Consider the following 140,275-nt stretch of genomic DNA (forward strand, 5'->3'; position numbering starts at 1 on the left):
ATTTTCTGCATTTCTTTAAGGCCACTTTCACACTGGAGGTGCTTTACAGGTGTTTCAGCGCTAAAAATAGCGCTTGTAAAGCGCCTCTCTTGTCACTCCAATGTGAAAGCCTGAGTGCTTTTACATTGGAGCAGTGCGCTTGCAAGACATTAAAAAAAGTCATGCAAGCAGCATCTTTGGGGTGCTTTAAGAGCAGTGTATACACCACTCCTAAAGCGCCCCTGCCCATTGAAATCCATAGGCAGCACCACCAAAGCGATTCGATGGCAGCGCTTTGCGGGCGCTATTAACCCCTTCATCGGTTGCTAGCGGGGGGTTAAAATTGCTCCGTTAGAGCAGACACTCTACCGACGCACCCGGGGTGTGAAAGTGCCCTAAATAGTACTTGAATTGAAGTTCCATTTTTCCCTATTTTAAATTCCACTACATTTGGCTTCATGCACACTGGATGTTTTTAAAACTGCTATAAGGGGCGTCTGACGTTTTTTTTTTTTCTGCCTCTAAATGGCCCTGCATGTTATCCTGTGTATGCATCACACTTAAGCATTTAGTGTAGTTTAGAGGCAGAAAACAAAACACTGCCAAAGCGTAACGAAGCAGCAACTAAAGGCTAACCGCGCTTTAACACAAGGTGTGCTTAGCACTTGAACTTTAATTAATTTTAATGTCCATAATAAATTGTTATTATGATCAATTAAATGAGTTATTGCCCAAGTGCTTGGCGCACATAAACATGTTACATGTGTCTACATGTGTCAAGCGTCACATGTAGACACATGTGCCAGTCTGCATGAGGCCTTCTTTCTGAAGAAAAACTGGGTGAATGGTGGCACTTCCTGAACACTTATACTAGCCAAAAATGCATATTGCAGACCACTTTAGATCCCCCAAATGTAAGATGTATTATGGTCCTTATCGAAATATACGATTAATAAGAAATTACACAGATGGTGCAAATGACAGAAAACAATATTAGGAAAAACTTGGCCACCGTGGCAAACCTGCCTTACAATGTACCATCCTTTTAACCACCTTTATCATTGGAACCTGTTCATCTACAGCAGGGATATGCAATTATTGGACCTCCAGCTGTTGCAGAACTACAAGTCCCATGAGGCATAGCAGGACTCTGACAGCCTCAAGCATGACACCCAGAGGCAGAGGCATGATGGGACTTGTAGTTTTGCAACAGCTGGAGGTCCTCTAATTGCATATGCCTGATCTACAGTGTCTTGAAAAAGTATTCATACATGTATTTTCTACATTTTGTCATGTTACAACCAAAAACGTAAGTGCATTTTATTGGGATTTTATGTGGTAGACCAACACAAAGTGGTACAGAATTGTGAAGTAGAAGGAACATGATAAATGGTTTTCAAATGTAAAAAAAAATATCTGAAAAGTGTGGCGTGCATTTGTATTCAGCCCCCTCCCCCGAGTCAATACTTTATACAACCACCTTTCTCTGCAATTACAGCTGAAAGTCTTTTTGGGTATGTCTCTACCAGCTTTGCACATCTAGAGAGTGAACTTTTTGCCCATTCTTCTTTGCAAAATAGCTCAAGCTCTGTCCGATTGGATGGAGAGCGTCTGTGAACAGCAATTTTTTAAGTCTTTCCACAAATTCCCAATTGGATTGAGGTCTGGACTTTGACTGGGCCATTCTAACACATGAATATGCTTTGATACAAACCATTCCATTGTAACTGTGGCTGTGTGTTTAGGGCCGTTGTTCTACTGGAAGGTCAACTTCTGCCCCATTAAAGTCTTTTGCAGACTCTTACAGGTTTTCTTCTAAGATTGCCCTGTATGTGGCTCCATCCATCTTCCCATCAGCTTTCCTGTCCCTGCTGAAGAAAATAATCCCCACAATATGAGGCTGCCACCACCATGTTTCACGGTGGGGATGGTGTGTTCAGGGTGATGTGCAGTGTTAGTTTTCCGCCACACGTTAACGTTTTGCTTTTGGGCCAAAAAGTTCAATTTTGGTCTCCCCTGACTGCTTGCTGTTGCCCCCCCCCCACATGGTTTGAAAACTGCAAACAGGACTTCTTATGGCTTTCTTTCAACAATGGCTTTCTTCTTGCCACACTTCCATAAATGACAGATTTGTGGAGTGCATGACTAATATTTGTCCTGTGGACAGATTCTCCCCCCTGAGCTGTGGATCTCTGCAGCTCCTCCAGAGTTACCATGGGCTTCTTGGCTGCTTCTCTGATTAATACTCTCCTTGCCCAGCCTGTCAGTGTAGGTGGACGTCCATGTCTTGGTAGGTTTGCAGTTGTGCCATACTCTTTGCATTCTCGGATGATGGATTGAACAATGCTCTGTAAGATGTTTAAAGCTTGGGATATTTTTTATAACCTAACCCTGCTTTAAATTTCTCCACAACTTTATCCCTGACCTGTTTGTGTATTCCTTGGCCTTCATGCTGCTGTTTGTTCACTAAGGTTTTCTAACAAACCTCTAAGGGCTTCACAGAACAGCTGTATTTTTACTGAGATTAAATTACACACAGGTGGGCTCTATTTACTAATTAGGTGACTTCTGAAGGCAATTGGTTCCACTAGATTTTAGTTAGGGGTATCAGAATAAAAGGGGATTCACAATTATGTGCCACTTTGTGTTCTCTATCACATAAAATCACTATAAAATACATTTACAATTTGGTTGTAACATGACAAACATGTAGAACAGTGGTCTTCAAACTGTGGCCCTTTGGTTGCTTTTATCCAGCCCAAGGGCAGTATTTCATTCACTGACACCAACGAAGGAGTATAGTTTCTCCCAATAGCACCAATGATAGGAGGACCATTCCTCCCAATGGCACCAAAAGGGGGCACATTTCCTCCCAAAAACACCAATGAAGGGGCACAATTCCTCCCAATGATGGGGCACAATTCCTCCCAAAAGACACAAATGATGGGGCACAATTCCTCCCAATGACACCAATGATGGGGCACAATTCCTCCCAACGACACCAATGATGGAACACAAATCCTCCCGACAACAACGTTGGGTTACAATTCCTCTCACTGGCACCAAAGATGGGGCATTGTTTACTCCGACTGATTTGGGGACATTTTCTACTCCCAGTGGCTACAGTCTGACCCCCCAAAGTCTGAAGGACTGGCCTTTGTATAAAAAGTTTGGAGACCCCTGATCTAGAACAGTCTTTCTCAACCAGAGTTCTGCGGAGCCCTATGGTTCCTCAGGAGGTTGCTAGGGGTTCCTTAAGCAATGAACAATTTCTGCCTCTCAGATAAGTAAACATTGAACACTATATTTAAGAGGGGAATTCTCTCAGTCACCATCACACTAATGTACCAAGAGATATATATATATAGGAATTATTGGCAGGGATTCCTTAAAACCAAAAAGTTATTTCAAGGGTTCCTCGATGTTATTGTTGAGAAAGGCTGTTGTAGAATGTATAATTACACAATATGGCTTTTTTTGGTATAACCATGAATAGAGAAAATACATATAAAAATTAAATGCTTTCTATTTTGAGTATGTAACATACCCGTATATACTCGAGTATAAGCCGACCCGAATAAAAGCAGAGGCACCTAATTTTACCACAAAAAACTGGGAAAACGTATTGACTCGAGTATAAGCCTAGGGTGGGATATGCAGCAGCTACTGTAAGTGGAAAAGAGGGTCAACAATGCCCATTTGCAGCTTCACTGTGCCCATCTGCATGCCTCACTGTCTCATGTACCTGATCTCCCGCTGTGTCGTGCAGTCTTAACTGCAGTTGACGGTCATCCAGTGTAACAAAGCCCCGCCTCCTCCTCATCCATGATAGACAGAACACTGATTCAGTTTGCCAGCAGTGAGCCAGTGTTCAGTGTTCCGCCTATCATAGACGAGGAGGAGGCGGGCTTTATTACACTGGATGGCCGCCCACTGAATGACTGTCAACAGCGGGAGACTCGAGTATAAGCCGCGGGGGGCTTTATCAGCACAAAACAATTTGCTGAAAAACTCGGCTTATACTCGAGTATATATACGGTGACTATTAAGCTTTTGCCTTTATGTCTGTATTAGATACAGTAAGCCATGCTAAATCAGAAGATGATACATATTAGAACCAGCATTACTTTCTTGTTATAATGCATATGTAGCTTCAGAGACAGGATAACCAGTCAGAATATGATTCTTTTTTTTGTGTGCATTCAGACAAATTTTCCAGATGTCACAAGAGAAATGAAGCTTGTATTATATGATTAACATATCATTTGAAGAACTGTCAATTGTCTAACCTAACATTAACCTGTTCTTTGAATTGCCTTTGAAATAACACATCCATATCTTTTTCAGTGGTTATGACATTCCTCTGAATCCATTACACCTGGTCCCATTTTATGCCGGCGCCCGTTTCCATGACTTTCATCACATGAATTTCATTGGTAACTACGCATCAACATTCACATGGTGGGACAAACTCTTCAATACAGACTCTCAGTACAACAGTTACAGAACAAAAGTCAAGACACAAGAAGCAAAGAAGACCAAATAATTTATTTTTTAAACGCTGCTTCATTTTCTAGCATTCAGACCATGTAATGCTCTTAATAAATCCTCACAGCTATCACAGATGGAAGAAGACACAGATTTGTATGCAGCTTGTCTGTGTGGAAACCAGCAACAAACCCATTGGCAGCTGCCAGCATTCAGACGTCACATTGGCCTTAAAGTCAAACTGAGAACCCTAAGTGACCCAGAACTCTTTAGACACAGTCGATAGCTACTTGCCATGTGCAACTTTTCAAAAGGATATAGAGACTGCAAGAATGGTTCTTTTCGTTGCCTTCACTTTGGTGATGGCTTTGTTCATATAAAAGTGAAATGCTTGATTTTATTTTTTTACATAATACATGTTATAATTATTTAACATTTTTCCATAGTCGGGAATGGTGTCTTCTCCACTGTGGCAATCACTTTGATTCTCTATTTTTGTTGATGGTACAAGTTATTCCAGGAATTAGCACCTTACCCTGCTCAGTGCTGTTTTAGCTATAGTAATCAGGGCCTCCCTTAAACTGAATTATTTGGCTCATTTAATACTGCAACCAGTTGGCAAGTATTTGTCACAATTCTTATTTCTGTAAACCCAGAAAAATGTAATTTATAGTTGCTTTTTGCATTTCCATTACCTGTAAGCATAGACGAGAGATGTATACAGTGGAACTGTAGTTTGGTGCTTCTGTTATCTGCATCTATTGCATGCCATGAATGGTTTTGTAAAGATTGGTCATCTAATGTGGTGGTCGAGATCTTATAAGACCTGTCGACCACAGGAAATGTCCTGCACTGCTGAAGTCATCATTAGGCTGTCTCAATCCAAAAAGCAGAAGCATACCCCCTTATCAGAAATGGCAGCACAGGGATAGCTTAACAATGGGCTGTTACAGTTCAGGTTTACATGCACAAAGCTCAGATTAGAAAAATATGTCATTCAAGCTGCTTATATTAATTTAGGATGTGCTGCATTTGGTGGATGGTTTTTATGCTGCACTTTGAAATTGAGATCTTTTCATTTAAAAATACAATGTTGGTACATAAAGAGACTTTTTAGTATATTTCAAAATGGCCGTACATTGTTGTAAAGGCCACAAGCTTACACTGCTTTGGTGTTTCTTGCTCCCATTGCAAACAGCACAATTGACCACCTTTCACCCTTCATTTTCCACTCAAAAAGAATGGATGATCAATTTGCAATGGTTAGCCCGATCATCTGATAACATTTCCTGGTACAGTTTGTCATATCTGCATATTCGTGGAGAAAGCAAGACTCATTGCTTAAGACGTGGCTGTGTTGATATCCTGCTTTGCTTGGGAAGCTTTCATCAAATTAGATGGATCATGGGTTTTCTTTTTTGGCTGTACACAGGTCACATTTTATAGTTCTAATGCCGCGTACACACGACCGTTATTCATGCCATGAAAAAAACAACGTTTTTCTCAACGTGATTTGTCGTGATTCCTCTCAAGTCCGCCTTGCATACACATGTTCGTGAAAAAAAATGCTTGAGCAAAGTGCGGTGATGTACAACACGTACAACGGCACTATAAAGGGGAAGCTCCATTCAAATGGCGCCACCCTTTGGGCTGCTTCATAACTGTCTCATAACTTGCTTCTGAGCATGCACGTTTTTTTCCCCCTAGTTAAAGCGTACACACGACCATTTTTCATGACGAGAAAAAATAGAGCAGGTTCTAAATTTTTCTCTGGTATTTTTCTCGTCGAGAAAAATGCTCTGGAGCATACACAAGATCGTTTTTCACGACCAATTTAAAAAACTAAATTTTTCTCGTCATGAAAAACCGTTGTGTGTATGCGGCATTAGTCATTTTCGGTTGACATGCCAACAGCAAGATGGATAATGTTCAGCTGACCTGTATGTGCCTGGGACTGGTCATAAATGGCTCCAAACCTGCAGTGCCTGTAGTGAATGTGTGAGATTCAGGCTGTTTGCATGTTACCCAGAAAGGATAATGAATATTTTCACCATCAGAAGTGTTCATTATCACACACAGATCCTCAGATTAGTTGACAATCTCTTTGTGACAGAAGCCAATTAGAAGAAAAGTGTGTATATTGTGTATATTACACATCATCTTCTGAGTCACACTGAGGATCACAGCAGGCTCAAGGAAAAGTAACTGCCTCACTATGCTTGTTTGGTCACCCTAATATCGAGAACCTCTGATCCCTACCCCCTAAAGATAGTCAGAACTTTCAGTTTGTTAAATCATCTTTAACTTGTTTTCAAGTCATTTTTTTTCTGTTTTGTAATGGTGAAATAAAATGTTAATCATTCAATCCCTGGTTTCTGTGCTTTTGTTTGTAACTATAATACTCATGTAAAAGGGCTTTAACTAAGTACATGGGGCCAGATTCACGTAGAATCGCGGCGGCGTAACGTATCCTAGATACGTTACACCGCCGCAATTTTTCATCGCACGTGCCTGATTCACCAAGCACTTGCGATGAAAACTACGCCGGCGGCCTCCGGCGCAAGGCGGGCCAATTTAAATGGGCGTGTGCCATTTAAATTAGGCGCGCTCCCGCGCCGGACCTACTGCGCATGCTCCGTTTCTTAACTCCCGCCGTGCTTTGCGCGCCGTGACGTCATTTTTTTGAACGGCGACGCGCGTAGCGTACTTCCGTATTCCCGGACGGCTTACGCAAACGACGTTAAATTTTGAATTTCGACGCGGGAACGACGGCCATACTTTAGACAGCAATACACTTGCTGACTAAAGTTAGGGCACCAAAAAAACCGACTAACTTTGCGACGGGAAACTAGACTAGCGGCGACGTAGCGAACGCGGAAAACCGTTGTGGATCCGCCGTAACTCCTAATTTGCATACCCGACGCTGGTTTACGACGCAAACTCCCCCCAGCGGCGGACGCGGTACTGCATCCTAAGATCCGACAGTGTAAAACAATTACACCTGTCGGATCTTAGGGATATCAATGCGTAACTGATTCTATGAATCAGTGGCATAGATAGAAACAGAGATACGACGGCGTATCAGGAGAAACGCCGTCGTATCTCATTTGTGAATCTGGCCCATGGTAACTGGTGTCCTCAGTCTTTGGACAACTTTGTCAAATATTTCAGCTCTTTCCGTTTGTCTTGCTCCCTCAATAGAGGAAGGCAATACAAAGATACAGGTATTCCTCTAAAGATTCCATCAGTAAAGAATGTTGCATACCATAAACAATTCATTCATTTCATGTTGGTCAGTGTTTTTCACTAGGGAAACACAAGGGGGCACCAGACTAAGTGCAGTATTAAGATCAGCTTTGTTTATTAAAAAGACAGTGAGCAACTCTCACATGTGTATACATAAGCAGGCATATCTGATAGTCCATGACAGAGCACTGGGATCTCTTCTGGAAGTCCCGGTAAAATGTGGCACTCGTCCTGGCCAAGTCTTGCCTGCTTATCTATACACACATGAGAGTTGTCTTTTATTAAACAAAGGTGATCCTAATACTGCGCTTAGTCTGGCGCTCCCTAGTGTTTCCCTTTTGTGTTTCCACGGAGTCTCTGCTTCGCTCTATGGGGTACTGCCTCTATTGCTATTGAGCCATCTTCATATGGAACTTAGAATTTATGGAGTTTTTTTATAGACTTTTAGGCCTCGTACACATGATAGGGTAGCCAGAGGACAACGGTCTGAAGGACCGTTTTCTCGGTCAAAACCGATCGTGTGTAGGCCCCATAGGTTAGTTAACCTTCGGTTAAAAAAATAGGAACTTGCTTTAAAATTGAACCGATGGACTGGTAACCGATAGGTCAAAACCAATCGTTAGTATGCAAAAGCATTGGTTAAAAACCCACGCATGCTCAGAATCAAGTCGACGCATGCTTGGAAGCATTGAACTTCGTTTTTTTCAGCACGTCGTTGTGTTTTACGTCACCGCGTTCTGACGCGATCGGTTATTTAACCTATGGTGTGTAGGCGTGACAGACCATCAGTCAGCTTCATCGGTTAACCTAAGACAACCGTTGTCCTCTGGCTATGCTATCGTGTGTACAAGGCCTAAGTCTATATTATTTATTAGATATATTACTTAGAGTCTCTCGTCTTTCTCTGGCGCCATTTGTTTTTTTTACCAGCAGTGGTATTTAGAGTGATACTAAAAGTTATCCTTATTCTCCAAAAATAATCCACAATCATCCACTACTTAAAGTAAAAAAGTTCACGGTTCAAAAAACATTAAAACGTAAAACTAAAATCATCAAACCTTCACCCCCCTCCCCCAGTCCCTGTTGTACTTACCGCCATGGATGGTGAAGCTGTCACTGCCATTGCACTGGCTGCATGGACACAGATGGCTCATCACCCATTGAGGCAAGAACAGCGGAGACCTGGGGGGAGGGGGGGATAAGGAGGGTGTAAGGTGTTAGTTCACCTTTTTAATTTTTTCTGAAAAGGTGAACTTACTCTGTAAAATATTTTTCATGAAACCCTTTTTTACTGTTATAAATATTTTACTGTTACTATCATACAGTATTCTTCATGAACTGAATCATAGATTAGGCGCTCACTTTGGTGCATGGTGCAACGAGTGTAGTTAGCCCCAGTGTGCTATAATTCCTTTGGGGTTCGTCCCTCGACTTCCACCCACATGGTTGGTAATTCTGCCCTTTTTCAACAGGGTTTTGCCATCTCTGAACAGGGTTTTGCCATCTCTGAACAATCCCCTTCTTCTCTGCCTGAACCCATTCACCTGCTGATGTAGGCACCCAGCCTCTACACTATCTGGAGCTGAGCCACTGCCTGATTTCGGTTTTGTTCTTAAACCATTGGTTATTAGATGGGTGTTAACAGTCTAACCTTTTTTGGGTGGTTTTCCCGTAGGCGTGTTGCTGTCCATACCTTCATAATTGCTTGGGAATATCCCCAATGTCTATGAATCGATTCCTGTGTCCTGCAGTGTACGAAAACAATTAGGGGAATTTTGACTTACCTGTAAATTCTGCCTGCCGTATATACTCTGCAGAAATTTGGGCCCTAGGTGTTGGTGTTGCCACAACACTGTAAGCCCTCACAGTTAGTCTTGGTGGGCGCTGGAACGCCCTGCTGTGAACTATTATATCAAGAATTGTAATTACATGCCATTGTTGAACAGTGGTAGAAAAATTGGGCCTTTGGTGGTGCTGGCGCTGGTGCCACAACACTGTAAGTCCTCACAGTTACTATTGGTGGGCGCAGGAATGGGCCCTGCTGTTAAATATTAGATCAAGAATTGTAATTACATGCCCCTGTTGAACAGGGGCAGAAAAATTGGGCCTTTGTTGGTGGTGGTGCTGGTGCCACAACACTGTAAGCCCTCACAGTTACTCTTGGTTCAACAGGGGCAGAAAAATTGGGCCTTAGGCACTGGTTCCACAACACAGCAACCCCTCACAGATACTCTAGTTGGAGCGCAGGAATGAGCCCTGCTGCAAAGTATTGCATAAAAAATTGTAATTACACGCCCCTGTTAAAAACAAATTGGGCTTTAGCCACTGGTGGCGGTGCCCAGAACCAAAAATGTTCTTACAAGCTATCAGCATGATCATTGAGGAGGAAAAGGATAGTCACTCAGCATAACAGGATAGTCACTCAGCATAGGCAGTCTTGAAGGGATCTGACATTTAAAAAAAAATATTCAGTTACATCAGCTGACATCAGGTGCTTGGTAGCTGGTGGTGATTCAAGCCTGATTAATTTTTATGAAGGTCAGTCGATCGACCGAGTTGGTGGAGAGGTGCACCCTGTGATCGGTTACAAAGCCTCCAGCTGCACTGAATGGGTTTTCCGAAAGAACGCTGGATGCAGGACAGGCCAGTAGCTAAATTGCATACTGTGCAAGCTCTGGCCAGTGATCCATTCTCAAGACCCAGTAAACCAGAGGATTTTCAGTGGGAAAGGTGTCCAATGCCCCTAGGTATTCCAGCACCATGTAAAACAGACGCTGGCGATGGTTGCTGGAACCATTCATACCTTGGGGCTGCGGACTAAAAAATTGTCTGAACGCATCGGTCAGACGGCCACCTTCTCTCTCCACCACTCCTTCTGTGACTGAAGCCTCAGCAACACGTTTTCCAGGACCAGGATTTTGTAACCTCCCAGTCTCTGGGAACGCGTTGCACAGACCTTTCTGCAAGGCCTCCCGAAGATGTTTCATCGTCTGCTCCCTCTGCGCCCAACCTTACCCTTGTAACGCGGATCAAGGAGGGTTGCCAGCCAGTAAAGATCCCTCTCCTTGATAGCAAGAATACAAGGATCCTTCCGCAGGCTTTGCAGGATCAGGGAGGCCATACAGCGTAGGTTTGCTGAGGCATTCGGTGCGGAGTCCTCTGGGTCACTGAGGACGACATGATCCGCAGCCACCTCATCCCAGCCACAAACAAGTCCATGGGTTTCTTGGGACTGTAATTTATCCCTTGACGACTGCTGCTGATGCTGAGTGCTAGGCTCCACCTCCATGCTGACACAATCCTTCTCCTCCTCGTCCTCTTCCTGTGTGATAGGCGGGCAAGCAGGAACACTGTCTGGATAAAGGAGGCCTTGACAGGTAAGGAAGTCCTCCTCTTCCTCCCTCTGTTCTGCCTCAAGGGCCCTGTTCATTATTCCACGCAGCGTGTGCTTCAACAGTTGGATAAGAGGGACAGTGTCACTGATGCATGCACTGTCACTGCTCACCATCCTCATGGCCTCCTCAAATGGTGACAGGACAGTGCATGCATCCCTGATCATGGCCCACTGGCGTGGGGAAAAAAAACAAGCTCCCCTGACCCTGTCCTGGTGCCATATTGGTATAGATACTCATTGACGGCCCTTTGCTGCATGTGCAGCCGCTGCAGCATGGCCAACGTAGAGTTCCACCTGGTGGGCATGTCACAGATTAGGCGTTTCTTGTGCAGGTTGTATTCCTTTTGGAGGTCTGCCAGCCGAGCACTGGCATGATATGACTGTCAGAAATGCACACAGAGTTTCCTGGCCTGCTTCAGGACATCCTGTAAGCCCGGGTACCTGCCCAAGAACCGCTGCACCACCAAGTTAAGGACATGTGCAAAACAGGGTACATGGGTCAGTTGTCCCTGTTGCAGGGCGGAGAGGAGGTTGGTGCCATTGTCGCAAACCACCATTCCTGGCTTAAGCTGGCATGGCATCAATCACCTCTGAGCCTGCCCCTGTAGAGCTGACAGAACCTCTGCCCCAGTGTGGCTCCTGTCCCCCAAGCACACCAGCTCAAGCACCGCATGGCATCTCTTTGCCTGCGTACCTGCGTAGCCCCTTGAACACCTACGGAGCACAGTTGGTTCCGAGGACACATCAGCACAGGAAGAGGCCACAGAGGAAGAAGAAGAGGAGGGAGTGGAGGAGAGAGGTGTGTCACAATCACCAGTAGTAGCATTTTGGAGGCGTGGTGGCGGAACAACCTCCAACACTACTGTACCTTGTCCTGCATCCTTCACAGCTGCCAGCAGAGTCACCCAATGCGGGGGCAGAATCTACCAACTGAAAAGGCAGCAGTTGAAGTGCTAGCAATTTAGCTAAGCTAGCATTCAACCGCTGGGCATGTGGATGGCTGGGCGAAAACTTATTTAGGTGCTGCAGCAGCTGGGGCAGGGAAATTTGCCTGGTACAATCTGACATCGGTGTACCGATAATAGATTGCCTGTGACACACCTAATTCTACACCTTCAGTCCTATCAGTGCAGGCTTCAGAGAGAACTGAAGGTATAGTGGGGTTGGAGATCCCAGCAGATGAGGGGCAAGGAGAGGTCCACTTTGTTCTTTGGTGTGGGTCTTTGAGGTACGCTTGCCAACGAACTGCATGGCAGGTAGACATATGTCTGGTCAAGCATGTGGTGCCCAAGCGGGTGATGTTTTTTGCCACGCGAGATACGCTTATGACATATGTTGCAAATAGCAACGTGCGATCTGATGCACTTGTCTCAAAAAAGGCCCACACCAAAGAACTTTTTGAATAACGTGGAGATACAGCAGCGCCCTGCACATGCGGTGATGCAGTTGGTGTGCTGCCCTTAAGCTGGCCCCTGGAGGGCATCCTGCCTCGTTGGAGATGTGCCTCCTCCTCTCTCCTATTAAGCACCCATGTGGAGTCAGTGACCACATCATCCCCTCCCTCCTCATCACTATAGAAAAACTGGCAGTATGGGGCAGCTGGGGGAACATGACTGCCAGATTGCTGTCCTTCTTGGGCACCCCCTCTCTCTGGGCTCACGTTACTGCGTTCCTGTGTACCATCATCGGAGCCTTCAAAACACTGCACATTCTCCTGCAGCATGTACCCAACCATGTGGTCAAACAGTTCGGGGGACTCTTCAGGAGGACATGGTGGGGCTAGGGAAGGAGTGACTGATGCCATTAAGCAGAGGGAAGAGGCCGTGTTGTCAGCTGCTTTGCCAGACAAAGTACCCTGAGCCTGGGTGAGAGAGGATGAGGAGGATGAGGACAGCTTGGTCATCCACTCTACCAAGTGTTCGGCATGTTGCGGCTCAACACGGCCAGCTGCCGAAAAAAAAGACGAGCGTGTCCCACGGCCACATGCTGATGAGGATGCACTGTGTACACGACCAGCGGCACTGTTGCCTCTAGACGCAGAGCCTGCTTGCCCTCTTTTATCGGCTTGTGACTCTCTGCCTCTCCTTGTTGTCCTTCCAGACATACTAATGGCCTGCAGGGAGATGTAGCTGCACAAATATTGACAATACTTGCTGATCAGTCACTGCCTGTGTTATTAATATGAGAACCACAGCAATTGTATTCACGTAGCTTTAGGTGCACACTGTGCAGAGGACACAGTACACCAAGTGAAAATACTTGCTGATCAGTCACTGCCTGTGGTATTAATATGAGAACACCAGCAAATGTATTGACGTAACTTTAGGAGCACACTGTGCAGAGGACACAGTACAACAAGTGAAAATACTTGCAGATCCCTGCCTGTGGTATTAATATGAGAACACCAGCAAATGTATTGACATAGCTTTAGGTGCACACTGTGCAGAGGACACAGTACACCAAGTGAAAATACTTGCTGATCAGTCACTGTCTGTGGTATTAATATGAGAACAACAGCAATTGTATTCACATGACTTTAGGTGCACACTGTGCAGAGGACACAGTACACCAAGTGAAAATACTTGCTGATCAGTCAGTGCCTGTGGTATTAATATGAGAACACCAGCAAATGTATTGACGTAGCTTTAGGTGCACACTGTGCAGAGGACACAGTACAACAAGTGAAAATACATGCAGATCCCTGCCTGTGGTATTAATATGAGAACACCAGCAAATGTATTGACGTAGCTTTAGGTGCACAGTACAACAAGTGAAAATACTTGCTGATCAGTCACTGCCTGTGGTATTAATATGAGAACAACAGCAATTGTATTCACGTCGCTTTAGGTGCACACTGTGCAGAGGACACAGTACACCAAGTTAATATACTTGTTGATCAGTCACTGCCTGTGGTATTAATATGAGAACACCAGCAATTTTATTCACGTAGCTTTAGGTGCACACTGTGCAGAGGACACAGTACACCAAGTTAATATACTTGCTGATCAGTCACTGCCTGTGGTATTAATATGAGAACACCAGCAAATGTATTGACGTAGCTTTAGGTGCACACTGTGCAGAGGACACAATACACCAAGTGAAAATACTTGCTGATCAGTCACTGCCTGTGGTATTTATATGACAACAACAGCAATTGTATTCACGTAGCTTTAGGTGCACACTGTGCAGAGGACACAGTACACCAAGTGAAAATACTTGCTGGTCAGTCACTGCCTGTGGTATTAATATGAGAACAACAGCAATTGTATTCACGTGGCTTTAGGTGCACACTGTGCAGAGGACACAGTACACCAAGTGAGAATACTTGCTGATCAGTCACTGCCTGTGGTATTAATATGAGAACAACAGCAATTGTATTCATGTGGCTTTAGGTGCACACTATGCAGAGGACACAGTACACCAAGTGAAAATACTTGCTGATCAGTCACTGCCTGTGGTATTAATATGAGAACAACAGCAATTGTATTCACGTGGCTTTAGGTGCACACTGTGCAGAGGACATAGTACACCAAGTGAGAATACTTGCTGATCAGCCACTGCCTGTGGTATTAATATGAGAACAACAGCAATTGTATTCACGTGGCTTTAGGTGGACACTGTGCAGAGGACACAGTACACCAAGTGAGAATACGCTTTCCTCGACTTGTTCATTCCCAGACTTGTTCATTCCCCGACTTAGTTGGGGCAGGTGGTACACTTTGGTGGGGGTGGCTCAGCCATGCCCTGTGACCTTTGACCTCTGGGAACCCGCCTTCTGACCTTTGACCTTTAGGGGAGGTCCCTGTTCCAATTCCTAAGTCCTAGCCATATTCTTCAATGGGAAACCCTAACCTCTAACCCCTACCCTAACCCTAACCCCAACCCCAATATGGTATTAATATGAGAACAACAGCAATTGTATTCACGTAGCTTTAGGTGCACACTTGGCAGAGGACACAGTACACCAAGTGAAAATACTGCAGCTAGCACAATCATCTGCCTGCCTGTCAGTATATTAGGAATAGCGGACCTTGGATGCATATATATCCTCTACACACTGTAACTGTAACTGACTAGCCTGCCTGCCTGCTCTAGCTAACTCAAAAAAAATGACACTCTCTCTCTCTCTCTTTCTTAACCACCACAACACACTACACAAGGCCACCACGGAGACTGCCTTATATAGTGTGGGGTGTGTACTAAACCCCATGAGCCATAATTGGCCAAAGCCACCCTGGCTTTGGCCAATTATGGCTCTCTGTTTTTTGCGCACTGTGATTGGCCAAAGCATGCGGGTCATAGTGCATGCTTGGCCAATCATCAGCCAGCAATGCACTGCGATGTCGCAGTGAATTATGGGCCGTGACACGCCACTCAAATTTGTCGCGAACGGCCCATAACATTCGTAATTCGACGAACGGTCGAACATACGATGTTCGAGTCGAACATGAGTTCGACTCAAACACAAAGCTCATCCCTAATCACCAAAAAAAAAGAAGCCTGGAACACCCCTTTAAAAAATAAGATTGAGACAATTTGTCTCGAGATCTCCACTCTACAGATATCTCCCTCACTTGACACTCTTTATCCTCCTGTACAATCAGGGCCAGATTAAGAACATCATGGGCCTGGTGCTGAGGATTTTGATGGGGCCTTTTAGGCTGCATTCACACCTCCGCGACAAGTAACGCCGCGTACGTGGCGTATTTTGCGCGAATAGTGTAACTTTTTTTTTACAAATCCTTCCTATTGCTTTGTATGGCCGAACGCCAATGCCGCCTGAAAAAAAGGGTCCGGGACTTTTTTCATGCCGCAGGTGTACGGCGTCTATGAGATGTGAACCATCTCATAGACAGCAATGGGAATTCTCCCCTCCAGCGGCACGAGCGGCCGGCGTTGGGCGTTTTGTCGCGGAGGTGTGAATGGGGTGTAATAAATAATAAATAAATGCGTGGGAATGACATGAACGCAGCCCAGCCAAGGCAAGTGACCAAAGACCCAGAAGGAAGACCGGGTGAAGATGGAAGTGTCCAGGCCCCGCCTGATTCATCGCAGCGCAGCACTGGAGGGCTCAGTCTGAAAATTGAAGTGTACACTAATGTGCTAATATGCTGTGCATACTTGTACATTGTGGCATAACTTACCCCAGGGCCTCTAAAAAGTAGTAATGTCAGGAAAGTTTACTACCGCTTTATTATCACAGGATCCCAGGAGCCTCTCATGGGGCCCCCTACTGACCCGGTGGACGGTGGCCCTTGGGCAGTGCCTAAGTGCACAGTTGCCAACATTTAAAAAATATTTTCAGGGCCACTATTTTATATAAGTGCTATATTTAGAGTAGCTGAGATCCCCGATGTTCCTCTATACATCATAGTAGTGTAATCACAAAATGAAATGAGTACTAATAATGGGGCAGAACAAATATGAGAACTGATATTTCCTTTAGTTGAACTAACAAAAGTGTGTCCATTCTAGAGCTGGTAACATTGAGGATATTCAGTATAATTTTACTGTTTTTGTGGGTAAGCGACATAGGGGAGGAGTATAAGTGGGAAGTATGTGCAGGTGAGGGAGAGGAATGTGGAGGGTCTAACAGTGGGCACTATGTACAGGAGAGGAGTACAAAGGGTACGGAAAAAAGCACTATGTACAGGAGAGGAGTGTGAAGGGTATGACAATGGGCAGTATGTACAGGAAGAGTGAGGGGGTATGACAGAGGGTAATACGTACCAGAGAGAAGTGTGGAGGGTATGATGGGGCAGTATGTACAGGAGAGGAGTGTGGAGGGTATGACAGTGGGCAGTATGTACAGGAGAGGAATGTAGACGGTATGATAGTGGGCTCTATGTATAGGAGAGGAGTGTGGAGGGTATGACAGTGAACACAATGTATAGGAGAGGAGTGTGGAGGGTAGGACAGTGGGCACTATGTATAGGAGAGGAGTGTGGAGGGTATGACAGTGAGCAGTATGTACAGGAGAGGAGTGTGGAGGGTGCGACAGTGGGCACTAAGTACAGGAGAGAAGTGTATGACAGCAGGCACTATGTACAGGAGAGGAGTGTGAAGGGTATGACAGTGGGCGCTATGTATAGGAGAGGAGTGTGGAGGGTATGACAGTGGGCACTATGTACAGGAGAGGAGTGTGTAGGGTATGACAGTGGGTACTATGTATAGGAGAGAAGTGTGGAGAGTATGACAGTGGGCACTATGTACAGGAGAGGAGTGTGGAGAGTATGACAGTGAGCACTATGTACAGGAGTGGAAGGATATTTAGGGACTGAGTAGTGGTTAAGCGGGTCATACATGGATTGAAATTACGCCAATTATGCAGAGACCAGCCATAGTCAATCTATGTATGGGCTAGCTGGTTTTACACAAGTCAATCTATTAATCAACTTGAGTACAACCAGGCTGTTTTTTTTTCTTAAAACAATCAGTGCTGCCAGCTAAAGTTAGCAACACTGATCATTGTACGCACTGGCAGAACACAATAACACTGCAGGAGTGATTCCCCCATCCACAGGTCAGCAGGTGAGAGGGTGTGTGGGGACAGGCTGGGGAGAGATACTAGTCAGTGGCTGGGTAGGCACTGGTAGTATCAGAGCCAGATACACACAGGTTACATACGCCACGATCGTTAGAGCGAGAACAATAATTCTAGTACTAGACCTCCTCTGTAACTCTAAACATGTAACCTAAAAAAATGTAAAGCATCGCTTAGGATACCAAAAAAATTGTGCTAACTTAACTAACTAACTGTTTTTTTAATGAATTAAACATTTTTTTCCAAAAAAACATGTTTGAAAAATTGCTGCGCAAATACCGTGCTAGAGCTGCACAATTAATCGTTAAAAAAATCGTGATCTCGATTCAACCCCCCTGACGATCTCCAATGCAGTTTGCTGATTCTTTCATATAACAAGTGGAAAGACTTTCAGCTATCAGAAGAAAATATCCGGGCAGTCTGCCAAGTTTTTAACAGGAAACATTGTAACTGACACTTCCTTCTTAGATCAAAGGGATACACTTCTGTGTGTAAAGAACAAATCTGGGCAGTCTGCGAAGTTTGTAAACAAAATGAAACATTGTAACTAACTAACATTGTAACTAAATTTAACCACTTAAAGTCCAACACTTGTTTCTTAAGTTAGAAAGCAATATTATTTGCTAGAAAATTACTTGGAACCGCCAAACATTATATATATTTTAGCAGAGACTCTAGGGAATACAATGGCTATTGCTGCAATATGTTATGTCACACTGCATTTTCCCACTTCAATGAATAATAAAAACCATAAAAACAAAACAGTGAAGTTAGCCCATTTTGTTTTTGTTTTGTTTTAATGTGAAAGATGATGTTACGCCGCAACAATCGTGAGAGAATCGTGATCTATCTTCTAAGCAAAAAAATTGCAATTCTCATTTTAGCCAGAATCGTGCAGCTCTATACAGTGCAACATAAAAAGTGCAAAGACCACCATAGAGTAATTTTCTAGCAAAAAACAAATGATGATTTTTCCATGCAGGAGAGAAGTGTCAGAATTGGCCTGGGTGGCAAGGGGTTAATTACCATGAGTAATATACAAACAATTATTATAAGCCCTGTGATTCTATCAGTTTGTGTGTCAGCTTGTATTTATATTGGCCGCTCTGAATGTAGCTTCTGACAGGCTGTGCAAGCAGGCCCGTATCTCCGGAACCATAAATGATAGCCGTCCCATATTTTAACCAGTTGTGGGGTAGCTCTTCCCATGCCTACCCCCAAATGTGGGGTTTCTGTGACCTCTGATCATCGAACTACAACCCCCCAAATTCGATCTTAGAAAAAAATTCTTAAAAAAAGAAAAAAAAAAATTTTTTTTTTTTTTTTGGGCAAATGGGCCTATCTTGAGAAAGGGGCCTGGAGCTGCAGCTCCATCAGCCCCATTGTTAATCCGGCCCTGTGTACAATACAATCAATACTCTTGTTTAACCCAACTACTACAGAGGAATTCAATAAACTTTTTTCTAACTCCCACCTAACTGCCTGCCTGCTGGACCATCTCAAATACTACGGTCACCCTCTGACTCTATTCTACACTCTTTAACTCATATCTTCAAACTCTCCCTCACTACATGCATCTTCCCCAACCCTCTGAAACATGCACTAGTCACTCTCATACCAAAAAAGGCCTCACTGGACCCCACCAATCTTAACAACCTAAGACCCAACTCCTTGAATGTTTAGTCTGATCCCCTTCAGTCTGGATTTCGTCCACAGCACTCCACAGAAACTTCTCTCAGAAACTCAGAAACGACTTACGAACAGCTAAAACCAATGGTCATTATTCCGTACTCTTATGCCTCGTACACACGATCGGAATTTCCGATAGAAAAAGTCATATGGAATTTTTTCATCGGATATTCCGACCGAGTGTATGCCCCGACGGAGTTAGAAAGGGAACATTTTTTTTTTTCCGATGGAAAAAAATTCTATCGCAAATTCCATTTGTCTGTATGGAACTCGGACGGAGAAAAAAACATGCATGCTCGGAAACAATTCGACGCATGCTCGGAAGCATTGAAATTCATTTTTCTAGGCTCCTCATAGTGTTGTATGTCATCGCGTTTTTGGCAGTCGGAATTTGATGTGTCCGTGTGTATGCAAGACAGCTTGAACGGAATTCCGTCGGAAAAACCTGTAGAGGTTTATTCCGACGGAAACTCCGATCATGTGTACAGGGCATAACTCTTGGACTTCTCCACTGCCTTTGATACAGTTGACCACCCCCTCCTCAAAAAAAAAATTTTTCTTGGAATCCATGGCTATGCTCTTCATTGGTTTAAATCATACCTATCTCACTGCACCTTCAGTGTCACAACTTCACTTCCTCCTCTCCAACACCTCTTACCGTTGGTGTCCCCCAAGGTTTTGTCCTTTGACCTTTACTATTCTCAATCTACACGTCCTCCCTGGGTCAGCTGATAGCCTCCCATGGCTTCCACTACCATTTATATGCCGATGACAACCAAATCTATGTCTCTAGCCCTCAGCTCACTTCATCAGTCTCCTCACACATCTCTGATTTACTAACAGACATATCAGCCTGCATGTCACACCATTTCCTCAAACTGAATCTATCTAAAACTGAGCTCATAATATATCCTACCCACGTGCCCCTTTCCCTGACTTCTCTGTCAAGATCGATGGCACAACTATCAGTCCATCCCCACATGCCAAGGTGCTAGGGGTAACCTTAGACTCTGAACTGTCCTTATAGGTCCACATCCAATCCCTGTCAAAATCATGCTACCTTAGCCTCCGCAACATCTCTAGAATATGCCCCTTTTTGACCAATGACACCACCAAGCTTCTAATTCACCCCCTGGTTATCTCTCGCCTCGACTACTGCAACTCACTCCTCATTGGATTACCTTTACATACACTATCCCCCATAATGAATGATACTGCAAGACTCTTCTACCTTACAAACTATACAGTGTCCTCCACCCCTCTCTGCCAATCCCCACACTGGCTTCCACTCATCCAACAAATAAAATTCAAAGTACTAACAATAATTTGTTCAATAATACAATAATAATACATCCACAACTCTGCCCCCAGCTACATCACTAAACTAGTCTCATAATACCAACCAAGCCGCTCTCTTCGGTCCTCCCAAGACCTCCTGCTTGTTATATCCCTTGTCTTCTCCTCCCATGCTTGCCTCCAGGATTTATCCAGAGCTTCTCCCATCCTTTGGAACTCCCCACCCCAGTCTGTTCCGACTGTTCCCTAATCTAGCCATCTTTAGACGATCCCTGAAAGCCCTTCTCTTTAACCACTTGAGACCCGCGCTATTGACAAAAGACGTCAACAGGGCGGCTCTCTAGTGCCAAGTGGACGTCTTTGGACGTCATTTAAAGTGCATTACCCGCGCGCGCCTCTGGGGGGCACGCAGCGGGCAAACACTGTCCTGGCGCATCGCTGAAGAGCCGATGCGTGTACCTGGCGGCCGCGATGTCCACCGGGTACAGGCGATCGTCGGGAACACAGCACGGACGTGGAGCACTGTGTGTAAACACAGAGCTCCACATGCTGTCAGAGGAGAGGAGACCGATCTGTGTCCCTTGTACATAGGGACACAGCATCGGTCACCTCCCCCAGTCACCCCCCTCCCCCCACACAGTTAGAACACACCCAGGATACACATTTAACCCCTTCCTCACCCCCTAGTGTTAACCCATTCCCTGCCAGTCACATTTATACAGTATGGAAAAGGAAAATAAACCGCGCTAATAATCAGTGAATGATAAATAATAAAATTGTGACAATGTCACAATTTTATTATTTATCATTCACCGATCATTAGCGCGGTTTATTTTCCTTTTCCATACATTGTTACTTTGTTTATATGACACAGTTTAACCGCAGCTTCATTTGTTTGTACCATTTTGCATTTCACATGCACTTTTGATTCATTTATGCTTATGCAGATTAGCGCAATTTACACCAAATTTTTTTCTTACATTTATACAGTAATTAGTGCATTTTTATAGCACTGATCGCTGTATAAATGTGAATGGTCCCAAATTTGTGTCAAAAGTGTCCGATACGTCCGCCGCAATATCGCAGTCCCAATAAAAATCGCAGATCGCCGCCATTACTAGTAAAAAAAAAAAAAATAAAAAAAAAACATAGGGCCATATCCACAAAAGAGATACTCCGGCGTAAGCCGTCGTATCTCTGGTTCTAACTTTGGAACTGATCCTCAGAAGCAGTTTTCCTAAGTTAGGCAGAAGATCCGACATCTGTAAGGGACTTACACTGCCGGATCTTAGGATGCAGTACCGCATCCGCCACTGGGGGCATTTCGAGTCGAAATGCCTCTTCTAGTATGCAAATTAGCACTTAGGGCGATCCTCAATGCTTTTGTGCCTAGTTTTTTCGCCGTAAGTGTTAGTTTGCCTGGTGTAAAACTAGGGCTGCTTTTACAAAGTGTAAAGTTAGTCACACCTTGTAAAGGCCCATTCAAGCGACGGCATTTGGTATGCATTCCCGAGGGAGAACTCCACGGCAATTTGTAAATTCCAAACCGGCATGGGTTCCCCCCCAGGAGCATACCAGGCCCTTAGGTCTGTTATGGGTTGTAAGGAGACCCCCCTCCGCCGAAAAATCGACGTAGGGGGTCCCCCTACAATCCATACCAGACCCGTATCCAAAGCACGCTACCCGGCCGGTCAGGAATGGGAGTGGGGACGAGCGAGCGTCCCCCCCCCTCCTGAGCCGTGCCAGGCCGCATGCCCTCAACATGGGGGGGGTTGGGTGCTCTGGGGCAGGGGGGCGCACTGCGGGCCCCCCCACCCCAGAGCACCCTGTCCCCATGTTGATGAGGACAGGACCTCTTCCCGACAACCCTTGCCGTTGGTTGTCGGGGTATGCGGGCGGGGGCTTATCGGAATCTGGGAGTCCCCTTTAATAAGGGGGCCCCCAGATACCGGCCCCCCACCCTAAGTGAATGGATATGGGGTACATCGTACCCCTATCCATTCACCTGTAGGCAAAAAGTAAAAGTTAATAAACACACAACACAAGGCTTTTTAAAATAATTTATTATTCTGCTCCGGATGCCCCCCCTGTCTTCGTTATTAGCTCAATTACCAGGGGGGGCTTCTTCTTCCACTCTCCGGGGGTCTTCTCCGCTCTCCGGGGGGGGTTTCTTCTTCCGCTCTCCGGGGGGGGCTTCTCCGGACTCCGGGGGGCTTCTTCCATCTTCTCCCCTCTTCCGCTGTTGACTCGGCGAACCCCGGTTCTTCTGCAGCTCTCCGGTGCCTTCTTCTTCAGCGCTGGCTGCCTGCTATGTTTGTGTGTTAGCTCGATTTCAAACAGGCAGCCGGCGCGGTCTTCTGTGACGTCATCTTCTCTTCTGTTCTTCTCCCCTCTTCCGATGTTGACTCGTCGCCTGTTGTCGCTGTAATGATGGAAGCGCGCCTTGCATCACATTTATATAGGCATCACCGTCCCATCATGCTCCGGCAGGTACCCACGTGGTGGGTGCCTACCCACGTGCACCCACCACGTGGGTACCTACCGGAGCATGATGGGACGGTGATGCCTATATAAATGTGATGCAAGGCGCGCTTCCATCATTACAGCGACAACAGGCGACGAGTCAACATCGGAAGAGGGGAGAAGAACAGAAGAGAAGATGACGTCACAGAAGACCGCGCCGGCTGCCTGTTTGAAATCGAGCTAACACACAAACATAGCAGGCAGCCAGCGCTGAAGAAGAAGGCACCGGAGAGCTGCAGAAGAACCGGGGGTTCGCCGAGTCAACAGCGGAAGAGGGGAGAAGATGGAAGAAGCCCCCCGGAGTCCGGAGAAGCCCCCCCCGGAGAGCGGAAGAAGAAACCCCCCCCGGAGAGCGGAAGAAGAAACCCCCCCCCGGAGAGCGGAGAAGACCCCCGGAGAGTGGAAGAAGAAGCCCCCCCTGGTAATTGAGCTAATAACGAAGACAGGGGGGGCATCCGGAGCAGAATAATAAATTATTTTAAAAAGCCTTGTGTTGTGTGTTTATTAACTTTTACTTTTTGCCTACAGGTGAATGGATATGGGGTACATCGTACCCCATATCCATTCACTTAGGGTGGGGGGCCGGTATCTGGGGGCCCCCTTATTAAAGGGGACTCCCAGATTCCGATAAGCCCCCGCCCGCATACCCCGACAACCAACGGCAAGGGTTGTCGGGAAGAGGTCCTGTCCTCATCAACATGGGGACAGGGTGCTCTGGGGTGGGGGGGCCCGCAGTGCGCCCCCCTGCCCCAGAGCACCCAACCCCCCCATGTTGAGGGCATGCGGCCTGGCACGGCTCAGGAGGGGGGGGGGACGCTCGCTCGTCCCCACTCCCATTCCTGACCGGCCGGGTAGCGTGCTTTGGATACGGGTCTGGTATGGATTGTAGGGGGACCCCCTACGTCGATTTTTCGGCGGAGGGGGGTCTCCTTACAACCCATAACAGACCTAAGGGCCTGGTATGCTCCTGGGGGGGGGGACCCATGCCGTTTTTTTCTTTGAAAATTGGCATGGAGTTCTCCCTCTCAGGAATGCATGCTGAGCGACGCTGTCATTTTTTTTTTTAATTATTTGTTCACCCGTCGCAACTTTAGTGTCCCGTCGCAATCCACAAAGCCGCCCGGCGTCAATTACGTTCGCGCGATGCACGTCGGGAAAATGACGTCACACGCATGCGCAGTACGGCCGGCGCGGGAGCGCGCCTCATTTAAATTGTAAACGCCCCCCGGAGAGGAGGAACGCCTTACGACGGCGGCACTTAACTTACACGGCTTGAAATTTTTACGTAAGTGCTTTGTGGATCAGGCACTTAGGTAAAAACTTTAAGGCCCCATACTCACGAGCAAACATGTCTGCTGAAACTGGCCCGCAGGCCAGTTTCAGCAGACATGTTTGGTCGTGTGTGGGCGCGAGCGGGCCGAATTCCAGCAAACATTTGCCCGCCGGGCCTTTTCCCAGCAGACAAATATTCCTGGACTTGTTTTAAAACAGTCCGCTGGAATTCTGCCCGCTCGGACATGTACGGTCGTCAGTACAGACCTACCGTACATGTCCAGGCGCCCGCCGTCCCTCGCATGCGTCGAATGACTTCGACGCATGCGTGGAAGCATTTTAAAGGCGGGCCGCCCACGTCGCCGCGTCATTGTCGCGGCGACACCGCGGACACGCCCCGCGTATTGTTTACGCGCGGACTTCTGTACGATGGTGTGTACAACCATCGTACAGAAGCCCTCTGGCAGACATGTATGGTGAAAACGGTCCGACGGACCGCTTTCACCATACATGTTTGGTCGTGAGTACCCGGCCTAAGTCAGTGTAACTTAACTGCTGAAAGTTAAGTTACGCCGCCTGGCTGAGGATTTGGCCCATAATTCTGTTCCCCATTTTGTAGGCGCTATAACTTTTGCGCAAACCAGTCGCTTATTGTGATTTTTTTTTTTTTTTTTTACAAAAATACGTCGAAAAATACGTATCGGCCTTAACTGAGAACATTTTTTTTTTTTTTTAAAAAAATGGGATATTTATTATAGCAACAAGTAAAAAATATATATATATTTTTTAAATTGTCGCTCTTTTTTTGTTTATAGCGCAAAAAATAAAAACCGCAGAGGTGATCAAATACCACCAAAATAAAGCTCTATTTGTGGGGAAAAAAGGACGTCAATTTTGTTTGGGAGCCACGTCGATAGACCGCGCAAATGTCAGTTAAAGCGACGCAGTGCCGGAAGCTGAAATTTCGCCTGGGCACCAAGGGGGTTTATGTGCCCAGTAAGCAAGTGGTTAAAGAAGCCTATCCTGCTTCTAATTAATACACAGCTTTTACCTTTTGCATCAATTGACCCTCCCTCCTAGATTGTAAGCTCCAATGAGCAGGGCCCTCTGATTCTTCTTCTACCAAATTGTAATGTAAATGTAATGTCTGCCTTCATTTTGTTAAGTGCTTCGCAAACTGTTGGTGCTATATAAATCCTGTATAATAATAATATCCAAAATTTGGCATTCTCGTTCACTTTCAGTCTCAGTGATAATGGTCACCAGGGCAAATAAAGAGGGTGAGTCTTCTTAACAAGGCACAGTGACAGTTGACATGTGTTCTAATCCCTCTTCATTCTATCCAAAAAAAAAAAAGGGAAAAAAAAAAAAAGGTTTTGCATTTAATTACACTTTCGCCCTGGTTCACTCTGGTGCATTTTGACATGCGATTTGACATGTCAAATCGCATGTCAAATCGGCGGCATTCGACGGCAATTGCAGGCAATGGCACCGTCCTAATCAATGCAACGCCGCATCTGCGGCGCTGCACCGATTTCAAAAAGTAGCTTCTGTACTACTTTTTGCGATTTCGGCCCGTGATTTACATTCACATCTGTGCAGAAACCTGCACAGATGTCTCTGTAATCGCAGCCGAAATCGGGACTGACAGGCGGGAGTGAAATCGTGCGAGTTCAGCTGAACTTGCAAGGCTTCATTCCCGCAGCCCAGTGTGAACCTGGGCTTAAGATGATTTGACACTGGCAAAAAAGAATGCTTTAGGGAAATCTTCCTATTTAATCCCCCCTTCCCCAGATCTTCAGGGTACCCAAGGTCTTTTACAATCCTAGCAAGATCCCTACACACTTTGCATCATTAAAAACTATATTTTTTCAAATGACCTATAACCTTGATCCATGAAATTTCTAACCAAACACATGATTCTGGGCTTCTCTCATAGCTTTTACTACAAAGCAACCAATACTGTCAACGTTACCTTACCTATTGTAGATGTCTCTTCTTATTTTAGACTGTAGGCTATTTTGGCAATGCACCGCTCCTTTATTACTGCTATTGCTTTCAGTAAAAGAGTAGGTTTTCATGTTGTTATGGCCCACATACAGTATTTCATTACTTTGTACAGTACTGTCAATATATATTCTTGCCACTAGATGGCATACATCCTGTTCATCCTTTGCATAGTAAATATTGCATGAACTAACAAAGGCCATCATTATAAACTAACATTCATGAATATATTTTCTATATTTATATAGCACCGACCCAATACACACAAAGAATAATTAATTCCTGTTTACGAAGGAGTTAAAAATCCAATATCGTTACCATTTTCAGACATGTACACAACAGGAACATACGGTCAGACGCCAATTAAACTACCACTATGTATTTGGGGAGTCAGCTGGAGTGCCCTGAGATATTTCACATAAAAACACATGAATAACATTCTATCTCCACATAGAATCTATCATTGTTGGATATTATAAAATCAATTACAATGGTAATTGTTTTAAAGCTGATGTGCTACTATGGCTCAAGCCAACCAAAATCTTCTGCTTTCATCCAACTGCTGCCTTTCACAATAAATGCAATTTATTGTGTTCTTTACTCAACTTTTACCTTTAAAGTTGCTGCCTTTACAGATCATCTTAGTGACACTTGCTCCCTACTACTGACGGACACAGGACATGCTGTTTGCCTCATGCCTTTAGCCTAGGGTGACCAGACATTCCCGGTTTCCGGGGACTGTCCCCGGACCAAGTCTGTCCCCGGTTTTGTCCCCGGATTGGATTTAAACACGGACAATTTCAAAAACTAAAATTACACTGCCCCGCATTGCCGCTCCTACTAGCTTAGGGAAGTGTATTTTTCCATTATCTGCTCCCCTTTCTGATGATCATGTGCTGGTCAGAGCGTAGGGAATCAGGAGGATCACCTCTTGCTTGTACTCAGGGCCATTTTAAATATTGATTGGGTCATGGGCAAACATTTTCTTGGGCCCCTGAGCTGAACTAACCAGGTCACATGATATTGACATCACACATGTGGGCGTGTATACAGTCTGAAGTGGAAATCTCCTCCTACCTGAACTCTCAGCACTGGAGAAACTGTGCAGTTTATTACTGACCGTGGTATACAGATCAGCCAAAAAGGTATATAGTAGCACTTTAATGACCACAGTTGCAGGCAGGACTTTCAAACATGCCCCTTTATCTCCCAAGTGGGCAGCAGTCAGGTGATGGTGGAAATGACCTTAGGGGGGCATGATATACATATGAATACCGCCTCTATTCACATATGAATGCCACTGCTATTTGCATATCCATGCCGGTATTTACATGTACACACAGGGGCCCAGATCCACAAAGAAATTACGCCGGCTTATCTATTGCTACGCCGCGTAATTTCTACGATGCCCCGTCGTATCTTTGTTTTGTATCCACAAAACAAGATACGACTGAATGTGGGCTCGATCCGACTGGCGTACGTCTTAGTACGCCGTCGGATCTTAGGTGCATATTTACGCTGGCCGCTAGGTGGCGCTTCCGTTGATTTCCACGTAGAGTATGCAAATGAGCTAGATACGGCGATCCACAAACGTACATCCGCCCGGCGCATTTTTTACGTCGTTTACGTAAGGCTTTTTTAGACGTATCGTTACCCCTGCTCTATGAGGCGTACGCAATGTTAAGTATGGTAGTTGGGCCAGCGTCGAATTTTCCGTTGTGTACGTCGTTTGCATAAAACGTTCGCGAATAGGGCTTTGTGTAAATTACGTTCACGTCGAAAGCATTGACTATTTGCAACGTGATTTCGAGCATGCGCACTGGGATAACCCCACGGACGGCGCATACGCCGTTCAAAAAAAACTTCATTTACGTGGGGTCAAGATGAATTACCATAAAACACACCCACATCTTATCCATTTGAATTGTGCGCCCTTTACGTCGACACAGTTACACTACGCCGCCGTAACTTACGGCGCAAAATACGCTGTAAGTTACGGCGGCGTAGTGTATCTGAGATACGCTACGCCTGGCATATGTAAATGCGCCGAGGTTCGTGGATCTGGCCCCGGGTCTGCAGGAGAGTCATCTGTACACAACAATAGGGCAGAGCTGGGCAGCATTAGTAACATAACTTCACACTGAGATATCAGGACACAGTGTGGGACTAAAACGTCAAGGGACTAAGGAATTTAAACTGGGAATTGAGTGGGACTCTCCAAAAAGAACTATAGGCCAGATCCACAGCCAGCGGGCTTAACTTAAATCTTCCTATTTAAGTTACACCGCCGCAAAATCTCTACCTAAGTGCCCGATCCACAAAGCACTTACCTAGAAATTTTTGGCTGTGTAACTTAAATGTGTCCGGCGCAAGGCGTGCCCAATCTAATGGGGCGAGTCCCATTTAAATTAGGCGTGCTCCCGCACCGGACGTACTGTGCATGCTCCCGACGTGATTTTCCCTACGTGCTTTGCGCAAAGTTACGTTACGCCGGGTAAAAAAAGTTGCGTCGGGAAAAAAAAGATGCGGCGGAAAAAAAAAAAATTAGAAGGTCCTAAAGTTACTACACCAAGAAGGCTCAGGAGAGGTAACTGCAATTGCAAGATAGGAGAGAGCTGCAGAATAATGTTGAACTGAATTTAATAAGTATCACACCTTTGACCTATGAAGATGTCTAACATCCACCTCCTATGACATTGTAGGCTACTTAGAACAGCCTAACTAGATGTACTGTACTTAAAGTGTTACTCCCCACAATCTAAAAAGAACATTTGTGTATAGCGTAATGTCCTAAACATCATCACTTTATTTATTTTTTGGTCATTATTGTCTGCTAAGGATTAACACCGATCTCTGTCTTCACCCAGTCAGAGCTACACCCACACAGGGCCGGACTTACCATTGGGCTTGACTGGGCTCAAGCCCATGGGCCCCGCCCAATAGGGGGCCCCGGATGGCAACCCCCTTAAAAAAAAAAAAATTTAGGAGCCTGGAGGCCCTTTTTTTATTTATTTTTTAGAAAAAAAATGTTTTTTTATATTTTTTATATATATATATATATATATATATACAAATATATATATATATATATATATATATATATATATATATATATATATATAATTATTATTATTATTATTATAAAAGGGCCCAGAGGTCTCCAGGGCCCCCGGATGGCAACCTCCTTTTTTTTTTTTTTATAAAAACATTTACATTTTTTTTATTATTAAAGGGCTCAGAGGTCCCCCAGGCCCCATGTGGCAACCCCCCCCTTTTTTTTTTATAAATGTTTATTTTTTTATTTTTGTTTATATTTTTTTATTTGTTATTAAAAGGCCCAGAGGTCCCCAGGGGCCCAGGATGGCAACCTCCCTTTTTTTATATATTTTTTATAAATGTTTTTTTTTTTTATTAAAGGGCCAAGAGGTCCCCAGGGCCCCGGATGGCTACCCCCCTTTTTTTATATATATATATCTTTTTCTTTATTTCTTCTTTTTTTTGTAAATGCCCCCCCCGCTTCTCAATTTGCGGCAGCCCCCCCGTTTCTCAATTTCAGGTGGCAGACAGCACCCCCCCCCCGGTTCTCTGCTCCAGGGGGCCCATGCCTTAAGCTGTGTAAGGGGCCCCAAAATTCCTGACAGACAGCTTTTTCCTGCAGTCCCATGAAAGGGTTAATTTCCCCGCACTGCAACTTTAATGCACACCCCCCCTTGCTCAACAACTTAAATGCCCCCCCCCCGCTCAACAACTTCTATTCGCCCCCCTACTCTAATGCACACCCCCCCCCCCCCGCTCAACAACTATGATCCCCCCCAATTCTCGGCTCCAGGGGGCCCCTTCAACACTCAAGCCCAGGGTCCCCCACCACCCTAAGTCCTGCCTTGCACCCACACAGTGAGGAAGCACCCCCTAGGGACACACTTAACCCTTTGATCGCCCCTGTTGTTAACCCCTTCCCTGCCAGTGTCATTAGTACAGTAACAGTGTACATTTTTAGCACTGATCCCTGTAATAATGTCACTTGTTCCCAAAAAAGTGTCAAAAGTGTTAGTTAGGTGTCCAATTTGTCCACCGCATTGTCACAGCCCTGCTAAAAATCGCTGCTATTACTGGTAAAAAATAAAAGAATAAATAAAAAACGCCATAAAAATATCTCATAGTTTGTAGACACGATAACTTTTGCGCAAACCAATCAATATATACGCTCATTGTTTTTTCTTTAACCAAAAATATGTAGAACATATTGTCCTAAATTGATGAAAAACACAGGATACATGCCACAGCAAACAGGGTACAAGCTGACACGTTTCACACTAAACTTTAGTGCTTAATCATAGCTATGATTAAGCACTAAAGTTTAGTGTGAAAGCGTCAGCTTGTACCCTGTTTGCTGTGGCATGTATCCTGTGTTTTTTATTTTACAAAAAAAGCAACAAGTTTTGGTGTGCGGCTGTCCAGAAATCTTTCCTTCATTTTGCATTCTGTTATGGGTGGTCCATTATTGCTGTGTGGGGGGTTCTATTGTTGCTGGGGTGGAATCTATTTTTGCTGCAGGGGATCTACTGTTGCTGTGATGGAGTACATTGTTGCTAGGGGAGTCTAATGTTGCTGGCTGCAGGGGATCTACAGTTGTGCTTATAAGTTTACATACCCTGGCAGAATTTATGATTTCTTGGCCATTTTTGGGGGCCCCAATGCCATTTTTCTTTAAAACAATTGGCACAGGGTTCCCCTTAACCACTTCAATACACTATATTATATATACTACACTGCCTGAATATAGATTCCACACTGAATATATAATTTACACTAAATGCAGAGTATATACTAGGCTATATATATATATATTAAATACACTGCCTGCACACCACTAACTAAGCTGCCTAATCTCTCTTCATTCATTACACTATATACGGCTGCCGTGTAAGCAGCAGCCTTATAGTGTGGGGTAGAGCTGCACGATTAATCGTCAAGAATCGTTATCACGATCTTTTTCCCGTTGCGATTCTTGACACAGGGTTTCACGATCTTTGACATGAAAATAATTTTCTCTCTGCACTTTTGTATACAAAGAATTTCCTCTACTCTCAGCCAAAAGTCAAAGTCTGGGCAACCTGCCGAGTTTTGAAAACATTCTTTATCAGTGGAAAGTTAAGTCTAAACATTGTATCACATCAAAGGAATAAACTTCTGTATGTAAATTAGGAACGTTTAACCACTTAAACACCAAACCTTTTTCTGACAGCTCTTTTCAAGTTAAAATCATTTTTTTTTTTGCTAGAAAATTACTTAGAACCCCCAAACATTATATATGGCCAGATTCAGAGAGAGTTATGCCGGCGTATCAGTAGATACGCCAACATAACTCTGATTCTGCGCCGTCGTAAGTTTAAGTGTATTCTTAAACTGAGATACACTTAAACCTAGCTAAGATACGACAGCCTGCGCCGTCGTATCTTAGGGTGCAATATTTAGGCTGGCCTCTAGGTGTCGCTTCCGTTGAGTTTGGTGTAGAATATGTAAATGACTAGATACGCCAATTCACGAACGTACGTGCGCAGTAAAGATATGCTATTTACGTAAGGCGTTTTCAGGCGTAAAGTTATTCCATCAAATAGCTGGACTAGTCAATGTTAAGTATGGCCGTCGTTCCCGCGTCGAAATTTGAACATTTTACGTCGTTTGCGTAAGTCGTCCGTGAATAGGGCTGGACGTAATTTACGTTCACGTAGAAACCAATACGTCCTTGCGGCGTACTTTGGAGCAATGCACACTGGGATATGTACACGGACGGTGCATGCGCCGTTTGTAAAAAACGTCAATCACGTCGGGTCACCCCCCATTAACATAAAACACGCCCCCTCATCCTAATTTGAATTAGGCGTGCTTACGCCGCCTCCATTTACGCTACGCCGCCTTAAGTTAGGAGGCAAGTACTTTGTGAATACAGTACTTGCCTCTCTGACTTACGACGGCATAGCGTAAATACAATACGCTGCGCCGCCGTAACAGTGCGCGCCCCTACCTGAATCCGGACCATAATTTTTTAGTAGAGACCCTAGAGAATAAAATGGCGGTTGTTGCAATATTTTATGTTGCACTGTATTTGCGCAACAGTCTTTTTAAATGCAATTTTTTTGGAAAAAATTACTTTAATGAATAAAAAAAAAACTAGCCAGTAAAGTTAGCCCATTTTTAATTTTTTTTGTATAAATGTAAGATTTTACGCCGTGAGAATCGTGAGAGAATCGTGATCTTCATTCTAAGCAAAAAAATCGTGATTCTCATTTTCGCCAGAATCGTGCAGCTCTAGTGTGGGGCATGGACTTAGCCCCCTGGGCCAATCATAAGATGCCAAATCTCGCAGTGCATTATGGGGCATTCCGTTCCCGCGGGCACCCCATAATGTTTTAAATTCGAACATCTGGCTCATCCCTAGTGTGAACCTAGCCTAACAGAGCAAAGATTAGAGGAACTGAATTTATTCACTCTTGAGAAGAGGAGATTAAGGAGGATATGATCAACATGTACAAATATATAAGGGGTCCATATAGTAAACTTGGTGTTGAGTTATTTTTACTTTACGGTCAACACTGAGGACAAGGGGGCACTCTTTACGTCTAGAGGAAAAGAGATTTCATCTCCAAATACGGAAAGGTTTCTTCACAGTAAGAGCTGTGAAAATGTGGAATAGACTCCCTCCAGAGGTGGTTCTGGCCAGCTCAGTAGATTGCTTTAGTGTAAGAAAGGCCTGGATTCTTTCCTAAATGTACAGAATATAACTGGGTATTAACATTTTTAGGTTAAGGTGATCCAGGGAAAATCTGATTGCCTCTCTGGGGATCAGGAAGGATTTTTTTCCCCTGTTGTAGCAAATTGGATCATGCTTTGCTGTTTTTTTTTTTTTGCCTTCCTCTGGATCAACTGTGGGTATAGAATTGGGTATATGGGATTGTATGATATTATTATTGTTATTAATTTATTTTGTTTTATGGTTGAACTGGATGGACTTGTGTCTATTTTCAACCGGACTAACTATGTAACTATATTCCTTTAGCCTTAAAGTGATTGTACAAGCAAACTTTTTTTGTAATTACAATTAAAAAAAGAGTGATCAGTTTCCACCTCTTTAGGAGTCATTTCCCCCCTGGCCCCTCCCTCCTTGAGTGTCCACAGAGCAAACAGCTTGGTGTTGGGGCACCCAAGCAGGCTCGGCCCGAGTCTATTTACACAAAGAGCGCAGCTCAGCCCACCCCCTCTCTCTTCTTATTGGCTCACTGGCTGTGATTGACAGCAGAGGGAGCCTGAGGCCATCTCAGCTAATGAGGAGAGAGAGTCCCCAGAGAGCTGAGGCTCTCATGCACATCGCTGGATCACGATAGGGCTCAGGTAAGTATTAGATAGAGGGTAGCTGCTGCACACATAGAATGCATGAAGGTAAAAAACCTTAGGCCTTTATAACCACTTTATGTGATTTATATTTGGTTGGCCAGCCTGTGACTGGACAAAGAGCAGCCTTACATTTTTAAAGTTATCTCTGTGCTCTTTTCTTCTGTAAACATGTACAGTAGGGGAACTAAGAGCACCGTGCAATGCAGAAAAACCTGATTAGCTCACAGGTATGACCCTTCCTTTCCCAGGCCTACTGTACAGGGGATCAGATAAGTTGTAAACTATAGTCTTCCTTTAGAAAAGCAAGTATGATATATAGCTAGATTCATATAGAGCGCCGCAACTTTAAGGCGGCGTAGCGTATCGTATTTACGCTACGCCGCCTTAAGTCAGAGAGGCAAGTACTGTATTCACAAAGTACTTGCCTCCTAACTTACGGCGGCGTATCGTAAATGCGGCCGGCGTAAGCGCGCCTAATTCAAATGAGGATGGGGGGCGTGTTTTATGTTAATTACTCGTGACCCGACGTGATTGACGTTTTTTTACGAACGGCGCATGCGCCGTCCGTGTACATATCCCAGTGTGCATTGCTCCAAAGTATTGGTTTCGACGTGAACGTAAATTACGTCCAGCCCCATTCACGGACGACTTACGCAAACGACATAACATTTTCAAATTTCGACGCGTACGCCGGCGTAACTCGCTATGAATCTGCCTAATAGACAAAATGATCTGTGTGGCATTCAATGTCTAGCTCTGATCCCAGCATATTTCCTAACCTATATATATGGCTGCGGCACATCAACGCCGATAGTATTTCAACTTTAATCAATAACAAACCCCCTCTACCAGTGGGTGCAGGAGCACCGCTCCCTCTCTCTCCTGCACCATCACTAAAGTCAACAATGCATTGCATGAATCTATGTATTGTCGACGGCTCTGATAGGCTTCCCGATTATAGCCTGTGGGCTGTAATCGGCTTCCAAATAGTTAACCAGGGGACGCACAGGGTGTGCGTTCCCTGGTTAACACTGACATGTACCTCAGCCAATCAGGTTCACCGGGTCTGGTTACCGGTAATATGATTGGCTAAAGCGACATCGAGGGCGGCAGCAGACATCTAGGGATCGTGGAGGGAGGATGGCTGACCCGAGAAAGGTAAGTGCTGGGCGGGGGTCAATCTGGTGGCATTTTATGGGGCAAACTGGTGGCAATTGATGGGCACAGTGGCGACAATTAATGGCATGGCACAGTGGCAACAATTGATGGGCACAGTGGCGACAATTGATGGGCACAGTGGTGACAATTGATGGCGCAATGGCTGCGTTTGATGGCATGGCACAGTGGCGACAATTGATGGGCACAGTGGCGACAATTGATGGCATGGCACAGTGGCGGTAATTGATGGGCACAGTGGCGACAATTGATGGCACAGTGGCTGCGTTTGATGGCATGGCACAGTGGCAACAATTGATGGGTACAGTGGGTGACAATTGATGGGCATAGTGGCTTTGCGTTTGATGGCACAGCACAGTGGCGACAATTAATGGGCACAGTGGCTGCGTTTGATGGCAAGGCACAGTGACGACAATTGATGGGCACAGTGGCGACAATTGATGGCACAGTGGCTGCGTTTTATGGCATGGCACAGTGGCTGCGTTTGATGGCATGGCACAGAGGCGACAATTGATGGCACAGTGGCGACAATTGATGGCATGTCACAGTGGCGACAATTGTTGGCATGGCACAGTGGCTGCATTAGATGGGCACAGTGGCGGCAATTGATGGGCACAGTAGCTGCGTTTAATGGGCACAGTGAGGCTGCAATTGATGTTTTTTTTTTTTTGTTTGTTTGCGCCCCCACAAATATTTTGAGCACCAGCTGCCACTGCTCTCCACCTAGCACTGATAATCAGGGGTTGCTGAGTCTCCTATTTAGCAACAGGTACATTTGGGGCAGGTTTATCTGGAGGGAGCCTGCTCCTTCTCAAAGGCATAGGGACACATTGGACACCCAGCAGAAGCCTAATGGCAGCTGAAGGCATCCAAAGTGTCCCCACACCAAATCAGAGTACAAGCTATACAAAAAGATGGCAACCACCCCAATTTATAACTAACCTTTGCAGTAAGGTGCACATGGAAGAGCTAAACACATCAGGAACAAACACGTTTCCCAGCACACTTACCAGCTAGCCTGCAAATAAACCAAATTGTCCTTTTCTAACAATATCAATTAAAAAAAGGTTTCATTACACACATTTGAAAATATATGCGGAAGCCACAGTGCCCATGTCAAGGCTTCTCTTTATATTTTTGGCAAAGTTGAAGGTGGCAATATCCAGGGTTGTTATCTTCAGGGCAGACTGCAGGTCCCAGCAACCCCCCTACGCTGTGGAAGGCTCTCAAAGCCAGATGTTCATTAGCAGGCACTCTGAACTTGGCATGATACAGCAGGCTGACAGAATGGACTCAACAGCATCAGTAATGAGAAGAACAATGACAGTAGCGGTGGTGGACGAATCCCCAGAAACCGGACCCCTGTCCCTTTTTAAATTCACACAATATCAATGGGTTGGACCCAAGAAGCCTGGCACAAAAACCTGGAAAACACAATTAACTCTATCCCTCCCAGCTGGGGCAGCACCTAACTGGGCTGAACTAGGCAACCTGCCTGCAGGCAACAAAGGGGTTAAGGGCTGTTGAATTTGGCAAATCGCCTCTCAAGTGGGTTCTTTTTCTAATTTGGTGAGGGACGTAGCTGGCTTTTTAAGCTATGGAGTTTTTTGGCAAGGACATTGGTGTGAAGGGAAATGGCCTCAATCCTGGCGTGACAAAGGATTACATAAAAAAACATTGCAAAGAAGATGGGAGCGTATGACCTGGATCATGGTGGCTTTTCAGTGGATCTGGATCTAGGAGTTAAAGTGATACTAAACACACACTATTTACAGTATCCCTTCCCTTTCTTTGTATGTGGAGGACGACATTGTAATTATTTTCATTTAAAAAAGCGATATACAGCTGTCACGTGACCCAGCTCTTTGTCAGCCTGCCTGCAGGCAAACAGCAGCGGGTGGAGCTTCTAGTCCTCTGCTAATGGTCACCTGCTCAAATTATATAAAAAACAGCCTTTGGAATACAGAGTGAAAATACATTATTGACCACATCAGCCACGGAAGAATTTACCCCCTTCCTTACCAAAGCACTTTTTGCGATACGGCACTGTGTCGCTTTAACTGACAATTGCGTAGTCGTGCGATGTGGCTCCCAAACAAAATGTACATCTTTTATTCCCACAAATAGAGCTTTCTTTTAGTGGTATTTGATCACCTCTGCGGTTTTTATTTTGTGTGCTATAGACAAAAATAGAGCGACAATTTAAAAAAAAATACAATATGTTTTACTTTTTACTATAATAAATATCCCCTAAAAAAATCTATAAAAAAATGTTTTTTTCCTCAGTTTAGGCCGATACGTATTCTTCTACATATTTTTGGTAAATATATAGATATAGAATGGTGATATAATAGTGATGGAGAATAGTGATATAGAATATTGATATATAATATTGATATAGAATATTGATATAGAATAGTGATGGAGAATAGTGATAGAGAATAGTGATATAGGGCCAAATCCTCAAAAGACATACGACGGAGTAACTGCTGTTACTCCGTCGTATCCCTGGTCCTAACTATGGAACTGATCCACAGAATCAGTTTCCCATAGTTAGGCAGAAGATCCGACATGTGTAAGGGACTTACACTGCCGGATCTTAGGATGCAGTACCGCATCCGCCGCTGGGGGTATTTTGTGTCGAAATGTCGCCTCGGGTATGCAAATTAGCACTTACGGAGATCCACGAAGCTTTTCAGCTTCGTTTTTTCTCCGTAAGTTTTATTTTGCAAACGCAAAATTAGGGCTGCTTTTACAAAGTGTAAACTGTTTACACCTTGTAAAACAGACCTTTCTGTCCAGCGACGCAATTTTTTTTTAATTTTAAATTTTTTTTCCGCGCCGTATCTTTTTTTTTTTCCCGACGCAACTTTATTGACCCGTCGCAATCCACAAAGCCCGACGTAACGTAATTTCGCGCTATGCACGTCGGGAAAATGACGTCACGAGCATGTGCACCTCATTTAAATGGGAATCGCCCCCTGGAGAAGAGGAACGCCTTGCGCCTGTCGGATTTAAGTTACACCGCTCAAAATTTCTAGGTAAGTGCTTTGTGGATCGGGCACTTAGGTAGAAATTTTGCGGCGGATGGTGATGTGGGATGTAGAATAGTGATATAGGATGGTGATGTGGGATGTAGAATAGTGATATAGGATGGTGATGTGGGATGTAGAATAGTGATATAGGATGGTGATGTGGGATAGAGAATAGGGATATAGTATAGGGATGTAGGATGTAGAATAGTGATGTAGAATAGTGATGTGGGATGTAGAATAGTGATGTGAGATGTAGAATAGTGATATAGAATAGTGATGTAGGATGTAGAATAGTGATATAGAATAGTGATGTAGGATGTAGAATAGTGATGTGGGATGTAGAATAGTGATACAGAATAGTGATGTGGGATGTAGAATAGTGATATAGAATAGTGATGTAGGATGTAGAATAGTGATATAGAATAGTGATGTAGGATAGTGATATAGAATAGTGATGTAGGATAGTGATGTAGGATAGTGATGTAGAATAGTGATGTAGGATAGTGATATAGAATAGTGATGTAGGATAGTGATGTAGGATATTGATGTAGAATAGTGATGTAGGATGTAGAATAGTGATATAGAATAGTAATGTAGGATGTAGAATAGTGATGTAGAATAGTGATGTGGGATGTAGAATAGTGATACAGAATAGTGATATGGGATGTAGAATAGTGATATAGAATAGTGATGTAGGATAGTGATATAGAATAGTGATGTAGGATAGTGATGTAGGATAGTGATGTAGAATAGTGATGTAGGATGTAGAATAGTGATATAGAATAGTGATGTAGGATGTAGAATAGTGATGTAGAATAGTGATATGGGATGTAGAATAGTGATATAGAATAGTGATGTAGGATGTAGAATAGTGATATAGAATAGTGATGTAGGATAGTGATATAGAATAGGGATATAGAATAGTGATGTAGAATAGTGATGTAGAATAGTGATGTAGGATAGTGATGTAGGATAGTGATGTAGGATAGTGATGTAGGATGGTGATGTAGGATAGTGATGTAGGATAGTGATATAGAATAGGGATATAGAATAGTGATGTAGAATAGTGATGTAGAATAGTGATGTAGGATAGTGATGTAGGATAGTGATGTAGGATGGTGATGTAGGATAGTGATGTAGGATGGTGATGTGGGATGTAGAATAGGGATGTAGAATAGTGATATAGGATGGTGATGTGGGATGTAGAATAGTGTAGGATGGTGATGTGGGATGTAGAATAGGGATGTATAGTGATATTAGATCAGTGATGTTGGGCTGACATCTGAGGTTGGTTGGATGGTGGGTAGGTAGGTTGGTTGGGTGGTGGGTAGGTAGGTTGGTGGGTAGGTTGGTTGTATTTATCAGCTGATCTCCCTCTCTGACATATTTACCTCCCTGCCTGTGTCTGTATCCAGGAAGGTGGGAGGAGGAGGAGAGTCTGGAGAAGAGATTAGTGAGAGAAGAGAGATAAGGAAACAAAGGGAAGAGAAGGAGAGATCGGTGTAGAGAGGAGGGATCTGGGCGTCTGATGACATCATCACATGTCAGTGAGGGATTAGAGGTCAGGTGACGGCACATCACACCTCTGGGCTCCGCACACATAGAAGAAGAAGAAGAAGAAGATCGCTGTACTGTATCTGTAGTCTGTCTGTCACCCATCTATAGGAAGATGCTGCCCGGCTCTGTATGGCTGGCCTCCTCCGGGCTCCTTCTATTACTGATCGGTTGTTGCTCGTCCTCGGAGGGAAGGAGGCGCAGGCTGAGCCGGGAGCCGGGGGGAATCTCCTTCGAGTATCACCGTTACCCGGAGCTCAGAGAGGCGCTGGTGGCCGTGTGGCTGCAATGTCCTTCCATCACCCGGATCTACACCATAGGACGGAGCTACGAGGGCCGGGAGATGCTGGTCATAGAAATCTCCGACAAGCCGGGAGAGCACGAGCCTGGTGAGTGTGGGCATCGTATGGAGATACACCGGGGAGGGGGCACACACCTATACCATCATATATATTATTATAAGTGTATATCCATGATGTACCGAGGTGAATGGATGGGAAATACTAGAGATAGAGATAGATAGATAGATAGATAGATAGATAGATAGATAGATAGATAGATAGATAGATAGATAGATAGATAATCTATATATATATAGAGTATTTCCCATCCATTCACCTCTGTACATCATGGATATACACATATAATTGCAATAATACATATTCCCCTCAGTGGCTGTCAGTGGATATGATGGTATATTGTCTCTGCTATATACCATCCAATACTATATACCATCCAATACTATATACCATTTATATACCATCCAATACTATCTACCATCCAATATTATCTACCATCCAATACCATTCAACACCTGAGATCATTGTTTGCTGTAGAAAGTCCCCCCTCCCCTCCCCCTCTGCAGTCCCCCTCTGTAGACACTCCCATAGAACTGACACTTCTCCATGGACGATTTCATTAATAATTTATCACATTTTAATATACAAGCTTCCCAATTTTTAGATGTGATGGCTGCATTTTTATTTATTTTTAGGCTTTCTTTCTTTTATGTTCACCTGGTGAGCTGGCCAGTAATTCTATTGTTTTTCATGCTGTCCTGCAAATGTAGCAGATAGAGGGTTTGCACAAACCATTTAAGGCTCTATGGGCCAGATTCAGGTACAATTGCGCCCGTGTAACGTAAGCCGTTTACGTTACACCGCCGCAAGTTTTCAGTTTTAGTGCCCGATCCACAAAGCACTTACCTGGAAACTTGCGGCGGTGAATCGTAAATACGTCCGGCGCAAGGCGGTCCAAATCGAATGGGTGGGTACAATTTAAATTAGGCGCGCTCCCGCGCCGGACCTACTGTGCATGCTACGTTTCGAAATTCCCGCTGTGCTTTGCGCGAACTGACATAATTTTTGCGATCGGCGACGTGCGTAGCTTACTTCCGTATTCCCGGACGTGTTACGCAAACGACGTGAAATTTTAAATTTCGACGCGGGAACGACGGCCATACTTTAGACAGCAATACGTTTGCTGTCTAAAGTTAAGGCACCAAAAACGACGACTAACTTTGCGACGGGAAACTAGACTAGCGGCGACATAGCGAACGCGAAAATCCATTGTGGATCGCCGTAACTCCTAATTTGCATACCCGACGCTGGTTTACGAAGCGAACTCCCCCCAGCGGTGGCCGTGGTACTGCATCCTAAGATCCGACAGTGTAAAACAATTACACCTGTCGGATCTTAGGGATATCTATGCGTAACTGATTCTATGAATCAGTCGCATAGATACTCTGAGAGATACGACGGAGTATCTCCTTTATGAATCTGGGCCTATGTACATTGAAGCTCCTAGGCCTGTGGTCACAGCTCTGCGTGCTGTTTGTGCTGCTCATGCATTTGAATTCATTCATTCATTTGAATGGGCTGCTGTGCCTCACAAAACGCGGGGAAAAGGTCCCTGCACCTGTCCGGATATCGCAGCCCACACGGGAAGCGTACTACAGGGTGGGTGCAGCTGCCGGATGAAGTGAGGTTCCCACAGCAGCTTCCACCCGCACAAGTTTAGGAGCTTTTGGCGTTTTTTTTTTTTTTACCAAAGCTCTTAAACGCAACTCCATAAAAGGCTGTGTGTCATGGTACACATAAGCTTTTAGGGCCAGTTCCCAACAGACGCAGTTCCGTTCAGTTCCATGTGCATTTTTTTCTGCACAAAATGCATGCACAGTGTTTTCCATGTATTCCAATGGCTCTAGTTGGCTCTAGTTTACACGGTACAGTCAGTTTCCGGTCAGTTTCCGGTGCAGAAACTGACAGCATGCTGTGAACTAGAGCCAATGGAATACATGGAAAACACTGTGCATGCATTTTGTGCAGAAAAAATGCACACAGGACTGAACGGAACTGCGTCTGGTGTGAACTGGCCCTTAGGATCATTTAGAAGCTGCTGCAATTACAGGAGGTTCAACCTCCCTCTCAGGATAGGAACGTTTTGACCACCGGCCTCAAATCACAGCGCGATTTTGCTATGTTTTGCGTTTTCTTACGACCAGTGGTCAAACGGTTATGTGTACATAAAGCCTTACACTGACTAGGGTGCTTACAATGATTAGCTTTTTTGTAAACTCAAAGGAAAAAAAAAAAGATGCTACCGTGTGAGCTGGAGTTTGGCTTTAATTTGTTAGTGTATCTAAAACTGCTAGTAACACTGCTCTTCTCCTAGATTAAAGGAGTTGTAAAGGCAGATGTTTTTTTTTTATCGTATTGCATTCTATGCATTAAGATAAAAAGCTTTCTGTGTGAAGCAGCCCACTAATACTTACCTGAGCCCCATCTCTGTCCAACGATGTCCATAAATGCCTCAGCGGTCTGGGACTCTCTCTCCTGATTGGCTGAGACACAGCAGCAGAAGCCAATCAAACTCAGTTAGCCAATCAGGAGAGATTCAGGGCTGAACAGAAGCTCTGCGTCTGAATGGACAGTCGGAGCTGCAGCTGGGCTCGGGTGCCCCCATATTAAGCTGCTTACTGTGGGAGCACTCAGCAGGAGGGAGGGGCCAGGAGCTCCAGCCAGGGACCTGAGAAAAGTAGGATCTGGGCTGCTCTGTGCAAAACCACTACACAGGGGCAGGTAAGTATAACATGTTTGTTATTTTAAAAGAAAAAAAAAAACAAGACTTTACAATCACTTTAACCACTACAGACCCAAGCCTATTTCTGAGATTTGGTATTTACAAGTTAAAAACATTTTTTTTGCTAAAAAAATTACTTAGAACCCCCAAACATTTTATATATATATATATATATATATATATATATATATATATATATATATATATATATATATATATATATATATATATATATATATATTTTTTTTTTCTAACATCCTATCATCCTAGAGAATAAAATAGAGGTCGTTGCAATACTTTCTTTCACACCGTATTTATTGGAAAAAATACACTTTTTTGAATAAAAAAATAAGACAACAGTAAAGTTAGTCCAATTTTTTTTTTCTTAGATTGTGAAAGATAATGTTAAGCCGAGTAAATTGATACCCAACACGCTTCAAAATTGCGCCCGCTCGTGGAATGGCGACAAACTTTTTCCATCTAAAATCTCCATTGGCAATGTTTACATTTTTTTACAGGTTGCATGTTTTGAGTTACAGAGGAGGTCTAGGGCTAGAATTATCGCTCTCACTCTACCGATCGCGTTAGATGTGTGGTTTGAACACCGCTTTCATATGCGGGCCCTACTCACATATGTGTTTACTTCTGCACGCGAGCTCGGCGGGACGGGACGCAATTACATTTTTTTTTTCTTATTTATTTTACCTTTTATTTTTTCACTGTTCTTTAAAAAAAAAAATGGTGTCACTTTTATTCCTATTACATGTAAACATCCCTTGTAATAGAAAAAAGCATGACAGGACCTCTTAAATATGAGATCTGGGGTCAAAAAAGACCTCAGACCTCATATTTACACTAAAGTGCAATAAAAAATAAAAAATAAATAAAATTGTCATTCTAAAAAAAATTAAAAATAAATAAATAATACAATGGCCCTTTAAGAGCTACTGTATGGGCGGAAGTGACGTCGCTTCCCCTCACTCATCTCCATGTCAGGCTAGGGACAGGTCTGGATCGCCTCCGCCGATACCGACGGCCACGTTAAGCGGCGGAGGGCACCTGAGCGAGGCAGGAGGAGGGGCCCTCTCCCGCCGCCGATAAACGTGATCTTGCGGCGAATCTGCCGCAGTCACCACTTTTATTTGAAAGAGAACCGCCGACTCTTGAAGAGGATACCGAGATTATGGTAGCTAGCTTTTTTTTAGCAGAAACTTTCCTAAACGCTAGTGTTTTTTTTTTAGCTTTTTTTTTTACCCTTTTTTTAATGGAACTGCAAATATGGTAACACTCCTAAAACGCTACTACAAAAAGCTATTACCAGCGTTTTTTATCCAGTGTGTGCATGGAGCCTTCCAATTATCTAGAGGTGCCCCCTGTGCTCCTTCTTCCAGAGTGGGGGCACTCTAATACAGGAGGTGTGTTACTGGTCAGATCACCAGGAGAAAACAGAGGGAAATAGCTAAAAGGTAGGATGGCACAGGCAGGCAAATGGGCGTACAGGTATGTCCCTTTGAATTTGCAGCCTTGCGACTGAGAGGCAGAACGGGGAGATGTCTATGTAAACAAGGCATTTCCCTGTTCTGCCTAGTGACATGACAGGGATCTACTGCTCCCTGTCATCAGAAGTAGAGATCGCTGTCATGTCAGTGGTAGCACATCCCCCCCACAGTTAGAATCACTCCCTAGGACACACTTAACCCCTTGATCGCCCCCTAGTGTTTAACCCCTTCCCTGCCAGTGTCATTTACACAGTAATCAGTGAATTTTTATAGCACTGATTGTTGTATAAATGACAATGGTCCCAAAATAGTGTCAAAAGTGTCCGATGTGTCTGTCATAATGTCGTAGTCCCGATAAAAATCGTAGATCGCCGCCATTACTAATAAAAAAAAATATATAAAAAAAAATGCCATAAATCTATCCCCTATTTTTGTAGAAGCTATAACTTTTGCGCAAACCAATCAATATACGCTTAATGCATTTTTATTTTTACCAAAAATATGTAGAAGAATACGTATCGGCCTAAACTGAAATATATTTTTTTTAATATATTTATTATAGCAAAAAGTAAAAAATATTGCTTTTTTTTTTTCAAAATTTTCGCTTTTTTCTGTTTATAGCGCAAAAAATTAAAACCGAAGAGGTGATCAAATACCACCAAAAGAAAGCTCTATTTGTGAGGAAAAAAAAGGACATTAATTTTGTTTGGGTACAATGTCGCACGACTGGAAAGCATAAGATCGTGAAAAAAAAATCACAGATCTAATGCTTACTAGCCGCAATTGCGGCTTTGTTTACTTACGGGTACCCGGGCGTGACGTCATCACATCGTGCCCGGGCCTCCGACGGTCATAGAGATGACTGGTGACCATCTGGTCACCAGTCATCTCTATGCTTCCTATTCGGCACAGGGCGATCCTTTCTCCGGGCCCCCGATGGCACGGGGGAGCCCGGAGAAGCACCGGATGGCGGTGGGAGGGGGGATGTCCCCTCCCGCCGCCTATAAGAATGATCAAGCAGCAGAACCGCCGCTATGATCGTTCTTATGGTGCACAGGATCGCCGCCGGAACACAATGATATCTGAATCCTCTAGCTGCAGGCATCATTCAGAAATTACCGCACAAAGTCCAGGACGTCATATGACGTCCACCCAGGATAGGAGATCCCCTTTGTGGACGTCATATGACGGTGTGTGTTATTGAAGTGGTTAATGTGAAAGATGATGTTATGCCACAAGAATCGTGATCTATCTTCTAAGCAAAAAAAAATGTAATTCTCATTTTAGCCAGAACCGTGCAGCTCTACACATATGTAAGGGCATTTACCTTGTAGCAAGTTTTTGGTTGTGGCATTGAGACCTAGATCTAGTATAAATGACTTTGTTTCATTTACCTTATAATACGATATTTTACTAAACCAATGCAAAGTATTTTGTATTTCTACCAGGGAAGAAGACGGATTTGTGATCATAAGAATTACATCGTCCGCAAATAAACTGAATTTGTGGGAGATTTGGCCTAGTTTGAAACCAGAAATTCGAGGATTAGATCTCATGTGGGCTGCTAGGGGTTCTATGAGTAGGTTGTAAATTATAGGTGGGAGTGGGCATTCCTGCCTAATGCCATTGCAAATTTTAAACTTGTTGTCAGAGCATGTCAGAGGAGAATATTTTCGCTGATGGGATAGTATATAGGGCAAGGATCGCCATTAATATCTTGCCTTGGAATCCAAATTTATGAAGGACCTGTTGTAAGTAGCTCATATGAATCCTGTTGATGCCTTCCAATGATAGGAGAAGAGACGGCGTTATGGAGGATTCTGCATTATGGATTAAATCAATGAGCCTTCTAGCGGCGTCAGATGCCTGGTGTCCTTTTGTGAATCCCGTTTGGTCCCGGTGAATGAGAGAGGGTAGGATATCAAGTAGGCATGATACAAAGAAAAAGAGACGCTGCTCCAGGTGCATGCCGATAACCTGATGCGGAATATCTCGTAGAGTGCCAGCCCCGGCCCGCCTCCGTGGGAAACCTGCAAGAAAAGAAATGGCTGCACATCCAGGAACTATGATTGCCCTCTACCGTTCAAAGTGACAACACCAAAGACACCAACACGAGGTCACGTAGACGTGTTTCACACAGACATCCCGTGCCTAATCATTAGAATTACTAATGATTAGGCACGGGATGTTTGTGTGAAACGCGTCTACGTGACCTCGTCTTGGTGTCTTTGGTGTTGTCACTTTGAACGGTAGAGGGCAATCGGAGTTCCTGAATGTGCAGCCATTTCTTTTCTTGCAAGTAGGCATGATGCTATAGTTTTGGTATATATTTTTATGTCTAGATTTAGAAGGGAAATTAGTCAAAAATTTTAGGGGGAGGTCCTTTCCTGGTTTTGGAAGTGTTATTATCGTTGCTTGTAGCATTTCAGATAGGAAAGAGAAAGAGGAAGCAGCGTTGTTGAAAATTGTGCTCATATGAGGGGCTAGAATGTGGGAGAATTGTTTATAGTATTCCCCCGTCAGACCAGCAGGTCCAGGAGATTTGCCTGCAGGTAGTTAAAGCGGGGGTTCCGCGGGTTTAAGTTTTTTTTTTTTAAAGGTTTCTGGCGCTCTTACCTTGTGTAGGTAATTGCTCATCTGTCCCAGTCTTGTAGCCCGCTGCAGTGGTAATCGCGAGAAAATTATATTTTATAAAATTCTAAGATGGACGTTACCATCTTTACTGTGGGCACTGTGAAGCCCAGCTCGTTCTTCTTCCGGGATGCGGCAAATGCTGACACGCTGGCGAAGTCACATGACCCGCCTGACGTCACGTGACCCGCGAGATATCGCAGGATTTCCCAGGAGACGCTTCCAGGAGACAAAGCGCTGATGGGGGATTTTGGAAAACCACGCCCACTCCCGCGGGGAATAGTGAGTGAAAGCTCACAAAAGGGCCTCGTTTCAAGGTAAGGAGGCCGATTAAAAAAAAAAAAAAAAACGAATACATAGTGTACTATGGCTGAAGTTTTTAATAAGCAGAACTTGTAAATTAGGGTGAACCTCCGCTTTAAATAAAAGATTGGATTACTTGCGTCGTGAAGGGAGCATTTAAGTAAGTTTATTTTTCATTTGTTATTTTTGGAAGGTTAATCTGATTAAAAAAGGTATTATTATCTTCTGGAGATGGTTAATGTGTGGATTGGTCATGGTTGAGATTATATAGATCACTGTAGTATGCGCTGAATGCATCAGCTATGCTTTGAGGGTCTGTTACTTTAGCTTTGGTGAGGGGGTGGTACAGGTAAGCTATCCTGGTTTTAGTGCGGTATCCTTTAATCTAAAGCTTTCCCTGCCTTGTTAGATGTGGTGTATGAAACTGCCTTTTTTTTTCGTTGCATTTTTTAAAAATGATTCCAGGAGAAGTAGCCGTACCTCCTGTCTAAGTCTACATTTTTGTCAAGTGGGATTCTTGGGGGTTAGCTTTGTCTTGTTTTTCCAGATCAGTGATCTGGGACATAAGTGAGTCTATACGCTGCGTCCTTTCCCTCTTTTGATCCCATTTGTATTAGAATACATCTGATATAGGCTTTGTGCGTGTTCCCCCCCTTTCCGGGGTCGGACACAGATGTTGTGTTTGAAAAATTCGGTCAGGTTGTTTGCAAGATCTGTAGAGTGAGGTGATTGTTACAGAAGGTAGTTATTCACCCGCCACATGTATGTTGGAGTGTATGTAGGTGCATCTGCAATGGAGATGCTGATGGGTGCATGGTCTGACCACTTCACAGTGTGGATATCAGAGGATTGGGTTTTTTGTAAAAGCCATTTGTCAGCCAAAAAGAGGTCTATGCGAGAGTATGATTTATGCACTGGTGAGAAATATGTATAGTCCCATGGTATAGAACCATGGTGACATCTCCAGACATCATAGAGTTCTTGTGTAAAGATACATTTTTGCTGAGGAGATTCTTTCCTTTTGGTTGTAGATGTTGAGTCTTGGTGTGTGTCGGGTACAAGGTTAAAGTCTCCGCAAATAATGAGGTGGCTTTGCTGAATAGGCTTGAGTGAGCACATGACTTTGTAGACTTTGGTGGTCATTAGGGGCGTATATATTGAGTAAAGTGTATTTGTCGTTGTTGATAGAGCAGATTAGTATTGCGTACCGTCTGTTGGGGTCCAGGACTGAGTGATGAAGTTGGAAGGCAATGGAGTCTCTTATTGCAATTATCACTCCACGTTTTTTTGGCGGAGAAAGAGGCTCAGTAGATGTGCGGGAAGTTTTTGTTCAAGCATTTGGGTAAAACTGTGGAGGAGAAATGTGTCTCCTGTACACATAGTATATCGCATTTGGGAGAATGGCATTTTGCGGGATGGTTGAAACCCTGTGCATTAATAGATAATATAATAATCGCCATTTTTACGGTGTAGGGTGGTGTATGTGTGAGGCTTGGTCACTCACTGTTTGATAACGGAGCAATAAGAAGGTCAGTTGTTAGATGGAAATTGTCGTCAGAGATGAGGAGGTCTTGGCTGTAAGTTCCCAAGGTTCTATGCTCTCAAAGCTGAAATGCTGTAACATAAATCTATATAACAAGTAAAAGTGAAGTGAAAATTGCTGTGCAATGTTAAGTTAACGCAGTGTGGAGTGCAGTGGAGAGAATAGTCTGAAATCAGCAAATCCACTTTAGGGGTAAACAGTCAAGTAGAACAAGTTGTGTGAGCCTGAGGCCAGAGAGAACATTCCTGTCTGAGTTGCAAACCCTTTTGGTAGTGGAGTCATCCTTACTTGCCATGTTTGTTATCGTGTATTTTTTACGCTGTGGTAGCGAGCGTTTTGGAACTGAGAATGGATTGTTGTCCTGTGGAGGATCGACAATAATTCCCCATCTGTAGAGTAATTTTAATTCCTCCATTAAGGGTGAAAATGGTGTGAGGTGCCATTTTTGGTAACTAGTACGGTCGCAGGATAACTCCACTTGTATTGGATCTTGTGGTTATTCATGGCTTCTGTCACCGGATTTAGTTGTCGCCGCAATTAAAGGGTATATTTGGAGAGGTCAGGGAAAAGTTGTATACTGTCAAATGGACCTGGGAGAGCGGAGGCTTTGTGCCTGGCTGCCATTAAGAGTTTTTCCTTAGCGTGGAAAAAATGCACTCTAATTAGCACATCTCTGGCCACAGATGGGGTGGTTTGGTTATTCTGTGGATCCCGTCTATAGTAATCTCAATCAGTGTAGCGTCAAGTAGAATAGCAGACATGAGGTCTTGTGCATATTGATGGAGAGCAGTTGGTGGAACTGATTTGAAGACCCTCCTTAATTTGACATTACGACGAGACCTGTCCTGTAGGTTTGCCAATTTAGATTTGATCCAGTGCTGTTTGTCTTTCACATCCACTAGATCATTGATAGTGGTGGTGCTGTCCTCCATTTTATTTTCAATGTATGTGATTCTGTCTTCCATGTTATGTATGTTGGTGGAGAATTTATAGATTAAGGAGGTGAGATCTGTCATTAGTGATAGGAGCATGTCCTTTAAGGTTGTGTCCAAGACATGCTGTCCTGTGGTAGGGAATGCTGCCATAGAAGATTGCTAGGCCTGATTGGACTGTAGAGGGTTAAAAAGCTGGGCCTCTGTGTGTGTGTGGATGACGGAGGTGTATCCATCCGCATCTTAGCCTTTGCAGGGCTGCCTGGATTGGGACTGCCTTCTGCCTGGTCTCTGGGGGAAGATAAGGGTGGGATAATGCTTGTATTGTAGGGGATGCTCTGCTTGTGGCGGCCCCGGTAGTGCCATTTTGTTTTCCACTAACCTGGCTTCAGGAAGGAGGCCGTGAGTTTTTTCGGCCTGTATTCCCCCTTCCTTTTGCTGGACATCATTCTCCGGGTCTCCTGTGGTGTGTGGGATGTGGATGGCGTTGTTTGAGCTGCAGATGAAGGTCTCTGTCGCTCTGTGGTTCTCTCTGGTCTGCGAAGCACTCGGTCTAAGCGGCCATTCCTGGGCTCCGTCAATCCACCCCCCCCCCACAATTAGATTTAGATAGTCCAATGTTCAACAGTGACAACTCTTTTTAAATAAAGAATTATATGGATACAAAATGTTAAAGTCCCAGGTAGCCATGTTTTTGCGCAGCTTTAAAGAAAAACATTTTTTGGGGGGTTTTGTATAGATAGTGGAAGATTTAGACACTTTCCAAAATTGTATTGTGGTGCGTACCCTGCTGAGGAGATTTGCCCCTCTATTTGTCCTGGTTAACAATGTCACTTAGAAATTACGGGGAAAAATTGAATTTTAGAGTTGGCAAGAAGGGGTGAGACATCTTCTACTTGTGACAAATGTGCTGGTGGGGAATTCCTCTCATTTTGGGGGTATTTCCTCTCACTTCCTGTTTTCCCTAGTATTACATAGAGAGCAACAAATAACTTGATAGGGGTTTTAATGCAGAAAAAAGGTTATAGCTTTACACCTTAACCTGCTGCACAGTAGTAATTATTTTCGGGCGATGATTAGTTGCAATTTCATTTTTTTTTAATTCCCTGGAACTTGAATAAGAGCATTTGATGGATAGGCTATGATTTCCCATGGGGGTTGCAATCGCATGTTCCACAGTAAACAGGAGGCTGGCTTTTCTGCTGTGGCTATGGAGACCAGGATACTGACTGGCCATAAAGGGGGCTGGGAGGGATACATTTATTTGTTGTTAGAAATCACAGACGTATCCTTTAAAGCTGTCAGTAATCATATGCATAGTGAGACTTGCTAGCCACAGTACACTCATTTAGAGAATGCACTAAGAATTTCACATACTGTTACAATTGCTTTAACATGTTTGAATAAACCTGTTTAGGTCAAGGCATGCTAGGGAGAACATGACTATGTATTTTTAATTAGCAAACCATTAAAATGCATTTTAAGCAATATTTTGATTTATATTATTAAAAACATAATAAGTTGTACAGAAATGTACTTTTAATTCCTATGGATTGCTTTGTTTGCCAATCTTCTACTCTAAGCATGTTATAACCACATCAATACCAGGCACTTTCGCCCCCTTTCCTTCCCAGACCAATTTTCAGCTTTCAGCACTCTCGCACTTTCAATGACAAATGCGCGGTCATGCTACACTGTACCCCAATGACATTTTTATCATTTTGTTCGCACAAATAGAGATTTCTTTTGGTGGTATTTATTTATGACTCTGTTTTAAATTTTTTGCGGAAATTTGGAAAAATAAATATTTTCATTATTCTATTTTAAAATAAATCCAATAAAATCTAATTTTCTCATAAATTGAATGCCAAAAAAAATTCTGCTACATGTTTTTGGTAAATAAATTCCCGTTAAGTGTATAATAATTGGTTTGTGTGATCGCGGACATATATACGCAAATGATCATGTACAGATGTGCGCAGGTGATCACGGACATATGTGTCCAAATGATCATTGGGACATGTGATTTTACTGTTACATATGTGGGGGACATGTGTTTTTACTCATGTGGGGACATGTTTTTTTACTATGTGGGGACATGTGTTTTGGGGGACGTGTGTTTACTGTGTGTGTTTTACATTGTGGGGACACTAGGCTGGTGATTAGTGAGTAAAAAACAGCTCATACTCACTGATCACCAGCCGGGCTGCAGCGATCCGCTCTCCTCTCCTCACCGACAACTTCTGTGTGAGGAGAGGAGAGCCAATTACCTAGCAACCGGCTCTGTGTTTACATCACACGATGGCTGTGATTGGACACGGCCGTCATGTGATCAGGAGGGTCAATCACAGAGCCCCCCTGCTGATCTGAGATGCACCGTGTCCGGGTGACACAAGTGCATCGGGATCGCGCCGCTGCGCGGTAACGCGTGCACGATCCCCCTCCTTCTGAGGGACGTTCCTGAACATCCACATATATGCCGTATATATGCAGTGGCCGGGTGGGAAGTAGATACAAATTGTTAAAATAATAATAGAATGGATTGAATTTATTAAAACCGGAGCAGCCAGAATCTGGAGCAGCTGTGCATGGCCACCAATCAGCTTTTATCTTTCAGTTCAAACTGAATAATCACAATAGAAGCTTATTGGTTGCCACGTGCTGATTTTGACTGCTCCAGTTTTAAAAAAAATGTCCCCAATTCTTTTTTCATGGGTCATTACAACTATTGGCTTTGATTTTTAGATGTTTTAGATGCATACTGTATACTAACATCCATTTTGGACCCCTTTTCACAGTCTTTAGGTACTGATAGTTGAAGCACAGGATTTTTGCAGAGCAGATAGTGTCAGAGAAGAAGAGATGTCTGTGGGGTTGGATCCTGTCCATGTATCCTGGGGATGCTTTGCTTTTCTCATACTATGCAAAAACATGTGTCATTCTTCGTTTGTCCTGGTATGTCTGCATGAGTAAAGTCAGGCACCTCATCTAATAAGCAACTTTTCAGGCATGGGCTGATGTGAAAATCTGCAGAATGGTAGTACAGTGAGGGAAAAAGTATTTGATCCCCTGCTTGTACGTTTTCCCACTGACAAATAATTGCTCAGTCTATAAATTTTAATGGTAGGGTTAATAGCGAGAGGCAGAATAACAACAAAAATATAAAAAAAAAAGCATTTAAAAAAGTTATAAATTGATTTGCATTTCAAGGAGGGAAATAAGTATTTGACCCCTTCGCTAAACATGACTTAGTACTTGGTGGCAATACCCTTGTTGGTAATAACAGAGGTCAGACGTTTCTTCTAGCTGACCACCAGGTTTGCACACATCTCAGGAGGGATTTTGTCCCACTCCTCTTTGCAGATCCTCTGCAAGTCTTTAAAGTGGATGTAAAGCCACTCTCATCCTTTCTAAACTACTACAATAGTGCTGATCTATAAGGATATAGATGCCTCCTGCATGTATCCTTACCTGTCAAATGTCTCCCCTCTGTCTGTTCTAAGAACTGAAAAACTGCAGATTCTGTGGGTGGGTCTGTTGTCTGGAGCTCGGTGGGTGGAGTTGTGATGTCAGTAGACTCCCGGCCCTCCTCTACACTCCCCTTGTCAACATGCATTTTTTCCTGTGCATTCCTTTTACTAAATTCTGCTATGATCACTAACATCCAGTCAAAATCCAGAAAAGTAACCACATGACTTCAGAAGAGTAGTGTGGTTGGGAATTAAAACATAATACCTGTCTCCAGGCTAGGGCATGAGATATGTAAATAACCTGTCACTTACAGCAAGGGGGCGGAACGGACTAAGGTTTTTCTCTGTAAGTCCGTTTTATTTCACTGAACAATAAAAGAGGATTGCTCAGAGCTGGATTAACTCTGTGGCAAGACTGGGCACAGATGATAGGAAATCTTATACTCTACATTGTGAAATAAAAAAAAAAATCGGGTTTACATCCACTTTAAGGTCTCGAAGCTGACGTTTGGTAACTCGAACCTTCAGCTCCCTCCACATATTTTCTATCGGATTAAGGTCTGGAGATTGGCTAGGCCACTCCAAGACCCTAATGTGATTCTTCTTGAGCCACGCCTTTGTTACCTTGGCCGTGTTTTTTGTGTCATTGTCATGCTGGAATACCCATCCACAACTCGTTTTTAATGCCCTGGCTGAAGGAAGGAGGTTCTTACCTAAGATTTGACGTACATGGCCCCATCCATCGTCCCTTTGTTGGGGTGAAGTTGTCCTGTCCCCTTAGCAGAAAAACACCTCCAAAGCATAATGCTTACACCTCCATGTTTGACGGTAGGGATTGTGTTCTTGGGGTCATAGACAGCATTCAGCATCCTCCAAACACGTCGAGTTGAGTTGATTCCAAAGAGCTTGATTTTGGTCTCATCTATCCACAACACTTTCAGACAGTTCTCCTCTGAATCGTTCAGATGTTCATTAGGAAACTTCAGACGGCCCTGTACATTATTATTATTATTATTATTATACAGGATTTATATCGCACCAACAGTTTGCGCATTGCTTTACAATATAAAAGGGAGACAATACAGTTATAATACAATAACATACAAGAGGATTAAGAGGGCCCTGCTTAGAAGAGCTTACAATCTAATATATGTGCTTTCTTAAGCAGGGGGACCTTGCGGGCGCTGCAGGATATTAGTCTTTCAGTCCTTTGAACACCTTTACACTTGTCTGTAATTTACTAGTTTTCAATACACCCAATTCTGATGAAGCGGATGATCCTCAAAACGCATTGACCTTCTTTGAAGATTTAATGCGCTTATCTTTGAAATGTATTTCACAGACAACAACATGTCTTTTTATATTGTATGAAATAATAAACAAAAATAATTTTTTGAAAAATTGTATGATATAGTAAAATAATTTTTCTTTTTGCATGGTAAGTGTGTGCACTGGTGTATATTCAAAGTCCCAAAATACTCTCTGTCCTTTTGCCTCTTAAGAACACAGATCAGATATAATTTCTTGGCTTCCAGGAATCAGGGGATCTGACTGCACTGCACAGAGCAGAGAGCTGAGTGTAATCTGATATCTGAGTGGAGGGAATGGGCACCTCCTCCTCTACACAACCTCACTAGGAAATAGGCCCATTTGAGGCTGTCAATCATGTGCTGGAGGTATGGGGCAGAACTTATCATGGATTGCCTGGTGCCAGAATTGGCGCATGCAGATTGCAGAGGAAGGAGAGAGCAGCCAGTATCCACGTTAGGCACCGTGGGTTGAGGCAGGTACACATTATATGAGGATATGCTTTTCAAAGGGTTACAACCACTTTATATTGGTGTACACAGTGGTGTTTTACAAAAGCTTTACTTACTACGTATTGAAGAATTCACAAATTATAATAACTAAGAAGTCTTAGGCCCCATGCACACGAGACGCTGCTAAACTCGAGTTCAGAGGCATTTGGGCATTTTTTTCAACTGCCCCTGAACACATTTAATGTTATCCTATGTGTCCATGCACACGATCACGTTTTTTGGCGTTTCAAAGCAGTTGGGTTTAGGGCCGTTTTTCCAAACCCAAAATTTTGGGTTCAGAAGCTTTCAGCTTTTGCGTTTTAGACGCAAATCGCGGCAAAACGCGGCAAAACACGGCACAAATAGTTTGATTCTGAGCTTGGGGAGGGTCTACAGTGTTTTGGGGATAAACGCTGACAGACGCAAATCGCGGTAAAACGCCGCAAATCGCGGCAATTCGCGGCAAAAACGGGCGTTTTAAATGCCGGTTTTTGCCTTTGAAAAGCTGAGATTAGAGGCGTTTGTAATAGCGTCTCGTGTGCATGGGGCCTTAAACAGAAGATTAATTCTCTCATTCGCTGGCTGTAATGTAGTGCCAGGAGCAGTAAAGCGGAACCTGTACTCCCTCACTGTAAGTGACATCATATCCGGTGATCGGGAATAAAGCCTTTTATTTAACTAATGGAATTGGCTATAGGGTACCTGACTTTACACATTGCTTTACTTCATGGTCTCTGTACACTGTTTTATTGAATATCCCACATATCCATCAAGCAGCACACCTCTGCAGTAAGCACCGGACTCTATACATTACTGGTATAACATCCTCTTAAAGAGATCACCATATATTTATTTTTATTTATTTTTTGTAAAACAACTAAATGTTCCTGTTATTTTTAACAATTTCTCAAAAAAATAGATTTATTTAAAAAAAAAAACTACAAGATTTATGGCAGATATTATGTATTTGAAACAATGTATCTCATGTCAAAAAACATTTAATAAAATGTATTTTTTAATCCTACCATGTTTATTGTTTACATACAGACAGGCAAAATCAGGACACGAGAATTAGGAAATAGAACTAGGTAATGAAAACATGATTTGGGGCAGTCACATAACTGAAACAAAAGATACAATAATTAGAAAAGCAATCGATACAGTGACTACTGACAGATGTGATTGATCCTCTGGATTATCTTCCGTTAGGGGCAGGCAGGGTATGGATGTTCTGTCATTATTGGTATTGTGATTTCTATTTCATAGATAGGCACATCTTTCAGACTCGTGGTCACTGGGGGTCTATCCCCCCCCCCCTAACTGATCTAATGGAAACATCACAGCAATGAGTTTTGCTGAAATGTTATGTTGGATATAAACAGTTGGATAAAACTACCCGCCAACATGTGAACATGCAGAACAGCAGATTTGTAAACAATGTTTTTAACTACCTCAATACCGCACGCCATCATATGACATCCTGGTATTGAGGTGGGGGTATCTGAATGATGGGTGCAGCTACAGGCATCATTCAGATACCCTTCTATTCAGCCGGCGATTCTGCGCACCATAAGCAGTTCCGCCGCTTGATCGTTCTTATAGGCGGCATGAGGAGATAACCCCCCCTTCTGCCGCCATCTGGTGCTTCTCCGGGCTCTCCCATGCCATGAGGGACCCGGAGAACGAATCGGCCGGCGCCGACTCTTGACGATAGAGATCTCATGCTTTCAGCCGCGATTGCGGCTTTGTTTACCTCCGTCGGTCATAGAGATGACCGGTGACCATTTGGTCACCGGTCATCTCTATGACCGACGGAGGTAAACAAAGCCGCAATCGCGGCTGAAAGCATGAGATCGGTGATTTTTTTTTCACGATCTCATGTTTTCAAGCCTGGAGGAGAGATGTGGCGTCTTATTGACCCCGCCTCTCTCCATAAAGAGGACCTGTCACAGTGATTCCTATTACAAGGGATGTTTACATTCCTTGTAATAGGAATAAAAATGTGTAAAAAAAAAAAAAATTAAGTAAAAATAAAAATTTAAAACGCCCCTGTCCCCGGTAGCTCACGCTCAGAAGCGAACACACACCTAAGTCCCGGCCACATATGTAAACGCCGTTTAAACCACACATGTGAGATATCGCCGCGTGCGTTAGAGCGCATGCAACAATTCTAGCACTAGACCTTCTCTGTAACTTGAAACTGGTAATCTGTAAAAAAAAAAAATGAAAGCGTCACCTATGGAGATTTTTAAGTACCGAAGTTTGGCGCCATTCCATGAGTGTGCGCAATTTTCAAGCGTGACAAGTTAGGTATCTATTTACTCGACGTAACATTATCTTTTACATTATACAGAAAAATTCAGCTAACTTTACTGTTTTGTTATTTTTAAATTCATGAAACCATTATTTTTCCAAAAAAAGGCGTTTGAAAAATTATTGCGCAAATACTGTGTGAGATAAAAAGTGACAATGACCGCCACTTTATTCCCTAAGGTGTCTGCTAAAAATATATATATATATAATGTTTGGGGGTTCTGAGTAATTTTCTAGCAAAAAATTATGATTTTTACATGAAGGAGAGAAGTGCCAGAATAGGCACGGTATTGAGGTGGTTAAATGAAAGATTTATTCATAGTCAGTATTTGTCTTTCCCAAAAATATTGCAAATTTATTCATTGCACATGCAGGGGTGCATTCTTCAAGTACAGGATGGATATTCAATTTAAACGTTCTATTATCTTAGGATGAAAACATATAGATGAAAAGGTTATACGTGAAAAACACCCAAAGGGGTTGATTTACTAAAGGCAAATAGACTGTTCACATTGCAAAGTGCAGTTGCCCTCTGCATGTGCAGTTGCTCCAGAGCTTAGTAACTGAGGTAATCCTTTATTTTGCAAAGCGTACCTAATAACGTGCAAGGGAAAAAAAACTGCAGGTTTACTGGCACATGATTAAATGATGAAAGTCAGCAGAGCTTCTGCTCATTTACTAAGCTCTGGAGCAACTGCACTTGCAGGGCTCAACTGCACTTTGCAAAGTGCACAGTCTATTTTCCTTTAGTAAATCAACCCCAAAGAGTCCAGCTCCATAAACTTTCACCTTTGAACATTTATGAAAAAAACACTACATTGCCGGGATAAAAAAATAAAAATAAAATCACCAGTGGATTCCCAAATGCTACTTATATGGCACTATAAGCTTATAAGCCTAAAGTTCCATCTGTTAGCTAGTCTAAAGCCTCGTACACACAAAGAGAATATCAGACGAATGATCAATTATTATTTCTTTTTTGCAGGCCCGTACACGCGATCGGATTTCCCGACAACAAATGTGTGATGCCAGGGTTTTGTCACATAATCCGACCGTTTGTATGCTCCATCGGACAATTGTTGCCGGATTTTCCGATAACAAATGTTTTATAGCATGCTTTAAAACTGTCTGACAACAAATGTGTGATGTCGGATTATTATTAAGTCCGTCGGAAAAAAATCCAAAGTACAAACACACATGCTCTGAACCAATGCTAACCACAGCACAACATTAGCAGAAGTTGCCCAAAGAGGATCGCTAAAGAGCTGAAAAACCACGTTGTTTTGTGTATGTTGGCTGAAAAGTTCTGTATGCAGAACAAGTTCACGGCCAACGCCCTTCACACAGAATTCCACGGCTTTGTCTGGCGGAAATCCGATCGTGTGTATGAGGCTTTAGTCTCATATCGAAAAAAAAGAGGTTACTCGACTAAAGCCTCAGGCCTCGTACACACGACGAGTTTCTCGGCAAAAACCAGCAAGAAACTTGCTGGGATTTTTTTTTTTTGCCGAGGAAACCGGTCGTGTGTACATTTTTCGACGAGGAAACTGTCGAGGATCCCGTTGAGCCAAAAAGAGAGCATGTCTTCTTTTTCCTCGACGGGAACGGAGAAACTTGCCTTGTCGAGTTCCTCGACAGCCAAACAAGGAACTCGACGAGGAAAACTATGCGTTTCGCCCGTCGAGTTCCTCGGTCGTGTGTACAAGGCTTCATACACACGATCGGATTTCCGTCTGAAAAATCCGTGGAATATTGTCCGAAGGGACAACTTGTTCTGCATACAAACGGCAGAACTTTTTCAGCCAACATACACAAAACTATGTGTTTTTTCAGCTCTTTAGCGCCACCCTTGGGCAACTTCTGCTAATGTTGTGCTATGGTTAGCATTGGTTCGGAGCATGCGTGTTTGCACTTTGGATTTTTTTCTGACGGACTTATGTTGTCAAACAATTTTAAAGCATGCTATCCAACATTTGTTGTCGGAAAATCCGACAACACTTGTCTTATGGAGCATACAAAAGGTCGGATTATCCGACAAAACCCTGCCATCCCACATTTGTTGTCGGAAAATCCGATCGTGTGTGCAGGCCTTTACAAAAATTCTCGTAGGATAGAATACAACTACAGAAGTGATGTATTGTGTTGTATTGTAGTTCCTTTCTGAGCATGCGTAGTATTGCTCTTCAATTTTTTTTTTTTCCAGACGAAAACTGTACTGATTAAAAGAAAATTGTACAATCTGAAAACACTGTCGTATTTGTCCCTTCGGATTATTTCAGAAGAACTGTCATGATCGGCTCTCCAAAGCTGTGTACCAATGATCAGATTATTGTACGATCACTTCGAAAGTGGTATTTTTCATCCAATTTTCTGATCGTGTATACTAGGCTAAAAGCAAAACTAGGATTAAAAATAAAATAAAAAATGAATAGCCCATTAACCTCCCTGGCGGTAAACCCGAGCGTGACTCGGGGTTGATTTTTTATGCTAGGATCGGTAACCCTGAGTCACGCTCGGGGTGGACGTGCAGAGTGTGCAGCGGCGCGGCTTACCTTCTCGCTGGATCCACAGGCAAGTTACTCACCTTGTCCCTGGATCCAGCGATGCCACCCCGCTGTGTGAGCGAGCGGGACCTCCTCGCTCGATTCACAGTCTCCGTGTGCCGCCGATCTCTGTTCCCTGCGACGTTACGACGCACGGGAGCGGAGAACGGCGCCAAATTCAAAAAAGTAAACAAACACTTTACATACAGTATACTGTAATCTTATAGATTACAGTACTGTATGTAAAAAATACACACCCCCCTTGTCCCTAGTGGTCTGCCCAGTGTCCTGCATGTTCTTTTATAAAAAATAAAAAATGTCATTTCTGCCTAAAAACTGTAGATTGTCCAAAAGTGTCCCTTTATGTCAAAAATGGTTTTAGATCAGCTAGAAAACAGCGATAATAAATTATAATCACTTGCAGAAATGTGCGATAGCGATTTGTGGGGAAATTCATCATAAAAAAAAAAAAATAATGACAGCGACAATTCTGCAACTGAGCAAATTTCAGTGATTTTGAGTTGATTACATTATTGAATAATTTTTATTTTAATTATATTATTACTTGCTATAATTATTTATTATATTATAATTTAAAATTTTGTTTTTAAAAAAATGTCATACCCGGGATGCCTATTAGAATCTTGTTTGGTCAGATTTAAGTGAGTTATTTCTAAAAATTACAGGCCTACAGTATAAAACACCAAATTTCCTTGCAAATAATGGTACCGCTTTCAGCATGTTTTTTCAGACAGAATCATACCGCCAGGGAGGTTAAAAAGATAAAATACCAAAACCAGCTTTTGCTGCAATATTTAGCCCCAGTCCAAAGATTTCCCTTGCTATATTTTTTTTCTGCTGCTAGATGTCCTCAGTCTGATGGCCAACGTCATTCAACTCACTTCCTCTGAGCCTAAGTTGCCTTGGACCTTTCCCAGCCTGTGGGTGTTCAGTGAAAGCTTTCTCCTCCGATACTGATTGGCTCATTTTGAATGAATGAATGAATGAAAAACTTATATAGCGCGGCACATGCGAACTGAATCGCCTCTGGGCTGAATTTTACCCCGTCTTACCCTCACACTCCAGCCCTGCAATACAAGGACTGCAAGAGGATGATACCAGATTAGGATGATGGCCCTACTAGAACTTGCAAAATACAAGTCAGCCCTAGCATTTCTTTCCTGGTACACATGCACCCTCCCCAAAAAAACAAAAACTCTAGCAATACACACTAAACTGAGCATGTGCAGAGTGACTCCACAGGCTCGGTCTTATCAGGAGATGGACTGGGGACAGTGGGAGAAGGGGAGAATCATAGAAGACAGGATCAAACAGCCTTTTTACACAATGCAGAGGATCAGTGGCGGCTCTAGACTTTGTGAGGCCTTAGGCAAAACTTTGACATGAGGCCCCACTCAGGTCCATAATGGGAAAAATAATTCCCATTCCACCTCTATAATCTGTCTGTATGTGGCGCTACCTGGAGGACACAGAGGGGGCGACTCTTCAGGTCGGCACGGTGCTGATGATATAGCAGCGCCACGGCTGCATACTAGGAGAGACCCTCACTCATCCTTCCAGCTCACTCAGTGGGAACTCTGACAGGGTCACCGGGGGACCCTCCCACCCACTCCTACACACACTTCAGGCAAATTAGGTGGCTGCGAGGCCCCTGGGCGTGCGAGGCCTAATTTGCCTAATTAAAGAGCTGCCTCTGCAGAGGATTAACCCCTTAGGTTCCACAGTGAGTATGACAAGCATGCCTTCCTGCATATACAGACTGATTTTACTGTTGTGGGTTTAGTAACACTGTAAAAACGGTATGCAATTTAACAATAAATTAATTTTATTCATTTCTTTTTTTTTTTTTTTTGTATAAATGGTTTGGGACAAATTGAAGGTCAGTCCAAAAGTAATGAAGTCCTAAAAACGGTATGCAATTAAAGTGGCTGTAAAGCCACTTTGACAACTTGCACCTACAGGTAAGCCTAGATTAAGGCTTACCTGTAGGTACAAGAAATATCTCCCAGACCTGCACGGTTAAGGAGATATATGCAGAAAACACTGCACCAATGTCTACGGCGCATGCACATCGTAGACAATGGCGCAGGCGCACTGAGCGTCCCGGCATTCTGAATGGTATCATGCCGGTCCCACGCGCATGCGCGTAATTATGCCGTCCCACGCGCATGCGCGGGAGTGACATCGTCGTCGCTCCAGCCAATCACAGCGCCGGAGCGGCGATACCAGGAAGAAGCGCCGAGGGGACATGGCCGCGAGCGGCGGAGAGGAACGAGGAGCACTTTGGGGGCTTTGATTTCAGGTAAGTGCCACATAATGAGCTAGTATGCTATGCATACTAGCTCATTATGCCGTTTTATTGCAGGTGTTTTTTTTTTTCTGGATTATTTTATGAGAGTTTACTTCCTCTTTAATTAATAAATTAACGTTATTACTTTTTTTTTTATATAAATGGTTTGGGACACAGTAAAGGTCAGTCCAAAAGTAATGAAGTCCTATTTTTTTTTTACTATGAAACAAAGATTGGCTCCATACAGGGATGCATATCCAGAAAAAGCAGCTTATTGATCAGCCTTTTTTTCTGTGTCACAGGCTCACAGCAGTCTGCCGAGACTCCAGAACCATTACACAATCTCATCCTTGCCTAAAGCAAAGCCACAAACTATAAAAGATGTGGATGGAAACTGAAGTATTTGCTGTAATATGATCTATATAATAGCATTACACAAAACAAAAGCTGACATCACAATATGCCGTGCATGCAGTGACCATAGTAAGCTTTGACTATGATTCCTCCAACTGCCTCATCACATATCTGTTTATCCAATCCATTTCTAATAGCATTTAAATGAATTCCGCACCTTTGAAAGCTTGCCGTTCTCTGAGTAGACAATGCTGTATTTTTGTCTAGGATAGAATAGAGCTGCATATCTAAATAACAGGATACTGATTGCACACCTACACAGGTACAAGCAGTGCCGATCCTGACCTCCCTGGGGCCCTAAGCAAAATTACATGTCACATTAAAGTCAAGAAGCGCCGGGGTGTGGGCGGGGGGGGGGGGGGCTTAGGGGAGCGCTGCCGACATCTTACGTTCAAGTGAGAAGTGGGGGGTTCTGACTTCTTACATCTTCTCCCATGCAGCCAGTGAGTTGAGAAGCGGGGTGAGGGGGCGAAAATGACTTCTCACCAGGGGGGGGGGGGGCCTCTAGTAATTTGGGGGGCCCTCCGCAGCTTTGCAGGACCCTAAGCGGCTTGCATAGTGAGCCTATAGGGCGGATCGGCCCTGGGTACAAGCGACATCAGAGAGAAAGAGCAATTAGGGGCGTTTGATTTATGATGGGATTTCCAAATGTCCCCGTATCTGCCCAATACATAAAAAGAAATCGGCACACCCTTTTTAATTTCATTTTTATGAATATATTATTATCATCAACATATAAAAAAGAGCTGAGATCTTCATGGAGTAATAAGCCGGATGTACCAAAGCATCTAAGGTCCTGATTTGCCATGGTGCTTCTTGCTTATTGTGGTTGTAAAGGCAGAAGGTTTTTTATCCCTATGCATTAAGATAAAAAGCCTTCTGTGTGCAGCAGCCCCCCTAATACTTATCTGAGCTCCATCTCGATCCAGCAATGTTGCATGGGAGCCATGAAGTCTGGGAACTCTCCCTCCTGATTGGCTGAGGCACAGCAATGGGCGCCATTGGCACCGCTGCTGTCAAAGTCAGTGAGCCAATGAAGAGAGTGAGGTGGTGGTGCCAAGCTGTTGTTCCATGTCTAAATAGACGCACAGAGCAGCGGCTTGGCTCGGTTGCCCCTGTAGCAGTGATGGCGAACCTATAGCACGCGTGCCACAGCTGGCACGCCAAGCCCTCTCTGTCGGCATGCCAGGGGAATCCCCCAGCCAGGCAGTCACTTGCACTGATGGTGCAGGCACGGAGGACCCGGCTTCCTTCCTTGTATAAGTGCCAGTGACGTCGGCAGCCAGTCACCTTGTTCCATGTGCGCTGTTTAGGGAGGGTCTAAAATTCTTCCTCCAGACTCTGTTCTGCAGCTTATTGCCTCCCCCGGACCCCTACACCTATGGTAAGGCATTCGGGCACTCCTTTCTGCAAGCGCCCTATTCCAGCTCCACCGGCTCCAGGACGACTTTGGTTCAGTCTGTCCGTCTAGTGCAGCCTGTGAAAAAGTGGAGGGGGAGGGGCAGTGCTCGGAGCAGATCATCCATGGGGAGAGGTGCAGTGGCTGCTAGCTGACCTCCCGCGGGCTGAGATATCGAGGAGCGGGCTGAATGGCGGGGATTCCTTCAATACTGCCCGGGGAGAGCTGGACGATGAGGCCATGGAAAGGTAGGGAGGATGGATCCTCCGATCTACATTGTGCTGTGTGTTGGGGGATGGGGATGTGAGTAGTGCAGAAAGCATGTGTCAGGTAGGTGAGTGCAATGGTCAGGTAGGTGAGTGCATGCATCAGGTAGGTCAGTGTATGTTGCACAACGCATTCCTAATCCCTGCATTCTGAGCGAATCTGGCAGAATCGCACGTTTTTGGTCCCTTAGGGCTCATTCAGAGGAATGATCAGTCCCATCCTCTGTACAGAGCCGCTGGTAGGTTTAATTCTGTGTTCTTACTTTGAAAGAAATAAGTTGGTTTTGCGTCGCGGTTTGGGCACTCGGGCACAAAAAGGTTTGCCATCACTGCCCTATAGCAAGCTGTTTTCTGTGGTGGGCACTCGGCAGGAGTAAGGCGCCAGGAGCGCCGGTTAGGGACCCTAGAAGTGGAGGAACTGCACAAAGCATGTAAGTATAACATGTTTGTTATTTAAACAAAAAAAAAAAATAAGATTTTAATATCAATTTAAATACGTTGGCAACCCCTATTTCTTCCATCCTGCTTTCTGCATGAAAATAGTGAATGTAAAATATATAGATTTTACATAAAATATTTAAAAGACACATGGTACAATAAGCTCTCCTGATTTATATCATCCAATCACATACAAGCAATTTATTCTTTGCAAATTGAAGCTTTACCTAATTTACTAAGCTCTGGAGCCAGTGTACGTGTAGTGTACAGTATATTTGCCTTTAGTAACTCAACCTCAATGTACATACTATGATCATATCTAAAATGTATCAGTGGTGTGCTCAACACATAGCAGCATAAAGTGATGTAAACCCAATTCATGAAATTTGAGCTGGGCACATATATCTGCAGTATTTTGTTATCTCTCGACAACACGCTAAGTCCCGTAGCTCTCTCCTGAACCGTTGCTCTGTTATCAGCCTGAGAACTCCTGACAAATTCTCTGACACATCTGATAAAAGCAGACAGAAATTTCTGTCAGGGGAGGTTGCTTAAAATTGATTAGCAGGGACCTGGCCCTGTTACAAAACACCTCTGATGCCCCGTACACACCATCACTTTATGTGATGGAAAAAAACTACATTTTCTGTGAAGTAAAAAATGACGTTTTTGAAACTTCAATTTTCAAAAACGACGTTGCCTACACACCATCGTTTTTTCACAATGCTCTAGCAAAGCGCGGTTACGTTCACCACTTTTTTCCATTGAAGCTCGCTTCATAACTAGCTTCTGGGCATGCGCAGGTTTAAAAATGTCGTTTTAAACGTAGTTTTTTGCTACACACGGTCAATTTTTGTGACACAAAAAATGACGTTTTGAAAAACGACACAAGACATAAAACGACGTTTTCCCCCACACACGGTCATTTAAATTGACGTTTTTAAAAACGTCGTTTTTTTTCATCACATAAAGTGATGGTGTGTACGCGGCATGAGAGTCTCTGCCTATGATGAGAGGGGGTGTGGGCCTTTCCTCCAATCAGCAATTTTAGCTATCTTGGCTGTATACCCAGACATCACACTCTGTGTTAAACAGGAAGAGAAAATCTCCAAACAAGATGTCAACTTTCTAAACAGTATATAAATGTGAAGACAGCAGATGTGGATGTAAAACGTATGTAAGGAGATTTGGTTCATCCCTGTGTATCATCTGAGGCTGTTCACTTCACTGGGTGTATGGAGGCAGGGGCGGACTGACCATTTGTGCTCTCGGGTACTGCCCGAGGGCCCCATGCCACTAGGGGGCCCCATCAGGGTTGCCAGCCTCAGTAAAACCAGGGACAGTATGTAAAAATTTGTGTTTTTTTACATCTGTCCCTGAAATGTCCCTTACCGACAACCTTTTGGTCTAGAAATCGAAAAAAGATTATAGCTTCCCCGCCTCTCCAGTATCTTCTCAGTGTGTGTGTGTATGTGTATTCTGTGTGTATATGTATATACTGTGTGTGTACTGTGTGTGTGTATACTGTATGGGGGCCCCATAATCTCCTATTGCCCGGGGGGCCCCATGAGTTGTCAGTCCGCCCCTGTATGGAGGGTTTAGATCCACTTTAATGAAAACAGAACAAATAATCACATGTTAATAGACAAACATTCTACGCATAGGGCTAACATAAATATGTACAAAACGGAGTATAACACTGCAATGGCAGCATGCCAAGCTGAGGAAGGTTGAGGTCTATCCTGGCAAACTGAGAATTTTACCCAACAATTATGGAGAAAATGGAGTCTGAAAAAATATTTGCTAATTTAGTAAATTTAATTTGAGTCAATGGGGAGTGAAAACTTCGTGTTTTTTATGTTTTTTAAAGGGGTTGTAAAGGTTTGTTTTTTATTTTCTAAATAGGTTCCTTTAAGCTAGTGCATTGTTGGTTTACTTACCTTTTCCTTCGGTTTCCTTTCTAAATGTTTTTTTTCTTTGTCTGAATTTCTCACTTCCTGTTCCTCAATAAGCTTGCCCCCATCATCCGAGCCATTCTGGCTGGGGGTTAGTCAGCCTGCTTGCCCCCTTCCTTGGGACTACATCCCTGTGGGGAGAACCAACAATGCACTAGCTTAAGAGTCGGTTCACACAGGGGCGACTCGTCAGGTGACTTAGTCGCCTGACAAGTTGCCCTCCGCTCTGTACCATGGATTCCCATGGTTTTCTATGGAACACATTCTGTAGTGCAAATTTGCTAAATGCAAAAGGCACTAAAAATGCCTAGGTGTGAATCAAACTTAAGTCTGGCTGCAGCCATTTTAACTGTGGGCAGCTGAAGCTGCTGCCTTTTCACTTCCTGGATTTACACAGAGGCACACTTCCAGCTCTGCAGCTCTCATTGGCCCTTTTTTGACTCATCGTCCCTCCCTTCTTGGCAAACTCTCAGAAGAGAGAGAGAGGGAGCGAGATGTGCATGATGTCATAGGCCTAGGCTAATGAACAGACAAGAATCAGGAAGTGCTGTATAAGTTATTTACTGGTAGAAAAAAAAATGTTTTACTATCCAAAGTTAAAACAACAAGGGCAGAAGATTTAATAGATGGAAAGTTGAAAAAATGACTGAAGGTCTACTTTAAGTTGTTATGGGTAAAGTTCTGCTTTAAAAGTGGTTGTAAACGGGGATTGCCACTTTTTCTTCAAGCCAAACCCAAGCGATTTAGAGGCGCAAAGTATTTTTTTTTTGTAGAAACTAAAGGATTGTAACAGATCTGGGACACCTTTGGGAACTCCAAAGAGAATGGTAATGCAGCGCACATAGTGCCCCCTCACCCCCCTGTCAAGTTCTGTCCCGAGCCACATTCCTGTCTGAAAATTGCGTCCGGGTTTGAGGTGGACTAAAACTTGGACACATGATTCAAAACCCGGACTATCCGGGTGAATCCTGGACAGGTGGCAACCCTATTGTAAACCCTTACATATACCAAGTAAAGGAACTATCCTCAGGTATAGCCCCCCCCCCCCTCCCCTTAGGACCGACCACCAACATTCGCCCACTGGTCGTCCCACCGAATCTGCCCATAACACTGGTTATTTTCACCAAAGAAATTGAGAAAAATACATTTTATGAAGAAAGATTATTTGTTTGCAAAATCTTATAACTGAAAACACGTTTTTTCTCCCCAAATTTCAGTATTTTTTCCCCAAATTTCAGTATTTTTTCATTTATTTAGTAAAAAAAAAAACCCCATTGGTGACTAAATCCCCCCAAAAAAGTACTATTGGTGTGAAAAAAATGATAAAAATGTAGTTTGGGTACAGCGTTGAATGACCGTGCAATTGTCATTCAGGCCCCGTACACACATCCGAGGAACTCGACGGGCAAAACTCATCGTTTTGCTCGTCGAGTTCTGTGTGAAGCCGCCGAGGATCTCGGCGAGCCAACTTTCCTCATTGAACAACGAGGAAATAGAGAACATGTTCTCTATTTGGCTTGACGAGGAACTCGTCGGCTTCCTCGGCCGAAAGTGTACACACGCCGGGTTTCTCGGCAGAATTCAGCTCCGATCGAGTTTCTGGCTGAATTCTGACGAGAAACTCGGTCGTGTGTACGGGGCCTAAGAGTGTGACAGCGCTAGAAATTGGCCTGGGCAGGAAGGGGGTGAAAGTGACGGTATTGAAGTGGTTAAATGGAGTTTAGTTCTTGCCTTCTGTGTTCAGTCCTATTAGCAGTTTCATTAATCATAAGAATTCAGTGAAAATGAAACACCAATAGATTCAGAGCGATCCAATTAATCCTTCCTGTTAGTACCATAAGCACGGAAGGAGATGCTGATGTCGGAATTCTCGGGTACAACATGTTCTGAAGGACGTCAGCAGCAGGAATACACAAACCTGTTCATACATTCTGATTTCTCATTCCACACATTGCAATAGAAAACAGAATGACCCTTATAAATAGCATTCGCAAATTCAGTCTCTTATTACAAAGTCAGTTGAGCAGTCAATTTACATTTATAACTCATCTCATAGCCTGATATTCTGAATACAATTATTTTCTGTGACGCAAAATTGCTTAAAGGGGTAAAAAAAAATCCTAAATAGCTTCCTTTACTTTAGTGCAGCCCTCCTTCACTTACCTCATCCTTCCATTTTGCTTTTAAATGTCCTTATTTCTTCTGAGAAATCCTCACTTCCTGTTCTTCTTTCTGTAACTACACACAGTAATGCAAGGCTTTCTCCCTGGTGTGGAGTGTTGTGCTCGCCCCCTCCCTTGGACTACAGGAGAGTCAGGACGCCCACTAACACACAGCTCCTTTCTCTATCTGCAACGTAGAGAGCGTTCTGACTCTCTTGTAGTCCAAGGGAGGGGGGCGAGCACGACACTCCACACCAGGGAGAAAGCCTCACATTACTGTGTGGAGTTACAGACAGAAGAACAGGAAGTGAGGATTTCTCCGAAGAAATAAAAGCAAAATGGAAGCATGAGGTAAGTGAAGGAGGACTGCACTGAGGTAAAGGAAGCTGTTTAGGGAAAAAAATTGTACCTTTACAACCCCTTTAATTTCATTCTGGAAACAGTCAACTTTTGCTGAAAGAATAAATGTGTGTTGAGGGCTGTCAGGCTTTTTAAAGCGGTATTGAACCCAAAACCAAAAATTGTAAATATTGCAGCTTACCAATCTTTCGTTTTGGTGGCTGCATTCCTTTTTAGGCTTTTATCCCTCTGTTTTCACCTGGTGATCCAGCCAGTAACATACCCCCTGTAATAGCATGTCCCCAGGGGTGTATTTAGGTTTTGTGCTGCCGTAGGCCTGACTAAACTTGTGCACCCCCTAATTTAAATATGACCCACACCTTCCTGTCAAGGCCACACCCCTTCCTGTTTAAGAATTTTTCGTGTGGGGACACTAGTTCTGAGGGCCTGGGGGGGGGGGGAATGTATTTCCTTAATTTGCATAGATCTCCTCTCACTTCCTGTTTGGCTATGGGGCAGGAAGTGAAGGGAAATCTCTTCAATGGGACAAGGATGGTAACAAATAAACTGACAGGGACTATAACCCTCCCTCACTCTATCCAAAATAAAAAATAAAAAAGTGTTGCCTATAGTTCTACTTTAAGCACAAATTTCTGATAATTTTATGGAGAGGACTAAGAAGATGTAACCATACCAATGGTGCAGCAGAAAACAAATAGCACAGTGAGGAAGGTTTGTGGTCCAGGATGATAGGACAGTCAAAATTAGAAGTGGCGCCCCCCCAAACAGTTGCGGAATGCCAGCCAGGTGCATACTAGAAGCAGTGCGGCTGCTTTATGGGGGCGCTAGACTAATTTGCCTCTCAGCCCAGTCCGCCCAATTAAACTGGTGCTACACTAACTGTGTAGCGCAAGCCGATGTTGACTCTTTCCGTGCTGCTCCCCTGCAAAGTGCTGCCCTAGGCCTGGACCTTGTTGGCCTAGGCCAGGATACAGCATTGCGTGTCCCCATTTTGGATGAAGGAGCACAGGATCACCTTTGGAAAGCAGCACTGTCAGTCTGGGGGAAGTGTTAGCTACTCTCACACTGGGGTGGAGGGGGGGGGGGGGGCATTAGCGGTAAAGTGACACTAGTTTTAGCTTTTCGGCTGCAAGCGGGGAGCTTTTTACCCCTGCTAGAGGCTGAGAAAAGGGTTAAAAGTGATTTGCAGGTGCTTCGGCAGCGGTGCCCATTGATTTCAATGGCAGGGGTAGTTTAGGAGCGCTGTATACACCGCTTCCGCATTGCCCCAAAGAAGCTGCTTGCAGAACTTTTTTTCCCATCCTGCAAGAGCACTTGGGCTTTCACACTGGGAAGGCTTGAGATGCATTTTACAGACGCTAAAACGCCTGAAAAGCGCTCCAGTGTGAAAGTGGTCTAAAGGCCTGTACACATGATCGGATATTCCAACAACAATTGTCCGATGGACGCGCTTTGTCGGATGATCGGACCGTCTGTATGCTCCATCTGACAATTGTTGTAGGAATTTCGACAACAAATGTGGAATAGCATGCTCTCAAATTGTCCGACAACAAATATGTTCCGTCGGATTATCCGATCATGTGTACACAAGTCTGTCGGACTAAAATCCAAAGTACAAACACGCATGCTACGAACCAATGCTAACCATCAGACAACATTAGCAGAAGTTGCCCAAACGGTGGTGGTAAGAGCAGAAACACCACGTAATTTTGTGTATGTTGGCTAAAAAAGATCTGTATGCAAAACAAGTTCACAGCCAACGCCCTTTGGACAAAAATCCACGGGTTTGTCCGATGGAAGTCCGATCGTGTGTACGAGGCTACTAGCAGATTTAGATATTGACATTACACATTGAGGCTGGGTTCATACTGCATCCAATTCACATGACATTCTTTAATCTGTTCATTTGAATAAGGCTGGTTCACATATATGCGTTGCATTCGCACTTCGCATTGCCCAAAAAACGTGTGCGTCTTCTGGGCTTTGCAGTGCGAATTGCAGGCACATAATCTTCTATGGGAACACATCTGATTCGCAGATGCGTTACGTTGTGAACAAGAATTCTCTCCCCCTCCTCACTACACCTCTCCCTGCTCAGCTGATCTGCAGATACAATGGAGAGGAATCACTGAACAGCTGCTTGTTCTCTTCACAGAGAAAACGGAGCTGGAATCCGGCCTGAAGCCAAACTCCAACTAACACTTTTTAAGCGGTTACAGCAACAGTTTTTTTTCTGTTGTGATAAAGGTTTTATATAAATAAATAAAGGCTGACCATTGTAAGCACCCCTGTCACTGGTAAATAGTTTGTCTCCTCCCTGTAACTGCTACACCTGCGTGACAGCTTGTTCTGTTGAAAAATAACAGACTGGTGGCCAAATCACCAGGAAAAAAAAAAGAAAAAAAAATCACATTCTAATGCCGCGTACAGACGGTCGTTTTTTGTGATGAAAAAAAACGACGTTTTTGAAAACGTCATTTAAAATGATCGTGTGTGGGGGAAAACGTTGTTTATGTCTTCTAAAAAACGACAAAAAAAAATTCGAACATGCTAGTTTTTTGTTTCACAGAAATTGACCGTGTGTAGCAAAAAACGACGTTTAAAACGACGTTTTTAAACCCGCGCATGCCCAGAAGCTAGTTTTAATGGAAAAAAGTGGTGAAACGTAACCTCGCTTAGCTAGAGCATTGTGAAAAAACGATGGTGTGTGTAGGCAACGTCGTTTTTGAAAATGATGTTTCAAAAACGTTGTTTTATTTCATGATTTCAAACGTCGTTTTTTTTTCATCACAAAAAACGACCATCTGTACGCGGCATAAGAATTGGTAAACTGCAATATAATAAATGTTGGCGTTTGGGTTTAACGGCGCTAAAATAATGAAAATGCATTACCTGCGTGCAAAGAACACTAATCCATAGTAAAAATCGAAATTCCAAATTTGTCTTTGACTAATGTAGACTGAAGCCTCGTACACACGACGGGCGAAACACATTGTTTTCCTTGACGGGCTCCTTGTTAGGCTGTCGAGGATCTCGACAAGGCAAGTTTCTCCATTCCTGTCGAGGAAAAAGAAGACTTGCTCTCTTTTTGGCTCGACGGGATCCTCGACAGTTTCCTCGTGGAAAAGTGTACACACGACCGGTTTCCTCGGCAAAAAAAAAATCCCAGCAAGTTTCTTGCTGGTTTTTGCAGAGAAACTCGGTCGTGTGTACGAGGCCTGAGATTGTTTGCTTTGGATGATTGTTTGCTCTTGATTAATCCACGATACTGTGAAGGAATGCAATGAGGCCATTGCACTTTGCACTAATCTCTTAAATAATCTCATGGCTCTGGGTAAATTCTCCAACGTGCTGGAAAATCATTGGTTGTCTACAATAGGCAAGAGTAATCAGAAAAGATGATTAAAGCGGAGTTCCAACCACAATTAGCATTTTTTAAACGTATGTCCTTTCATCCTGCGTTTTTATAATATAAATCCGGTCACTTACTATTTTACAATCCGCCGCTGATCCGCATAGATATTCAAAAAGAAAGTTTATAAAACTATGTCTACACCGTTGTCATTTTGCTTGTGGGCATTGTGAAGCCTACAAGCACTTACTTCCTGGAAGTCTTGGATGGGGAGTGATAATTGGACAGCGCACTGCATCCTGGGAAATGATGACACACATTTCCCAGAAGCATTAGAGAGAGATGATGTCAGAATCCTAGGTGGTTTCAAAGGCAGATTTCGTGGGACCGCATAGCAACAGGCATTTCCAGATGAGTAAAAAATAAATAAAATGTTTTTTTATTTTTTAGGTGTAAGCTACAGTTGAAAGCAAAATTGTTTTTTTGATGGAACCTCCACTTTAAATGAGTTCCATTGGTTACTGAGGTGCTTCCCCTTCATCCTCAGCTTCCACCATTCCATTAGGACACATATGTCTGCTCATCCTTGGGTGAGTCTCTGGAATGCTGGGATATGCTTCAAGTCTTGCCCAATGGTGACTCCAGCGCACATGAAGAACCTCAAAGGATTGGGCCCTCTCTCGGGTAGATTTTCTAATACATTGTGTAAATTGCAAAATCTCTGTGACAATCTGGGGGCTATTTATGAAAGGCAAAGCCACTTTGCACTACAAGTACACTTAGAAGTGCAGTCACTGTAAATCTGAGGGGTAGATCTGAAATGAGGGGAAGCTCTGCTGATTTTATTATCCAATCATGTGCAAGCTAAAATGCTGTTTTTTATTTTCCTTGCATGTCCCCCTCAGATCTACAGTGACTGCACTTCCAAGTGTACTTTCAGTGCAATTTCAAGTGTACTGTGCACTTGTAGTTTGCACTTGTAGTGCAAAGTGGATTTGCTTTTAGTAAATAACCCTCTCTGTGCTTTTCAATGCCAGTGCAATTATTTCCTCAAATTGGGAGCATCACTTGTTGGTATTGGGCTCATCATCCACTCATCTTTCTTATGGTAAGGGTCAAACAGCTCTGGCCTCCAGATATCATTATTCAATTGTTTATCCCTAGCAGAAACGCAGACCCCTTGAGTTCGCTTGCCTACTGGGGCAATTTTGTAATTTTTCAGATAAAGTGTAAAAAAAAAAATCTTTTGAGTAAAATTACTTAGAACCCCCAAACATTATACATTTCTTGAAAGCAAAAGCACTGGAAAATAAAATGGTGACTGTTGCAATTTGTTTTGTTGCGCAATATCAAATGCAAATTTTCAGGAAATAAAATACACTTAAATGAGTTTTAGTGCACAAAAAACACAATGAAATAACACATTTTTTAGTAATATATAAAAGATGATGTTGCATCGAGTGAATAGATACTAAACATGTCAAGATTTAAAATTGCGCATATATAGTAAACGGCAACAAACTTCGGTATCTAACCTTGTCCATAGGCAACGCTTTAAAAAGCCTTTACAGGTTATCAGTCTAACGTTAATCATGAATTATGGCCCTAGATATGTTACTCTCATTATGACGTTTGCTACAATACCTTACATGTGTAGTGCAAACATGTGCACACCATACTTATTTATTTGCATGCAAACACAGCAGGACAGGGGTGCTTTTAAATGTTACTATTTTTATTTATTTTATTTAAGTTTTTTTTTTTTTTTCATTTAACCTTATTGCTCTTATTGTTTATTGCCCCCTTTTGATAGCTTTGGGCAGTGATAGATACACTTTATGGAAAGATCAGGGATATTTTAGACCCCTGATGTCTCCCATGCCCTTCAAAGCAGCTTGTCAAAGACAGATTGCATTTGATCAGCTGTTTTCCTGCTTGTAATAGCCAGGAAATGGCAGCTCTGAAACCAGAAACAATTAAAGTGGATGTAAACCCATAGCTCCCAACTGTCCCTGATTTAGAACAATGTCCCTCTGTCCCTCATTCCTCCTCATTTGTCCCTCATTTTGGTCTGATCTATATACCGTATTTATCAGTGTATACCGCACACTTTTTTGCCCTGATAATCAGGGCAAAATCGTGGGTGCACTATATACGCCGATACCCGCTTTCCCGTGCCGAGTTTGAATACTGCGCCGGCATATACCGAGCGCAGTACACTCGTGTATAGTCGGGCAGGCTCGGCTCCTCTCGCGCTCACGTCCTGGACGTACAGGAGTGTACTGCGCTCGGTATATGCCGGCGCAGTATTCAAACTCGGCGCGGGGATGGAGCGGGGAGGACGCCGCAGAAGGATGCCGGACCCGACGAAGAGGACACCCGAAGCCGCAGACGGACGCCGGACCCGACGAGGCCGCCGATGAAGGACGCGCAAGACACCAAAACTGTAAGTACTAAAATGTTTTTTTACAGGAATGTCGGGTCCACTTTAGGGGTGCGCGCTATACGCCGGAGCGCGCAATACCCCGATAAATACGGTAGATGTATATAAAATGCACCTTTTATCTATCCAGTGCTAAACCTTTTATCTGATTTCTAAATTGCCACATTTGTAAATTTCAAAAGCCAATATAAAGGAATAGTAGTGGAATAGTAATTTTGTACAATTCTCCTTTAAGGGGGTGTGTCCTATGCCTGCATACTTTTGCTGATAGGTGTCCCTCATTCCCATCTCAAAAAGTTGGTAGGTATGGTAAACCCAATTCATGAGATTTGAGCTGGGCACATATATCTGCAGTATTTTGTTATCTTTCTTCAAAGAGCTAAGTCCCAAATCTCTCTCCTGACCCGTTCCTCTGTTATCAGCCTGATAACCCCTGCCAAATTCTCTGACACATCAGATAAAAGCAGCCTGACATTTCTGTCAGAGGAGGTTGCTAAAATAGATTATCAGGGAGCTGACCCTGTTACAAAACACCTCTGAGAGTCTCTGCCTATGATGAGGGGGTGGGGGGGGGGGGTGTTGGCCTTTCCTCCAATCAGCCTTCTTGGCTTTATGCCCAGACATCACACTCTGTGTTAAACAGGAAGAGGACATTTCCTAACACTATCTGAACTTTCTAAACAGTATACAAATGTGAAGACAGCAGATATGGATGTAAAACCTATGTTGGGAGATTTGGTTCATCCCTGTGTCTGAGGCTGTTCACTTCACTGGGTGTATGGAGGGTTCACATCCACTTTAAATCCTTGCTGCTTCTAGGATCATTCGCAACAGTGGAGATGGGGGAACTGATGTTCCTCCATCTTCTCTGTGGGAAACTGTCCCAAGTGCTTACTGTGGGTGGCAGGAGGGGAAAGGGTGTCTTCTAAGCGCTGTAAAGTGATCAGGCTGCTGTAGACCACCCTGGATCTCTTTTACATGAAAGACGATTGCTGGCTCTATTAAACAATAGGCACTTGCCATCCAGGATGTTTATACATGTACATTGGATGGCAAGTGGTTAAAGCCTTTTTAATTTAGTACATTTAAAATATAATTACTTTATAATTATATGCAATGCCTGCATGAGTATAGGACGGATGTTACTGGCGCAAATGGAAAAAACAATTCGTTCTATATCGGATGGTCTGCTGCAATCAAAAGGGTGCAAGCCGCTCTATGGTGACCCGCCCGAAATGTATTTCGTATAATGTAAGGATTGCGCTACCCTGGTAAGTGGCTTACATCCACCTAATCAATAAATAAAAATATGTGTATCAACTTATATTGTTCCACCACAATGTTTACAACTAGATAACAATCCACCACACATATGTGTGTAAACAAATAGCAGTCCTTCTTATATACAGATATCTATAAAGGCTCTGCTTGTATATAAACACATAAATATAACATGCGCGTGTTTAATATATCAAAATGGTGCTCTTTAAATCTTCAAAAACGTGTATTACCCTATTACGGGTTTCACAAAAAAACTATTATGTCATAAATCACAACAAATAATATAAAATTGAAAATAAAAAATGTTGGAGAAATATATATAAAGGAGAATTCCTATATGAATCCTCTTCACTTTGTTAGGAAAGTCCCAATGTGATAACAAGTTCTCATAAGACCATCAATATTCCTCCTGTGTAATATTCAAACACAATGTGATTGCACCACTTTTGTGATTATCCCGTCACCGTTAGAAATGGCCACTCACCAGATCGTGTTCAATAAATGCCTTTGTTTCATTCCCAGGAAAACCACTCCTATTTTACGTCACCACAGTTGAATCAAGCTTCTCCAGCCGTGTATGCAAATATATGAGAGGAAAGGCGTTCCTCTATCCCCGAGCCTGTCTTATGATCAGCGTATTCTCCCGTGGGTGTCAGCAGCTTCTACGCGTTTCGCAGAATTTATTGCGTGCTTCCTGATGACGCAATAAATTCTGCGAAACGCGTAGAAGCTGCTGACACCCACGGGAGAATACGCTGAGCGTAAGACAGGCTCGGGGGGAACACGATAGAGGAACGCCTTTTCTCTCATATATTTGCATACATGGCTGGAGAAGCTTGATCCCCGGCATACAGGCACACTAAGATGTGAGTGCAATATATGCTTTATTTTTTAACCCAATAAATTATTTTACCTACTATACTATGATAGGCAGCCTTTTCCTGTGAGCTTTTATAGGGAAAGAGAGGCAATATTAATAATAATCTCAAGATACCTGACAACTGTGGTGACGTAAAATAGGAGTGGTTATCCTGGGAATGAACCAAAGGCATTTATTGAACAGGATCTGGTGAGTGGCCATTTCTAACGGTGACGGGATAATCACGGAAGTGGTGCAATCACGTTGTGTTTGAATATTACGCAGGAGGAATATTGATGGTCTTATGAGCACATTGGGACTTTCCTAACAAAGTGAAGAGGATTCATATAGGAATTCTCCTTTATATATATTTTTTAATTTCAATTTTATATTATTTGTTGTGATTCATGACATAATAGTTTTTTTGTTTTTTTTTGTGAAACCCGTAATAGGGTAATACACGTTTTTGAAGATTTAAAGAGCACCATTTTGATATATTAAACATGCGCATGTTATATTTATGTGTTTATATACAAGCAGAGCCTTTATAGAAGGATATCTGTATATAAGAAGGACTGCTATTTGTTTACACACATATGTGTGGTGGATTGTTATCTAGTTGTAAAGATTGTGGTGGAACAACATAAGTTGATACACATATTTTTATTTAGTGATTAGGTGGATGTAAGCCACTTACCAGGGTAGCGCAATCCTTACATTATACTAAATGCCAGCATGAGCTTTTCACCTTTCATTCTAAGTGTGATTGTCTTCCCATGTGTAAAAGAAGGCCCATTAGGAACAGTATTTTCCATTTAATAGAACTATTAAGCTCAGGGTTTTTTAATGAATCTGTGAAAGGCAGCAATGCGGCTGAAAAGTTCCTTTCTGGTCACTTGATGCAGACATGAAAGATTTGTCCGGGAGATGTTGCCATGGTGACAGAGAGGATTAGCTGGCGGAGATGATTTCATTGGTCCTTCCATTGGCTCTGCTTACTGTTCTTAGATACAGTAATATGTTCACTCCTGCTGCTACAAGGGCTCTGACCATCTGCTGTCAGCCTGTGATCAATGCAAAGCTTTGTTAAAGCAGCTCTATGATGTTTGCATATGTGCTCTATGCAGCACTGACAAAAGCAAATACCTCATAACAATTTTACTATTTTCCAGATAAGTCATTTAAATCTCATGTTCATAAAACATACTGTATATTATAAGCAAATTGGAAGCAATCAGCTAACATGCATTTATTTAATTGTGTGGCTCATGCCTATGAATCCTCCAAACTTCTGCCTGTATTGAAGTGATTGTAAACGATCACCTTGTAAAACAATCCATTCAGTTTAAAATAGAAATGAAAGGCAAAAAGTTTGTGTATAGATATAAAAAATAAATAAAAAATGTAACCACTTCCCGCCCGGCCATCATTCTGCTATAGGCCTGGCAGTGGCAGGAAGGGGTAAACGGGCGCGATGATCGGTGGTGCGGCGTGTCAGTCTGACACACTGCATCTCCGATCATAGTAAGGAGCCTCTGACAGAGGCTTCTTACCATGTGATCAGCTGGGACCAATCACAGCTTATCGCATGAACCAGTGTCAGTAAATGGCTTTCCTCGGTTTGCGCTGACAGGGAGAGCCGGTCGGCCGCCGATCGGCGGCTCTCCCTGTCAGAGGGGGGGGGGGGGTCTGCGCTGATAATCAGCACATTGATTATTAGTGCAGCAACCAGGAGAGGTGCCCACCAAAGCTGCAAATCCATGCCCATCAGCTGCTAGTCAGTGGCAATCTGTGCCCACCAGAAGCACGTGATTAGAGCCTTAAACTTTAATTGGCTTTTAAAAAAGGGTGGGCTTGGGGCGCAGTGAGCCCACCCAGTTGAGTGACAATTGCAAAATAACATTCGCTATTGTCTTCCTGTTTCTCCTCTCGGCCAATCAAGAAGCAGGTCCTGAGACCAGTCACCCGATTGGCTGAAGGGAGAAGCAGTCCTATTGGCCACCGAGGAGGAAGAGAGAGGAGATGCAGGGGAAGCTGCCGAAGCCAAGGAGAAGGAGATTCAGGGTGAAGCTGCCACCAGCCATCCAGAGAAAGTGCTGCCCGTGACCTAAATGGGGTAATGGCCCTTTCACATGGGGCAGATCAGTAATGATCCGACTCCGTATGTCCGTAAGCTCAGCGGGGATCGCTCCGTAAATCCCTGCTGAGCCGTCGGATGACAGGGCGGTCTCCGTACACTGTGCAGGGACCGCCCTGTCTTTTTTTTTTCCGCTCTCCCCAATGGGGGATCGGATGAACACGGACCATGTGTCTGTGTTCATCCGATCCGATCCGCAGACGGAAGAAAAAATAGGGTTTTCTTCCGTCTGCAAAATCGGATATTTGCGGAGGCGGATGATTACGGGTGCCAGCGGATGTTTATCCGCTGACACCCGCAATCTCATAGGGACCAATGTATGTCCCTTTTTCATCCGCAAATGGATGGATGAAAAAGCGGACATACGGCCCGCACGTCTGAAAGGGGCCTAAGTGTGGGGCTGGTGTTCGATTGACTGGGGGGAGAGTACCTGTGACCCACCCGGTTTGCGGCGGGTGATTTGTTTGCCCCCCCCCCCAAAAAAAAAAATACCACCAGCCACTGGCTTTAAGTCCAAAACTTGTACTGTTCTACCTGCATAGACACACTGTTCAGAGACCTTTTGTTTTCTATTTAGCCCCACAGTTTTCCTATTACGTCTTTAAAACTGAATTTTCTATTTTGAAAACCTAGCCACCTTGTAGTTTAGCCAGGCTGTATATACAGTAATAAATGCTAAGTTCAGCAATAAGGGTGAAAATACCCTGTGCTACCAGAACATAGGAGAGTCAGACCGCTTCTTTCTCTCACACACAAAGCGGCAACCAAAAAACTCTGCTCTAATCTATAGAATTCCTGCTCTTTAGCACCCTTGCACCATCAGGAGGTAAGAAGACTATTGATTAGGACAACGTTGGGGACATACGTGTCAGACGGCTGAGGAGTCTTCCTTCTATTGTGAGAGAGAGACGGACTTGCTTTGACTCCTATATGTATGGCTGTGTGGGGTATTTAAGCCCTTGCTGCAACACTTATCAGCATTTATTTATAATAAAGAAATGAGGGCTTAGTTGGAAATGAAAGGGAACCTGTCTGTTTAAAAATATAGCAGGTGTCTGTGGAGGCGCATGCTCCAGAATGTTTCTACTTGTACTTGTATTACTGTTTTGTCCAGAAACATGAACCACACAATGCTTGTTCCAGGTCTGTGACTCATTGGGATTGATTTACCAAACCTGGAGAGTGCAAAATCTGGTGCAACTACTGTATGCATAGAAACCAATCAGCTTCCGGGTTTTATTGCCATGACTAAGCACTAATGTAGTGCGAAACATGTCGGCTGTCCGCTTCTGTGGCTGTGTTTTGTTTTGTATGCTGATTTTTATCGAATAAAGACAACTTTCTGAAGTTCTTCTGGAGTGCGGCTGTCCATCTTCTCACAATTTTTCACATTTATTTTCCGGGTTTTATTGTCAAAGCTTAATAAACAAGCTGAAGTCAGAAGCTGATTGGCTACCATGCACCAGATTCTGAAGCCTCGTACACACGACCGAGGAACTCGACGGGCGAAACACATCGTTTTCCTCGTAAAGTTCCTTGTTAGGCTGTCGAGGAACTCGACAAGGCAAGTTTCTCCATTCCCGTCGAGGAAATAGAGAACTTGCTCTCTTTTTGGCTCGTCGAGTTCCTCGACAGTTTCCTCGCCGAAAATGTACACACGACCGGTTTCCTCGGCAAAAAAATATCTCCCAGCAAGTTTCTTGCTGGTTTTTGCCGAGAAACTCGGTCATGTGTGCGAGGCCTTAGTGCTCCAGTTTTAGTGGAAAAAAGGATAAAGATGATACATTCCTATAAAGATGTATTTGCTCTATGTACGTTTTCTTATATCTTGTGCTTTATCATTCTTTCTATAAGATCCCAACTACTATCATTTATATAGTTGTTTGTCCATCATTGAGCTAGTGTACAAGAAAAGGACGATGGTACCTATTTCATTTCTGTGCTGGAAGGTCGCTGAGATATAGCCTTTCAGAACAATGCCTCTGGTGATTTGTGTGAACTGTATGTTTTGTGGAATATACGGCCGATACGGTTCCAGTGATGCCGTGCAGAGCTGATTTTCTGCAGTTTGGTCTTTCAGATGTTCCACTCTCATTATTCAGTGTTAGTTCTCCCAGTGACAAGCCTACCATAATGGGAGAAATCCGGGAGCACAGAGAGTGTTGCCATAGAGAGACATATTCTCAGAAGATCTGGGACCTTGATAAAAATAAATGCTTCCCTGTGCACATAATATCACAATAAAACAAATGTTTAATGGCAGTTTTATATAATAGGGCAATGCAGAGCTTATCAGGGAGACAGGGGGACATTGCGGGCTTCTCCTGCAGGTAAGTGTCACATAATGGGCTAGTATGCGGTGCATACTAGCCCATTATGCTTTACCTTTGCAGGGAAACAAAGAGGAAGTAAAATCCATCATAATATGGACACTAATGTCACAGGAGAAAAATAATAAAAAATACTTTTGAGCATGACAGGGAAAACAGCCTACAGTTTATTTATTGTGCGTAAAAGCGTGTCCAGCAATGGGAACGAGTAAATACCACAACTATGCACAGCGGTTTTGTGGTTGGCACTCCTTCAGTGCTGGATTCCTCGGTTTAGACACTATGGGCCAGATTCATAAAGAGATACGACGGTGTATCTACAGATACACCATCGTATCTCTGACTTACACTGGTCCTATCTATGCGCCTGATTCATAGAATCAGTTACGCATAGATAGGGCTAGATCCGACAGTGTTACACTGTTGGATCTTTTTTTCAATTTAAAAATGGCACCGGGGGCGTTCCCGCTGATTTACGATAAATAATATGTAAATCAGCGAGATACGCAAATTCACGAACGTACGCGGACCCGACGCAGTCTTCTTACGATGTTTCCGTAGCGGCGTACCCGTCGTATACTTACCCCTTCTTTTATCAGGCGCAGCCAATGTTAAGTATAGCCGGCGCTCCCGCGTCGAATTTTAATTTTTTATCGTCGTTTGCGTAAGTCATTCTCGAATACGGACGAACGTCGTTTACGTAAGCGTCGAAACCACTGACGTCCTAGCGACGTCAGTGGGAGCAATGCACGGCGGGAAATTTCGCGGACGGCGCATGCGCATTTAAATCGGCGCGGGAACGCGCCTGATTTAAATAGTACACTCCCCTAGCCGCGGAATTTGAATTCCGCCGGGGGATTTAGGATCCGCCGTCGCAAGTTTGGAGGTAAGTGGTTTGTGAATTAGCCACTTGCCTCCTAAACTTGTGGGAGCGGATCTTAATTCACGTAGATCGAGCGGATCTATAGATCCGCTGAGCTACGTGAATCTGGCCCTATATGCATTGAGTTTGTATGCTCTCTCAATGCTTGCATGGGTTTCCTTCCACACTCCAAAGACATGCGGGTAGGTTAATTGGATCCTGACCATAGGTGTGCGCAGCCTATTACATTAGGGTGTGCACCCCAAAGCTCAAACACACATACCTTTCTCTGCAGCCTCAACTGCACTGGGCAGTGAATGCATAGGAAGTGCTCTGTGCTGAGTGGCTTCTTGTTCATTCACAAACTGAAGCATAGTAAAATAGTTAACTATGTTTCAGTCATGAATGAACACAGTGGTGGCTATTTAAGAAAGGCAAATCCACTTTGCACTACAAGTGCACTTGAAAGTGCAGTCGCTGTAGATCTGAGGGGAAGATCTGAAATGAGGGGAAGCTCTGCTGATTTTTTCATCCAATCATCCAATCCAATATCATCCATGTGCAAGATAAAATGCTGCTTTTTATTTTCCTTGCATGTCCACCTCGGATCTACAGCGACTGCACTTCCAAGTGCACTTGTAGTGCAAAGTGGATTTGCCTTTCGTAAATAACCCTCAGTGAGTGAGTGTGTTCATTTAGAAGAGGAAATGGGCCAGTAAATGACATATTGACTAGCCCTTTCCCCCAACAGGGTTAAACCTGGGCTGTAGTGAGGATCGGCACCACACAGAGTGATTAGGGTGTGCCCAGGCACACCTGGCACACCCCCTGCGCACACCTATGATCCTGAGAAAATTTGGTGTAGTACTGTAGGTGTGTGCCGGGGGGATAGGGGGCTTAGAATGTAAGCTGCTTGAGGGCAGAGGCCTTAATGAGTGGCACTGTTCATATCTCATTCATATCACTCCCATCATCTACAGACTCCAGTGGCATGAATAATAATAGTATGGAAGAATGTAACAGTATGCTGTGTACAGTTTTTCTTTCAATACATTTTCTATTGAAAAGCTTTTAGGCCTCATGCACACTGGACGTAAAAATAACGTTCTAAAAACACCAGTAGCTTTGCAGTGAGTTTTTTTTTTAAAAAATTCAATAGCGTTTTTTAGCGCTTATTAGCGTTTTTCCACGTTAGCGTTTTTTTGCGTTTTTTTTCTGAAGAAAAAAAATTGTTTTCTTTTATTTTTTTTCAATGGATCAAAAACGTTAAATTCTGTTGAGTGAAATTTTTGAGCGTTTATCGACGTTTATCAGCGTTAGGCCCCTTTCACACAGACGGGTAGAATGGTGCTTTTAGCTGCGGATTTTCTAGTTTTCTACCGCAGCTAAAAGCACACAATGTTTTCCTATGGCCCCATTCACACACAACGTTTAGCTGCGATTTCGTTGCATGCGGTTTGGTGCGAATAGAAAAAATAGAATTGAATGCGTCCAGGTGCGTTTTAGCGCAGCTATATGCACTTAACCGCATGTATACGCAGTCTTTTGTGTCAACTGCGGATAGCAGCGTGAGAAAAAAAAAAAAGAACAACAGGAAGCACATCATAATAAAAAAAAAAAAAAGGTTGCTATGGAAATGAATACCGCAGCTAAACGCGGCCGCATGTAACCGCACGTAATCGCAATGTACAAATGCAGCTAATCGCAGTGCTCAGAGTCTTGAATTTCACTGAAAATGTACATGCTTTTAATTGCGGCAAAACTGCCGTCCGTCTGAAAGGGGCCTTAAAGGGGTTGTAAAGGAAAACATTTTTTTCCCTAAATAGCTTCCTTTACCTTAGTGCAGTCCTCCTTCACTTACCTCATCCTTCCATTTTGCTTTTAAATGTCCGAATTTCTTCTGAGAAATCCTCACTTCCTGTTCTTCTGTCTGTAACTCACCACCGTAATGCGAGGCTTTCTCCCTGGTGTGGAGAAAGCCTCTTGAGGGGGAGGGGGCGAGCAGGAGTGTCAGGACGCCCACTAACACACAGCTCCTTTCTCTATCTGCAAAGTAGAGAGTGACCTGACTTGCCTGCTCGCCCCCTCCCCCCTCAAGAGGCTTTCTCCACACCAGGGAGAAAGCCTCACATTAGGGTGGTGAGTTACAGACAGAAGAACAGGAAGTGAGGATTTCTCAGAAGAAATAAGGAAGTTTAAAAGCAAAATCGAAGGATGAGGTAAGTGAAAGAGGACTGCACTAAGGTAAAGGAAGCTATTTAGGGAATTTTTTTCTCCTTTTAAAGCCCCTTTAAAGAATACAGCGTGCAACCGCAATCAGATATACAGATAGGAGCATCCTTGGATTAAAAAGGCCATACACCCAATATCTGGAGAAGTGTACAATTAAAAAGCGTGTTAGTGGAAACAAGGAGAAGCATTGGAGAGAAGCCTGGCTGTGTACCCCAGTAGGGGGATTAGTGTGGTTGGACCTGGCTCAACAGGTCATTGCTGAAGATGAGCGCAGTGGTGAATGATGGTGGTGGTAGTCCACACACAAGGGTGGATTATATGAACTATTTATCACCAGCATGGAAGAACATTATTTATTGTGTGGAAGAAGACTCACTGACTTTATGTGTTATTAATGCACGTAGATATTTGATTTTGTAAAGGTTTGTTTTTTATTTTCTAAATAGGTTCCCTTTATCTAGTGCATTGTTGGTTCACTTACCTTTTCCTTTGATTTGCCTTCTAAATATTTTTTTTCTTGGTCTGAATTTCTCACTTCCTGTTTCTCCTTAGTAAGCTCGCCCCCATGTTCTGGCTGGGGGTTAGTCAGCCAGAACAGCTTACTGAGGAGGAACAGGAAGTGAGAAATTCAGACAAAGAAAACAAAGAAAAAAAAAATGTAGAAGGGAAATTGAAGGAAAAGGTAAGTAAACCAACAATGTACTAGCTTAAAGGAACCTATTTAGAAAATAAAAAACAAATCTTTACAACCCCTTTAAGCTAATAGCATAAATAAGGGGAGTGCACGATTTTTTACCAGAGGTAGGTGCAACAATATTAATATCACTTTATTTATTTTATAGTTGTGGGAACACAATCATTTGTTTGCGGCCACCCCAACACCGTTTATAATTATTTTGCATATTAGGAATTTTGGTGTGATTATTAGGGAGCGCGGGATAATATACCGTATTTATCAGCGTATACCGTGCACTTTTTTCCCCTTAAATTAAGGGGAAAATCGTGGGTGCGCGATATACGCCGATACCCGCGATGTGTTTGAACCTTGCCGCTGACATATACCGAGCGCAGTACACTCGGGTACACTCGGCCAGGCTCGGCTCCCCTCGCGGTCACGCAGTCACGCCCTGTGCCGCCTCCTATGCGAGAGGAGACGAGCGTGGCCGAGCGTGCCCGAGTGTACTGCGCTCGGTATATGTCGGCGGTGGCGTTCAAACACAGCGTGGGAGAAGCAGGGAGGACACCACCGAGGCCGCAGACGGACGAGAAGGCCACCGATGGACGCCGGGCAAGACACCGACGAGGGGCATTCAAACTGTAAGTATTTTCTTTTTTCCTCAAATTTCCCTTCTAGGTTTGGGGTGCACGCTATACGGCGGTGCGCGCTTTACCCCGATAAATATGGTACACATTTATTTCTCATTTTGACTCCCTGCTGATTAGAAAAACCATTGATCACTTTAAAGGACCAATGGGGAAGAGAGTGAGAAAAGGAGACAAGGTCATGTTTGATGGAGGCTCCATCCACATTTGTCATATTGGGATCTCGGGAAATTCTGCCCACAATCTCAAATCGCACTGCAATCGCAAAATGCTTGTTCAGGTTCCATTCACTTTCAGTTACACCTAAATGTGTTATGCCATTATTATCATGGGATAAATCAGACTTTTTGGGTGTCAAACGTTGTGCGATAATTGCAGCAACACTACACTGCGTTTTAGCTGCCATTGAAAATGAATGGCACTCATACATACATTGTGATCGTAGTGCGATTTGAGATCATGGGCAGAATCGCAGAGATTCTGCCCAGATATTCCTAATCACCAAATGTGAATGGAGCCTTCATAGTGAAGTTGAGATTTTCACGTCATCGTACATCTGCCGATCTACTGATTCTTTTTGCTGAAACTCTTCCTATACACAATTCTCATTATGGCCCAGATTCACAAAGCACTTACGCCGATGTATAACAAGTTAAGCCGATGTAAGTGCAAATGTGCGCTGTTGTATCTGTGCGCCAGACCCACAAACAGATAAAGCCAGGCTACACCCCGCCGACGTATCTTGCTTACGCCGGCGTAGGGTGGGCGCACATTTAGGCTGGGTGCATGGTGCCGCTCCCATTGATTAGCCATTCAAACATGCAAATGAGGGAAATACGGCGATTCTCGAACCTGTGTGCGCCCGACGCAGGCTACGCGAGGTGCGTGTAAGTTGTATGTCCGGCGTAAAGTTATTCCCCATAAAGGAGGCGCAACCCAGCAGCAGACATGCACAGGTCTGCACCAGGGAACACAAGCCGGCGTATTTTACGTTGGACGTGTGTCTGGCTGGGCGTAGGTTACGTTCACGCCGTACGAAGTGATCCGGTGTAGTTTAGGCAGTTTTTCCAACATGTTTGTGAGCAGGTGCAGGGGGATGCGTCCACGTCACGGCGCATGCGCAGTTCGTAATACGTATCTGTCTGGCGCTCGGCCCATCATTTGCATGGGGTCACACCTCATTTGCATGGGTCACGCCCACTTCCACCTACGCCGGCCTACGCCTTCGAATCCTAGGCGTTGGGAGCACTGGCTTGCTGAATTCAATGCTTGCCTCTACGCACTACGCCGGCGTGGCGTACAGCGTTTGCGCTACGGCGGCGTTATGTGCGTCCACCTCTCTGTGAATCTGGGCCTATGTGCTTTATTAGAATTCTTCAGATCTGTGGCAGGTGTACTTTGAGCCCGAAAACAATGGAGATGGATTCTATCAAGAGGATTCTATCAAGAGGAGACTGCCGTGCATTACAATCAGAGAGTATTAGATACTTTAGCAAATATGATTATATATACTGTATATACTCCACGTTTCCTTTATTCCAGGTCTGACCTAACTAGAACTCAGGTCTGATCTAACTAGATTCGCCTCTTCATTTCTTAGCTCATTTCTCTTTTTTCTCTGATGCCTTGGTAATTTCAGTTATCAGATTTACTGAATAATTTATATTCTACATAGGACGTGTTCCTAGGGAAATGAGACATGTTGGAAGCAACATTCGTGATGAGTGTTTTTTTTCCTTTGTCTGCATGGAAAAGGAGATCTTAATCATACATGAAGACACATCATGCTGTTTGCTTTCAATATGTTTACCTGCTCTAAAAGGCCAGCTGTTGTCTTTCCTATGCCCCATTAAGAGTACATCCACAGCATCATTGTTTGCAAGCAGCAGTTCCTATTATACGCCTACTCACATCCACAAATGCGTCAGCAGCACTATCCCCTGCCTCCTGCTCGGTACGTGTGTGAAAATCAATTGTCCATGCTGAATACAGGAGATGGCTTGGAAGTCACTGCACTTGCTGGCTATCTGATAATATCAAATCTATCTACCTAATCTATCTGCCTTCTGTCTAGTTAGAGGGTTCTTTTTTTTTATTTAATTTTTTATGATTGGGTCACTTTATGTGTGTGGTGGATATTGGACTAGTAATGGTATTAATGCGTGGTGGAAAAAATGCACATTTGAACCATTATACTGCTCACTGGGTAAAAAAGTTGTCTAATAAACTATGATTTGAATGTTACATAGGAAATGATTATACAAAATACATTTTTTTTTCCTTTTAAATAGGAATAAACATTCAACATAATCTGATCTCTTGCAGGTGAACCTGAATTTAAGTATGTTGGAAACATGCATGGAAATGAGGCTGTGGGCAGAGAACTTCTTATTTATTTGGCCCAGTATCTCTGTAATGAATATCAGAAAGGCAACGAAACGATTATCAATCTGATCCATAACACTCGCATACACATCATGCCCTCCATGAATCCCGATGGGTTTGAAAAAGCCGCACAGCAGGTGAGTGATGCCAGGTTTTGTCTGCAGCAAACCACATCTCATGTCACTTTTATTTATTGTACTTTCACACTTTGTTCAGTGCCATTTTCTTGTCGTTGAAAGATGATACAGTTGGCTAAAAATAAGTGTTCTATAATTTTGCAGAAAACCTTTAGAAATGACTTTTCCTAATTGTATATTATACGGCACAGAATCTTATGCCGCGTACACACGACCGTTTTTCATGACGAGAAAAATTACATTTTTAAACTTGGTCATTAAAAACGATAGTGTGTAGGCTCCAGAGCATTAAAGATTTAGAACCTGCTCTATTTTTTCTCGTCGTTTTTCACGCCGTTGTTTTTCTCATCGTGAAAAAACGGTCGTGTGTACGCTTTAGCGACGGGGAAAAAAACGCACACGCTCAGAAGCAAGTTATGAGAAGGGAAATTTGCATAATCAGCCCAAAGGGTGGCGCCATTCGAATGGAACTTCCCCTTTATAGTGCCGTTGTACGTGTTGTACGTTACCGCACTTTGCTCGTGCATTTTTTATCACGATCGTGTGTATGCAAGACAGGCTTGAGAGGAATCACGTCGAGAAAAACGTTGTTTTTTTCCATGACATGAAAAACGGTCGTGTGTATGCGGCATTAAACTGAGATAATGGTGTTATGCAGATACCTTCATGTGATTGGACACTGGCAAGCAAAGCTGTAAGCACAGCCATAGCATAGCCCCTTCCATTCTCAGCAAGCCTCAGTTTTTTGCTAGTGTCCCAAGGTGTACAAACATCTTCTCTCTCTGCTCTCAGAGAAGCAACCCCTTCTCTTTGTTATTTTATTTTTTACTAACCTTTAGATCATGATTCTTCTATCAAGCCTGTTCGTAGCTGCCCATCGCCACTGCTGCTTCCATTTAGGAGATTTCTGGACCAGTTGACTCCTTATTCTGCACCATGGGGAGGTCTACCCAGATCCTGCTAAAAAGAAAATGTAGGATTGACCTGTAATGTTTGGGCACTGAATTCTGCCTGGACGCCCACCTAGGCACAAATTGCAACACGTTATGTTTGCCAGAAGTTGCTATAAAGATCCCAGGCCATGGCACTAGCACCCGGGGTGACCCTGTCCTTGATAACCCCTTGTGGTTTTCAGAGCTGGAGGGGACTTGTCCCTATTTCCTATATATGGCTGGGACCACAAACCTCTGTTGTAGGTAGGGGCTCCAAGGAGCCCAGGGTGCTGTTGCCCTAGTCCCCTAGGGGGTAGTTTGGAGTGCAAGAACTCCACTATCTTTTGCCTGCAGGCTGCATTGGAAGTTACAGCTATCACCCACTAGATTTGTCCCCAGGCCAAGTTAACACCACAGGAGTTAACGCCTAGTAGGCTTTGCCATCTAAGGTTGCAGCCTTCTGTTTTAATTCTTGGCCGTTGCCTCCTTCAGGGCAGTTCCATATGCTCATGCATGGGACAAGTGAACTTATGCCGCATACACACGATCGGTCAAACCGATGAGAACGGTCTGATGGACCATTTTCATCGGACCAAACCGATCGTGTGTGGGCCCCATCGGTTAATTATCCATAGGTTAAAAAAATGCAATCTTGTTTTAAATTTAACCGATAGATACCTAACCGATAGAACAAAACCGATCGTTTGTAGGCACGTCCATCGATTAAAAATCCAGGCATGCTCAGAATCAAGTCGACGCATGCTTGGAAGCATTGAACTTCGTTTTTTTCAGCACGTCATTGTGTTTTACGTCACCGCGTTCTGACAAAATCGTTTTTTTAACCGATGGTGTGTAGGCACGACTGACCATTAGTCAACTTCATCGGTTAACTGATGAAAACGGTCCATCAGAACCTGGCTTGCCTTAGGGTGGTGGCTTTCCAGTACGCATTGAAAATGGCAAAGTCCTTTATTCTGATTTCTTGAAAGGTACTCATGACAGACACCAGCTTAGTCCCCCCCCCCCCCCAAAAGCTTCTTCTTTGTCTGAGAGGAGAGTGTTTTCTGCTGATTTTAACAGCACTAAAGTGGTGCAAGAGAACGGGGTACTCAGACCTCGCCAAATTTCTGGCAAACTCTCATTGGGTTCTACCAAACTGTCCAGAACTTCTGTCGCAAAGTCTGGTCACAGTCACTGGCTTTAAGACCCCTATTACGCTGAGGCAGTTTTTAGGCATTTTAGCGCTAGAAATAACTTCTGTAAAGCGAGTGAAAATTGCCTCCCATGCCGCCTGAGTATGAAAGTCCGAGTGCTTTCACACTGGAGCGGTGTGCTTGCGGGACGTTAGAAAAAGTCCTGCAAGCAGCATCTTTGAGTCAGATTGGGAGAGCTGTATACAGCGCTCCCAAAACGCCCTGTCCATTGCAGGTGTGGGGGGGTTAAAAGCGCCCCGCTAGCGGCCGAAAAGCGATACTTAAACAGCAGTAAAGTGTCGCCAAAACGATCAGCACCTCACTGCTAACACACGGCCGACCCCAGTGTGAAAGGGGTCTAAACTGGTTCCAAAGTCAGAACCTTTTTTAATGCATTGTCTGCATTAAGTTCAAAATGTCCCACTACTTGTTCTGGCCCCTTTCCCCACCATCCCTAAATCCTTATCTGGCTGATCTCACGGTCGGTTTGTTTTTTGGGCTTTTTTGCATTTGCTTCTGTCTTACATTTCATTTTTTTTTTTTTTACATCCCGGTCATTTAAGACTAAGATAATGTGCCCTGTAATGTACAATTAAGAAAATTAGATTTTTTTAGAATTCCCTGTGAAATCTTTTTTTGTGGAGTATGTTACAGTACATGGGTCTCCTCTCTCTGGTATTATGGTTCACTCCTTATTGCTTCTTACTAAACTGAGGCCTGATGGGAGTAGAAGTACTATGCCAGGGTTGTTCTTACAGCTTTGTTTGCCAGTGTCCATTCACCCGAAAGTAGCTGCATAAACCAATCTTCTAAGACTAGGATCCAGTGTCCTGTAATGTACTCCAAGTGATAGATTTTACAGGTATGTCAAAATATTCCCCCCCCGCACTCTGGTCCCCTCCCTCTTGCCAAGTGCCCCCATAGCAAGCCTGCTTGCTATGGGGGCACTTGTGCGTGCTCGATCATGAGCCGTAAGACACAGAGAGCACAGCTCAGCCCTCCCCCTGCCTCACTGGCTGTGATTGACAGGAGTGGGAGCCAATGGCTCCTGCTGATGCATCTCAGCCAGTGAGGAGCAAGAGACCTGGGAGAGCCTCGGCTCTCGTGCACATCACTGGGTTGAGATCAGGCTTAGATAAGTACCAGTATTAGAGGGGGTTGTGGGGGAACTGCACACATAGAATGCATGAAGGTAAAAAAAACTTCAGCCTTTACAACAACTTTACGGTACACATACAAGGCAGATTGGTGCAATACCAGGTTTCTATTACTGTCTGTATCCCCTCTGGGGGGGGGGGGGGGGGATTCACCCTCTCTATTTGACCTGATGATCATTGTCGCCAAGCCAAAAAGTGGTGGGAAATCCTAAATTCTGAGTTAATCCCGGAACAATACTAAAGGCTTAATTTTCCTATTGGAACACTTGTTCCAGTGACAGCTGTCTAAGATGGGCTTTTCTATAATTTCAAAGAGATGTCCTCTTACTTGTTGTGTTTGCAAGACAGAGACTAAAGGGAAATCTCCCTATTGTGAGTAACAGAATATCATAAGTGGACAGTTGCTACAGAGGTGCACGGGGCTTATTTTTTTTTTTTTGTTATAATGTGTCAAAAAAGCATTATTACAAAATTCAAACACTTCCCCTAACTTTATTAAAAACATTTTTTTCAAAAATACAAATACAGTAAAACCTTGGTTTGACAGTAACTTGGTTTAAAGCGTTTTGCAAGACAAGCAAAACATTTTAATACATTTTGACTATAAGAGTAGCGTCATGTCACAACTGAGTATAAAAGAGAAGAGAGGCGCCTCTAAGTGTAGCAATATGGTTACATTTAATGAAGGTGCAACATTTAGCAACTTATTGCTACACTTAAAGGGTCACTAAAGGAAAACAAATTTTTGACTAAAATTAATGCCTGCAAGGTAGACAGACAGAATAGTGTAATGATTCTGTTAAAAAACGAGTAAATACCTATTAAATTCCTTCATCTATATCACCTCCGGTGTTCTAGTTTCTGTTCTCTCATTCACTTCCTGGTTTGCATCGCTCGTTCATGTAAGAACTACATTTTCCAGTATGAATTGCGGCACGCCCAGTAATTCACACCTCCTTGAAGTCTCTAACACGTAGAGAGCGTCCTGCCGCACAGATGTAGTTCCCAGGAGGGGGTGAGCACGTTACTGACCACCGCAGTAAACCCTCCCACCACGGTGGTCAGTAAAATCAGACAAGCAGGAAGTGAACAGAACAGAGAAGAAATAGAGCAACTTCTGAGCAAAAACGAACAATGTGGAAGTGAAAAGAGGAATGTCTGCAGGTAAAGGATGCTTATTATGAAAAAAAAATATTTCCTTTACAACCCCTTTAAGCCTCGTACACACGACCGAGGAACTCGACGGGCGAAACACATCGTTTTCCTCGTCGAGTTCCTTGTTAGGCTGTCGAGGATCTCGACAAGGCAAGTTTCTCTATTCCCGTTGAGGAAAAAGAAGACATGCTCTCTTTTTGGCTCGACGGGATCCTCGACAGTTTCCTCGTCGAAAAATGTACACACGACCGGTTTCCTCGGCAAAAAAAAAAATCCCAGCAAGTTTCTTGCTGGTTTTTGCCGAGAAACTCGGTCGTGTGTACGAGGCGCCTCTCTTCTCTTTTATACTCTGTAGCTCCTGCTAGATTTTGCTTCTAATCCCCTTGTGGAGGCTTCCATTTGTGGATGGACATGTTATGGTTACACAACCAATCACATTGCTATAATCTTTTTATATGGACTATAGACTGAAAGATTTATGAATAAATTGTTATGAAACGAATCATTTGAGTTTCCATTATTTCTTATGGGGAAATTTGCTTTGATATACAAGTGCTTTGGATTACAAGCATGTTTCTGGAACGAATTATGCTTGCAATCCAAGGTTTTACTGTATTTAAAAGCAATTCATTACTGTAATTCCGATTAACTCCTATAACATGATCTTAGACAATGACTTCATTTTAGGATGAACCCAGATTTAGCTGAGTTAGACTAATTCTAAGCAGGAAGGATGAGGTCCGTACAGGGCTAGTTATATATAGTCTAGGAAACCAATCATTTATCTGTTTTCCTCCGAGATGACACATCTTCTTGGCATAGGCTAGAAAATAAGACTTTACTGTCGAGACGCCAGTTAGATTTCAGTGTAGCAAAGGACTTGCACCAGCCTCATAGATACCTTAGACTGGTGACCTGGGAGTTATACCTTCCCGTTTACCTGCAACCTTTACATATCAAAGGTCAGGAAACAGTTATGTGCTCTCTGTGCTTCGCCTATGTTTATGATGGGGTGATCCCATCGCTAGAAAAATACTTAATTATTTAGTGGGTGGTGAGCTCATTCTTTGCTGTCCTGCAGAGGTATAGGTGCCATTGGTATCCAGCACTTTGGGGTGGGTCAGCAGACAACGGGTGGAAGCAGATGTAGATACAGCTGGCTTCTGTGTCAATACCATATAAAATCAGTTATGTGCTAAAGGCCGATCTATCAGTGGGGCCCTGCAGTATTTATAAATGGCTCTTGGGAATTACCAGTCTGCTATTCTAAATTTTACTTAAAAAGGACAAAAGACCTCATGTGAATGTAGATATTTTATTAATGTATACATACATCATTGATGATCATGATTATATTACCATGACAGATACATGTAGGCTGCCATTGCAAACACTTCTTTAAAAATACTAGATGCCTGGCTGTCATGCATATACTTAAAATTCCATATTTTCTGAATCTATGACCCAAAATTAGTATACTATAAGTAATCCCAGCTTTTTTTAGATTTTAATTGTTGCTTGTTCCAGGACTGAGCCTCTAAAGTATTGAAATCAGTCAAATTTAGGCAATTAGCATTTTTAGAAGAAAACAGACATTGAAAATTTCTATACTTCTCTGGGTACAGATTTACACCAGTGTAGAAAATGTTATGTTGTGAATTATGGAGAATTAGTGTGCTCCTGCTCCCTCTAGTGGTCATTTTGAAGGCCTGCCTAAGAAACAAAAAATGTAAACTGCACAATACAGTAAAACCTTGGATTGCGAGCATAATTCGTTCCAGAAACATGCTTGTAATCCAAAGCACTTGTATATCAAAGCATTTTTTTTACAGGGTAAAAAAGAGAAGAGAGGCACCTTTAAGTGTAGCAATAAGTTGCTAAATGTTGTACCTTCATTAAATGTAACCATGTAACCATATTTCTACACTGAGGCCTCGTACACACGAAAAATGCTGGCAGAGGTTTTTTGCCAAGGAAAGCGGTCAAGTGTATGTTTTTCGTCGAGAAAACTGTCTTGGATCTCGATGAGAAAAAAAGAGAACAAGTTCTCTTTTTTCTCGTCGGAGTCTCAATTTCCTCGTCGTGTTTCTCGTCGGGCTGGTTTACAACGAGAAACGCGTTCGTGCGAATGCTTAGAAACCCGCGCATGCTCAGAATAAAGTATGAGACGGGAGCGCACCTTCGGTAAAAGTAGCGTTCGTAATGGAGATAGCACATTCGTCACGCTGTAACAGACTGAAAATCGCAAATCGTCTCTTACCAAACTTTTACTTAACACGCAGTAACATGAGATTAGCAAAAGCAGCCCCAAGGGTGGCGCCAGTGGAATCAAACTTCCCCTTTATAGTGCCGCCGTACGTGTTGTACGTCACCTCGTTTGAGAACGACGAGATTTTGTCTTGACAGTGTGTACGCAAAGAAAGCTTGTCAAGATTCTCGACAAGCCTAACAAGGAACTTGACGAGGAAAACAACGTTTTATTTACAACGAGATTCTCGGTCATGTGTACAAGGCCTTATGCCACGTACACACGATCGGTTCATCCGATGAAAACGAACCGATGGATTTTTTTCATCAGATATCCGATGAAGCTGACTTTCATCAGTCTTGCCTACACACCATCAGTTAAAAATCTGATCGTGTCCAACGCGGTGATGTAAAACACAACGACGTGCTGAGAAAAATGAAGTTCAATGCTTCCGAGCATGCGTCGACTTGATTCTGACCATGCGTGGATTTTTGACCGATGGATTTCCCCACAGACGATCGTTTTTTTCTATCGGTTTTTTAGCCATCAGAAAATGTTAAAACAGGTTCTATTTTTTTTCACCGATGGGAAAAAAAAACGATGGGACCCACACACGATCGGTTCGTCCGATGAAAACGGTCCATCCTGTGTACAGGGCATAAGAGTCTCCTCTCTTCTTTTTTATACTCAGTTGTGACATGACGCTACTCTTATATCAAGACATCACTTGTATATCAAGGCAACATTTATTAAAACACTCTCAAACCAAGTTACTCTCAAACCAAGGTTTTACTGTATACGAAAATATTTTTCAAGTGTTTGAAAAATGTGTCCTGAATAAAACTTGTTGGGAAAAGTATGTAATTGAATATGTAAAACACAATTCAGATTATGACATGTATTTTCTGTTAATTAGATTATTAAACGTATTGTAACTTCAGGCAGACTAGAGAAGGAAAGAGGACGAAGCCTTGGGTGTCTTTTTTTATGTCTGAAATATTTTGTTTATATTTGGACTTAATGTCTTTTTTTTTTTTTTTTATCCTTTTACAAGCCTGGCGATATTAAAGACTGGTTTGTGGGTCGCAGTAATGCCCAAGGTATAGATCTGAACAGAAATTTCCCTGATTTGGATCGTATCGTGTACATTAATGAAAAAGCAGGAGGAGACAACAATCACTTATTGCAGAACCTGAAGAAGTCAGTGGACCAAAACACCAAGGTATCAATCTGTCGGAGCTTATTAAAATCATAGTACAATAAGCTATGTTGATCACTCATCATCACTCATCATGTCACTGCAGCATTATAATGAAGGAGCCTGCAGTTTGCACACCTTACAGACCTTTCCATGGCTTGTTTAATAAATGCATTGGGCCAGATTCAGAAAGACTTACGACGGGTGTATCAGTAGATACACCGTCGTAAATCCTAATCTGAGCCCAAATTTAAGCGTATGCTCATAATGAGATACGCTTAAATGTTGCTAAGATACGACCAGCGTAACCCACTTACACCATCGTATCTTAGATGCATATTTACGCTGGCCGCTAGGTGGCGTTCCCGTTGTTAAATATGCAAATAAGCAAATACGCCGATTCACGAAAGTACGCCAGGCCGGCGTATTTGTTTACGTCGTTTGCGTAAGACTTACGCCCGGTCTTTTACTGGCAACCAATGAAGGGTTCTCAACGAAGGTGAGATTGATTCCCATGTTTTTTTCCCAGTCACCAGTCTGGCGGCCGTATTCTGTACGACTTGCAGACGAGCGATTTGGTACTTTGGGAGTCCGAGGTAAAGGGCATTTGCATAGTCCAGTCTGGAATTCACGATTATTCCCACCACGACTGCTACGTCTTCTTTGGGGATAAATGGAATAAGTCTGCGTAGTAGGCGCAACAAATGGTGCGATCCGCTGACTACTGACCCTATTTGTGCGTCCATTGTCATGAAGGTGTCAAAAATGACTCCTAGACTTTTGACTTTGGAGCTAGGGGTGATGCTTTGGCCCAGAATGGGCGGCGGTGTCCAGGTTGTTGCCAGTTGACTCTTTCGGCTGGCGTGAAACATAAGAAGTTCTGTTTTGGAACTGTTGAGTTTAAGATAACTCTTAGGCCCCGTACACACGATAGAATCTATCCGCAGATAAATCCCAGCAAATGGGTTTCTGCGGATAGATCCTATGGTGTGTACACGCCAGCGGATCTGTTTCCGCGGAGAAATCTCCTCTGGGATGGATTCCAGCAGATCGAATATTTGTTGTGCTGCACAACATATCCATCTGCTGGAATCCATTCCAACGGATGGATCCGCTCGTCTGTACAGACTTACCGGATCCATTCGTCCAAAGGGATTCCCCGCACGCGTCGTAATGATTTGACGCATGCGTGGAATTCCTTATATGACAGCGTCGCGCCCGTCGCCGCGTCATAATCGGGGCGACGGCGCGACACGTCATCGGCAGAGGATTTACGCGCGGATTTCAATGGGATGGTGTGTACACTCCATCCCATCGAAATCAGCGGATATCTTTGAGAGGATTTATCCGTGGAAACGGTCCGCTGGACCGTATCTGCGGATAAATCCTCTCGTGTGTATGGGGCCTTAGTCATCCAGTTTTCTATCGAAGAGAGACATTTCTCTAAACTGAGATGATGATCCTTTTTGTTGCAGATGCGAAAATACAATTGCGTATCGTCTGCATAAGAGTGATAAAGTAGTTCTTGGCTACTGATAATATCAAAGAGAGGGCGAAGATAGATGTTGAACAGTACCGGTGACAGGGGGGATCCTTGGGGGACTCCACATGGCACCGTGCGTTTTTCTGACGTGAAAGATCCCAGTTTCACTGTTTGTGATCGGTTTTCAAGAAAGGAGGAAAACCATGGTAAATCACCTTCTGCGATTCTGGCTACCTCGGCCAGTCGCATCAGTAACATTTTGTGGTCTACTGTGTCAAAGGCTGCGCTTAGGTCCAGCAGAACCAGGAGACAGGATTCTCCCTCGTCTGCGGCCTCGAGGGCATCGTCCCATATTTTGAGTAAGGCCGTTTCTGTCCCGTGTCCGGGACGGAAACCTGATTGAAATGGATCGAGTAGATTGTGGGTATCCAGATGCTGTTGCAGCTGTTGTACCACTATTTTCTCCATTATCTTGGAGAGAATATTTAGGCCTGTTATGGGGCGGCGGTGAGTTGGGTCCTTGGGATCCAAGTTAGGTTTTTTCAAGATGGGCTGGATTGTGCCCTCTTTCAGCAGGGATGGCACTATGCCTTCCTTAAATGACTGATTTATAAGCTGTGTGATGGGAGGCGCCAGAATGTTGGCGCATTCCTTCAGCAGCTTGGTGGGAATGATGTCATTGGGTGCTGTGCTGTTCCGCAACGCACCAATGATATTTTTGGTGGTATCGATGGAGATGGGTTCCAGAGTGAACTTAGTTGATTGTAGAAGGTTTCTGTTGGTGTTTTGTAGTTGATTGAAGGGGGGGCTGAGGGGGGTATTATTTTGCAGAATACTTACCCGGATTCTTTCGATTTTGTCAATGAAGAAATCCGATAGTTCATTACAGAACTCTTGGGTGTCTGAATTGGGGACTTCAAGACATCCCGGATTCATGGTCTGGGTGACCATCTTGAATAGTTCTCGGGGGCGGTTACCCCTGCTATAGTGAGGCGCAGCCAATGTTAAGTATGGACGTCGGGACAGACGTAATTTACGTTGTTTGCGTAAGTCAATTCACAATTGAGCTGGGCGTAAGTTACGCTCACGTCGCTTTCATTGACAATTAGCGACGTGATTTGGAGCATGCGCACTGGGATTCAGTCGCGGCCGGCGCATGCACAGTTCGTTCGGCGCGGGGACGCGCTTGATTTAAATGATACACGCCCCCTACCCGCCGAATTTGAATTCCGCCGGGTGATTTACGCTACACCGCCTTAACTTTACAGGCAAGTGCTTTGTGAATAGAAGAGAGGGTTCCCCATTGGGGCTTTTAGGCAGCAAGAAATTTTTTTTTTGTAAATAACGTTGTTGTATTAATTATTGTTTATTGCCAAGGATTAAGGATATCACAAGGGTACAAAGGTACAAAGAAGGTCACAGGGTGATAACAATATATAGGTTGAAAACATATGACATTGCTGGATGCAGTAAGCATGACATGATTGCATAACATGATTGCAACAAAACTTAGACAGTAAGAGGCTATATGTAATAAATGGTATAGTAATGAAAACCCCATGAGCAGTGCTGTAGCCCCGATGCGTTTCGACCAGTTGGGTCTCTTCAGGGGGCTGGGATTTCTAAAAAATATATATAGAGAGAGTATAATAATTACATATGATCAAAAATAAATGAGAGGACATAGGTCAACACACATTATAAAAAATTAACCATAATAATTTCATAATTACCACTGAGGCAAAACAATGGGCAATGTATAAGACCATGGGGTGGACCAGTGGGGCCCAGGTTGCCCCCACCCCCCAACAGCGGGCGGCCTGACCAGAACAGCTTTCAGGGAGCCGCATGATGAATAAAGCACTTGCCTGAAAAACTTGCGGCGGCGTAATGTAAATGACATACGTTACGCCAATATAAAGATCCGCTCTCCTACCTGAATCTGGCCCATAGTGAATAAAATGTGCCCATTAGTGGAATATGGTTTAAACAATATACATACTATGCAATTGTCTTTTCCAGCTTGCCCCTGAAACCAAAGCTGTAATTCACTGGATTATGGACATTCCATTTGTTCTTTCTGCCAATCTACACGGAGGGGATCTTGTTGCTAATTATCCTTATGACAAGACCCGCAATGGTAAGTCTTCTAAACAAAAATGTAAGTAGCATAGGCTAAAACCCTGAGGGATTTGGTGCGGGGTCTGCCTAAATTCCTGTGGGCTATCACACAAAATGTAAACCGGGATCCCACAACATATGTGATGAGAAAGATCCCTGTTACCCCGACTTGTGCTGTGACATTTAATAAGAGATCCCGTGCTCCCCAATAATTTTTTGATTGAGTTTGTCACTTTGGAGACTGAAGCAGGGGGTATAGGAACACAGAGAAATGCCCATAATGCATGCACCTTCAGGACCCCGGTACAAGAAACCATGAAGGGCCCCCTGATCCCCGGCCCGGGGCTTTTCCCTTCAAGCCTAGAGTCCTTCCATCCAAGCAGTAGATAACCAAACAAATGCAACTCTGAGAATCCTTCTGAATTCTTTATTGATACATGACCATGAGTAAAAGCAAATGGCCAACGTGTTTTGGCAGTAAGCCTTGATCACAGCACTGTGATCAAGGCTTACTGCCGAAATGCGTTAGCCATTTGCTTTTACTCATGGTCATGTATTAATAAAGGTTTCAGAAGGATTCTCACAGTTGCCGGCTCCTTCATTTGTTTGGTTATCTACTAATTGGTGGACAAGAGGACATCTAAGCCTCAGTACCCATGTGGTTTTCGTTATTCATTCATCCACTCTAGAGCTCCACTGTTCAGAGCGGTACACCTGTCCCTTTTCCTTTCCTCCAAGCCCGATGGTGGAATGCCTGGGCCCAGTCACAAATGTACCTGCGACCCTGGTAGTTCTGACACTGGTGTCAGCAGTTATTTATTTTTGTTATTTTTTCTTACCATATTATATATTATTTTACAATTTCATTCTTTATTATTTTTTAGAATATTTTTTAGGATTCACATTGGGGGCTTTGGTGAAATATTAGGGGTCTAAATAGACTTCTGATATTTCACCTTTGAGACAGAGAAAGGAGACTGAGGACACAGCCCTCAATCTCCATCTCTGCAGCCTCCACTGCACATAATGAATAGTCAGGAATAGCTCATACAAAGCTTCCCATTCGTTCACAAATGGAAGCATAGTAAGCACAGTTTACTATGCTTTAGTTATAAATGGATCTGATCACTGACTCTGTCCAGTCATAAAAGGAACAGGCTGGTGAATGACATATTTACTGGCCCCTTTCCCACTCTCTGTCCTGACACATCCCTAGTAGCAGCTGGCGGGAGAGAAGGGGGAAGCAGGTAGAGCTGTGAGGGGATGAGAAAGGGGAGAGGGGAACACACAGGGGCAGCAGAAAGAAGAGGAAGCTGGATGGGAGGGGTGGAGGGAGCAGCATATAGAGGAACTGATCTCCTCCATTTTACTTCTGCAGCCGCTGAATGTCTGCGGGAGGGGTAGGAGGAGAAGCAGCTGCAGGAGGAAAATGGAATGGAGTGGTTCCTCTATATGACGCCCCCTGCCACCCTTCCTGTCCAGGTGTACAGGGGAGCCGCACATTATTTTCCTGTTTTCTTTTTTTTGTTTATAGCTAAACTTTTTTGTTTTTGTTTGTTTTGTTTACTAGTATTTTACACATTTAACATATATTTACACATTTCACATTTAAAAAAAGCAATTGGAAAGAAAAACACTTTTTTTATTTGTGAATAAATGTGTAATGTTACCTGTCACCTGATTGGCTGAAACGTCTTACGCCTTTTACATTCTTACTGCTCAGTTGAAAATGTTTGGTCAGATCTAAGTACTTGTGTCACTAGAATATCATTGAAAGTTCTTGTCTGCATCTAAATAGATTTCAGTTGTTACACTAACGCTAAGGATTCATATAAGCCTTTGGTTCAGACAGATGAATTACAGTGTGTAAATCTATTTATCTGCACAGTGCTTCATAATAAGAAAGGCATCTGACTAAGGCCGGCCATACACAGTGAAAATTTGCATGATTCTCCCATCAACACAGACAGTGCTGATAGGGAAATACCTCCTGCTGAGCCAATGTCTGCTCCTGGCGGGGGCAGGCTGGGGAAGCCGTCCCCACCTGGAGAAGACAGTGATTATTGCTAGCAGCTACAGCAGCCTTTAGCGATAATCACAACCAAATGCGACAGGCTAATTGTTACCAAGTTGATCGATTGATACACTTGGTACATTTAGCCTGCCCATTATTGGTTGGGTCGGGTCTCGACTGGTTTCTGCTGAACCAGCAAAGATTCGAATCGTGTGTGGACTGCCTAAGGCAGGCCATAAGTGGGGCAATTTGTGGTTGCAGGAAAGAAAATCACTTGATTCCCCCATTAACACAATCAGTCCCTCCTTCAGAGCTATTGTGTTTTCCTGGCAGGGGGCACAGGGAGCCATCCCCGCTGGGAGAACACAGTGATACATTCTAGTGGCTATAGCTGCTAGCAATAATTGCATGCCAAAAATCTGACATGCTTGTTGTACCCAAGGCTCGACTTGGGTACTTCACCCTGCCCATTAATGGTTAGGATCTGCTGAACCGGACGAGATTCGAACCATCTATTGCTGGCTTTAGTGTATTGTTTTCTTCTTCGCAACATGGTCATGTATTTGTGGCAAACAAAACATTCATTGTCCATATTTTATTCAAGCAAAACAACTGCAAACCAAATAGGTAGTTTAAATCACACTGCACCACAAATGAGAGTCAGATATTTCCAACTATCTAAAGAAAGAAAAAAGTGCCTAATGGCAAGTACCCCAGCATGTCACTAACTATCACCAATAAGCTTTGGAAGCAAAGCAAAATCTGTAGGTGTCAGCAAATCTTTTTAGTTGGAAGCTGGCCACCTCTAGCCACCTCTAGTGCTCATACTAGAGACTCAGACCACCGGATAGGCCTCTCTCACTGGCCTAGCAGCTGGTGCGAAGCTCGTTCAAAAGTCTCTGCCACAGACTTGATGAATACCGTTGAGTCGTTACACGGTCCTCTGCCACAGGATCATGTAACTACACACACACTTTGCAAAGTTCCAAAGTTATTACACCACTCACAATGCCAGGATCTTTCAGCCAAACCGGCCGCACTATGAGGTAAATTGGCCAGGATGCGTCCTCTAATTGAATCCTCAATTGTTTGGCTCCTTCCTACAGAGAAGACAGCACAGGACCATCCCTGGACCAGTAGGCCCCCAGAAACTCCTGGGCCTACTCTCAGTAACGGTGCCTCGGGCCAGCAGGCCCTGAGACTAAAAGGTTGCTAATACATCCCTGAGTCCAGGAGGGCCATCAGATCGGGATCGGAAGAACCCCGCCAGAATGGCGTCTGCCTCTTACGTACCCCTCTCCAGAATGCACAGCGGCGGGGACCACGCCACCTAGCTGCTTCTGGGCAAGAAGCACCCAATACACCCAGCCTATTGCAGTTCCAACCTTGACCCCTGGTAACAGCAACACCCACAGTCAGGTGGAAGATGCGCAACACAGCCGAGCTGGAACAGAGACCCATAATTTGGCATGAAATTCTGAGCTAAACTACAGCTCAGATAACTAAATTTACAAATAGCGCCTACTCAACAGGAGCAGGGCGCTACACATGCAAATTTTTTAACGCTAAAGCACCTGAAAAACGCCCCATTGTGAAAGGGGTCTTAAGGGCAGCCCTTAGAGATGCAGTTCCTGTGCGGCTCTGCAACACAGATTTTCCCCGGTATAGGCTCCCCATCAGCATAATTAGACAAATATAATTTTTACAGCAAATATATAGTTTTAGTAGTTTGATTTGCTTTAATCATGTATTACTCAAAATAGAGGCCAGAAAACTGGATTCACTTACCGCTCCTGTAGCCGAAACAATATTGTCCCTTATGTAAACTTAGCCCCTTGTTTGTACACTTGCCTCTCTTGTTTTCGGATCCTCTGTAACACTGTGTCACTGACTTCAATTTGATTGGATCTTGCACTTAAAAATAAAGATATATATGAATTTATGATTGTAATGTGATGGGTTGCTTTTTCTAAAGCACTTTTATCAGCCCCAGCACTGAATAATACTATCTTTATGAACACTATCTCACTAATATAGTTCATTGCGTCTAGGGTTGTCCCGATACCACTTTTTTAGGACCGAGTACAAGTACCGATACTTTTTTTCATGTAGTCGCCGATACCGAATACCGATACTTTTTTTAAATGTCATGTGACAGTTTTCAAACCACAATACAGACTAAGGATATTTTCTTTAGAATTATGAAGAACTCTAACTCAAGACATTATAAAAGAATAAAAATGAGTAAAAATGAATAAAAATGTTTTATTTGCTTGTCACGCAGTAGTAAAAAACTCAAAGAATTTTCATAGAACATGTTGATAAATACAAAAAAAGTATTCTATTTAGGTATCGGGAGCATTTGCGCGAGTACGAGTACTCCCGCAAATACTCGGTATCGGTCCCGATACCGATACTAGTATCGGTATCTGGACAACCCTAATTGCGTCCTATACTTTTTTCTTTGTTCCTGTAGGCAATTCTCATGAATACAGTGCTTGCCCTGATGACAACACTTTTCAAAGCTTGGCCCGTGCTTATTCTTCTCTCAACCCTACTATGTCTGACACAAATCGGCCACCATGTCGCAGGAACGATGATGAAAGCAGCTTTGTGGATGGGACAACAAATGGTGCTGCTTGGTACAGTGTTCCCGGAGGTAAGCTTCCATTGCAGGTCATTTATTTAACTTTGATATGATAGGTAGTCTATGACAGGGGCGGACTGACAACTCATGGGGCCCCCCGGCAATAGAAGATTATGGAGCCCCTGTGCTTACAGATGGCCACCACGCCAGGAGGCAGTGCAGAGGCGGGGCAGCTAAAATTTCGGGTTTTTCACATCAAAAGCATGTCGGTTTCGGACATATCAGGGACAGATCTAAAAAAAACATAGATTTTTACATACTAAAGACAAAGATTTTATTTTATTTTTTTGGATAAAGGGGAGATGGATTAGAACCCCTGTCTGTGCTCTCTCTATTTATCCTGTTTACAATTATCATTGAAAGTGAATGTAAAGGAAAATACCATATTTTGGGTTGTCTACACAGAAAAGTATGGATACAGAGGGGAAATCTTCCAATAGGGAAACTAGTTCTGGTGACCTGAGGGTCCCCAAGAAATTCCCTTAATTTTGCAGGGGTTTTCTCTCACTTCCTGTTTGGTTATGGGACAGGAAGTGAAGCAAAATCTCCAATGGGACACAGATAGTGAAAAATATTCTTACAGGGGTTATAACACTCCCTTACTCTATCCAATATGAAAAAAAAAAAGTTTTGCCCATAGTTCTGCTTTAATGAAACACATATTACATTGTTTATAACCTAAAGTTCATTTTAAATGAAGTCCCACAGTAAAGACCATTAAACAATGTGCTTGAATTTCAGGAATGCAGGATTTCAATTATTTAAGCAGTAACTCTTTTGAAATAACTGTGGAGCTGAGCTGTGACAAGTTTCCACCTGAAGAACTTCTAAAGAATTACTGGGAAGAAAACAAGGACTCTCTAGTGAATTACATTAAGCAGGTATTTTCTGTTTTTAGGAAGTAATGCATATGTTTAACGTGTATCCTAAAAATAGAGGGTAAATTGTGCCTGCGTGTTATACGCAGGGGGCTGTGGAAAGTTTTTTTCCTGAAACTTCCCTCTTAAAGCGGGAGTTCACCCAAATTTTTTTTTTTTAACCTTAGATTGATGCTCAATTTGTCTAGGAGAATCGGGTAGTTTTTTTAAAATCGAAGCCGTACTTACCGTTTTAGAGAGCGATCTTCTCCGCCGCTTCCGGGTATGGTCTTCGGGACTGGGCGTTCCTACTTGATTGACAGGCTTTCAACAGGCTTCCGATGGTCGCATCTATCGCGTTACGAGTAGCCGAAAGAAGCCGAACATCGGTGCGGCTCTATACGGCACCTGCGCACCGACGTTTGGCTACTTTCGGAAAATCGTGACGCGATGTATGCGACCGTCGGAAGCCTGTCAGAAGCTTGTCAATCAAGTAGGAACGCCCAGTCCCGCAGCCCATACCCGGAAGCGGCGGAGAAGATGCATCTCTAAAACGGTAAGTACTGTTTCGATTTAAAAAAAACTACCCGATTCCCCTTGACAAAATGAGCCTGAATCTAAGGTTAAAAATTAACATTTCCGGGTGAGCCTCCACTTTAAAGTTAGGGTGCGTGTTATATGCCTGTGCGTGTTATACGCCGATAAATATGGTAATTAGGTAAACTCCACTTCTTCTGAAGATGGATATCATGTTTATATATATATATATATATATATATATATATATATATATATATATATATAAAATGCTACATGCCATTTGCCGCACATATACATTTTGTAATTTAGTATAATTTATATTGATTGTTTCAATCCGCATCTCAGATTTTTGGTTAAACTGCCAATAAATTCTGAGGTTCTAGCAACACACTGGGGGTTATTTATGAAAGGCAAATCCACTTTGCACTACAAGTACAAACTATTAGGTAGATTCAGGTACATTGGACTAACTTTAGGGCGGCGTAGCCTAGCCTGTTTAGGCTACACCGCCGTAAATTAGCTAGGCTAGTAGTGATTTTCAATCTACTTACCTGCTAATCTACAGCGGCGTGGCCTCAAACAAGCGGGCGTAAGGGCGCCTAATTCAAATGACTTGGAGGGGGGCGTGTTGTATGGAAATGAGGCTTGACCTCACGTTTTTGACGTTTTTTGTCACTGCGCATGCGCCGGGCGACTACATTTCCCAGTGCGCATTGCGGCTAAGTTCGCCGTACGGGCCTATAGATTTAGACGTGGACGTAAACGACGTAACTCCCGATTCGCGGACGACTTACGCAAACGACGTAAAAAATTCTAACCTCGCGGCGGGAACGGCGGCCATACTTTAACATTGTTATTCCACCTCATAGGTGGAATAACTTTAGGCCGCCTAAGGCCTTACGGAAACGACGTAATTCGACTGCGGCGGGCTCGCGTACGTTCGGGAATCGGCGTAAAAGCTCATTTACATAATCTACGCCGGCCGCAATAGAAGCGCCACCTAGCGGCCATCCGAAAAATTGCAAGCTAAGATAGAACGGCGCAAGCCGTCCTATCTTAGCTTTGTTTAAGCGTATCTCTGTTTGAGCATACGCTTAAACAAACGCCGGCGTAGATTCAGAGTTAGGCTGGCTTATCTACTGATAAGCCGGCCTAACTCTTTGTGAATCTATCTATATAAGTACAAAGTGCACTTGAAATTGCAGTGAAAGTGCACTTGGAAGTGCAGTCACTGTAGATCCGAGGGGTAGATCTGAAATGAAGGGAAGCTCTTCTGATTTTATCATCCAATCATGTGCAAGCTAAAATGCTGTTTTTTATTTTCCTTGCATGTCCCCCTCGGATCTACAGCGACTGCATTACCAAGTGCACTTTACACTTGTAGTTTTCACTTGTAGTGGATTTGCCTTTCCTAAATAACCCCCACAGGGTGCTATGTGTACACAAAACCCTCAGAAGTGTAATTACCTGATAGTGTGATTTGCCATCAGTGTTTCTCTTATTACTACACTGGGACTGATTAGTTAATGTTAGCAATCAGACCCTTCCTCTTAGCACTCCCTTCCTTCAGTTGGAAGAACTTAAAACAATGACCTGTCTCTGTATCAACTCTAATTGTTGATAATCCATCTGACCTAATAGGAGCAGCAGTAGGAAATTCTACGAGCATATATAGGTGTGCCACTGTATTGGAAACTATCTGCTTTGACTGTTTGGCAATAGAGAGACATGAGTTTTGACAAAGGATCATGATTACAATGGTTGCTGCCCAGGTCCTAACTGCTGGCCACCTGATGGCCCTATACTGTGCATGCACAATGTGTGCTACATAGTCCTGAAGCCTCCTACTAGGAAGCATGACATGGGTATCTCAGGAGGTTTCAGGCAGGGGTCATTCTTGCCTAGTCCAAATGAAAAGAACCCACAGCTCCAGGTAACTGATATGCCCACTGGAACACACACCTGAGTTCTAGCCCCGGCTCGCCTCCGTGGTAAAATAAGAAACAGCTGCATCTCACGTGGGCTCCAAGTAAAGTTTATTGAAACATGAAAATATCCAAAATGACACCAGAGGACACCAGCATTGGTCAAGGTAGACATGTTTCACACAACTGAAACATGCTTAATCATTACCATTCATTCTTGCCTAGGTGAGAAAGGTGGAAGCAGCACAGACTGTGCGCTAGAGAAAAAAATAATTAGCAATTTTAGTGAAGGTCAGTTTGATTTTAAAAGGAATGCCTACAACATGGGTGCTCAATCTGTGGCCCTCCAGCTGTTGCAGAACTACAAGTCCCATCATGCCTCTGCCTTTTAGTCATACCTGCAACCGTCAGGCCGCGTACACATGGTCGTTCCAAACCGTTGAGAATGGTCCGACGGGCCATTTCCATCGGTTCACCGCTGAAGTGGCCTGATGGTCTGATGGTCTGATGTGCGTACACACCATTGTTCCAAAAACCGATCGGGTCAGAACGCGGTGACGTCAAACACACGACGTGCTGAATAAAACGAAGTTCAATGCTTCCAAGCATGCGTCGACTTGATTCTGAGCATGCGCGGGTTTTAAACTGATGCTTTCTGTACTAACCATCGGTTTGGACCGATCGGGCAGCGGGCCATCGGTTCGTTTTTAAAGCATGTTTTTAAATTTTGGACCGAAGGAAAACAGACCGATGGGCTATACACACGGTCGGTTTGGACCAATGAAACTGAACGCGGCCTCAGTGGCTTGCAATGCTTCATGGGACATGTAGTTTCTGCAACAGCTGGAGAGCCACAGGTTGAGCACCCATGGCCTACAGCAGGGTATGCAATTAGCGGATCTCCAGCTGTTGCAGAACTACAAGTCCCATGAGGCATAGCAAGACTCTGACAGCCACAAGCATGACACCCAGAGGCAGAGGCATGATGGGACTTGTAGTTTTGCAACAGCTGGAGGTCCGCTAATTGCATATCCCTGCCCTACAGTATTTAACTAGAAGGTGGTTTTAGACATCTGCATGGAGTTTTTACTTTTGACTCTTACTGGTAAACATAGCCTGCTATCAACTTTATCTATTTTTCAGGTGCATCGTGGAGTGAAAGGGTTTGTCAAGGACCATCAAGGAAATCCCATTGCTAATGCAACAATATCCATAGATGGGATCAACCATGACATAACCACAGGTGAGTCTGGAAGACAGTCAAGGCTAGGTCATCTAATAAGCCCAGGGAGAAGAAAATACATAATTAAAGTATGCGTTTGAACTTTGTTCTTCATATAGTTATAGTTGATCTCGTAGATAGAATTATGGGACTTATTAAACACTCACACTAGGGTAAATTTACTAAAACTGCACACAGAATCTGGTGCTGCTATGCATAGTAACCAATCAGCTTCTAAGCACCTGTTAACATCGGCTCTATTTGACATGCGATTTGAAAGGTCAAATCGGAGCCTATTGCCGGAAATAGGAGCAGTGGCGTTGCTAGGGGGGTGCGGGGGGTGCGGGCCGCACCGGGTGACACCCACTAGAGGGGTGACACCATCCCGATTTAAAAAAAAAAAAAAAAAAAATTACCAGAGGTGCAGGTGGCTGTGTAATGTAAAAGGGGTGCAGTGATGCAGGGTGTTGTGTAATGTAAAAGGGTCCAGAGGTGCAGGGGGCTATGAGATGTAAAAGGGGTGCAGTGATGCAGGGTGCTGTGTAATGTAAAGGGGTCCAGAGGTGCAGGGGGCTATGAGATGTAAAGGGGGCCAGTGATGCAGGGTGCTGTGTAATGTAAAGGGGTCCAGAGGTGCAGGGTGCTGTGTAATGTAAAAGGGGTGCAGTGATGCAGGGTGCTGTGTAATGTAAAGGGGTCCAGAGGTGCAGGGTGCTGTGTAATGTAAAGGGGTCCAGTGGTGCAGGGGGCTGTGTAATGTAAAGGGATCCAGTGATGCAGGGGGCTGTGTAATGTAAAGGGGTCCAGTGATGCAGGGTGCTGTGTAATGTAAAAGGGGTGCAGTGATGCAGGGGGCTGTGTAATGTAAAGGGGTCCAGAGGTGCAGTTGTGGAGAGGGGTACACAGTAGTAACAAAAAGATATTGAAGGATGCAGAGGTATGCAGGTGGCACAGTGGGGTGTTTTTACATTTTAACGTGGGGGGGGTGCCAGATATTGGATCCGCCCCGGGTGCCAAATGCTCTAGGTACGCCCCTGGCCTATAGGCTCCTGAGATGTGAATTCGGGTTCTGGAGAAAGAGAGGTGGGGGGAGGGGACAAAAAATGGAGAGAAAGAAGAAGGGAAAGAACGAACAAGAAAGATGGATAGGGAGAGAGAGAAAATGGGGAAGAAAGGAGAACAGAGAGCAAACAGTAGGGTACAAAATATTTGAATTTTTTTATTGGGGGGGGGGGGGGGGGGGTGACACCATATTTTACCGCACCGGGTGACACCAACCCTAGTGACGCCACTGAATAGGAGCATCCTAATAGGTGCGATGGCGCCTTAGTAACGCTCACTGATTTCCAAAAGTAGTTCCTGCACTACTTTTGGTGACTTTGAGGGCGATTTCAGAAGACATCTGTTCATGGACCCGCACAGATGTCTTACTCAAAGTCGGACTGAAATGCGGCTTTGAAATCGTGCAAGTTTAGATGAACTCGCACGATTTCAAAGCCGTGTTCAGTGGGAACGAGGGCTAAGTTCAGCTTGTTCAATCAGGCTTTGACAATAAAACCTAGAAGCTGGTTACTATGCACAGCTGCACCAGATTCTGCGCGCACCAGTTTTATTAAATCTCCCCCACTTTATTACAAATGCATTGCATTGTTATTTTTGTCTGCTAAACATGCACCTTAAGCCCTGGTTCACACCAGTGCAACTGGTCATACAACTTGACAGTTCAAAGTCTCACGACAAGTGGCACCCTATTTGCGGCAATAGAACTGTTCAATTTGCTGCAACTCTGAAAAAGGTTCCTGCACTATTTGTGCAATTTCAGTGCGACTTGCATTGACATCTGTTAAATAAAGTCACACAGATATTAGTTTTGAAGTCTCTCTGAAGTGCACACTGAACTGGTGTGAACCAGAGCTTATTAGTAATATGACGCATAAAAAAAAATACAGTAAAAAACTATTTATACCATTTACTATTGCAAAACGGTCTCTAAAAATTAATAGCAGACAGACAAATGTTTAGCTATTATTCTAAACTACCTAATCTGAATCTGATTGACTACAGTGAATTATGTAATATGTTTCTTCAAGTACTTTTATTAAAATTACAGATATGCTAGCCATACACAGTTTGGGGCAGATCCACAAAGAGAGTACGCCGGCGTATCTACTGATACGCCGGCGTACTTTCAAATTTCCCGCGTCGTATCTTTGGTTTGAATCCTCAAACCAAGATACAACGGCATCTGGGTTAGATCCGACAGGCGTATGGCTTCGTACGCCTTCGGATCTTAGATGCAATACTTTCGGCGTCCGCTGGGTGGAGTTCTCGTCGTTTTCCACGTCGAGTATGCAAATTAGCTATTTCCGACGATCCACGAACGTACGCGCGGCCGTTGCATTCTCTTACGTCGTCTCTAGACGGCTTTTTGCGGCGTATAGTTAAAGCTGCTGTTTTGCGGCGTATAGTTAGACTTGCCATGTTAAGTATGGCCGTCGTTCCCGCGTTTCATTTTAATTTTTTTATTTTTTTTCTTAAGTCGTCCGTGAATCGGGATGGACGTAATTCACGTCTATGTTAAAAAAAATTACGTCCTTGCGACGTCATTTAGCACAATGCACGGCGGGAAATTTAGGGATGGCGCATGCGCAGTTCATTCGGCGCGGGGACGCGCTTCATTTAAATGAAACACGCCCCCTAATCGCCAATTTGAATTACGCGCCGTTACGCCGCCAGAGATAGACTACGCCGCAGTAACTTACGGCGCAAAATCTTTAAGGATTCGAACTAAAGCCAGGTAAGGTACGGCGGCGTAGCGTATCTCTGATACGCTGCGCGGGTGCAGATCTCTGTGGATCTGCCCCTGAGTATGCAATTTTACACACTTTTAACCATTTTGTTTTTACAAAAAGGTCTCAATGAATAAAGGCAATCGACCATAAACAGTTTCTAGTAAAACCATTAAACGATGGCAACTGTAGATAGCCGGTTGCGTTGACTTTATTGGTTGTTTTATGGATTGAAAGCTGCCTAGATGTGGTTGAAATTGCTTGAAAATTGTCCAGAAATAAAATAGGAGACCCAGATGTGTTTCGAGAGGAAAGTGTATACATATGCGTATGTGAGAATGCAGAGGATAAAAGCGTGTGAACCTGTCAGACTCGCCAACATACTGACATTACTGGGGGACGTTTAGGCACCTTGTGACACATGCAAATACCTACAGTTGTCTTCAGGTCAGTTCTTGTGTGCCAGGAGGACCCTGCATCCTAGGTTCAGACTGTCCCAAAAGAAGTGTCCACATGTAATAGTTGAATGAAATGGGGTTGGGGCAGAGGCGGCTCTCTAATTAGGCAAATTAGGCAGCCGCCTAAGGCCTCGCACTCACACGCCTCTGCTCAATCACTGGACTGACCAACAGACTTCAGGTGCCATCTGTAAAAGCTGTGCGGTCAGCCATAGGGCACAGAAGTCGGGCCGCAAGTCCATGTGGGGCCCTAAGGCAGCTGAGCTGCTCCTTCAGCCCGCACTGCTTGCGTGAGTGGGGCCTCGTGTCTAAATTTTGCCTAAGGCCTCACAAAGCCTAGAGCCGCCTCAGGGTTGTGGTTAGGACCAGGAAAGCTCCATATAAAACCTGGGCCCAGTGTGTTTTGTTATAGTTTGTTGTTAAGTGCAAAAATCTGTTGATCTTGCCAGAATTCCTGTGTTCTCATAAGTATCTGTGCCTGTGCTCTTGTCCGTTATTTTGGGGTTGATTTACTAAAGACAAATAGTTTCACACTGCAAGGGAATTTTCCTCAGAGCTTAGGGAATGTTACTTTGCAAAGAATACCCAATCATGTGGACAGAAAAAAAAAAACTGGTTTTCTGCTTACGCATTATTGGATGATGGAAATCAGCAGAACCTCACCTTATTCACTAATCTAAGAAAAAATTCAATTGCAAAGTAAACAGCTTATTTGCCTTTAGTAAATCAACACCGTTGCACCCAGCCATCTCTGAGAATTACAGAACCCCTCCTCCATATGTTATGGTGGAAAGGGGGAGGTTTCTGTAGCCATGTGCTAGGGTGACAATGGTGCTCTTTTGTTGATACAGTACGGTGTGTAAGCGTTGTCACCCTAGGAATTGCTGGCAGGATCAGTAGGTGAAAATAAAGACAAAAGAGAGAACGAATGCAGCGTTCACATTTTAGGACTAGTAAGCCGCATTATATTACATTTTTGTTCTTGGGCTTAGATATGCTTTAAACAGGTAATGGTTGGGCATGCAGGTATAATCTCCCTGGGCTGGATTCAAGAAGCAATTGCGCCTGTGTAACCATAGTTACACAGGCGCAATTGCTTACTTGCCCCGGCGTAACGAATGCTCCTGATTCAGGAACCTCGTTACGCCGACTGCAGCCTAAGATATGCGTGGCATAAGGCTCTTATGCACGCATATCTTAGGCTGCATTCTTGCGATGGCCGCTAGGTGGCGTTCCCGTTGTGCTCAGCGTATAGTATGCAGATTGCATACTAACGCCGATTCACAACGTTGCGCGAGCCCTGCGTACGCAGTTTACGTCGTTTCCGTACGGTGTCTTTCACGTAAGGCTGCCCCTAATAGCAGGGGCAGCCAATGTTACGTATACCCGTCGTTCCCAATTTCAAATTTACGTACTTTGCGTAAGTGATTCGTGAATGGCGCTGGACGCCATTCACGTTCACTTTGAAGCAAATGATGTCCTTGCGACGTCATTTGCCGCAATGCACGTCGGGAAAGTTTCCAGATGGAGCATGCGCTCTACGATCGGCGCGGGAACGCGCCTAATTTAAATGGTTCCCGCCCCCTACGGGATCATTTAAATTGTGCGCGCTTGCGCCGGGCATTTTGCCGGCGCGCCCACGCAATTTACGGAGCTACTGCTCCGTGAATCAAGGGCAGCGCAGTAATTTTGCGGGGGCGCAGGGCAAAATCGTTGCCCTGCGCCTCCGTAAAAAAAGCGCAATTCTACATGAATCCAGCCCCCTGTCTTTAGATACCTTTCAGGCCAGCTTGCTGCATTAACATCATTGCTCAGTTTTGCTGAGTGTATATAAAGAAGGCAACCACCTAGTGGCAATTTCTTTGAAGACTGTTGGCCGCCAATGGCTGCAGGCCATCAGACATGAGATCATCTGTTTGACTGTTATACTGTTGCTTCTTGAAGAAATAACTGTAAATAATGATTTGTAAACACTGATAATAAAATCTTAAATGGCTTAAAAATATAGATAGAATTATGCAGTAAGCGAGAATAATCCTAAAAAACTTGGCGTGGCGCTCCAGACAATCATCCTTCAACTTAGGTGACTCCTATCCAAAGGTGCAGGAGGCTAGGTAGCCCATTCATTGGCTCTGTGGCATATACTGGAAAGGGAAAAACACAGCCGCACACCAACCGGCCCGAAAGGTAAATTAACAGGACAGGTTCAGCCTGACTCCACCCAGGCCACACCCATGATGCATTTCAACCCGCTCATTTATGGCTTATGTGAGTAATCATGTGATAATAATCTTGCCCCAGTAAAATATCTTCTTCAATGGGCAAAAAAATTGAGAAAAAAAATTGTTTTCTAGGTGTAACTGAGCATGACCACAGCTTTGTCCCATCAGCTTTACAGAGCAGAGAAAGCAGTAACAGAGGAGGCAAGCTGAACCCCTGAAGTTTGCTTGGGCAGCTGCTGCTGGGACTGTCTGTAGCCCTTGAAGAGAATATCTACTATAGATCTACAGAGAACTATAGTCACTGCATACCCATTTATTTTATTACATCATCATTGTAATAGCAATATAAACAAAAGTTATATTTGGCAATCCAATATAAGCTCACTCCTTTCATGTTGTGAGTGCTGCCTGACTGCTGACCGTCTCTTTTCACAACTTCCTGGATCCGAAGCATGCTTTGCAGCTTCCTCTCTGCTTTTAATCTCCATCTCAATGGACTATATATCCCATGGTACTTTGCTGCCTGCAAACCATGATTCCTGTACTGACTCCGGCCCCCTTAAAGAGGGTTGTAAAGGTAAAAAAATGTTTCCCTAAATAGCTTCCTTTACCTTAGAGCAGTCCTCCTTCACTTACCTCATCCTTCCATTTTGCTTTTAAATGTCCTTATTTCTTCTGAGAAATCCTCACTTCCTGTTCTTCTGTCTGTAACTCCACACAGTAATGCAAGGCTTTCTCCCTGGTGTGGAGTGTCGTGCTCGCCCTCTCGCTTGAGGGGGTGAGCAGGAGAGTCAGGACGCTCACTAACACACAGCTCCTTTCTCTATCTGCAATGTAGAGAGCGTCCTGACTCTCCTGCTCGCCCCCTCCCCCCTCAAGGGAGGGGGCGAGCACGACACTCCACACCAGGGAGAAAGCCTTGCATTACTGTGTGGAGTTACAGACAGAAGAACAGGAAGTGAGGATTTCTCAGAAGAAATAAGGACATTTAAAAGCAAAATCGAAGGATGAGGTAAGTGAAGGAGGAATGCACTAAGGTAAAGAAAGCTATTTAGGAAAAACATGTTTTACCTTTACAACCCCTTTAAACTCCTCATCTCAGCTCCTCTGTAGTTCAGAAGGCAGGCTCTGTGAAATGTGTGACACAGCAGTGCCTACTCACAGGATATGGTAAATAGGTGTCATAGAGTTTAAGGAATTGGGAATCTCCTTCAGTTTACAAACTTCAATATCATTCAGATTAATAAGCTAGAAATAATTGAAATACGACGTGGAAATGAATATATGATTTTAAATTTTGACCATAGATGCTTTAAATATGTATTTATATGTTTTTTTCTTAGCTAAGGACGGGGATTACTGGAGGCTTCTTTCACCTGGAAACTACAAAGTCACAGCTTCAGCTCCTGGCTTTCTGGCAATCACTAAGAAAGTTGCTGTTGCCTATAGTCCTGCTACCAAGGTAATAATGTTCTAATGATTTCTTGTAATTGACCAATAGAAAACTGCTCTGATAGGGAATAAGACTTTTTGCAGCATTTGTCTACCTGGTGTGAATGAGCCCTTAAAGTGGTTGTAAACTCCCATTGATTAAATGTACCTAGAGGTAAGCCTATAATAAGGCTTACCTCTAGGTACTGTAAATATCTCCTAAATGTGCACATTTAGGAGATATTTACTGTAATTTCAACTAATGACGTCATCTGCGCATGTGCTCTGAAGGAACGGCCATCCGTGATTTTCCGATAGAGACCTGTGCAGCGGCTCCCGTGAGTCACACAGCCAGAGTCCGCGGACCTGGAAGGAAGACACGAGAAGATGGATGTGGCCTCCAGCGATGAGATCACATCCCTGTAGAGCTTTGTTTGCAGGTATGTTTTACATAATGTGCTAGTATGTGATGCATACTAACACATTATGACTTTACTTTAATGCTATCTGCAGGACACTGATAAACTACAGGCAGCAGGATTTAGAGTATACCTCTTTAATAAACACAATGGAAAGAGGGAGAGACCAGTTTCAGTACTTTGACAGGTCATGTTAACAGGATCTGACCTCCCAGAAGCCCCTTCCCCCTCCATTATTAAAAACTAATGGGGCTCTGCTTGCTTAAGGATACTTAAAGTGGTTGAAAACCCTTACATATTTCATATTCCAGCACTTTGGGTATCTTTGAATTGCAAGTGGTGAAGGATTTCTTTTATGGTTTATCCATCAAGATTATCACCAAAGTTTTATGACGTACCTCACTGCGGAAGTGGGGAAGGGGATCTGTCACAAACAGGTCACCCTCCCCCAGAAAGGCTCAAATGTGGCACCCGATAATAAGTGAAAGTTCCACTTTTGGGTGGAACTCTGCTAATGCACTCCAGAGGGCCTGATAACTGCTTAATTTATTGTTGCACTTTATTTTTTATTTTTTTTTTGTATTTTGTGCGTGTACTCGAGAGAGGAGCCGGACTGCAGGAGTTGGGAGTAGGCAGGCCTCCCCCAGAGGCAATCTGCCACCTTTCTCCATGCCCCGGGTGGCAATGGTGGGGTCCTCCCACACAGCCCGCCCTACCTGCTCCGCTTTGAAGCCCAACGGGAGTGAGAGGATTTGCCCGCTCAACCAGCCCCATTAGTCCTTCGTCTCTCTTTTTTAGAGACCGCATGGTCAAAGTGCGTGCATGTTAACCCAATTTCGAGTGCGTGTAAGTGTGGTGATTTTTGTGGGAGGGGAGTGGGCGTACTAAGCGCAGGCTTACCTCGCATAGCACACCCACCGGGAGCCGGGTTGAGACCACCAAACTCAATTCACATGTAGCCGAGACCGGGATCCGAACCCCTAGCTGCAGAGGTGAATGGCTTGTAAGCGCAGTGCCAATCGCGTTGAGCCACCGCAGCTCCCTCACTTTATGTATATGTTCACTTGATTCCATGTTATACTGTCTTAAAGTAGTATTAACACACAATTTAAGGTCACATCCAGTGCCCCCTACCATCACTATTCCAAATAAACCCTTGCATACATATATCCAGTGAAGCGACTGGCTTCAGGTGATTCACAGAGATGAAACAAACCCTGCTACATAAGTTGTACATGATTATCTGCAATCTTCTCTTCTTTACACCAGAGAGAAGGGACAATCCCCCCCCCCATCTTTACACAGCATAAAAGAACAGATCTGAGGCTGTCAATCTGCTGGAGCTCCCTCCCCTGTCATCTTTTTTCTCTTGGTCTCAGGAAAATATGTCAGGAGTGCCTCTGTGGCTGTCGACTTGTAGTTCTTGATGAACTACCAGAGCTCTGTTGATCTACACAGACAGTCTGCAGGAGCGTGGCATTACACCCACAATCTGCAGATCGTGGGTGCAATGCTTCACAGGTCTAAAACAAAATAAATAATAAATGCATTTTTTTTTCTTTGCCTTTATTATTTTTTTGAGAAAAGTAAATTTATCCTTTAATTTAAACAAGTACACACTATAGGGGTATTCCTTGTTCATATTTCATGTCTGAGGTTTACATCCACTATAAGGCCTGATTCACGCCTATACAGGTTGCAGTTTGCATATTATAGGTGCATTTTGCGTTTTTCAATACATGCTTTTCATCCATTGAAGTCTTTGGAACCAAAAACCAGAAAAAAGACCCTTTCTATAAAATGCACAGATGTGAACTTCAGTGGAACCTCGGATTGCGAGTAACGCGGTTAATGAGCGTTTCGCAATAGGAGCACTCTATTTTTAAAAATCCTAACTCGGTTTGTGAGTGTTGTCTTGCAAAACGAATAGGATTCAAGCCAAAGCGGTGTGCAGTACTGTGTTTGGCCTGAGGTGGGGGGGGGGCGAAGCCGGTCGGAAATGCTCAGAAATACTCAGTTCCCGAGCCTTTCTGAGGTCAGCTGAGCTGTCCTCGGGCCTTTCCGTGTGTTTCCGAGGCTCTCCGGCGCCCCCACCTCTTGCCACATGCGGTTTTGCATGCCATTGAAGTCAATGCGGAACTAATTATTTTCGTTTCCATTGACTTCAATGGAGAAACTCGCTTTGATATGCGAGCACTTTGAATTACGAGCATTCTCCCGGAACAGATTATGCTCGTAATCTGAGGTTCCACTGTACATCCATAGGAAACCATGTTAAATGGACTGTTTCTGCAAAACGGAAAACACGTTAAATGCATAGGTGTGAACCAGGCGTAATGGTATATTTGTAAAGTATTGTTCAGTGCTTTATAAATATGGAGCTGTGTTGTTTTGGTAAGGCCATGCTGCTGATTTTGTGTCCGTGTCTTGTTGAGCTAGTTCCCCTATCAATATGGTTCCCTGCTTGACTGCGCAGGTGCAGACAAAGCCCACGGAAATCTCCGAACCTGACCAGCTGACCAGCTGCATGGCTCGGGCGGCATCTAGGCTCATTCCTTACCATCCCTGTGGATTGGAGGATGTTAAAAAAAGAGCCAGGAGACCGAGCGAGCGCAGCGAGCCGTCCCAGCGAAGCAAGGCCGACTGGCCACCTACAGTAAATTCCACGTCGCCTGGACCTGTTGCTACATCTGATCAGGTTCGGTGATTTCCATCGCCTTTGTCTGCGCCTGCGCAGTCAAGCAGGGAACCATATCGATGGGAGAAACCATATCGGCAGATCACCGGTTCACACTACAATGACCTGAAAGTTGGCGCGACTTTGCGATGCAACTTTGAGGCAACTTCGAGTCGCCTCCAGGACAGGCAACTTTGCCAGTGGCCAATCAAACAATAATCAGCTCTGTGGGAGGGAGGGGTCTACCTGAGAAAACTATTTTCTCTTCCTATAGAGTTGCTTCAATTAAAGGGTTACTATAGTAAAAAAAAAAATATCTTTAAAATAACAAACATGTTATACTTACCTCCACTGTGCAGTTCGTTTTGCACAGAGTGGCCCCGATCCACGTCTTCTGGGGTCCCTCGGCGGCTGTCTCTGGTCCTCTCTGCAATTACTCACCACAGTCATGCGAGAGAGCTCGCATGGTCATAAGTCCTTGCGGGCGCGCTCCCGTGATACAGCGAGCGGCCATTGCCGCTCACTGTATCACTCGGCCCCACCCCTCGGCGCGCCGCGTCACTGGATGTGATTGACAGCAGCACCAGCCAATGGCTGCGCTGCTCTCAATCCTTTCGCTCTAGCCAATCAGTGGCCAGGCTGAGCGTTGAAGAGGATCTCGGGACCGAGCACGGGACTTTCGAGGGGTCAGGTAAGTAAAACGGGGTCTCGGGGGGGGGGCGGGGGGGGCAGCATCATCAGATGTTTTTTTACCTTAATGACACTGTTCCGACTTTGGAGGCAACTTCCATTGAAATCAATGGGTACAAGTGGCCTAGAAGGAGTACAGGAACCTTTTCTGAAGTTGGAGCGACTTCAGTAGTGTGCATTAAGACGACTCTCATGCACTTTAATGTAATTTCTCATGTCGCACGACTCGGGGCGACACAAGTCGGATCCCAAGTCGCAGTAGTGTGAATGGGCACTTATAAGTGGGCCCGCCCCATGATATGTTTAATAATCTTACATCAAAATGTGAATTATGCCAGGGGTGAGATGTATTTTCCCTGCTGCTCCCACGCTGTTATTTTCTCTGCTGCTCCCAGGTTCTTTTTATTCAGTATCTTTTTTTCTTTTACACAGATTGATTTTGATTTGGAGTCCTTATCGGAAAGAAAAGAGGAGGAAAAGGAAGAGCTGATGGAATGGTGGAAGATGATGTCCCAGACTTTGAATTTTTAAGAAAACAATAATAACGTCCTTTTAATTTATATGTTCAGTTGGTATGCAGTACTGTGGACTATATATGTATAGAAATGAGTTTATATAAATGCATAAATATGCCCAAAACTCATTCCTATAGATAATTGACAATGTGTGATTTTGATCTTTCAGCCTCTGTTCTCTTTGTTTTTGTGATAATCTGATTATGAACCTGCACTCTTTAGAAATGCTAGACTCTACGCTAGGGTTACTATAGAACTTGGCACAACAATTCTGTGACAACGTCTGAGTGACAGCTTCAATTTTCTACCCAACATAAGAGTCAAGATGTTGGCTGTTTCAGTAGAAATGCAATATTCTATGCCCAAGCCATGTGTTGTAAAACATATTCTAATTTACACAATAGTATAGCACAGCTGTTGCCAAAAATATCTTGGCAGTATGTATGTAGAAATGGGCTCTGGAAGAAGAAATGTATATCTGTAATGATTGAGTCGTGTTGTTTATATTTGATTTTCTTCTGAATGTGAATTACATCATTATGTTGCCTCAAAAAATGAGCATTTCATTACTAGATGACACTGTGGACTTATCTTAATATAAAACCGAAAAAACACAAGCACATGTTAATACTGGGATAGATTATGTCTGTAATGCAGCTGTTGTTGATTTAGCCTTGGTGATGGGAGCAATATCAATATAGAAGATGACTGAAGGCAACATATATAAGCTTATTTACTAATGCAGTCCAAGGGTTAATGGCATGAAGCACAGTGGTTAGCTTTGAGGTCTTAGTTTGTCTGCAATAGAACATATGTTCTTCTTTTGCTTGTGTGGGTCTCCTCCTGAAACTTTAAAACCTATTGATAGGTTATGTGGGTTCAACTCAGACAGACCCTAAAGAGTCTAGGGTTTATTTACTAAAACTGGAGAGTGCAAAATCCGGTGCAGCTGTGCATGGTAGACAATCGTCTTCTAACTTCAACTTGTTCAATTAAAGTCTATGTATACCCTTCATACACCCAGTGAAGTGAACAACCTCAGATGATACACAGAGATGAACCAAATCTCCCTACATAAGTTTTACATGTATATCTGCTGTCTTCACATTTATATACTGTTTGAGATCTTGTTAGGAGATTTTCTCTTCCTGGTTAACACAGAGTGTGTTGTCCGGGCAAACAGCCAAGATAGCTAACATTGCTGATTGGAGGAAAGGCACACAACCCCTCTCCACATAGGCAGAGACTCTCAGAGGTGTTTTGTAACAGGGCCAGCTCCCTGCTAATCTACAGGGTGGGCCATTTATATGGATGCACCCGGGTGGGCCATTTATATGGATCCACCTGGGTGGGCAATTTATATGGATACACCTTAATAAAATGGGAATGGTTGGTGATATTAACTTCCTGTTTGTGGCACATTAGTATATGTAAGGGTGGAAACTTTTCAAGATGGGTGGTGACCATGGTGGCCATTTTGAAGCCGGCCATTTTGAATCCAACTTTTGTTTTTGGTGTATCCATATAAATGGCCCACCCTGTATTTTAGCAACCTCCCCTGACAGAAATGTCAGGCTGCTTTTATCTGATGTGTCAGAGAATTTGTCAGGAGTTATCAGGCTGATAATAGAGGAACGGGTCAGGAGAGAGCTATGGGACTTAGCTCTTTGAAGAGAGATAACAAAATACTGCAGATATATGTGCCCAGCTCAAATTTCATGAATTGGGTTTACATTGACTTTAAAGTGGATGTAAACCCACTCTCATCCTTTCTAAACTACTGCCATAGTGCTGATCTTTAAGGATATAACTGCCTCCTGCATGTATCCTTACCTATCAAATGTCTCCCCTCTGTCTGTTATAAGAACTGAAAAACTGCAAATTCTGTCGGTGGATCTGTTGTCTGGAGCTCGGTGGGTGGTGTCGTGATGTCAGTAGACTCCCCACCCTCCTCTACACTCCCCTTGTCAACATGCATTTTTTCCTATGTATTCCTTACACTGAATTTCCAAGGCATTAGATATAGTATGGAACACAGTGAAGACAGTCATCATTAAGTGGAGAAAATATGGCACAACAGTGACTTTACCAAGAACTTTACGTCCCTCCAAAATTGATCAAAGGATGAGAAAAAAATGGGCAAGGAGGCTTCCAAGAGGCCTACAGTAACATTAAATGAGCTTCAGGAATATCTGGCAAGTACTGGCTATGTGGTAGATGTGACAACAATCTCCCACATTTTTCATATGTTTGGGCTATGGGGTAGAGTGGCAAGGAGAAAGCCTTTTCTTACGAAGGAAAACATCTAAGACCAGTAAAATTCTGCAAAAATACTTCTTAAAGTGGATGTAAACCCACTCTCATCCTTTTTAAACTACTGCCATGGTGCTGATCTATAAGGATATACATGCCTCCTGCATGTATCCTTACCTGTCAAATGTCTCCCCTCTGTCTGTTATAAGAACTGAAAAACTTAAGATTCTGCGGGTGAATCTGTTGTCTGGAGCTCGGTGGGTAGAGTCATGATGTCAGTAAACTCTCCGACCTCCTCTACACTCCCCTTGTCAACATGCATTATTCCTGTGTATTCCTTACACTAAATTCTGCTATGATCACTAACATCCTGTCAAAATCCAGAAAAGTAACCACATGACTTCAGAAAAGGAGTGGGGGTGGGAAATAAAAAATAATGCCTGTCTCCAGGCTAGTAGATGAGATATGTCACTCACAGCAAGGGGGCGGAACGGACTAAGGTTTTTCTCTGTAAGTCAGTTTTATTTCACTGAACAATAAAAGAGGATTGCTCAGAGGTGGATTAGCTCTGTGGGGCAAGACTGGGCACAGATGATAGGAAATCTTATACTGCACATTGTGACATCAAAAAAATAAATAAAAAATTTGGGTTTACATCCACTTTAAGTTTTGACTAATAAAAAAACCTGGAAGCTTGGTCTCTATGTAGAGTTGCACCAGATTTTGTACTCTAGTTTCAGTAAATCAGCCCGTGTGTCATTATATTAACATTGTGAGGCCATTAGATTGCAAGCTCCATGGGGAAGGAATGATGTTATATATTCTGTAAGGCTTCAGATAATATGTTTATGTGTTGTAGATCCATAGATAATAAACCCACGGTGACCTATCAGAAATCATCATTCATTACTCTCACCAATATTGGTGGTACCGGTTGGTAGTTATTAGTGTTAACAGATCTGAAAGAACAGATTTTATGTAGATTCGATACTTTAAGCACACTGTAATTTAAATTATAAATCATGATATTAAAAATACAACATTGGTCTATCTGTATTTTATGGAACATTTTATGGCACATACTACAGGGGTAGCTATGGTCAGAGAATCCTCTGTTAGGTTTAATCAGTTAAAGCTGAGGTCCACCTAAAAAAAAAAATATTAAAAGCCAGCAGCTACAAATACTGCAGCTGCTGACTTTTAATAAATGCACACTTACCTGTCCAGGGTGTCCACGATGTTGGCAGCCAAAGCCGAGCAATCGCTCGGCACTCGGCTGCCCCCGCTGCGATCCTCGGTGAGGGAATCAGGAAGTGAAGCGTTGCGGCTTCACTTCTAGGTTCCCTACTGCGCGAGTCGCGCTGCGCGTCCTCACTACTCTATATCCTGGAAGTGGGTGCAAATACCTGTATTATACAGGTATCTGCACCCCCCTCCCCCTGAAAGGTGCCAAATCTGACACTGGGGGGGCTTCCGAAAAGCAGAGGTTCACTTTCTGTGTGGACCTTCGCTTTAAGTGCTATGGGTACTCAGTTATGATTGGTTGCTGTGGGTTACCACTACACACCTCAGCTCTTTGCACTATATTAATAAAAAAGCCGAATAGTGTGAATCCATCAACAGCAGAATGTATTAGAGAGATCACTGCTCAGACTATATCATTGCTGCAATTACCTGATATTCTGTGTAATATAACATATTCAGTCTATTAAATTAATAGTTATTAAAACTGCATACTATTAGCATGTCAGCATTTTGATACATATTACATACTTTATACACTGGAAAAAGCACAACAATGCAGTACTGAACGTGATCATCATGTGAACTGATTAATGATGTTGCATCTACTTGTTCAGACTAACTTTCAATCTGTAATTCAATAAATAATGCCATGTCCCATTGTAAGTGTACACTGCCAGGTATTCTTGTCACTAGCACATCCCAGGCATACATTAAACTCCAACAATGTGTACTTCAATCTGTGTAATGAGTGACTTCATAGACCTGGAAGTATTTCCATTGAAAACTGTTGCCTCATTCGGAGTTGACATTTAGCTTATCAAATTTGCATAGGGGCCATGTACAAAAAATGATTTTGGATCAGTAATGTTGTCCAACATATGCACATATTCTCATGCTGGTGTTAAGATGCCAACAGGTGTTAGAAAATGTTCACATGGTCAATATGGATTTAGGCACCATGAAACCTGACCAGTGCTCCCTGGCTGTGCCAGCTCTGGTGAAAGTTCCCCATTCTCAGTCCAACTTGCATGTTTGTGCCAAGAGCTTTCTAATGCTGCATACACACGACCGTTTTTCTCGACGTGATTTGTTGTGATTCCTCTCAAGCCTGCCTTGCATACACACGTTCGTGAAAAAAAAATGTACGACGGCACTATACGTACAACGGCACATACAACGGCACTATAAAGGGGAAGTTCCATTCGAATGGCGCCACCCTTTGGGCTGCTTTTGCCAATTTCCCCATCTCATAACTTGCTTCTGAGCATGCGCTTTTTTTCCCCCTTGTTAAAGCGTACACACAACCGTTTTTCATGATGTGAAAAAGAACGACATGAAAAAAGATGAGAATTTTTTTTCGCAGGTTCTAAAAAAAAATTCGCCCGTTTTTCTCGTAGAGAAAAATGCTCTGGAGCATACACACAACTGTTTTTCACGACCAATGCATTTTTTCTCGCCATGAAAAATGGTCGTGTGTACACAGCATCAGGCAAAACCCTTTGGCAGTCAGGTTGTTTGTAGGCAAGTTTTAGGCACCCTTTCAGGCTACCTAATGGTCATCTTTAAGGGGAGCTGGCTTTATACCCTGAGTTCTCATTGCCTCCTATCTATTAGTTGTATGCAAATATATGTCAATGGCAGGGGATGTGTTGTTTCCTATGAGCCTATCTAGTCTGCAAATGCCCCAACTGCGATTTTACTCTTCCACAGAAATATAGGAGCATTAGTCAATATACATTAGAAGGCAGATGGCGATGTTATATGCAATGCACACTCTTATTTACGATCCCAATAAACAGGTGGGGGGCAGGGGGGAATACATGAACTGAATACAGCCCAAGGTTCAACTATTTCACCACTGTTTATTGGGGTTGATTTACTAAAGGCAAATCCACTTTGCACTGAAAGTGCACCTGGAAGTGCAGTCGCATTAGATCTGAGGGGAAGATCTGAAATGAGGGGAAGCTCTGCTGATTTTATCATCCAATCATGTATATTCTGATCCCTTGTGAGACCTCTGTGCCTGGCCTGTATAAGCAGATATAATCACTGAGGACAATTCTTATCAGATAGCTTGAACTCACCAATACCGATTCTATTCACAGAAGTTGCTTTAATCCAAACATCAGTTGTAGTATTGTGCTGTCAAAATATGATACTGTCTGTAGCTTACTATGCAGAATACATGTGCCCTTGTTACATGTGGCCTGTAAGCAGTCTCCATAGACAGGAAGTACAAACTCAGGAAGAAGGGTGGAGCATACACAGAAAGGAAGTGTGTCATAGATCAGACAAAAAAAATATTACCACAAAAGGTCACTAGATGGCAGCATGTAAACTAAACATAATGTACATAGAAAATGGTTGAGAAACAGTATTGTATATAACAAATTATATGCCTATTGGGCGGCACAATGTACAAGCAAAAATGCTGTTCTTTATTTTCCTTGCATGTCTCCTCAGATCTACAGCGACTGCACTTCCAAGTGTACTTGCAGTGCAAAGTGGACTTGCTTTTAGTAAATAAACCCCCCTGTTACATTGATGCATTTGCTGCTAATATAATCACAACTATTTAAGCATTATATATTATAAATAGAAATAAAAGATCACTGGATATCACAGGGTGACACATATAAGAGTAAGGCTGGCCATACATTATACAATTTTCTATTAGATTTACCAAAACCATATAATATGAGGCTAAACCTAAACACTTTAAATTTGTATGCAATCAGGCAGGCCCTTGCACTACATAGTTGAAGGTAAATCTATAGGTCATTGAATAAGAAAATTGTATAATGTATGGCCAGCTTAAAGTGTCACTAAACCCACATCATAAAAAAACTTTCAATAAATGGTGTACATTATGTTCATACTTTTTTCCTGAATTCTGCAGAAACGTTAATGATCCTGCTGTTCCCTCCTTCTGTTTATGTCCCCAATTCAGTTAGGGATTTTGCAGAGCGGTGTTGGCAAGCCCTGCACATGCTCAGATTTCAGTGAGTTTCTATGCTGAGCATTTCATCCCATTAATTAGTTCTGTACTTCACTGCACTTCATTTAGTTGCCTTTAAAGTCTCAACCCCTACAGGGGACCCCCCCCCCCCTTTATTTGTCTGAGTTGCAAAGTTTCAGCCAAACGGGGAGCCAGTTGTGGTCGGAGGTAAAAGGGAAGCAGTCACCACTAAGGGACCATCCACCTTGTTACCAGAGACCACTGTGAGTAAGCTCAAACAAGTACCAAAGTCTTCTCACCAGCCCAGGACAGTGAAGAAGTGGGAAAGCTTCAGCGAGTGCCAAGCTAGGGAACCTAGTAGATTAGCGGGTGTGACGATTGAGGAATATACAGTGGGATAGCTGTGGAAGAGCTCAGGAGATTCAGTGACGATTGGATCTGTAAGTCTAGTGAGAGCCTGGGAGCTCAATGAGTGAAGATCTACAGTAGGATACTGTGAGATAAGAGAACTATTCTGTGTTACCAATTGTTGTGTGCAAAATACCTTTAGTGACGGTTACAAGTTCAGTTGCCATAGGAGACAGCGTTCCTACCTATACAGATGTGGCATCCGGCCGGCTCTCCCACAGTTCTTGTTAAGAGACGATAAATTTCTTGTTCGCATTCAAAAAGTGACTGGCACCCATCATTTCATCTTGCATTACACCCACCATGCCTGTTAACCCACTCTACAAGGAAGGATGTCAGCTCTCCCTAACTCTTGAGGTCCCCATTAGGCTTCTGGAGGCCTGGGACCTTGCTACAGTGATATGATGCATTATCCTGCTAGAAGTAGCCATCAGAAGATGGGTACACTGTAGTCATAAAGGGATGGACATGGTCAACAACAATACTCAGGTAGGCCGTGGCATTTAAACAATGCTCAATTGGTACTAAGAGGCCCAAAGTGTGCCAAGAAAATATCCTCCACAGCATTACACCACCAGGGCCGGATTAACAATGGGGCTGATGGAGCTGCAGCTCCAGGCCCTTTCTCAAGATAGGCCCATTTGCCCAAAAAAAATAAATATTTTTTTTATTTTTTTTTAAGATTTTTTTTTTCTAAGATCGAATTTGGGGGGTTGTAGCTCGATGACCAGAGGTCACAGAAACCCCACATTTGGGGGTAGGCATGGGAAGAGCTACCCACAACTGGTTAAAATATGGGACGGCTATCATTTATGGTTCCGGAGATACGGGCCTGCTTGCACAGCCTGTCAGAAGCTACATTCAGAGCGGCCAATATAAATACAAGCTGACACACTACAGCAGACTGATAGGATCACAGTGCTTATAATAATTATTTGTATATTACTCATGGTAATTAACCCCTTGCCACCCAGGCCAATTCTGACACTTCTCTACTACATGTAAAAATCATCATTTGTTTTTTGCTAGAAAATTACTCTATGGTGGTCTTTGCACGTTTTATGTTGCACGGTGTAGAGCTGCACGATTCTGGCTAAAATGAGAATTGCAATTTTTTTGCTTAGAAGATAGATCACGATTCTCTCACGATTGTTGGGGCGTAACATCATCTTTCACATTAAAACAAACAAAAAAAAAATGGGCTAACTTCACTGTTTTGTTTTTATGGTTTTTATTATTCATTGAAGTGGGAAAATGCAGTGTGACATAACATATTGCAGCAATAGCCATTGTATTCCCTAGAGTCTCTGCTAAAATATATATAATGTTTGGCAGTTCCAAGTAATTTTCTAGCAAATAATATTGCTTTCTAACTTAAGAAACAAGTGTTGGACTTTAATGGGTTAAATTTAGTTACAATGTTGGTTAGTTACAATGTTTCATTTTGTTTACAAACTTCGCAGACTGCACAGATTTGTTCTTTACACACAGAAGTGTATCCCTTTGATCTAAGAAGGAAGTGTCAGTTACAATGTTTCCTGTTAAAAACTTGGCAGACTGCCCAGATATTTTCTTTTGACAGCTGAAAGTCTCTCCACTTGTTATATGAAAGAATCAGCAAACTCTGCATTGAAGATCGTCAGGGGGGTTGAATCGAGATCACAATTTTTTTAACGATTAATTGTGCAGCTCTAGCACGGTATTTGCGCAGCAATTTTTCAAACATGTTTTTTTGGAAAAAAATGTTTCATTCATTAAAAAAACAGTTAGTTAGTTAGTTAAGTTAGCACAATTTTTTTTGGTATCCTAAGCGATGCTTTACATTTTTTTGGGTTACATGTTTAGAGTTACAGAGGAGGTCTAGTACTAGAATTATTGTTCTCGCTCTAACGATCGTGGCGTATGTAACCTGTGTGTATCTGGCTGTGATACTACCAGTGCCTACCCAGCCACTGACTAGTATCTCTCCCCAGCCTGTCCCCACACACCCTCTCACCTGCTGACCTGTGGATGGGGGAATCACTCCTGCAGTGTTATTGTGTTCTGCCAGTGCTTACAATGATCAGTGTTGCCAACTTTAGCTGGCAGCACTGATTGTTTTAAGAAAAAAAAACAGGCTGGTTGTACTCAAGTTGGTTAATAGATTGACTTGTGTAAAACCAGCTAGCCCATACATAGATTGACTATGGCTGGTCTCTGCATAATTGGCGTAATTTCAATCCATGTATGACCCGCTTAACCACTACTCAGTCCCTAAATATCCTTCCACTTCTGTACATAGTGCCCGCTGTCATACTCTCCACACTCCTCTCCTGTACATAGTGCCCACTGTCATACTCTCCACACTTCTCTCCTATACATAGTACCCACTGTCATACCCTACACACTCCTCTCCTGTACATAGTGCCCACTGTCATACCCTCCACACTCCTCTCCTATACATAGCGCCCACTGTCATACCCTTCACACTCCTCTCCTGTACATAGTGCCTGCTGTCATACACTTCTCTCCTGTACTTAGTGCCCACTGTCGCACCCTCAACACTCCTCTCCTGTACATACTGCTCACTGTCATACCCTCCACACTCCTCTCCTATACATAGTGCCCACTGTCATACCCTCCACACTCCTCTCCTATACATAGTGTTCACTGTCATACCCTCCACACTCCTCTCCTATACATAGAGCCCACTATCATACCGTCTACATTCCTCTCCTGTACATACTTCCCACTGTCATACCCTCCACACTCCTCTCCTGTACATACTGCCCCCTCATACCCTCCACACTTCTCTCTGGTACGTACTACCCTCTGTCATACCCCCTCACTCTTCCTGTACATACTGCCCATTGTCATACCCTTCACACTCCTCTCCTGTATATAGTGCTTTTTTCCGTACCCTTTGTACTCCTCTCCTGTACATAGTGCCCACTGTTAGACCCTCCACATTCCTCTCCCTCACCTGCACATACTTCCCACTTATATACCGTCCATACTCCTGCCCTATGTCGCTTACCCACAAAAACAGTTCTTTAAAATTATACTGAATATCCTCAATGTTACCAGCTCTAGAATGGACACACTTTTGTTAGTTCAACTAAAGGAAATATCAGTTCTCATATTTGTTCTGCCCCATTATTAGTACTCATTTAATTTTGTGATTACTACTATTATGTATAGAGGAACATCGGGGATCTCAGCTACTCTAAATATAGCACTTATATAAAAAAGTGGCCCTGAAAATATTTTTTAAATGTTGGCAACTGTGCACTTAGGCACTGCCCAAGGGCCACCGTCCACCGGGTCAGTAGGGGGCCCCATGAGAGGCTCCTGGGATCCTGTGATAATAAAGCGGTAGTAAACTTTCCTGACATTACTACTTTTTAGAGGCCCTGGGGTAGGTTATGCCACAATGTACAAGTATGCACAGCATATTAGCACATTAGTGTACACTTCAAATTTCAGACTGAGCCCTCCAGTGCTGCGATGAATCAGACGGGGCCTGGACACTTCCATCTTCACCCGGTCTTCCTTCTGGGTTCTGTGCCTTTGGTCACTTGCCTTGGCTGGGCTGCGTTCATGTCATTCCCACGCATTTATTTATTATTTATTACACCCCATTCACACCTCCGCGACAAAACGCCCGACGCCGGCCGCTCATGCCGCTGGAGGGGAGAATTCCCATTGCTGTCTTTGAGATGGTTCACATCTCATAGACGCCGTACACCTGCGGCATGAAAAAAAGTCCCGGACCCTTTTTTTCAGGCGGCATTGGCGTTCGGCCATACAAAGCAATAGGAAGGATTTGTAAAAAAAAAGTTACACTATTCGCGGCAAAATACGCCGCGTACGCGGCGTTACTTGTCGCGGAGGTGTGAATGCAGCCTAAAAGGCCCCACCAAAATCCTCAGCACCAGGCCCATGATGTTCTTAATCTGGCCCTGTACACCACCACCACTAGCCTGAGCCGTTGATACAAGGCAGGATGGATCCATACTTTCATGTTGTTTACACCAAATTCTGACCCTACCATCTGAATGTCGCAGCTGAAATCGAGACCCATCAGACCAGGCAAAGTTTTTCCAATCTTCTATTGTCCAATTTTGGTGAGCCTGTGCTAATTGTAGCCTCAGTTTCCTGTTTTTAGCTGACAGGAGTGGCACCCAGTGTGATTTTCAGCTGCTGTAGCCCACCTGCTTTAAGGATCAGTGTCTTGGTCGTTCAGAGAATATATTTTGCATACCTTGGTTGTAACAAGTGGTTATCTGAGTTACTGTTACTTTTCTATCATCTCAAACCAGTCTGCCCATTCTCCTCTGACCTCAATAAGGCATTTTTTTTTACACATCTGCCGCTTACTGGATATTTTCTCTTTTTCGGACCATTCTCTGTAAACCATAGAGATGGTTGTGCGTGAAAATTTCAGTAGATCAGCTGTTTTTGAAATACTCAGACCAGTCTGTCTGGCACCAACAACCATGCCACATTCAAAGTCACTTAAATCCCCATTTTACCCCATTCTGATGCTTGGTTTGAACTTCAGCAAGTTGTCTTTACCATGTCTAGATGCCTAAATGCAATGAGATGCTGCCATGTGATTGGCTGATTAGCAATTTGTATTACCAAGCAATTGAAATAGGTGTACCTAATAAAGTGGCCCGTCAGTGTATATAGAAAGGTTAATTGTGCCTAAGCATTAAAAAAATAATACAAAAGAAAGAAACTGCGCTAAAACTAAATTTGAAATGACTCTAACACTAAATCACATAAACAAAACAACAGGTTGCGCTAATAAGTATAAATCAACAAAATAAGAACATGAATATTCGCAATACATATGCAAATATTAATTTTCTTATTTAGTTGATTTATACTTATTAGCACAACCTGTTGTTTTGTATGTGCCTAAGCAGCACCCAGATAAAAATCTACATTTTAAAATGCCTTTATTTCATCTTGAAAAATAGGAATGCACTTTCTGAAATGTGACTGGAATATTCATCAGAGTGTATAAACTGTTATAACAGAGCTGAGAGAAGAAGAATACAGGCAGGGTTAGTTTAAAGGACTGGAATTCCTTAATTACTTGGATTACCTACTGTATGTGCTCAGCATATAGTGGTGTGCTTGTCCATCTTCTATTGTATTCCTGAACAGCGAGTGGTAGTCCAAAACACATTGAGCCTCTTAATAAATAGAGGAGTTTATATAAAGACTTACATCTTTGTACAACCTAAATCCGGAGAGGCTTGTGATAAACCATGTGAGTTCTAAACAAACAGCACGTTCTACATGGAGTTTGTACAATTTAGCATTCATAGTAGATGATTCCTTGCTTATACTTAGTGTTGAGCAGAATACGCCATATTCGATTTCGCGATATATCACGAATATATAGCCGAATATTCGAGAAATATTCGCTAAATTCGAATATTCGTGATATTTTATCGAAATGAAATGTTTGCGAAATTTCGCTTTTGCGAATGCGAAAATAATTGCGAAATTTCGACAATTGCGGTAGGAGCACTCTGATTGGCTCAGAATATTCGTGATATTTTATTGAAATTTCGCAAAATGCGAATGCGATATTTATTGCGGAATTTCGACAACTGCGGTAGGAGCACTCTGATTGGCTCAGAATATTCGTGATATTTTATCGAAATTTCGCAAAATGCGAATGCGATATTTATTGCGGAAATTCGACAACTGCGTTAGGAGCACTCTGATTGGCTCAGAATATTCGTGATATTTTATCGAAAATTCGCAAAATGCGAATGCGATATTTATTGTGGAATTTCGACAACTGCTGTAGGAGAACTCTGATTGGCTCTGATGCAAAAGAAGGGCGGAGAAAATAATCGCGCAATATTCCTATTGCCGAATAATCGCATTGCGAATTTTCAGCAATATAAAATGATCGCTTCAGCTACTCGGCCCAGGGTCTCTTATCATACCAGCAATGCTTTTAGACGTCGATGGAGATCTCTAGGATGTGATCTGTTCTAAAAATAAAATTGAAAAAATCCGAATATTCGGAATAGCGAATATTGACCGCGAAATTCGAAATATTCGCGAATACTCGAATATGCCATATTCGAGCCGAATATTCGCAATACGAATATTCGTGAGCAAGACTACTTATACTAGCAGATCGCATTATTTTGAAAAAAATAGATGTGCTTGGAGAAGCATTACTATTATTACTGCAGGATGAGACTGCCGAGTATCAATGAGCATGGGGCGATCACTGGCTTTCTATTAGAGCTGTAAAAGGATTTAGGCAAAAGCATTATGCTGTGGTGTACTATATGATGCTTTTGGCAGTTAATTCAGGTTCATCTGCATATTCACGTAATAACTAGTATTCATTTGTTTCACTGACACTCTAAGAAGTGTCCCTGTATTATCTTATTTCTTTTCACACAGGCGGTTTTAAGGGGGTTGTATGGCTTAGTTTTTATTTATTTTTAAATAACAAACATGTTATACTTACCTCCACTATGCAGTTCGTTTTGCACAGTGTCCCCGATCCTCATCTTCTGGGGTCCCTCGGCGGCTGTCTCGACTCCTCCCCGCCAGTGGCGGCTGGTGAAGTTTTAGGATGGGGAGGTGCCAGACCCCGCCCCTCCCTTTTGACCCGTCCCACTTCTCATAAGCCCCACCCCATCCCCTCTATTCCATTAACTTCCACCTATAGTGTCAGGAGTATACAGCTCAGCATCACAGGACAGAGTATACAGCCCCAGCATCACAGGACATAGTATAAAGCCCCAGCATCACAGGACAAAGTATACAGCCCCAGCATCACAGGACAAAGAATACAGCCCCAGCATCACAGGACAAAGTAAACAGCCCCAGCATCATAGGACAAAATATACAGCCCCAGCATCACAGGACAGAGTATACAGCTCAGCATCACAGGACAGAGTATACAACCCCAGCATCACGGGACAGAGTATACAACCCCAGCATCACGGGACAGAGTATAAAACCCCAGCATCACGGGACAGAGTATACAACTCAGCATCACAGGACAGAATATACAACTCAACATCACAGGACAGAGTATACAACTCAGCATCACAGGACAGAGTATACAACTCAGCATCACAGGACAGAGTATACAGCTCAGCATCACAGGACAGAGTACATACCTCCCAACTGTAAACATGCGACACGTCACGCCAAAAAGTGGGTGTGGCCAGACTGTTATCAGTGGAAGGGGCTTAAGGGGCATGGTTAAACAAAACCAATCCCCCCTACCACCATCCCTCTCCCCATCATTACACAGGAGCCCTTCCTCAACACTACCCCCCATTGTTACACAGGACCCCCTCCCACCTACTAACCCCATCATTAAACACAGAGAGGTTATTTTTTTAGGGTAAAGAGGCAGGGAGGGGGTGTTTAGGATGGAGAGGCAGGGATGGGGGGTGTTTAGGGTGAAGAGGCAGGAAGAGGGGTTATTGTTTAGGGTGGAGAGACAGGGGTTATTTAGAATGGAGAGGCAGGGAGGGGGATGTTTATGATGGAGAGGCAAGGAGGGGGGTGTTTAGTGTGGAGAGGAAGGGAAGGGGGTTATTGTTTAGGGAGGAGAGGCAGGGAAGGGGGTTATTGTTTAGGGTGGAGAGGCAGGGAGGGGGGTATTTAGGGTAGAGATGCAGCGAGGGGGGTGTTTAGGGTGGAGATGCAGGGAGGGGGGTGTTTAGGGTGGAGATGCAGGGAGGGGGGTTTTAGGGAGGAGATGCAGGGATGGGGTGTTTGCTGCTCTGCAGAGATGACTGAGGAGAAGGAAGCTGCCCGGAAGCATGATGGTGCTGAGAGAGAGACATGCCATGCAAATAGGGAAGGTCAGGAATCCTCTCCGATCCCTGCACTCACCTGGTGCTCTCTGGTACACTGCCAGCTCTGTGTCCATCCACCCGCTGCCACTGTGATCAGCTCCTCTCCTTACATCAAAGGGTCCCGGTCCTGGATAGTTGCTGTTACTCTCCGGAGTCCGCACTCCACAAGTCACAGTGTCAGTGAGCCTGCCGGGAAACTAAAAGTGACGCGGCAGAGCCGAAAAAGCACCGCCCAATCACCCTCCGGAACCGGCCAATAAAAAAGACAGGGCAGGAGCCAGGGACACACACCCTAAACATTGACAAATCAGCTTCCCATAGACTGCCATGTGTCCGGCACCTGGACGCTCCTAAAGTGACCTTTTTTTTGGTCAAAAGCTTGGGGGGGGGGCAGCGTCCAGGCACCCCCTACTCCCCGCAAGGGCTAACCCCCTTCTGGGAAGCTTTCAGGTGGTGCAGGACAGCCAATTGAGACATTTCAGCACATGGACATACCCCCTACCTTATAAATAGACCTGATCTGGCGGCCATCTTACATTCTGCTTTTTGTCAGTGTAGGGAGAGGGTGCTGTTTGCAGCAGGGACAGGCTGTATTCAATCAAATAGCTATCTACAAATGTCCTTTTAAGGACTAGTATAGGTGTGCTACTTGCTGTGCAGTATATAGGTGTCTAATACATTCATATACTTTTTGTCAGTGTAGGGACAGGTTGGCGTTTCCAGCAGGGACAGACTTTAGCGACACAAATCGCTACCTAACAGGTCCACAAAAGTCCTTTCAAGCACTAGTATAGGTGTGCTACTTGCTCTGCAGTATATAGCATTGTGACTGGCGGTGTATTTGGTTACTGCTGAATTTTTGCCTCTTTCGCTGTGTTACCTCTGCTACACACATTAAAAAAAATCCTGAAAAAAAAGTTTCATAACTGGTGCGATAAACCAGTGGCCCCCCAAATGATAGATTTTGTTATATACCTTCTTCCACATATACTGCGCTTCTCTAGAGACTTTTGTTGTCACAGAGTCATTTAAAAAATGACAGGCAGAGGAAGAGACAGGCCCTTTCGCAGGGGTGGTAGGGGTAGGGCAAGAGCACCAGGCCGGAGCCAAAGTGGGAAGTGGCACAATGTTCGTTTGATTACGTCAAAGGACGCACCAGACTTGGTTGAGTGGCTCGCCACCAACACCACCACCAACACCACCACCACCATATACCCTTCGCTTGAGTCACAGGAATTATTTTCCGATCCATCAGAAGACATTTCGGATGAGCAGCCATTCTTTGCATTGGATCAGGAAGAGGAGGTAGCAACAGATCAGCCCAAGGAGGTTGGTGCCCGCTGTTGCTGCCTACTCCGAGATCTCTATTGTTAGTGATGGGGAAGGTGACGTCGATGATGACGTGTCTACAGATGTCACGTGGGTGCCCACAAGAGAGGAAGAGGAGGGGAGTTCATAGGGAGAGATGAACCAGCAGATAGGGAGGAGAAGCAGGCCAAACTTACATTGCACAGGAGGGACAAACCAGACTCCTAATGTATCAGGAGCGAGCCATCAACCATGTACGGTCACATCTGGCGCTCCCAGGATGCCGGCCCATGGCTCCGCAGTGTGGGCTTTTTTTGAAGTGTCCGCTGCAGACAATAGTGTTGCCATCTGCAGCCTTTGCAGTCAACGCATAAGTCACGGTAAGCCCAACACTCACCTAGGGACAACCCGCCTTAAGAAGACACCTGGCCTCCCATCACCGAGCCCAGTGGGAGCAACGTCATCAGAACCCACAAAGCCACACTCCAGGCTCTCACCGTCCAGCCTCTTCTCCTTCCCCTCTATGCTCACAATTGTCCTCCACTCCACCTTCCATCATGCCGTCCTCACGTTTTTCTGCAAAAAGGCAGGCTTCCGTGGCCCAAATGTTTAATCGTAAAAAAACGATGATGCAGACTATATGTACTCTCAAAGTACCTGAGCTATATTGCCTCTCATATGCAATTAATACTTGTTACTACAAATACTATATGTACTCTCAAAGTACCTGAGCTATATTGCCTCTCATATGCAATTAATACTTGTTACTACTAATACTATATGTACTCACAAAGTACCTGACCTGTATTGCCTCTCATACGCAATTAATACTTGTTACTACAAATACTATATGTACTCTCAAAGTACCTGAGCTATATTGCCTCTCATATGCAAGTAATACATGTTACTACTAATACTATATGTACTCTCAAAGTACCTGAGCTATTTTGCCTCTCATATGCAAGTAATACTTGTTACTACTAATACTATATGTACTCTCAAAGTACCTGAGCTATATTGCCTCTCATATGCAATTAATACTTGTTACTACAAATACTATATGTACTCTCAAAGTACCTGAGCTATATTGCCTCTCATATACAATTAATACTTGTTACTACTAATACTATATGTACTCTCAAAGTACCTGAGCTATATTGCCTCTCATATACAATTAATACTTGTTATTACTAATACTATATGTACTCTCAAAGTACCTGAGCTATATTGCCTCTCATACCTTTCTATTAGTTGCCAGTACAACTTGTGTATTATACGTGCATCCTCAAAGTACCTGAGCTACACTATCTCTCGTATGCAATTAATACTTGTTACTACAAATACTATTTACTACATGCTTGACAGAGGTATAAAATACTTATAGGCCTTGTCCTAATTGTTGAACATGTTGCTTCTAACTTTTCTATGCTAGGGGTTGATGCTATTTCATAGCATCTCCCCTAGTGGCTTAAATACATCTCTACATGCTAAGGTTGATATGACGTAGAGAACCCCCAAACTCCTGTTGCTAGGAGTGATGCCTGGTGTCCCTTACTGATAATCACCTGTATGTAGTGGTGTATTGGGATATTGACCTTGAACTAATTTTAAACGCTAAGCCTTGGTCGCATGTTGTAATGCCTCCATGCTTAGTAGCTCAACGCCTTTCTTTATGTGACACAGAGATGATGTATAGATCCCCCAAACTCCTGTTGCGAGGAGTGACGCCTGGGGCCTAATACTGAGTTGTCGCATAGAGAATCGCATTGAATTCCTTGCTAACCGCAGTTGTGGTTCACTCCTTTCACCAGTGCTGTTACAAAGCCTAATATACCACCAGCCACAGAATACAAGGTTGTTTGCTGTCAGGTGAACACTAGGGATGAGCTTTGTGTTCGATTCGAACGTATGTTCGACTCGAACATTGTCTGTTCGTACGATCGACGAATTTCGAACAAAACGGGTCGTTCGCGCCAAATTCGAGTGACGCGCAACGGCCCATAATTCACTGCGGCATTGCGTGCTGATGATTGGTCAAGCATGCACCATGACCCTGCATGCTTGGCCAAACACAGCGAGCAAAAAACGAAGAACCATAATTGGCCAAAGCCAGGGTGGCTTTGGCCAATTATGGCTCAGGGGGTTTAGTACACGCCCCACACTATATAAGGCCGCCTGCAAGGCGTTGTTAAAGAGAAGAAGTCAGTCAGTCAGTTAGAGAGAAAGAGAGATAGAGAGAGACACAGTGTATTTTCTACCAGATAGATAGATAGATAGATAGAGCAGGCAGGCTAGTCAGTTTAGTTAAATTTACAGTGTCTAGAGGATATATATACATCCTAGCGTTGTACATATATTTATACACTGTATAGCTTAGCTAGATCAGCTATTCCTATTTGTTAGGCAGTAGATTGTGCTAGCTGCAGTGCTCTAACGTGTTGTATTGCCTGCATGCTGTTAAGCTTACACAAAAACATAGTACTCGGTGTTAGTGGACGCGTGCTATTTAATTGCACATAAACGCAGTTGCTGTTACTGCACGTGTGCTATTTAATTGCACATAAACTCATTAGCTGTTACTGCACGTGTGCTATTTAATTGCACATAAACGCAGTTGCTGTTAGTGCATGTGTGCTATTTAATTGCACATACACGCAGTTGCTGTTACTGCACGTGTGCTATTTAATTGCACATAAACACAGTTGCTGTTACTGCACGTGTGCTATTTAATTGCACATAAACGCATTAGCTGTTACTGTACGTGTGCTATTTATTTGCACATAAACGCAGTTGCTGTTACTGCACGTGGGCTATGTAATTGCACATAAACGCAGTTGCTGTTACTGCACGTGGGCTATTTAATTGCACATAAACGCAGTCGCTCTTACTGGACGTGTGCTGTTTTTTTGCCCATAAACGCAGTCACTCTTACTGCACGTGTGCTGTTTTTTTGCCCATAAGCGCAGTCGCTCTTACTGCATGTTTGCTGTTTTTTTACCCATAAACGCAGTCGCTCTTACTGCACGTGTGCTGTTTTTTTGCCCATAAATGCATTAGCTGTTACTGCACGTGGGCTATTTAATTGCACATAAACACAGTTGCTGTTACTGCACGTGGGCTATTTAATTGCACATAAACGCAGTTGCTGTTACTGCACGTGGGCTATTAAATTGCACATAAACGCATTTGCTCTTACTGCACGTGTGCTGTTTTTTTGCCCATAAACGCAGTCGCTCTTACTGCACGTGTGCTGTTTTTTTGCTCATAAACGCCGTTGCTCTTACTGCACGTTTGCTGTTTTTTGCCCATAAACGCAGTCGCTCTAACTGCACGTGTGCTATTTACTTGCACATAAACGCAGTTGCTGTTACTGCACGTTTGCTATTTAATTGCACACAAACGCAGTTGCTGTTACTGCACATGGGCTATTTAATTGCACATAAACGCATTAGCTGTTACTGCACGTGTGCTATTTATTTGCACATAAACACAGTTGCTGTTAGTGCACATGTGTTATTTAATTGCACATAAACGCAGTCGCTCTTACTGCACGTGTGCTGTTTTTTTTGCCCCAGGGAGGTCAGGATCGGCACTGGGTCATGTAATGACCTGGGGGGAGTGGTGGCGGGGAAACTCATGCTATTTTTTTCAATGATTTTTATCCATATTGCAGGGACCAAACATTACATTAAAGCCACAAGCAGTATTAAATTACTTTTTTCTGAGAATAATCTCATGTTGTGCAGGGACATTTCTAAACACGTGCCACTACTATAGACACCCAGCAGGTACGATATTTAAATTAATTTTTGACTTTTTTTTCACTTTAAGCATCATTAAAATCGCTGCTCCAGAAAAAAACACAGTTTTTAAAACTTTTTTTTCCATTGATACATGTTTCCTGGGGCAAGACCCGGGTTCTCAAAGACGTTTTTCAACAATAACTTGAATATTGGTCTTTAAAATTAGCACTTTTGAATTCGAACGTTCGAGTCCCATAGACTTCAATG

General features: G+C 43.6%; 2 protein-coding genes across 2 annotated transcripts in view; both read left to right on the forward strand.

Moving 5' to 3' along the window:
• MSMO1 (methylsterol monooxygenase 1) overlaps nt 1-5,596 on the forward strand; it is a 15,583-nt gene extending 9,987 nt beyond the window's left edge. The window contains exon 6 of the mRNA XM_040332828.1: nt 4,327-5,596. Within this exon, the coding sequence (XP_040188762.1) occupies nt 4,327-4,525 (199 nt within the window). The 3' untranslated portion in view covers nt 4,526-5,596. The remainder of the gene's footprint in view (nt 1-4,326) is intronic.
• Nucleotides 5,597-39,503: 33,907 nt separating this feature from the next.
• CPE (carboxypeptidase E) lies at nt 39,504-120,865 on the forward strand. The gene is made up of 9 exons (XM_040332840.1): nt 39,504-39,984; nt 88,159-88,355; nt 96,095-96,262; nt 99,744-99,861; nt 104,333-104,515; nt 105,245-105,384; nt 108,969-109,068; nt 115,860-115,978; nt 120,166-120,865. Exons 1-9 carry the CDS (start codon nt 39,711-39,713, stop codon nt 120,262-120,264), a joined length of 1,398 nt encoding a protein of 465 aa, XP_040188774.1. The 5' UTR covers nt 39,504-39,710; the 3' UTR covers nt 120,265-120,865.
• Nucleotides 120,866-140,275: the final 19,410 nt, after the last annotated feature.

This window comes from Rana temporaria, chromosome 1, assembly GCF_905171775.1.
Source record: "Rana temporaria chromosome 1, aRanTem1.1, whole genome shotgun sequence".
NCBI lineage: Eukaryota > Metazoa > Chordata > Amphibia > Anura > Ranidae > Rana > Rana temporaria.

Coding starts and splice junctions, on each gene's coding strand:
- CPE (XM_040332840.1), top strand. CDS start 39,711: ATGCTGCCCGGCTCTGTATGGCTGGCCTCCTCCGGGCTCCTTCTATTA. Junction 96,263..99,743: donor CAGTGGACCAAAACACCAAG/GTATCAATCTGT, acceptor TGTCTTTTCCAG/CTTGCCCCTGAAACCAAAGC. Junction 109,069..115,859: donor CAACCATGACATAACCACAG/GTGAGTCTGGAA, acceptor TTTTTTTCTTAG/CTAAGGACGGGGATTACTGG.